This window comes from Hyla sarda, chromosome 1, assembly GCF_029499605.1.
Source record: "Hyla sarda isolate aHylSar1 chromosome 1, aHylSar1.hap1, whole genome shotgun sequence".
Lineage (NCBI taxonomy): Eukaryota > Metazoa > Chordata > Amphibia > Anura > Hylidae > Hyla > Hyla sarda.
Genome location: NC_079189.1, coordinates 263,552,222 through 263,696,400, shown reverse-complemented (window position 1 = coordinate 263,696,400; position 144,179 = coordinate 263,552,222). Strand labels below are relative to the sequence as shown.

At 44.5% G+C, this 144,179-nt stretch overlaps 2 protein-coding genes across 6 annotated transcripts; one reads left to right on the top strand and one right to left on the bottom strand.

The window, feature by feature from the left end:
• Nucleotides 1-31,052: 31,052 nt before the first annotated feature.
• LOC130358157 (olfactory receptor 2AP1-like) lies at nt 31,053-42,853 on the top strand. The gene is made up of 3 exons (XM_056561043.1): nt 31,053-31,556; nt 33,420-33,542; nt 41,921-42,853. The coding sequence occupies exons 1-3, from the start codon at nt 31,053-31,055 to the stop codon at nt 42,851-42,853; spliced, it is 1,560 nt and encodes a 519-aa protein (XP_056417018.1).
• A 28,713-nt stretch (nt 42,854-71,566) lies between these two features.
• LOC130368109 (oocyte zinc finger protein XlCOF19-like) lies at nt 71,567-131,058 on the bottom strand. 5 transcript variants are annotated; one of them, XR_008892288.1, is made up of 5 exons: nt 130,946-131,058; nt 123,131-123,232; nt 114,426-114,619; nt 105,601-105,744; nt 71,567-74,353 (listed from the first exon to the last, which is right to left on the bottom strand). XR_008892288.1 is itself a non-coding variant. In XM_056571418.1 (3 exons), the coding sequence occupies exons 2-3, from the start codon at nt 123,213-123,215 to the stop codon at nt 73,488-73,490; spliced, it is 951 nt and encodes a 316-aa protein (XP_056427393.1). In that variant the 5' UTR covers nt 123,216-123,232; nt 130,946-131,058; the 3' UTR covers nt 71,567-73,487. The 5 variants fall into 5 exon arrangements, 3 of the variants coding, with proteins under 3 accessions (XP_056427393.1, XP_056427384.1, XP_056427405.1); XR_008892290.1 differs by lacking the exon at nt 130,946-131,058 and adding an exon at nt 123,454-123,589; XM_056571418.1 differs by lacking the exons at nt 105,601-105,744; nt 114,426-114,619.
• Between the last annotated feature and the right edge of the window lie 13,121 nt (nt 131,059-144,179).

Genomic DNA, 144,179 nt, shown 5'->3' with positions numbered 1-144,179 from the left:
GGATTTGGAGGAAGACTCAGAGACCCTGAAGTTATACGAGAATTCGGCCCATGGGAGGAGATCTGCCCAGTCATCCTGGCGGGAGGAAACAAAATGTCGCAAATAATCACCCAAGATCTGGTTAATCCTTTCTACTTGTCCATTGGACTGGGGATGATATGCAGAAGAAAAATTTAATTTAATCTTGAGTTGTTTACAGAGAGCCCTCCAGAATTTAGACACGAATTGGACGCCTCTATCCGAGACAATCTGCGTAGGCAACCCGTGAAGACGAAAAATGTGTACAAAAAATTGTTTAGCCAACTGAGGCGCAGAAGGAAGACCAGGAAGAGGGATGAAATGTGCCATTTTGGAGAATCGATCAACGACCACCCAAATAACAGTGTTGCCACGGGAAGGGGGTAAATCAGTAATAAAATCCATACCAATCAGAGACCAAGGCTGTTCGGGGACAGGCAGAGGATGAAGAAAACCAGCGGGCTTCTGGCGAGGAGTCTTATCCCGGGCACAGATAGTGCAGGCTCGCACAAAGTCCCCAACATCCGTCTCCAGAGTCGGCCACCAATAGAAGCGGGAGATGAGTTGCACAGATTTCTTGATACCCGCATGACCTGCGAGATGGGAGGAGTGGCCCCATTTGAGGATTCCGAGGCGTTGGCGAGGAGAAACAAAGGTCTTTCCTGGAGGAGTCTGCCTGATGGAGGCAGGAGAAGTGGAGATCAGGCAGTCAGGAGGAATGATGTGTTGCGGAGAGAGTTCAACTTCTGAGGCATCCGAGGAACGAGAGAGAGCATCGGCCCTAATGTTCTTATCGGCAGGACGAAAGTGAATCTCAAAATTAAATCGGGCAAAGAACAGAGACCACCGGGCCTGGCGAGGATTCAGCCGTTGGGCAGACTGGAGGTAGGAGAGGTTCTTGTGGTCGGTGTAGATAATAACAGGAGAACTTGATCCCTCCAGCAGATGCCTCCATTCCTCAAGTGCTAATTTAATGGCTAGAAGCTCTCGATCCCCGATGGAGTAGTTCCTCTCCGCTGGAGAGAAGGTCCTAGAGAAAAAACCACAGGTGACAGCATGCCCGGAAGAATTTTTTTGTAGAAGAACAGCTCCAGCTCCCACTGAGGAGGCATCAACCTCCAATAGGAAGGGTTTGGAAGGGTCAGGTCTGGAGAGGACGGGAGCCGAAGAAAAGGCAGACTTGAGTCGTTTAAAGGCATCTTCTGCTTGAGGAGGCCAGGACTTGGGATCAGCATTTTTTTTGGTTAAAGCCACGATAGGAGCCACAATGGTAGAAAAATGAGGAATAAATTGCCTGTAATAATTGGCGAACCCCAAAAAGCGTTGGATAGCACGGAGTCCGGAGGGGCGTGGCCAATCTAAGACGGCAGAGAGTTTGTCTGGATCCATCTGTAGTCCCTGGCCAGAGACCAAATATCCTAGAAAAGGAAGAGATTGGCATTCAAACAGACATTTCTCAATTTTGGCATAGAGTTGGTTGTCACGAAGTCTCTGAAGAACCATACGGACATGCTGGCGATGTTCTTCTAGATTGGCAGAAAAAATTAGGATATCGTCCAGATATACAACAACACAGGAGTATAACAGATCACGAAAAATTTCATTGACAAAGTCTTGGAAGACGGCAGGGGCGTTGCACAGTCCAAAGGGCATGACCAGATACTCAAAGTGTCCATCTCTGGTGTTAAATGCCGTTTTCCACTCGTCCCCCTCTCTGATGCGGATGAGGTTATAGGCGCCTCTTAAGTCCAATTTAGTGAAGATGTGGGCACCTTGGAGGCGATCAAAGAGTTCAGAGATGAGGGGTAAGGGGTAGCGGTTCTTAACCGTGATTTTATTAAGACCGCGGTAGTCAATGCAAGGACGTAGGGAGCCATCTTTTTTGGACACAAAGAAAAATCCGGCTCCGGCAGGAGAGGAGGATTTACGGATAAAGCCCTTTTTTAGATTCTCCTGGACGTATTCGGACATGGCAAGAGTCTCTGGGGCAGAGAGAGGATAAATTCTGCCCCGGGGTGGAGTAGTGCCCGGGAGGAGGTCGATAGGGCAATCATAAGGCCTGTGAGGAGGTAGAGTCTCAGCTTGTTTTTTGCAGAAAACATCCGCGAAGTCCATATAGGCCTTAGGGAGACCGGTTACTGGAGGAACCACAGAGTTACGGCAAGGGTTACTGGGAACCGGTTTTAGACAGTTCTTGGAACAAGAGGACCCCCAACTCTTGATCTCCCCAGTGGACCAATCCAGGGTAGGGGAATGAAGTTGAAGCCAGGGAAGTCCAAGGAGAATTTCCGAGGTGCAATTGGGGAGGACCAAAAGTTCAATCCTCTCATGATGAGATCCGATGCTCATAAGAAGGGGCTCCGTGCGGAAACGTATGGTACAGTCCAATCTTTCATTATTTACACAATTGATGTAGAGGGGTCTGGCGAGACTGGTCACCGGGATGTTGAACCTTTTGACGAGAGAGGCCAAAATAAAATTTCCTGCAGATCCAGAGTCCAAGAAGGCCACTGTAGAGAAGGAGAAGGCAGAGGCAGACATCCGCACAGGCACAGAAAGACGTGGAGAAGCAGAGTAGACATCAAGGACTGTCTCACCTTTGTGCGGAGTCAGCGTACGTCTTTCCAGGCGGGGAGGACGGATAGGACAATCTCTCAGGAAGTGTTCGGTACTAGCACAGTACAGGCAGAGGTTCTCCATACGGCGTCGTGTCCTCTCTTGAGGTGTCAGGCGAGACCGGTCGACCTGCATAGCCTCCACGGCGGGAGGCACAGGAACAGATTGCAGGGGACCAGAGGAGAGAGGAGCCGAGGAGAAGAAACGCCTCGTGCGAACAGAGTCCATATCTTGGCGGAGTTCCTGACGCCTTTCGGAAAAACGCATGTCAATGCGAGTGGCTAGGTGAATAAGTTCATGTAGATTAGCAGGAATTTCTCGTGCGGCCAGAACATCTTTAATGTTGCTGGATAGGCCTTTTTTGAAGGTCGCGCAGAGGGCCTCATTATTCCAGGACAATTCTGAAGCAAGAGTACGGAATTGTACGGCATACTCGCCAACGGAAGAATTACCCTGGACCAGGTTCAACAGGGCAGTCTCAGCAGAAGAGGCTCGGGCAGGTTCCTCAAAGACACTTCGGATTTCCGAGAAGAAGGAGTGTACAGAGGCAGTGACGGGGTCATTGCGGTCCCAGAGCGGTGTGGCCCATGACAGGGCTTTTCCGGACAGAAGGCTGACTACGAAAGCCACCTTAGACCTTTCAGTGGGAAACAGGTCCGACATCATCTCCAGATGCAGGGAACATTGGGAAAGAAAGCCACGGCAAAACTTAGAGTCCCCATCAAATTTATCCGGCAAGGATAAGCGTATCCCAGGAGCGGCCACTCGCTGCGGAGGAGGTGCAGGAGCTGGCGGAGGAGATGACTGCTGAAGCTGTGGTAGTAACTGTTGTAGCATAACGGTCAGTTGAGACAGCTGTTGGCCTTGTTGCGCTATCTGTTGTGACTGCTGGGCGACCACCGTGGTGAGGTCAGCGACAACTGGCAGAGGAACTTCAGCGGGATCCATGGCCGGATCTACTGTCACGATGCCGGCTGGCAGGTAGTGGATCCTCTGTGCCAGAGAGGGATTGGCGTGGACCGTGCTAGTGGACCGGTTCTAAGCCACTACTGGTTTTCACCAGAGCCCGCCGCAAAGCGGGATGGTCTTGCTGCGGCGGTAGTGACCAGGTCGTATCCACTAGCAACGGCTCACCTCTCTGGCTGCTGAAGATAGGCGCGGTACAAGGGAGTAGGCAAAAGCAAGGTCGGACGTAGCAGAAGGTCGGGGCAGGCAGCAAGGATCGTAGTCAGGGGCAACGGCAGAAGGTCTGGAAACACAGGCAAGGAACACACAAGGAACGCTTTCACTGGCACTAAGGCAACAAGATCCGGCAAGGGAGTGCAGGGGAAGTGAGGTGATATAGGGAAGTGCACAGGTGAATACAATAATTGGAACCACTGCGCCAATCAGCGGCGCAGTGGCCCTTTAAATCGCAGAGACCCGGCGCGCGCGCGCCCTAGGGAGCGGGGCCGCGCGCGCCGGGACAGAACAGACGGAGAGCGAGTCAGGTAGGGGAGCCGGGGTGCGCATCGCGAGCGGGCGTTACCCGCATCGCGAATCGCATCCCGGCTGGCAGCGGAATCGCAGCGCCCCGGGTCAGAGGACGTGACCGGAGCGCTGCCGCGGGGAGAGTGAAGCGAGCGCTCCGGGGAGGAGCGGGGACCCGGAGCGCTCGGCGTAGCACCAATAATATGCTATTTTGGACTTTGGAATTTTTTTGCGCTTACGCCATTGACCGTGCGGTTTAATTAATAATATATTTTTATAATTTGGACATTTCCACATGCAGCAATACCACATATGTTTATTTTTATTTACACTGGTTTTTTTTCTATGGGAAAAGGGAGGTGATTCAAACTTTTATTAGGGAAGGGGTTAAATGAACTTTATTAACTTTTTTTTTTTTTCACTTTTTTTTTTTGCAGTGTTCTAGCTCCCATAGGGGGCTATAACACTGCACACACTGATCTTTTACACTGATCCCTGCAAAGCCATAGCTTTGCATTGATCAGTGTTATAGGCGGTCGATTGCTCAAGCCTGTATCTCAGGCTTGGAGCAATCAATCGCCGATCGTACGTGACGGAGACAGGATAGGGGACCTCCGCTAGCGTGCTAGCTGATCTGGACATCGCGATTTTCCCGATCAGCCCGACTGAGCTGCCAGGAAGCTTTCACTTTAATTTTAGGGTTGATAGTGCGCAGCACTAACGATCGGTGCTGCACGCTATTAGCCCAGGGTCCCGGCTATCATTAGCCTCCGGGACCGACCCGGTATGATGCGGGGTCACGGCGTGACCCCGTGTTATTTACTGGGAAGGAGCGCAGTGCATACAGGTACGCCCTGCGTCCTTAAGAAGTTAAAGGTGTACTCCGCTCCTAGACATCTTATCCCCTAAGCAAAGGAAAGGGGATAAGATGTCTGATCGTGGGGGCCCTCGCTCTGTGCGTAATAACAGGTGATACAGGGGCCGGAGCATCGTGACGTCACAGCTCGGCCTCCTCGTGACGTCACGGCCCGCCCCCCCCCCAATACGAGTCTATGGAAGGGGACGTGGTGGCCGTCACGCCTCCTCCCGTAGACTTGTATTGAGGGGGCGGGCCGTGACATCACGAGGGGGCCAAGCTGTGATGTCACAATGCTCTGGCCCCTGTATCGCCTGTTATTACGCACAAAACTAGATTGCTCTGTGCAGTGATGACAGCAGGGTGCCGCAGCCTAGATTGCAGGGGTCCCCAGCGGCGGGGCCCCCGCGACCAGACATCTTATCCCCTATGCTTTGGATAAGGGATAAGATGTCTAGGAGCGGAGTACCCCTTTAAGCATTTTTTGCTGGAAATAGCCTTTTAATTTAAAGCCCAATTTTATTTTAAGGGTATGTTGCTAAGGAGCATCTTGTATTGTTATGATCCCCAGGTGATTATTAAGGTGCAGTTGCCTTTGAGGATTCATATTTAGAATCTTATTTAGTGTTTTCATTTGTGTTATGAGACGATAATAACATGAAACATAATTACATTTAATGACATAATCCCAAGTGGGTGTGCCATTAACAGATTTAAGATTCTGACATAATGCTTACATAGTTGACCTAGTTAATAAGGGTGACAAAATAAGTACATCCTTTATATCCTATAGTTCTACAATGTTGATCCAGAGAAAAGCAATTCCCTACCAAGCAATTGTCTATTAAGATTTTCTGCACAGAGCTCTCATCTCCAATAGTGTTGAGCAGCATAGGCCATATTCGAATTCGCGAATATTCGCGAATATATGGATGAATATTCGTCATATATTCGCGAATATTCGCATATTCGTAATATCCTCGTTTAATTTTCGCATGCGCGAAAAATCGCGTATGCGAAATTTTGCATAAAAATTAACATAAGCACAAATTTGCATATGCGAAATTTTGCATATGCTAGTTTTCGCATATGCGAAAATTCGCACGCCAGTTTCACACAGTACTATTAGAGCCTTCTTTACACCAAACAAGCTAGAAGGAGAGAGGGAGGATCACTGTGATGTGTACTATGAAAAAAAATAATAATAAATAAACAAATATTCGTAATTACGAATATATAGTGCTATATTCGCGAATATTCGCGAATTCGCGAATATGCGATATTCGCAAATAAAATTCGCTTTGCGAATATTCGCGAGCAACACTAATCTCCAACTGTAAAGTTTTTCACACCTAACTTACCCAACCATATCTTTATGGACATTGTTATCTGCACTTGGGCACTGTCATGCTGGAACAGGAAAGGGAATTCCTTAAATTGTTCCCACAAAACTGGAAGCATAAAATTGTTCAAAATGTCTTGTTATGCTGAAACATAACAGCCGAGGGGCCTAGGCGGCACACCCCTAAAAACCACCTATGTAGTCAGGCAGGTAACATGCTCCTGGCATTCTCTAAACCCAGACCCCACTATTAGGCTGCCAGATAGTGGTGTAATTCGCTACGCCACAGAACACATTTTCACAGTTCTGGAGTACAGTGGTGGTGTGCTTTACACCATTCCATCCAGCACTCTACATTGTGCTTGGTGATGTATGGCTCGTATGCAGCTACTAGTCCACAAACCTATTGCATGACGCTCCTGACACACAGTTTTTGTGCTGATTTTAATGCTAGAAATGTTTTGAAACTCTGCAATTTTTTAGTCACCAGAGAGTTGAAAACTTAGTACTGACCCTACTGTGTAACTGTAATGACTGGTTCTGTCTGAACCCATAGGGTTAATTAGCTCAGTTGTTTATGTTGGTTACTGGGACAATGCCCCGAGCTGCTAGGGTGTGGTTGGAGTTTCTTCCCAGCCTATCTGTACTCTGGTTCCCCTCAAATGGGTCCAGCCACACCCTCTGAGTTGTTTTGGTCTGCAGAGGACTCCACCTCTCATATGGCAGGTGGATTTAAACAGGGTAAAGCTACCCAAAAATGATGTCACCTCATTACTGATCCCTCTTATGCCAAACAATAGAGGATGGTATCACAAGCAGGGGATCAGGTTTCTATGAAGGCTTTATCTAAAAGCTAAATTCAAGAGGTCTCTCAGTTACCTCATAGACCCTCTGCCCCAGAGGAAGTATACCATAAGCGGGCAGCTAAGGCCTCTTCCCAGAGAAAGCCTACCTCCTTCTCTACTTCACCTGATCATTCCTTCTCTGATGAGGCTGATATTATGGATCCAGGTGATGACTCACAGTATGAGGACATTTCTGAGAAAGGAGATGATATATTGGGTGATGAATCCTCTGGTCCTGTCATTCTGGATAGTTCGAGGAATCCATACTTTGAACTGGGTGAAATTCAACACCTGCTGTCGGGGGAATGTATTCCACATCCGCAAGTTTCAAATGTTGTTATGTGGTAGCCCAGTAAGGGAGATGTTGCCCTGTACCCTTGCTGCCCTGTCAGGCCGCCTCCTTCAGTGTCCCCAGGGCCCCTGGCACCTGTTTCCCCATATACATATGTTCTACAGTGTATTGTATTATAAAATGCGTTGTATCTTTAAGAGTTATATCATGTGATTGTTACCCAGGAGGTACCAGTGATCAGGTGATCCCAAAAGTGACCTATGGGCTCCCTGCTAGTCTCCCACATATAAGCCCTGGGTCTCTTGGCTCTTAGCTCTTGCTTCCTGCTGAGGTCCAGTGCAGTCATGCCTAGTGTGTGTGTCCAGAGTGTTGGAGGCCTCAAAGTCAAGTCCTGCAGCCACCATCAAGTCAAGTAAGCTAAAGTCACAGCTTTATGAGTCAAGTCAAGTCAGTCCCTGTGATCTGTCAAGTCAGCGTTGTCTGCATTCAATTGTCCAGTCCTACTACAAGTCCCAGAAAGCCCTTAAGGTCTGTGCGTCACTGGTCACCTCCTTGGGCCCTGGCTGGACTGTATAGACTTTACCAGCTGTCTACCCTTAATAAACCTAACGTTGTCCCTAACTTGGCGTCGGAGTCTTTATTGCCCCGGTGCGTAGCCCAGGATCCAGCGGTATACCTTTGGTTGGTTTTAGGCTAAATCACACCCTGGCATCATGAATACAATGGGTTAATGCCATATGCCCCTAGGGTAACAACATTTGCCCTCATCACACCCCGCTACCACAACTTTTGGCATTCTATGAACAGGATATGGATGTGCGCCTCATGCCACATGTTCTCCCCAAGTCTGAACTGTGTCCAATATTGTCTGCAAAAACCGCATGCCGATGCCATTTAAATCTGTGCCAGAAAGTGTATGGGACTTTGCAAATGAAAAGTGGTTTACTCGTGGCACTTGTGAAATAGAGGGGGAGGTGAAGAAAAGACTGTAATCTGCTACTATGAACTGTACAGAGGTAGTACCTTAAAGAGTTAAGTTGGTTCCGTGCTTCTCACACACGCTGGCAGTCGCACCTCCGCCCCGTCAGTCCGCAGCGGTGACGCCTCTTCAATCAAGCGAGGAGGAACCAAAGAGCCGCCCTCTGTTGCACAGGGGAAGATCTTGCCGACCGGACCAAAACAGGAAGTTTCCTGGGCGCAGCCATATTGTAGGTTCCGCTGCTGCGCACACACTGCAGCGCAGTGGTACACACTGCAGCGCAGACTCTGCAAACACCATAGTTTGTCAGTATTAAGTCTCTGGTGTCAGTACATGCTAGTATTAACCCATTTGTACCTGCAAGTCTTGTCACTGGATGGATTACAACCGAGTGCCTGCAAAATAGAGGGGGAGCATCCATTACAGTACCCCCCATCAGTTAACTCCCGAGCAGGGCAATAAGGTGTTAATGGACAGATTTATTGATGGGGCTCATAATAAGTGGGACAAAGCCCAGCTGAGAATGTTAGCTGTCCAAAACCCTAACTTGTCCTTCCCCACTTTCAAAAGACTGGCTATCCAAGTGATTGAGTCCAGGGCTTAGTTAGAGGAAGCTTGTGCGCCCCTTACACCTATTCCAGAGCCACTAGGAGCAGTAGCTAGATCTATACCACCTCTGTCACCAGCCCCAGCCCCAGTGTCCTCTACTTTGCCAGTTACAGAGTGTTAGGCAGGGCATTGAACAACTGACTAAGGCTGAGAAGGAGCTTGCCACCCGGGCCGCTCCCCCTGACCGTGAACCACCCCTGCCTAGAAAATCTGCCCCTGCTCCCTGCAATTTCAATTACCGCAATCTTCCGTCCAATAGATCCTCAGGGACTCAAAGACCCTTTTGCACTTGCACTGTAACAAATCAGGACATTGGAAAATGCAGTGCTGGGATTTAAACGGATTTCCCCTGGACCTCAGGAAAACAGTCATCAGGTCCAATCCTCTAACAACCTATGTCTGGACTCTCAATTTATGCCCCTATGTAAAAATTGTTGTAGAAGGTGTACCGTTGGAGGCATTGATAGATACAGGGTCGCAAGTGTCTACTATACCTAAAAGTGTTTTCTATCAGCATTGGGATGCTAATTTATTCTGTGAGCCGGAGGATGTTAACTTCAGAGTAGTTGCAGGTAATGGGCAACCAGTCCCCAGACATACTGGGAACCAATTATTCAGTTGGGAGAGCATGTACTTAGCTGGCAAGGAGTGATTGTAACTAGTGTTGCTAGCAAATATTCGCAATGCGAATTTTATTGGCGAATATCACATATTCGCAAATTTGTGAACTATATATTTGCAATTACGAATATTCGTTTTATTTTTTTTTTCTCACGGTACACATCACAGTGATCATCATTCTCTGCTTCCAGCTTGTGTGGTGTAAAGAAGGCTCTAATACTACTGTGTGAGACTGGCATACGAATTTTTGCATATTTTCGCTTATGCAAATTTTCGCATATGCTAATTTTCGAATATGTGAATTGTCGCATATGCGAAAATAAACATGAATATTCCGAATATGCGAATTTAGCGAATATATGATAAATATTCGTCCATATATTCGCGAAATATCGCAAATTCGAATATGGCCAATGCCGCTCAACACTAATTGTAACTAATGTGACAGATAAGGGGTCTGCTGAGTTTATCTTAGGGATGAACATTATGGAGAATTGTTTTGCTGAAATATTAGATGCCTTGCATCCCTCTCTTTCCCATCTGTCCCCTTCAGGCCAGCGGGCTGTGCAGTACCACTTGAAAGTCCTACAGGCAGAGCAGAAGTTTGCCAACAAGCAAGGTGAAATCTGCAGAGTACGAGTTCAAGACATCAGGTCGGTGACCTTACAACCCAACGCGGAGACAATCATCTGGTGTCGTGCACATCCCAGAGTCAAGAATAGGGACTATCAAGCCTTGCTGGAACCTATGCAATTGGAAGAAGCCTTGTCACTGTCACCAATGGGAAAGTCCCGGAGCAGTCAGTAAACCTGTCTGATTCTGCTACTGTCTTGCCCAAATACACTTCTGTAGCACAGCTGTACCTCCTAGAGTTGAAAGACATTGTGACATAATGTCTGGTGGTCCGAAAGTGTGCAACTCAAGTGGCTGAAGGATCTGGAACAAGTCCTCCCGAGCCCTGGTGGGTGCAACTCCAAGTTGATACTACTCCAAGGGTCCAAGTCAACGGAATCATTAATGTTGCCAAGAGGTACCATGAGGCTTTTCAGCAAGCACCTCCCAGACTTCGGGCAGACTTCAATGATCCAATACTGCATCCTCACAGGTGAAAGCCCACCTATAAAGGAAAGACACTGCCCAGTCGCACCAGGCATGTCAGACTATCAAGAAGATGCTGGCCAACATGAAAGAGACAGACTTGATCCAAGAGAGTCAGAGCCACTGGGAAGCGCCACTTATCCTAGTCAAGGAAAAGGACGGAACCATCTGCTTCTGTGTCGACTACAGGAAATTGAACAATGTCACGCACAAGGATGCTTATCCATTGCCAAAGATCGAGGAGTCACTCACTGCCTTCGGGTCGGCTGCTTACTCCTCATCCTAGACTTAACCAGTGGATATTGGCAAGTGCCCATAGCCATGGGGGATCGGGAGAACATCCGCCCTTGTGGTGCCTATGAGACTGTTCAAGTTTAAACGTATGCCGTTTGGGCTGTGCAATGCCCCTGCTACGTTCCAGCGTTTGATGTAAAGGTGCCTGGGCCATCTGAATTTTCAAAGTGTCTTATTGTACCTGGATGATGTCATTGTGTACTCCAAGTCCTACCGGGAACACCTCAGTCATTTGTCAGACGTCTTCCAAGTCCTGATCAGGCATGGGCTGAAGATCGATGCGTCAAAGTGTCATCTGCTTAAACCTCAGGTTCACTACTTGGTTCCTGTTGTCAGTGCCGAGGGAGTCCAGCCCAATCCTGAAAAGGTGGAAGTTGTCAAGAACTGGCCTATCCTGCTCACAGTGAAAGATGTCAGGAGCTTCCTGGGATTTGCTGGCTACTATCATCACTTCATTCCCCACTTCGCCCAGATTGCAGAACCCCTCACAGCACTCTTATGGGGTACGGCAAAGGAGTAGTACAATGAAAGACTACCTATTGAATGGGCCGAAGAGCAAGAGACAGCATTCCAAGCTCTTAAACATCTGCTGACAGAACCCCCCATCTTGGCATATCCAGACTACAGTCAGCCGTTCTGGCTATATACTGATGCCAGTTTTGAGGTGTCCTGTCCCAAGACCAAGAGGGACAAGAGAGAGTGATTGCTTATGCCAGTCGTAACCTGCGAGGGGCAGAGAAGAACCATTCAAGTTGGAACTTCTCGCCCCGGTATGGGCCGTGACCGAAAAGTTCAAAGACCATTTGGCTGCCATGCCCTTTGCTGTCTACATGGATAATAAGCCGTTGGCCCACCTAAACACTGCCAAGTTGGGTGCCATCGAACAGCGTTGGGCTTCAAGATTAGCCAATTACAGTTTCACCATCAAGTACAGAAGTGGCAAGTCGAATGTCAATGCCAACATACTGTTTAGGATGACCCCCGGCGAAGAACCCCCTGTCGAAGACATGTGGAAAAATGTGGAGAGGCCTCCATTTTACCAACGGTTCGTGAACCAGAATGTTGTGACTGCCCTCAGGGATGGTGAGCCCAGGTCCAAAAAGGTTAAAGAAGACCTATACACCTAGAAGACTCTTCAAGATGAAAGCTGAGTCATGGGGGCACTACCTTCTGGCAAAAAAGTAACCAACCCGTCTACGCCGGGCTCAATGTGATTACGAGCTGAAACATCTGTGGTGACTGTGTGGCGCTGAGGAAGCGACTGTTTGTGCACAAGGAAGATTCTATTTGATCGGAATGTGGAGCGACGTTGAGAAATGGCGCAGTGAATGTGCAGTCTGTAACATCACTCAGAATGTTTGCAAGGACGCAAGAGCACCCCTCCATTCCATCCAAAGTGAAAGGCCTAACCAGTTGGTCGTGCTAGACCTTGTCAAGTTGTCTGCTACCCGGTCCAGGTAAACTTATGCTCTCACCATGGTGGTTCACTACTCGTTGTACCCGTTAAGGACCTCACAGCCAAGACAGCGACCCAGATGTTATATTCCTATTGGGTGCAAACCCTTAGGTGTCTGGAGTCTGTTCTGACGGACCGTGGAACGGCCACTAAGTCCCAACATTTCCAAGAGCTCTGTCAATTCCATGCCTGTAAGAAACTTCGGACTAATGCTCACCACTCCCAAGGGAATGGGCCCTGTAAGAGCATCAATCAAGTCTTCATCCACATGTTGCGTGCAGCCTCTGTCTCCAGACATGAAGAGTGGCCCCGGTTGCTGCCTGAACTATTGGAGGTCTATAATAACACAGTCCATTGTTCTACTGGGTACACCCCATTCTACTTGATGATTGGGCGACATGGGCAGCTGCCTAAGGACCGAGCATTTGGGCTCCAAGCCCCGTTCAGCAACTCTCCGCTCAGCAAAGACAGCAACAGGACTTTAATCGTCATGCCTCTGCCAAAGCTCTTCAATTGGGCGACAAAGTGTGGCTGCAAAAGTTTCCAAGAACCCATAAGTTACACTCTGTCTGGGAGACAGAACCGTTCACGGTGACAGCCATACCCTATCCAGATTCTGATGTGTACAAAGTACAAAAGCATGGGTATGAGCAGCAAGTTGTTCATCAAAACCGGATCAAGTTGTGCCTAAAAGAAGATCTGCCAGTGCTCCCAGCACCTTCTCCTCCAGCCATCAGACCTGCAAGAGAGTACATCCCAGACGAAGGGATCCATCCATCTATGGATTTCCCAATGTTTTCTCTGAGTTAGCCAGCAATCTTTTGTGTCTCACCAACCCTGGGTCCAGTCCAACCGACACTAATCTCCACACCAGTCCCAGTCTTGTGACCGTTGGCTCCAGCTTATACCCCAGTTTCTAGAGTGCGAATTTTATTGGCGAATATCACATATTCGCAAATTTGTGAACTATATATTTGCAATTACGAATATTCGTTTTATTTTTTTTTTCTCACGGTACACATCACAGTGATCATCATTCTCTGCTTCCAGCTTGTGTGGTGTAAAGAAGGCTCTAATACTACTGTGTGAGACTGGCATACGAATTTTTGCATATTTTCGCTTATGCAAATTTTCGCATATGCTAATTTTCGAATATGTGAATTGTCGCATATGCGAAAATAAACATGAATATTCCGAATATGCGAATTTAGCGAATATATGATAAATATTCGTCCATATATTCGCGAAATATCGCAAATTCGAATATGGCCAATGCCGCTCAACACTAATTGTAACTAATGTGACAGATAAGGGGTCTGCTGAGTTTATCTTAGGGATGAACATTATGGAGAATTGTTTTGCTGAAATATTAGATGCCTTGCATCCCTCTCTTTCCCATCTGTCCCCTTCAGGCCAGCGGGCTGTGCAGTACCACTTGAAAGTCCTACAGGCAGAGCAGAAGTTTGCCAACAAGCAAGGTGAAATCTGCAGAGTACGAGTTCAAGACATCAGGTCGGTGACCTTACAACCCAACGCGGAGACAATCATCTGGTGTCGTGCACATCCCAGAGTCAAGAATAGGGACTATCAAGCCTTGCTGGAACCTATGCAATTGGAAGAAGCCTTGTCACTGTCACCAATGGGAAAGTCCCGGAGCAGTCAGTAAACCTGTCTGATTCTGCTACTGTCTTGCCCAAATACACTTCTGTAGCACAGCTGTACCTCCTAGAGTTGAAAGACATTGTGACATAATGTCTGGTGGTCCGAAAGTGTGCAACTCAAGTGGCTGAAGGATCTGGAACAAGTCCTCCCGAGCCCTGGTGGGTGCAACTCCAAGTTGATACTACTCCAAGGGTCCAAGTCAACGGAATCATTAATGTTGCCAAGAGGTACCATGAGGCTTTTCAGCAAGCACCTCCCAGACTTCGGGCAGACTTCAATGATCCAATACTGCATCCTCACAGGTGAAAGCCCACCTATAAAGGAAAGACACTGCCCAGTCGCACCAGGCATGTCAGACTATCAAGAAGATGCTGGCCAACATGAAAGAGACAGACTTGATCCAAGAGAGTCAGAGCCACTGGGAAGCGCCACTTATCCTAGTCAAGGAAAAGGACGGAACCATCTGCTTCTGTGTCGACTACAGGAAATTGAACAATGTCACGCACAAGGATGCTTATCCATTGCCAAAGATCGAGGAGTCACTCACTGCCTTCGGGTCGGCTGCTTACTCCTCATCCTAGACTTAACCAGTGGATATTGGCAAGTGCCCATAGCCATGGGGGATCGGGAGAACATCCGCCCTTGTGGTGCCTATGAGACTGTTCAAGTTTAAACGTATGCCGTTTGGGCTGTGCAATGCCCCTGCTACGTTCCAGCGTTTGATGTAAAGGTGCCTGGGCCATCTGAATTTTCAAAGTGTCTTATTGTACCTGGATGATGTCATTGTGTACTCCAAGTCCTACCGGGAACACCTCAGTCATTTGTCAGACGTCTTCCAAGTCCTGATCAGGCATGGGCTGAAGATCGATGCGTCAAAGTGTCATCTGCTTAAACCTCAGGTTCACTACTTGGTTCCTGTTGTCAGTGCCGAGGGAGTCCAGCCCAATCCTGAAAAGGTGGAAGTTGTCAAGAACTGGCCTATCCTGCTCACAGTGAAAGATGTCAGGAGCTTCCTGGGATTTGCTGGCTACTATCATCACTTCATTCCCCACTTCGCCCAGATTGCAGAACCCCTCACAGCACTCTTATGGGGTACGGCAAAGGAGTAGTACAATGAAAGACTACCTATTGAATGGGCCGAAGAGCAAGAGACAGCATTCCAAGCTCTTAAACATCTGCTGACAGAACCCCCCATCTTGGCATATCCAGACTACAGTCAGCCGTTCTGGCTATATACTGATGCCAGTTTTGAGGTGTCCTGTCCCAAGACCAAGAGGGACAAGAGAGAGTGATTGCTTATGCCAGTCGTAACCTGCGAGGGGCAGAGAAGAACCATTCAAGTTGGAACTTCTCGCCCCGGTATGGGCCGTGACCGAAAAGTTCAAAGACCATTTGGCTGCCATGCCCTTTGCTGTCTACATGGATAATAAGCCGTTGGCCCACCTAAACACTGCCAAGTTGGGTGCCATCGAACAGCGTTGGGCTTCAAGATTAGCCAATTACAGTTTCACCATCAAGTACAGAAGTGGCAAGTCGAATGTCAATGCCAACATACTGTTTAGGATGACCCCCGGCGAAGAACCCCCTGTCGAAGACATGTGGAAAAATGTGGAGAGGCCTCCATTTTACCAACGGTTCGTGAACCAGAATGTTGTGACTGCCCTCAGGGATGGTGAGCCCAGGTCCAAAAAGGTTAAAGAAGACCTATACACCTAGAAGACTCTTCAAGATGAAAGCTGAGTCATGGGGGCACTACCTTCTGGCAAAAAAGTAACCAACCCGTCTACGCCGGGCTCAATGTGATTACGAGCTGAAACATCTGTGGTGACTGTGTGGCGCTGAGGAAGCGACTGTTTGTGCACAAGGAAGATTCTATTTGATCGGAATGTGGAGCGACGTTGAGAAATGGCGCAGTGAATGTGCAGTCTGTAACATCACTCAGAATGTTTGCAAGGACGCAAGAGCACCCCTCCATTCCATCCAAAGTGAAAGGCCTAACCAGTTGGTCGTGCTAGACCTTGTCAAGTTGTCTGCTACCCGGTCCAGGTAAACTTATGCTCTCACCATGGTGGTTCACTACTCGTTGTACCCGTTAAGGACCTCACAGCCAAGACAGCGACCCAGATGTTATATTCCTATTGGGTGCAAACCCTTAGGTGTCTGGAGTCTGTTCTGACGGACCGTGGAACGGCCACTAAGTCCCAACATTTCCAAGAGCTCTGTCAATTCCATGCCTGTAAGAAACTTCGGACTAATGCTCACCACTCCCAAGGGAATGGGCCCTGTAAGAGCATCAATCAAGTCTTCATCCACATGTTGCGTGCAGCCTCTGTCTCCAGACATGAAGAGTGGCCCCGGTTGCTGCCTGAACTATTGGAGGTCTATAATAACACAGTCCATTGTTCTACTGGGTACACCCCATTCTACTTGATGATTGGGCGACATGGGCAGCTGCCTAAGGACCGAGCATTTGGGCTCCAAGCCCCGTTCAGCAACTCTCCGCTCAGCAAAGACAGCAACAGGACTTTAATCGTCATGCCTCTGCCAAAGCTCTTCAATTGGGCGACAAAGTGTGGCTGCAAAAGTTTCCAAGAACCCATAAGTTACACTCTGTCTGGGAGACAGAACCGTTCACGGTGACAGCCATACCCTATCCAGATTCTGATGTGTACAAAGTACAAAAGCATGGGTATGAGCAGCAAGTTGTTCATCAAAACCGGATCAAGTTGTGCCTAAAAGAAGATCTGCCAGTGCTCCCAGCACCTTCTCCTCCAGCCATCAGACCTGCAAGAGAGTACATCCCAGACGAAGGGATCCATCCATCTATGGATTTCCCAATGTTTTCTCTGAGTTAGCCAGCAATCTTTTGTGTCTCACCAACCCTGGGTCCAGTCCAACCGACACTAATCTCCACACCAGTCCCAGTCTTGTGACCGTTGGCTCCAGCTTATACCCCAGTTTCTAGAGTGCCAACCCTGTCACCAGTCACTCCACCACTGCTGCCAGCGACTCTGAATCCAACTAGTCCTGGACTAATACCAGTTCCAGAGTTCACTGAGGAAGAGCCACCTGCCGTTCCCGAGGTTCCAAGAGCTCCTGAAGATGAAGGCATTCCAGACTTACCAGAAGTTGTGTTGCGCAGGTCCCAAAGATCAACACAAGGACAAATTCCTACAAGGTACAAATATAATTCACAGTATAGTGTATAAGGTTATGTACCACACATAGTCAGTTCATATGTAAACACTTAAGTTAGGACTGTAACTACTTGTAGTGACTACTTGTAGTCCCAGTCCACAAATGTCCAATGTATATATATATATATATATATATATATATATATATATATATGTATATGTCATTTTTCTGTCCTCATGTATAGGGTACTCTACTGGCCAGAGGGTTCCCCTGAAACTTAAAGTAAGACACATGTAGAGGCACAGTACATTATGCCGAGGTAACATGGTTATATAGTACCACACTACTTTTTGAGTTCTTGGGAGAAGTGTTAAGAGCCGAAGGGGCCCAAGCAGCCAAAGCATTGGGTAGATAGCCTCTGGCAGCCCAATCTGCAAATTTGTGTGTATTATGGTCTAAAATGTGTTATTACAGCAGTTACAAAGATCGTTAATCCCACATGTTTACCAAACCAAAGAGTATGTATGGACATTTACAGTGCTACATCGGCTCGTTTTTACCTTGTTCTATAACCAGACCTGTAAAAGACATTTTGCATAATGCCCCAGGAACTGTCACTAGGCCCTAGTGGCCACTTCAGTCCTCCACCCTTCAGGACTGGGCGTCGAGGATGACTATTTATGAGGGGGAGTTTGTGGTGGCCCAGTATGGGAGATGTTGCCCCGTACCCTTGCTGCCCTGTCAGACAGCCTCCTTCAGTGTTCCCAGGGCCCATGCACTTGTTTTCCCCCTGTACATATGTTCTGCAGTGTATTGTATTATAAAATGCGTTTTATCTTTAAGAGTTATGTCATGTGATTGTTACCCAGGAGGTACCAGTGACCGGGTGATCTCAAGAGTGACCTATGGGCTCCCTGCTAGTCTCCCCCATATAAGCCCTGGGTGGAGCTAGCTTCTCTCTCTTGGCTCTTAGCTCTTGCTTCCTGTTGAGGTCCAGTGCAGTCGTGCCTAGTGTGTGTGTGTGTGTCCAGAGTGTTGGAGGCCTCAAAGTCAAGTCCTGCAGCCACCATCAATTCAAGTAAGCTAAAGTCACAGCTTTATGAGTCAAGTCAGTCCCTGCCATCTGTCAAGTCAGCGTGGTCTGCATTCAATTGTCCAGTCCTACTACGAGTCCCAGAAAGCCCTTAAGGTCTCTGCATCACTGATCACCTCCTTGGGCCCTGGCTCAACTGTATAGACTTTAACAACTGTCTACCCTTAGTAAAGCTACCGTTGTCCGTAACTTGGCGTCAGACTCTTTATTTCCCCTGTGCCTAGCCCAGGATCCAGCAGTTTACCTTCGGGTGGTTTTAGGCTAAACCATGCCCTGGCGTCACAAATACAATGGGTTAATGCCATCTGCCCCTAGGGTAACAACATCTGCCCTCATAACACCCCGCTACCACAGTTAGCTTGTGGGTTAAGAAGCCTTTTGACCAAACTGCCAGGAACAAATTTAAATTGCAGTGCCCTAGATCCTATTGATCTATCTACTCTTAAAAGTTGGGCACAATGGGCTTTATGCATGTTTGGAAATGTCAATACCTCTATATGTATGGAGTAGAAGCGATCAACTCTGAAGATGCCAAATTGATTCATTGCAGATCCAGTTTCATTAGACTCTACCCCATCTGCTAATAATTATCTGTTTGGGGACTCATACATTGAAGAGATAAACAAATATGTCAGACAATCATACAGTGGCATTCCCCCACCTAGACCAGAAAACTTCTCTTTACCACAGGTTTCTTATCAACCAACCCCATTTTTTACAAGCATAGGGCATCCATGGAGGGCTAGAGGCCATAGAGGCTTCCCACGATCGAGACCCCCTACAGGTAAGTGTTCCTCCATATTCTTCTCAAATACCCGTAGGAGGGAGAATAGCACATTTTTTTTCCATGTCTGGTCCATGACAACTTCAGACACATAGATTTTGAACATGGTTCAAGGATATCAAATAGAGTTTACTTGTCCCACTGTTAAAACTCAAGTACCTCAACCATTGGTATTTTCAAAATCAGATCACAACCACGTTCAAAGAGAAGTCAAGGAACTATGTTCCAAAGGTGCCATAATTCCAGTACACTTCAATATTCCAGGTTTCCTGAGCAATTTATTCTTGGTGAAAAAGAATACATCTTTTATGGGATCTATTATTACAAATCGACTAACTGGCCAAGATAGATCTCAAAGATGCCTATCTCACGGTGCCTGTGCACCCTATGTCTCTACCATACCTACAGTTTTTATGGGAAGGTCAAAGTGGCAATTCACCAGCCTGCCAGTTGGTCAATCCTTAGCCCTTGGTGCTTCACAAAATTATTGAAACCAGTAATCACCACTTGAGGGCTCGAGAAGTTTGTTTTATAATATATATGGACAATATTCTCATCATTGCTGATTTGTTAAATCTCATTCACCTTCACATGCATTGGATACTAACCAATCTCGGATTTCTAATCAATCTTAAGAAGTCAGTTGTCAAACCTTCAAAAGAAGTGGAATTTTTAGGATTCCTGGTCGATACTAAATCAGCCATACTGAGTCTCCAAGAAATTAAAAATAATTTTCAGTTCAATACGATCCCTTTTGAACAAACAATTAGTGTCCCTATAAGTCATTGCTCATATTGTAGGATTACTTTCTGCTTCCATTGAAGCAATCTTCCCAGCACCTCTTCACTACAGGGCACTTCAAGGCTCAACATTTGAGAAATGACTTGGGTTATTCAGATGAGATATCCCTTACTTTAGTCACCAAAGAACTTCTATGGTGGCTTTATCATATTTAGGCTTGGAACGACAAAGTGAACTTCAGTTCAGTTCTGGATATGATCATAGAATCGAATGACATTCGTCTGGGTTGGGGTGCTCACTGCAGTTCCCTTTCCACGGGAGGGAAATGGTCAGAAGAAGATTCCCTTCTGCATATTAACTGTTTAGAACTTTTGGCGGGTTCTTTCGCCCTCAAGAGTTTCACCAAAGACAAGTCACATTGTTGTATTCTACAGCGGATGGACAACATTCCTGTGGTACAATACATCAATCGACTGGGAGATACCAAATTGAAAATGTTAGCCACTATCGCAAAATATTTTTGGCACTTTTGTCAAAACAATATTTTGAAAGCAGAATACCTCCCAGGTTTGTCCAACTCCAAAGCGGACTTAAACTCTTGTTTCCTAATCGACAACAGCGATTGGAGACTAGATCCTCTTTTTTTCAATCAGCTCAATTCTCTCTGGGGTCCCCTTCATCTGGACTTGCTCACATCCTGTCTGAATCACCAACTTCCACGATTCTTCAGTTGGTGTCCTGACCCAGAATCTCTGGGCACAGATGCATTACTTCAACTTTGGCCATCAGAGACCATTTATGCATTTCCACCATTTGCATTGATTCAGAGAATTCTCCTATTAACCAAATTACAGAAATCGACGATTGTCCTGATAACACCTCTTTGGCCAACCCAATCTTTGTTCCCTAAGATTCTGGGAATGTCTATAGATTTTTCTCGCATCATACCAAATCATCAATCCATCCTATTAGATCTGTCAGGGAATCCACATTCTCTGATTTTGTCAGACCAATAGTTTTTAGTAGCCTGGTTCATCTCAGGTCATCAGAACCTGATTTCGATCTTTCACAATCAGCTAGAGATATCCTCTCGTACTCGTGGGCTCCAGGTAACCAGATCAGTTTACGGATTAGCCTGGAAAATTTGGTCTAATTGGTGCATACAACGGGATTTGGATCCCATACATGCATCTATAACTCAAGTCATCAATTTCCTTTCAGATTCTTTTGATGTTTGTAAAGCTATCATTCTATTACTGTATATCGTTCAGCCATCTCTCTTTACTATGCACCAGTGCACGCTTTACTGTTAGGAAAACAAGCTTTAATATGTAAGTTTTTGAAAGGTATTAAATATAGAAGACCCCCTGCTCCTAGGTATCAATCTACTTCGGATGTCACGGTAATCTTAAATTTGATCAATTCATGGGAAGATAATGATTCCACACAATTAAAATTATTATCTTATAAACTCAAAATGTTATCATGTCTCATTTCTTTTAGGAGTCTCAGACGTCAGAGCTAAGATAAGTCATGTCTCTAGCAGGTATCAATACTTCCGTTTTTGGGGCCCATTCAACTAAAAGTGCCATGTCTACTAAAGTGAGACAAGCAGGAGGCTCTTTGGCAAATATATTAAAAGCTTCTTATTGGTCATCAGAATCCACATTCAAAACTTCTTATTTTAGACCCACACGTTTCTATGTCTTTATTTTAACTTTAGATTTATGATTATTCATATTTTCATTAATGTATAAGCTTTAAACAAGCATTATGTGAGTCTCCTGTCTTGTTATAAAATTGGAGATTTTCCTACCCTTGGTGACGCACATGACCTGTTTTTTGGTCTTAGGAATTGGCCCTTCCTCTGGTGCACTGCATACACTAAGTACCTCCTCCTCAGGATCATAGTATTCCTTTAGCAGATTAATGTGGTACTGTCTCTGCCTCTGACCTTTCTCATCAAGGGCTACTACATACGTGGTGGGTTCTAGGTGCTATAAAATGGGGAAGGCACCCTCCCAGGCAGCCTGCAACTTATTCTGCCTAATGGGGTTCAGAACCATTACCTTCTATCCCACTTCATAGACCCGGTCCCTTGCATTGCCATCATACCAGTACTTCGGCCTTGACTGTGCTGCTGGGATGTTGTCATGGACAGCCCAGTCAATGCCTGCATCCTGTTCCTAAACTTCATAACATACTCCACCACAGAAGTCTTAAGGGTATGTAGCCCCCCTTCCCATTCCCCCCTAACTAAATCTATGGGTCCACACACTTTGCGACAATACAATAATTCAAAGGGCGAGGAACGTTTAGACTCTTGGGGTACCTCCCTGTAAGCGAATAACAGAATGGGGTAAATACTTTTCCCAGTCTCTGCCCTCTGATTCTACAAAGGTTTTCAGCACTTGTTTCAAGGTCTACTTGAACCTCTAGCAGAGACCATTTGTTTGGGGGTTGTGTGGGCTTATCAAGCTACCAAGTGCTGTACATTCACCTTCTTACAGAGACTTTGCATGAGATTGGACATTAACTGTGTGCCCTGATCAGTGAGCATTTCTCTGACAGACACCACCCTCTGGCAGACACGACAGGATCTACAGTCATTTGCAATACCAGTACCCATACTTGGATAGTAGAAATTGTGTGCCAACCTGGACTTTGTCTTGGCCACTCCCAAATGTCCTGCCAGGGGGGTTTCATGGGCTAACCTCAGCAACTCTTTCCTGTACTGCCTAGGATCTACAAACTGCCTGTCTCTCTCCTGGGACCCTAGCACGCCTTTGGAAAGGGACTCCCAGTACATGATATTGTCTTCCCAATATATGATGCCCATCTGTGTAAGCACCTGGCTATTCAGCAAGTTGTCTCAGCCCTTCAAGGGAAGGGTCACTGTGCAGAGCTTCCCAGAAATGCCCATTGCTGGGCAGGATTTTCTGCTGCAGATTTGTAAAGTTATGTAAACTGAACACAGCTTGAAATCCTGCGCATCAAATCTGCGCAGAATATTGTATGTGTGAATAGACCCAAAGCCCTTTTTTGCAATTCTGACCACTGTCACTTTATGCATTAATAACTCTGGGATGCTATTACCTTTTATTCTGATTCCGAGACTGTTTTTTCGTGACACATTCTACTTTAAAATAGTGGTACATTTTGTCTTTACTTGCATTGTTTCTTGGTAAAAAATCCAAAGATGTCTTGAAAATTTTCTAACTTTGAAACTTTCTGCTTGTAAGGAAAATTGAATTTTTTAAATAAATTATATATATTCACAAACACAATATGTCTTCTTTATGTTGGAAGTGGATTTAAGGGGCCTTTCTGTGAGAAATACCTGATAAATCCCTAATTATAGAAACTACACCCCTCAAAGTATTCAAAATGACATTCAGAAAGTTTGTTAACTCTTTAGGTGTTTCACAGGAATAGCAGGAAAGTGAAGGAGAAAATTCAAAATCTTCATTTTTTACACTCGTATGTTCTTGTAGAATAATTTTTTGAATTTTTACAAGGGGTAAAAGGAGAGAAATCCCCCCAAAATTTGTAACCCAATTTCTCTCGAGTAAGGAAATACCTCATATGTGGATTTAAAGTGCTAAAATGCAGTTTTTTCCCCAAATTTTACATTTTTACAAGAGGTAATTGGAGAAAATATTTGTAACCCCATGTGTGGATGTCAAGTGCTCTGCTGGCGCACTACAGTGCTCAGAAGAGAAGGAGTCCCATTTGGCTTTAGGAAAGCAAATTTTTCTGAAATGGTTTTTGGGGGCATGTCACATTTAGGAAGCCCCTATGGTGCCAGAACAGCAAAAAAAAAAAAAAAAACACATGGCATACTATTTCGGAAACTACACCCCTCAAGGAATGTAACAAGGGGTACAGTGAGCTTTAACATCTCACAGGTGTTACCCCAAATTTTTCATTTTCACAAGGGGTAATAGGAGAAAATGTCCCCCAAAATTTGTAACACCATTTCTTCTGAGTATGGAAATACCCCATGTGTGGATGTAAAGCGCTCTGTGGGCGAACTACAGGGCTCAGAAGAGAAGGAGCGCCATTGAGCTTTTGGAGAGAGAATTCCTTTGGAATGGGATCGGGGGCCATGTGCTTTTACAAAGCCCCTATGGTACCAGAACAGTGGACCCCCCCCCCCCCCACATGTGACCCCATTTTGGAAACTGCATCCCTCATGGAATGTAATAAGGAGTGAAGTGAGCATTTACACCCCACTGGCGTTTGACAGATCTTTGGAACAGTGGGCTGTGCAAATGAAAACTTAAATTTCTCATTTTCACGGACCACTGTTCCAAAAATCTGTCAGAAACCTGTGGGGTGTAAATGCTCACTGCACCCCTTATTACATTCCATGAGGGGTGTAGTTTCCAAAATGGGGTCACATGTGGGGGGATCCACTATTATGGCTGAGGGTGTGTGGCATGACATCAAGAGGGGCACGGGCGTGACATCACGCCATGCCCCCTCAATGCTGGTCTATGGGAGGGGGCGGGTTGACGGCCTCACGATACTTTGATTGTGGCCCTCCCGCGAGTAGACTCTGGATCCACCCCTGATCTGTCTCAAAAAACAAGTTCAAGGAGGGTGGCACAAGTAGCGCTGCAGCCAGACGTGCTGGCTGCAAGTGCGCTCCGGCTCCGTCCTCCCGTGCTGCTTCTGCCGCCGTTCACATCGAGGGACATGCCCGCATGCGATCGCCAGGCTCTCACTCTCCTCTCTGCATCTCTGTCCCCTCCACTGTTCCTGGCTGCCGGCTTATGCGCCGGCTTCCTCAGATTTAAAGGGCCAGCGCACCATTGATTGGTGCTTGTCTGGTCCTGTGTCTATTTAACCCCACACATCCCTCCAGTCCTTGCCAGATCTTTGTGCTCACTAGCCCTAAAGAAAGTGTTCCAGTTGTGTGTTGTCTAACCTCTTGCTCTGTGACCCGACCTTGCTCCTGTGCCGCCTGCCCTCTGACCGCCTAGCTTCGTTCCTGACCACGCTCCTGTGCAGCCTGCCCTGACCTCTTGCCTGTCCAGACTACGAGTTTGCCTCATCCTACCTGTGCCACGTAACACCTCAGCAGCCTGTGTGGACGAGTCATATCAGGGCTAGCGACCTGGGTGCTGCCTGCCTCAGCAAGTCCATCCCACTTTGCAGCTGTACCTGAGACTCCGCTCCCTGACACGGCCCATGCCATCATCCACACAGGTTCAGCGGATTCACTGCTCCACTGCCGTTTCATTAACATACGGCCACGGATCCCGCTGGGGTGACTCTGCCTGATGTTACGGATCAGTTAGCTTGTCAGGCACAACAGCTGAATCAGTTGTCTGCTATGATGTAACATCTTCTTTCCGCTCATCAGCAATGACAGCACCAGCCACAACCTGTTCCAGAGGCTCCTTCACTCCCAGCAGTTTCCTCCGAAACTAAGCTTCGTTTATCCTTGCCTATGAAGTATAAAGGAGATCCCAAGTTGTGTATAGGTTTTGTGACCCAGTGCTCTATGCATTTGGAACTCATGGCAGATCATTTCCCGACAGAGCGAGCTAAAGTGGCGTTTGTGGTCAGTCTGCTGTCTGGAAAAGCACTGGCCTGGGCTACTCCTCTTTGGGATCGTAATGATCCACTGTCTTCTAACCTGCAGGCCTTTCTCTCTGAATTCCACAAAATGTCTTTGAAGAACTTGAATGGGTTTCCTCGGCCAAGACTACTTTACTGTACAAGGGGACTCTTCATTGGTGATTACGTGGTTCAATTCTGCACTTTAGCTTCCGAATTGGCCTGGAATGATGAGGCCTTGTCTTCCGCCCTCCGTCTTCCATCCTCGGTCTTCCCTAAGTGAACTAATTCTTTTGGCCACTCGGATCCATGTGCATTTTGCTGAGAGGCAGGAAGAACTTTGTCTGGAGGGGGAACCTGTCCGAACACGGCGATTTCCTCGTCTGGCACCCGTGTTCCAAAGTCCTCCTTTACCTTCTCCATTACCTTCTGCCGAAGAGGCTATGCAGGTGGATCGAACTCCACTAACACAGTAGGAAAGGATCCTGTATGTCACCCAGTAAGAGGGCATGTGCCCAGCAGAAGGTGAGTGAATTTAGCATGTCAGGGTCCCATCCAAAATGGGGCCACCTTATAGGAGGTTTTTATTTCAATTTGATAGTGGATCCTGCATGTCACCCAGTCATAGGCCATATGCCAGCAGAAGGTGAATTGATTTAGCATGTTAGGGTCTCATCTGAAATGAGGCCACCTCCACGTGGTGGCTGGTGGACACGTTTTGATCAAAAAGTGCGCTAAGAGCCTTCATTTTTTGACCAAAAGTGCTTCTGCAACCTTTCTTTCTTTTTTGTACACAGCAGGAAAAAATTTGTCGACACAGTGAGAATTTATGCCTCTATTGTGCCAGTCCGGAGCACTTTCTCAAAGACTTTTCTTTATGTCCACAGTGTCCGGGAAATGCTCGCACCTAGGGCACATAGGAGAGGCATCCCTGGGTGTGAATACTACCTATCCACGTTTGACCATGCTGGTCCAAGTCTTTACTTCTTCTTAGACATCTTTCATTGCCTCAGCCTTTTTGGACTATTGCTGCTTCCTTGGTCCATAAACATCGTCTCCCTGTGACTCGGCTTGCTAAACCATTGTATATCTCTTCTCTCAATGGAGAAAACCTGAATTGTACGGTCCTTTTCCGCACTGAACCTCTCATCATGCAAGAAGGAGTCTTATATAAGGAGAAGATTGAGTTCTTCGTGCTTCCTCAGTGTACTTCGGAGCTTCTTCTTGGTCTTCCTTGGCCACACTCTGCGTCTCGACTGGAAATCTGGTGAGGTCACTCGTTGGGGACCTTTTTGCCAAAACCACTGTCTTGAGTCTACCCAGCCTGAGACTATCTCTTGGCCTCCTTCTATGCCGGCCTGCCTCTTCCTTATAAGGATTATTCAGATGTGTTCTGCGAAAAGCAGGCCGAGTCTCTTTCACCACATCGTTCTTATGACTGTCCCATTGATCTACAGCATGGGACTACACCTCCCCTGGGAAGAATTTATCCTTTGTCAGTCCCAGAGATGCAAGCTATGGCTAAATATATCCAAGAGAACCTCCAAAAGGGCTTCATCCGAAAATCCTCCTCCCCTGCCGGTGCTGGATTCTTCTTTGTCGGGAAGAAGGATGGTTCTCTCCGTCCTTGTATAGATTAAACAAAATCATGATCAAAAATCACTATCCTCTACCTTTGGTCTCTGAACTCTTTGATCGTCTACAGGGTGCCAAGATTTTCTCCAAATTGGATTTGGGGGAGCACACAATCTCATTCAAATATCGGTACCATTTTTGTTTTGATCAGACTTTTTGATTGCTTTTTATTCATTCTTTAATAAAGACGCTTTTAGACTTTAGAATTTTTTTTTATGCCATTGACCATGCCGTTTAAGTAATGATATATTTTTATAGTTTGGACATTTATGCACGTGGCAATACCACATATGTTTATTTTTATTTACATCTTTTTTCTTTATGGGAAAAGGGGGTGATTCTGACTTTTATCAGGGAAAAGGTTAAATCACATTTATTAACACTTTTTTTTTACTTTTTTTTTTTGCAATGTTATACTAGTATTTTTTGTGAAGGAGAAGCTTAAAGGAAATCTGTCACCAATGTCACCTGCACTAACCTGTTGGTACTGACAGATAGTGCAGGTGACATTGATGACAACGGTACTCACCTTGTTCCATTCCGTGGCTGGGATCTCTGTGGGCACCCGGCTTGGGGCGAGGGTGGAGCTTAGTGACGTCACGGCTGCTGCTCCCTGCTGGGTCCTGCTGCTAGAGAACAGCATCGGTGATGTCACTAAGCTCCGCCTGGGCCCCGGGTGCCTGGAGCTGGAAGTAATGGACAGGATTACGGGAGATGCCCGCCTCGGAACGGGACAAGGTGAGTACCATTTTGTCGGTACAGACAGGTATGTGCAGGTGACACTGGTGACAGATCTCCTTTTAAGCAGCTTCAGACAGACATTGACATTAACTCATTATTATCATTATTATTCTACACCGAATTTTATGTTGGCATGTCAGCTGCTTTATGTGTCTCTAGTTCCTTCCTCCATGGCCCACTGCAGTCTCCTGCTAGTGCCAGTCCTTTACCTGACCCATTTCTGGAGCTGCAAAGGTTTCAAATCCTGGACAGTCCTTGCAAAGGAGGAATATCCAATCCAAAGCTGTCTCCCAGTGTTAATACTGAAACACTGTAAAATAACATAAAAAAATATGAAAAATCTATGCATTATTCACAAAGTAAAACATGTTTGATATCTATTTATGATCAATGGAATATAAAATATTAACCATACAGATATTTTACAACCAATATGGTTCTCTTTAATAAGTTGTTTTTGATGAATATTAATTGTGGCAATGCTTGTGTAATTATAAATAGAAATAGAAATACAAGGCCCAATGGAATATATGTCCCCAAAGGATTCACTATCCTGTTCTAGAAAGAACATAAATATTGAACATTACGGTGGGGTTCAGGCACTGATTGTTGACAACAGTCATACGCACAGAGCAGAAAATGCAGGTAGTAGATAAATATTTACGTTTATCTATTTAAATATCAGTAAAACGGTAAGATAACAAAAGTTCTAATAAAGCAGACACATCTTTTTATGTTTTATATTTTAAATTAAGTATTCTATGATTTGGGGAAATGACATTAAGCATTAAAATGCATTACAGTATAAAAAGTTGTTTATAATGCTGTTTCTTATCTGTACATTTGTTTCATGACTTATATGATTAGTATTTATTAGAAAAAGTTCACAGTGCAACAAAATGACATGTGAACATACAGAATTCTTGTTTTGAATATCAATCCAGTCTGATAGCTACTTGGGATCAGGAGAAAAAAAAATGTGTATCTTATTATGGAAGATTCATAAATACCTTAAGGATTTCTTACCATACATCTCACTTATGGCTGAACTGAATCAACAAATGATCTTATTTCAAACATACTTTGAAGCTTCTTCTGTACATTTAGGTTGGCAGTTTGATGACTGATTGCTTTTAATAGAACACCTTGGACCATGCCATCACAGTGACTTTTTCTTTTTAGAATAATAAAAAAAAATAAAAACTATGCCCGTGCCACATAGAAGCCCCAAGTTCCCCAGTTTAGAAAAATTATTTTTATATTCTATATGAAGAAAAAGTTCCCCAATCTTTTTAGCTCATGCCCACTGTGCAGAATTGAGGTTTTCATTTTTATCTTTGTACCTTTATTCCTCCTCCCCTGTTAAATCTTTATTCTGGGTTATAATGGTCATGTGTTGCTCTAAAACCTTTATCTGAGAAGGATATGAAGTGAATATTTTTTATCTAGTGAATGTTTTATATGTTTAAGAGATGTGAGAAATAATACAGATCCTAAAACGCGTCTGTATTATTTCCAGAGCGGCCCTGACCTGATCAGATACAGTCACAGAATGCATGGCTGTTACATTTGGGAAATCCCAGGTGATGTCCTCTCAGACTGCAGACATTCTCTTCCCTTCTCTTCACCATGCAGCCCAGACTGAGAAAATGATTCCTGACAACTGTAGAGTTTACTGCCCAGACATCCATGGCCCATCACTTTTGCAGCCACCTCCACCCTCTATAGGAACACATCCCTTCCATACTTCTGCTTAAATGGGCACTGTCATGAAAACAAAAAATTGATATGTTGCAGTACTTAAGTACTACAACATATCTCTAATATAGTTTAATTTAAAAAGTGATTTTAAAACGAGGGCGCATGCGCGCGGCTTACCGGAAGAGACGTGGGTGATGTAAGCTCCGCGCCAGTCTCACCTATCTAAGCCCTAATCAGCGCCCTAAAGGCTCCACACGCTGTGGTTTCAGTGCGAACTGGACCTGGTCATGCCCAGGAGGCAGCGGTCACGAAATAAGAACCTCTCTCAGCGTCTTTCTCAGTCCATTCCGGACTTTTTCAGAGCCTCCCCGAAACCCAATATGGCGGCGGCGGCAGCCTCCCCACACCGCTCTGATATGGCGTCTGATGAAGAAGGGGAGCCGGACCTGGCGCAGATGTCCCCAGCAGATATGTTCCGCCAGATCAAGCAAATGTTCCAGTCGGAGCTCAGAAAAGCTGTCTCAGACTTTACGGCACAGCTTCGAGATCTGGGTCAGAGAGTCTCCGACAATGAAAACAAGTTGGACGACTTAGCAGAGGCCGCGGAGTCTGACCGCCGGGATATCGATCTGCATACAGCCAAGCTTGACGCTATCGAACTCAAGACCTGGAGAACCGCTCCCGCAGAGCCAATATTCGCATTCAGGGACTACCTGAGTCGGAGACTAACCTGAAATCTGCAGTCGACGCGATGTTCCAGGCCCTACTGCCGCAATATGAGCCCGAGCTTCTCCGTATGGACCGTGTCCACAGAGCCCGCAACCTGACAGCGCTCCCCGTACACGCTGGAAAGGCGCAGGACATTTCGCCACATCACGCTAGCCCTGGTCCGGGAGGGGGTGAAGTATAAATGGGGATTTCCATTTTCCCTCATCTGCCAACTTAAGGGACGCTCCTACCAATTTCGCTCCCTGTCTGAGGCCCAAACTGCCCTCACTAAAGAGGGTATCCCCTGGACTGCCCCGGAACAGCCTCCTGCAACCGACTTGCCTCGGAGGGGCCCCCGACCCGCCAAGTCCTGGACCAGTGTAAATCACAGCGGTGCCTGGGGATGGCCCCTGAAGGTTGACTTACCGATACCCGTGACCCCCTCTCATCTGGCGTCCTGAAACCACCGATCCTAGAAGGGCTGGTGTGACTGGACTGATGTGACCTTCGTTTCCTTCAAGAGATGGAAGTAAGCGGAGCCACTATATTATACGGCTTCGCTTTCCAGTTTGACTTTTTACTGTTTGTTCAGTGTTTTGTTCGTGGTTTGATGTTGTTAATTTTTGTTCGTCAGTGGGTCCATGTGTTCTCTGGTTGTTTTGTCTTTGTGTGTTTGTCCCGTCTCCGCATTGCCTGGTCTTTTGTCTTATGTGTAAGATAATTTCCCATAATGTCAGGGGATTTAATTTCCCCCCCAAATGGAGGAAAGCTTTCATAGATTATAGATGCTATCCCTGATAGATTATATCCCTGACCAGTCGCCTACGTTTGCTCCCCGTCTGAACTCTTTTCTTGACTCTACCTCCCTCCCTTCTCTCACTGACCCCGAGAGGAATCTCCTTAATTCTCCGATCTCATACGAAGATGTATCAGATACGATTGCATCTCTGAAATTGGGAAAAGCCCCTGGCCCAGATGGGCTGTCTGCAATGTATTATAAGAAATTCTCTCCTATTCTAGTTCCCCATCTAGTTAACCTTTATAATAACCTTTTCAAGACTCCCTCTTTGCCCCCTGAGTACTTAGATGCCCTTATAACGGTGATCCCCAAACCCCAGAAGGACCCATCCCTGGTCTCTAATTACCGCCCAATCTCCTTAATTAATTTGGATACGAAGATCTTAACGTCTATCCTGGCACGCAGACTGAACACTATATTGCCCCGTGTTATTCACGCTGACCAAGTGGGCTTTATACCGGGGAGACAGGCGGCGGATAATATTAGAAAGGTGCTGGGGGTTGTACATTGGGCCTCCTCCACTTCTACTCCTGTTATTCTATTGGCCTTAGACATAGAAAAGGCCTTCGACTCAGTTTTCTGGCCATACCTTTGGGGGGTCCTCTCTAAAATGGGGTTCACTGGGCCGTTTGTACACCTTCTGCACCTGCTATACTCCAACCCTACGGCTTTTCTCAAACTCCCTACCTCTTCCCCCTCCCCGATTATAATTAAGAGGGGCACTCGCCAGGGATGCCCGTTGTCCCCTGCTCTTTTTGCTCTGGCGATGGAGCCCCTGGCGAGATCCCTACGAGCCTCCCCCACTGTGCTGGGGGTTACGATCAAGGACTCCATCCATAAACTTTGTTTGTTTGCCGACGACCTCCTTCTCTCCCTGACACCCCCCCTATCATCTTTACCTAACCTGTTTCGCCTATTCACAGACTTCTCGACTTGCTCGGGCCTCCGGATTAGTCCATCTAAGTCTGAAACACTCTATATACACGTTCCTCTCCATACGCAAAAGTTGATTTCCCTTAACTTTAACTTTCCCCCTCCAATGCCTACCCTGTCTTATTTAGGTGTTCGTATAACCCCGGCGGTTGCTTCCCTCTATGGTGCGAACTACCCGCCCCTATATAAATCTATCCGACATGATATCCGCACTTGGGACAGGCCATACTTATCATGGATCGGAAGAGTAAACACGGTTAAAATGGTGATTCTGCCTAAACTACTATACCTGTTTCGCACTCTTCCAGTTCCGGTCTCGACGGCGGATCTCAAGTCCCTCCAGTCCGATATCTTTAGATTTATATAGCACGTAATGTAATGTACCTTCACAAGCGTTTAGGTGGTATGTCCGTCCCCAACTTCCAAAAATACTATTATGCTGCCAGACTGGGACAGATGGCCTGGTTCCTGGCGGATGGCGATACCCCCATTTGGGTTCACCTCGAATCCTCTCTCATCTCTCCCCACTCCTTCTCTTCCCTAATGTGGTCTACTCAACCTGTTGCTAAATACGTCCCTTACTCTGCTCTTCTCACTCTTCATTCCCTTTCCCTTTGGCGACTGGTCCGCTTTCGCTTTCACTTACAATCTTGCCCTCCTCCCCTCCTACCCATCCTCTGTAACCCTTTTTTTCCACCTGGTCTAGCTCATTCCTCATTCCGTTGGTGGTCTTCACAGTCCCTGACTACTGCTCATCAATTCCATACTCGTGGGGTTCTGATGACAAAAGATGTGTTTACTCTACAATTTCATACCCCGCCCTCAGAACTCTTCCGAATGCACCAGATCTTTTCCTTCCTACATTCTAATTTTTGGTCTCCTTGGTTGTCATCCTCCTATTGCCCGGAGATTCGCCATACCTTATCTCTAACGTAATCACTGACAACACCCCTACTGTTTTATTACCCTGCTGTCTGTTTACGTCCACACATGCTTGACCCATGGACTTGTTTATTCTCCTATTTCCTTTTGTTCATTTGATTTTGCCTTATTGTTGATTCGGGCTGCGTCTCGATACTTTTGCTTTACTTTGGTATTGCTACCTTCTTGCCTAATATAATAAAATTGGTTGGTTTGACACTAAAAAGTGATTTTAAAACAGTTTAAAATCACTTTTAAATTCGGCCACTAGGGGTCGCCCTCCTAGTGGCTGAATGCATTCTGCAGTGACGTCACTACAGAATTTCGACTCATTTCAGCCTGGCAAATGAGTCGAAATTCATTCACTGAGCGCTGGCTTCCTGTATGTCAATCAAACAGGCAGGAAGCCAGCGCAGCAAAGTCCAGGAGCAGCCGCCCTGGCCGCAGCAGGCATGCAGCCTGTACCTCAGCCCAGTTGGAGTCTGCACTCTCTCTGCAGACTCTGGTAACTGAATTGGATTCCCCGGCACGTCCTGCATCCGGATTCCCCGTTTCTCTGCAGCTCGCCGCGCAGCGCAGAGTTCGCGGTCCCGGCTTCTTCTCCCCATCTGAGCGACTGGAGGTGAGGGGAGGGGGATGGGGGCAGGAGGTTGGTATGAATGGGTGCCTCCAGTTGTTTCCCCGCTACAACTGTTAGCATGCCCTGTAAGCCAATAGATGTCAGGGCATGCTGGGAGTTGTAGTTGTGAAACAGCTGGAGGCACCCTGTTAGAACTAAGGGCGGAAGTCGTCTCCAGCAGGCATCAGTGACATGGTGTCTGCTGGGGAAGTCTGCCTGGTAGTGAGCACACTACCAGGCAGACAAAATGGCATTTATTAGTCAATAAATATAAAAATAAAGGCAGGGAGGGGGTTAGGGATAGAAGGGCAATAGGCAGGGACAGAAAAAAAAGAGGGTTGGTGGGAGCTACCCTTTAAAGGAGAAAAGGAGATAAAGACCATATAACACAATATAGTGGGACCCAACCCCCCCCCCCCCAAAAAAAAAAAAAAAGAATTTGCACCCTATACCGGACTAAATATTCCCCTATAGACTGCTCCTCATGCCACCCTCATGACCCCCCTCTTAAATAGACTGCCACTGAAAGCCCCCTTTCTCACATATACTGCTGCTCATGGCCCACCCCTCACATACAGGAGACAGGTCTTCTTGCCCCTATTGCTTACATACTTCCCTTTGCCCACTTTCCTTTTACCTGCACCACAGAAGTCTCAACCTCTTCTGTGGCACAGAGCAATTACACTTGCAAGACCTTTGATAACATCAGAAAGATCTCACGAATGTAGCTGGTAAAGTGATTACAACAAATGTGTTTCTTGAAAATATGTGTAGGGATAGACTTAGGGTTGTGCTGTGGGGTCAGTCAGGGTTTGATAGTCATCTCTTCTGCAGAAGGAGCAGACTGATGGCCTTGCACTTAAGAGTTGTAAACACCACAAATGTTATTACTTATTTACACTATTCATATGGTATAGTAATGTTATTTCTTCAAATATGAAGCTGTTATTTGGTCACTGTATGGTGTTAACTTTTGCTTTATGCGGCTCTGCTACTTAGGCACTGTATTGTATAGTATTATTCTTGCACTATATGATGTTTGTGGCACTGTAAAGCATTGCTACATACAACTTTACAGAATGTCATAGTCATAATGTATAAGTAATTACAGACGTGGACAAAATTGTTGGTACTCTTCGGGTAAAGCCAGAAAAATTCACAATGCTCCTTGAAATAGCTTGAAACTGACAAAAGTAATAATGAATAAAAATGTGCTGAAAATTACTTGGTGCAAATCAGATATTGCTTTTGGATTGTGGTTCAATAGAATCATTTTGAAAAGCAAGATAATGAAATTGGGCTGGACAAAAATAATAGTACCCTAAACATAATATTTTTTTTGATCACCAAAATTAGAATAAGGGCTAAACCAGGATGGAAATAATATATTAAAAATGAGACTCCAAAGAATTTACATAGACAGGAAAATAATCAAAAATGCATACATGTTATTAGAACATAAAACATGAAAATAAAAATTATTTTAAAAAGGAGATGTACTACACACAACAAAACTCCAGAAGACCAGATTCAAAGCATAGTCCAGCTTCTACTAGGAAGAAGACACAGAAAGACATTTGTCACATGTATATAGATTGTATAAATGTAACAAATAAGTCTAATAGTATTGCTGTATACAGTAGGAACAGTGTTCTTTGCATGCTTCATTTTGGCATCTGCCAACATAGAGCTGATGTGACCAGTTTTGTCTCATCTGTCCAAAGAACATTCGTCCGCTTTTTGGCAAGTCACATCAGCTCTATGTTCAGTGTCAGGAAGCTTGGTCTCAGTCGCAGACTGATCCCCAGTAGTAATAGACAGACCCCTATTTTTAATATTCATGGACTCTATAGTAACATGGACTGTCCCTCAGGACTGGCGCATGGCAAATGTGGTGCCAATATTTAAAAAGGGGACAAAGGGTGACCCTGAAAATTATAGGCCTGTTAGTTTAAACTCTGTTGTATGTAAATTGTTTGAGGGTTTTCTAAGAGATGCTATTTTGGAGCATATTGATAAAAATAAATGTATGACACCATATCAGCATCAAACTGTCAAACTGTCAAACTAACCTGATCAGCTTTTATGAGGAGGTGAGCTCCAGACTGGACTAAGGGGAATCACATACCTGGATTTTTGATACGGTGCCACATAAACGGTTGGTGCATAAAATGAGAAGGATGGGGCTGGGGGAGAATGTGTGTAAGTGGGTAAGTAACTGGCTCAGTGATAGGAAACAGAGGGTGATTATTAATGGTACTTATTCTGATTGGGTGACTGTTGCTAGTGGGGTACCACAGGGGTCAGTCTTGGGTCCCACGACTAGGAAATAATTCTACCACTGTACAAATCACCAGACAGACCACACATAGAATACTGTGTACAGTACTGGGCACCAGTGTACAAGAAAGATATAGTGGAGCTGGAGAGGGTTCAAAGACGGGCAACTAGAGTAATACAGGGACTGGGAAGACTACAGTACCCAGAAAGATTATCAGAATTAGGGATATTTAGTTTAGAAAAAAGAAGGCTTAGGGGAGACCTAACAACTATGTATAAATATATCAGGGGACAGTACAGAGATCTTTCCCATGATCTATTTATACCCAGGACTGTATCTATAACAACGGGACATCCTCAAAGTGTAGAAGAAAGAAGGTTTCTACACCAGCACAGACGGGGGTTCTTTACTGTAAGAACAGTGAGACTGTGGAATTCTCTCCCGGAGGAGGTGGTCATGGTGAACTCTGTAAAATAATTTAAAAAGGGTCTGGATGCATTTTTGGAGAGTAAGAACATTGCTGGTTATGTATATTAGATTTATAGGGACAGAACGTTGATCCAGGGATTTATTCTGACTGCCATATTTGGAGTTGAGAAGGAATTTTTACCTCTAGTATGAGTTTTTTTTGCCTTCCTCTGGATAAACTCAGTAGGGACTCATTAGGGATATAGGTTGAACTTGATGGACTCTGGTCTTTTTTCAACCTTATGAACTATGTTACTATGTTTCTGGCTGGTCATTCTGGAATTTGTAAGTCCTTACAGCTCATCTCCAGACATTATTGGTGGCCTAGTTTAAGACAGGATGTCGTTGATTTTGTCCGTTCCTGTTGGGTCTGTGCACGGGATAAGACCCCTCGTTCTTAACCTGCAGGTCTTTTACAGCCTTTACCTGTTCCAGAGCTTCCCTGGACCGATATTGCTATTGACTTCATTACTGACCTTTCGTCTTCCTGAGGCAATACTGGACCGGTTTTCTAAAATGGCTCATTTTGTGCCACTTCCTGAATTTCCATCTGCACCGCAGCTTGCTAAACTGTTCCTTTGCCACATCTTCCGTCTGCATGGTTTGCCCTCCCATATTGGATCCGACCGTGGAGTCCAGTTCGTCTCTAAGTTCTGGTGGGCCCTCTGCTCACGTCTCCAAGTCAGGCTGACTTTTCCTCAGCCTACCACCCTCAATCCAATGGACAGGTTGAGAGGGTGAATCAGGTCTTAGGAGACTATCATCGCCATTTCATTTCGGCTTGACAAGACGACTGGGTCGATTTATTTCTCGTACAATCATAGGAATTCTGAATCTACTGGAACTTGGAGTTCTCTCCAGGTGACAAAGTCTGGTTGTCTGCCAAGTACATCCGCTTCAGAGTACCCAGTTATAAACTGGGCCCTCGCTATCTAGGTCCCTATAAAATCAAGAAATGTTTAAATCCTGTGGCCTATTCTCTCCATCTGCCGTCCTCTCACAGGATCCCGAATTCCTTCCATGTCTCCCTTTTGAAACCTGTCATCCACAACCGCTTCTCTAAAAGGACATTTCACCTACTCCCATCTCTGGTACCTCTGATTTTTATGTTGTTAAACAGATTTTGGACTCCAAGTTTATCAGAAGAAAACACTTTTATCTTGTGGATTGGGAAGAATTTGGTCCGGAGGAGAGATCTTGGGAGCCTGAAGAAAATATCCTGGACCGTGACCTGCTTAGTAAATTTCTGAATCACAAAAGGAGGGGGGGGGACCAAAGAGGGGTACTATTACAGTTTGTGCTCCGGCCACTTCTCCTGGCCGTGAGCGCACTGTCCCCATCTCCCCTGCTGCCAGTGGGGCTGGGATTCGCATCGCTTGACACGCCCGCAAGCGAATCCCAGCCCGTCACTTACCACGCTCCTCTGCTGCTTCTTCCTTCGCCTCTCAGCTCTGGCGTGGGCATCCCTGTCTCCTAGGGTGCGCGCGCCCCGGAGCTCTGAAATTTAAAGGGCCAGTACGCCCATAATTATGTGAAACACCTGACACTATATTATAAAGTCCCTGCACCTCCCACACTTCCTTGCCAGATCTTCAGAGTCATTTGCCTGAGATTAAGCGTTCCTTACTGTCCGTTTGTCTTGCCCGTGTTCAGACGCTTCCGCTACGTTTTTGACTCTGCACCTTTGCAGCCTGCCTTCACCTTCTGCTAAGTCCGACTACTCCTCTGCCTCATCCTTCTGTACTTCGCCTCGCCCAGCTTCCTGTGTGGTCGAGTTGTATCGGGGGTAGCGACCTGGGTGTCGCCTGCCGCAGCAAATCCATCCTGCCTTACGTCGGGCTCTGGTGAAGACCAGCGGCACCTTAGACTCCGTTCCTCGATACGGCCTGTGTCATCAGCCACTCAGGTCAATGGATCCACATCTAGCACCGTTACACTGATTGGTTGCTATGGGCAACTTTTCCTTTGCACAGGTTTTGATAAATATCCTCCATTAATACTTCCACTTATAGCAAACCAATTTCTGGTAATGTGGTTCCTAGAGCAGACAGCAATCATCTGTGTTATACCATACAAGCCATCCCAGTTGGAGAATTAATACACACTAAGGGTCTATTCCCACGTACAGTATTCTGTGCAGATTTGATGCACAGGATTTGTTTTGCAGGATTTGAAGCTGTATTCAGTCATTTATATGTACATTGATACGAGGCCAGAAGAAGCGCGATCTGCGCAAAACTTTACTGGCAGTCTCCTCCACTCTGAGCATCCTGCTGTCAGCCTGAAGTTGGATCTGTCTGAGATGCCATAGAAGTCGGTCTTCTGTTTCCTCGCAGTGAGTGCGGGTACCTTTTTGTCTTTCTATATATGGTATTCAGTCATTTAGTTTACATTGAAATCTGCAGCAGAAAATGCTGCGCAGAAAATCCTGCACATCAAATCTGCGCAGAATACTGTACGTGTGAATAGACCATATAAGAAATTGTTCCAATGAATGTACTTACCTTGAGGAAACCAAAAAGTTATGTGAGAGACTGCTAGAGAGGGGATACAACAAAAAAAAAATCTATAGGGCCAAAAAAAAATAGTAGATAGAAAATCTTGTGCAACATTACTGGAACACAAACCAAAGCATTTAGATAGGGACAAGAAGCCAGTACTAGCAATTCCGTATAACCCACATTTTGCCACTGTAAAAATGTGATTAACAAACATCTACATTTTGGATAAAAGACAGACGGTAAGAAAAACGCACTCACCCCGTTTCTTGCTGAGATGAATGAAGATTCTTTATTAATTTTCAACGTGGTTCTTGGTATTCAGAGACAGATGCCCAGGGAGCTGTGGAAGGTCACAAGCAGGGGGCGTGAAAGGGGGCGGAAACTAGTTTCGCGCACGTGGGCGCTTCCTCTGGCTCGAGTGCGAGCCAGGGGAAGCGCCCATGTGCGCAAAATTAGTTGCCGCCCCCTTTCACGCCCCCTGTCTGCGACCATCCGCAGCACCCTGTGCATCTGTCTCTGTGTACCAAGAACCCCGTTGAAAATTAATAAAGAATCTTCATTCGTCTCAGCAAGAAACGGGGTGAGTGCGTTTTCCTTACCGTCTGTCTTTTATCCATGCTGTTGCTTCTAATATCCCTGAAACACTGCACAACCCTGGGAAACACAGTCAGTATATACAGAGACATATAGGAATTGCCTCGTATCCTACCCATTGTCCTTTGCCTTTAGGACTAGCGGTGCCAGACATACACTTTACTCCTTTGTTCATTGAAACATCTACATTTACTAAAGCAAGATGAAAAAAACAGCCAACTTTTTAAATCAAGGGTGTGCTATTGTACCTTAAAAGTCTACTTCATTAAGGAATATTTTATCTTCAAGTTTAGTGACATCAAAACCATATGAATAAGTGGTTTAGGAATAAAGGGTTTTATAGGTGTGGGTCCACACCGTGTAAAACGTGCAATTATGTCAACCTTTGCAGAATTCTCGAATGCAGATGGTACCGTCACTTACATATAAATCCAAATATCAACTGTCATTCTCATGTGAGAAATGCCATCTCCAATATGTAGGATGAACCTTGCGATCTCTAAAAACTAGGGTGAGACAGCATTTTAATGATGCATTAAAAATGAATAACACTTGTATCATGTCAGGATATTTCACAAGTACCGTATTTATCGGGGTATACCATGCACCGGCCTATAACACGCACCCTCATTTTACCAAGGATATTTGGGTAAAAAAAGTTTTTTACCCAAATATCCATGGTAAAATGAGGGTGCGTGTGTGCGCGTGTATACCCCGATATACCCCCAGGAAAGGCAGGGGGAGAGAGGCCGTCGCTGCCCGCTTCTCTCCCCCTGCCTTTCCTGGGGTCTGGAGCTCTGCTGTCGGCCCTTTTCACCCCCTGGTTATCGGCGCCGCTGCCCGTTCTGTCCCCCTGACTATCGGTGCCGGCGCCGATAGCCAGGGAGAGAGAAGCGGCGCCGACAGCCAGGGGGAGAGAAGGGGCAGCGGCACCCATTGCCGGCGCCGCTGCCCCGTTGCCTCCCCCCATCCCCGGTGGCATAATTACCTGAGTCCGGTCCGCGCTGCTCCAGGCCTCCGTCGTGCGTCCCCAGCGTCGTTGCTATGCACGGCGCGGCGCTCTGACGTCATGCGCCGCGCCGTTCAGCGCATAGCAATGACGCCGGGGACGCATGACGGAGGCCTGGAGCAGCGCGGACCGGACTCAGGTAATTATGCCACCGGGGATGGGGGGAGGCAACGGGGCAGCGGCGCCGGCAATGGGTGCCGCTGCCCCTTCTCTCCCCCTGGCTGTCGGCGCCGCTTCTCTCTCCCTGGCTATCGGCGCCAGCACCGATAGTCAGGGGGACAGAACGGGCAGCGCGCCGATAACCAGGGGGTGAAAAGGGCCGACAGCAGCGCTCTAGACCCCAGGAAAGGCAGGGGGAGAGAAGCGGGCAGCGACGGCCTCTCTCCCCCTGCCTTTCCTGGGGGTGTATCGGCGTATAACACGCACACAGACTTTAGGCTAAAAATTTTAGCCTAAAAAGTGCGTGTTATACGCCGATAAATACGGTACATAATGGTTCAGTTAATTTGTGTAAAATGTATGCAATAGAAAAAATAACATTGCATGCATAAGGAGGTGATTCAAGACGCAAACTATTCAGCCATGAAGCCTGTAGGCAATTCACTCTGGGAATCCGCAGTCCAGCGGAATTAAAGGGGCACTCCGGTGGACAAATTTTTTTTCCCCAAATCAACAAGTGGCAGAAAGTTTTATAGATTTGTAAATTACTTCTATTTAAAAATCTTAAGCCTTCTAGTCGTAAGTTCACTTCATAAAACTGTGGGTGAGGAAGTTGCCAACGGGCGACAGAACGCGTGAGGTCTACGGTGGGCACCTGCTCGGTATACCTCGCTGAGGAAGTTGCAGACGGGCGATGAAACGCGTGGGGTCTAGGGTGGGCACCTGCTCAGTATACCTCTCCATCTGCTGTCCTCCCCTGTACTTTGCCATTATTACCTGGATGCAGGTTGTATTAATGACTGTAGTTAGAAGTTATATGTTATGCAAATTTATTATTGATTGTTGTGATTGTACAGAACAGACGTATATGATATTGTTATAAGCAGGTGTCCTGGGAGGGGTCACAGTTGAACCAGGATCCCCCCTGTTAGTGCAGCGGCCCTTTTGGCCTGTTTTAAGTGTTTTTAGATGTATCTGTCTGTTGTACTTTTGATATGATGTAATAAAATTTGATATACTTACCTAGTGGTGTGCACTGGAAGGTTTATCCCTTTTTGTATGGTGTAGAGTTCATGTATTGATGCACTTCGTAGCACCCCTACTAAATATATAGTAGTGTTATATTGCTGAGCCCGCTTACTTTATTTACCACTAAAAAATATAAATGCATGCCACATGGTATATGCTTTCTTTTGCAGACACCCTTTGTTTTGAAAACTGTATTTGAGTATACCAAATAAATGTTATCTAAAATATGTCCGTAAATTTTCTGACGTGCCATATGGTAAAATTAAGCTGTCTTCCTAAAAAAAAATATGTAAAAAGATGTAAATCATTATTCAATCATATATTTAATAATTTTTTTTAGGACATTTTTAAGAAGAACTTGACTGTTATTTCAGAGTTTCTGCTTTTGGGATTTGAAAATTTGCACAACTTTAAAACTTTGCTGTTTTTTTTATTTTTTACTATATACATTTTTACCGTGCTAGGAAATCTGTTAATAGTCATATTGGTTTCAACAAGTCCACAAATCCAGTCTCCTATGTATTTTTTTTTAAGTCATTTATCTGTGTCTGATATACTGCTTACTACATATGCTATACCAAATATGCTACGTGTTGTGCTGGAAGAAGGAGGTACCATGTCTGTCCATAGTTGCCTCATTCAGTTCTACTTCATCTGTGTTTCAACAATTGTTGAATGCTTTCTTCTCATGGTCATGTCCTATGATCGCTATCAAGCCATTTGTAACCCACTGCATTATAACTCTATTATGAACTACAGATTTTGCACCATACTTGTGTTTCTATCCTGGTTCTTAGGCTCCACATGGCCGCTTATTGCAGTTATACCAGTATTTTATTTAGTTTTTTGCCAGTCCAATGTTATAGACCACTTCTATTGTGACTTTGCGCCTATTATGGAGCTTTCATGTTCAGATACTTCCCTGGTAGAAAAAGAAGTCTTTCTGAGCTCTTTCCCTACTGTTGTCTTTCCTTTCCTTTTTATTATTGTCACATATTTCTATATTTCCCGTACTGTTATGGGGATACCAACAATTGCTGGTCGAAAAAAAGCTTTCTCCACCTGCAGCTCGCACTTGGCGGTTGTATCTGCTTACTATGGTACACTGATCATTAAGTACATTGTTCCTTTTAGAGGAAATTCACATGTTTTAAATAAGTCTGTATCTCTTCTCTACACAGTATTTACGCCCTTTTTTAACCCCATAATTTACAGTCTACGAAATAAAGATATTAAGAAGGCCATGAAAAAAATGTTTTGGTACTGTTATTAGTAGAAATTGATAGTTGCCAGTTCATATAAGTATCTACTTAAATACATTAGCAGGGCACTAAAGAAAATTGTATTTAGCATGAAAATAGAAAATACTTACCTACATTGGTCTCCTGAAGAAACAGAGTGCTCACAGCCCCCTCAGCCAATCATGGTGAGTAAGGCGGGACACTGCTGTAGTTAGTGATTGGCTAAGCAGACGTTATTGCTGTAAGCACACTGATAAGTAGAAGGAGGTCTCAGTGACTGAATGATGTCACAGCTGGAGCTATAGGAGACCAAGGTAGGTGAGTAGGTGTTTTTGTATTTTCATGCCACCCCGAACAAAATAAAGATTTTTAGTGCTCGGATTACTTTTAATACTTTGGTAGATCACAATTTGACGATAACCATATTGAAATAGCCATTTTGAAATATCTGTACCATAAAAGGTTGGGATCGGACTTCTAATAACGCTCTGTTCAGCCCCAACATCTCAAGTTTGGTCATGATGTTTATACTTTATACTGTGAATGTAACCTCGTTCTTCTTGATGCTTTCACATCCACATTCTTACATCTCTCATTGCTTGAAATATCTGCAAATTACCTGTTTTATTCTGCTCCTGGGACATCTATGTAAACTTCTAAAAAAAAAAGCTTATTCTTACTAATATAGCCAATGCTTATAATGAATGAACATTATATTCAAGAGGGGAGGATTAAAGGGGTACTCCGGCGCTAAGACATCTTATCTGTCACACCCCCCCCATAGGCTTGCATTGAGGGGGCGGCCCCGTGATCACCAGTAATCAGACCCCGAGCGAACACGCTCCGGAGACTGATTGTAACGGGGTACTGCATGCAAGATCACGGGGGTCCCCATCGGCCGGACCCCCCGTGATCAGGCATCTTATCCCCTATCCTTTGGATAGGGGATAAGATGTCTTAGCGTCAGAGTACCCCTTTAACCTAACCTCTTCCCACCCTTGCCAGCAGTGGTTGATGTCTGGCTGCTATGTATTTGCATGTATAAATGAAGCCAGGCCATCACTGTAAGAGGAAAGGGGGGAGTGCTCCTCCCAGGAATACAACAGACTTATAACTAACAAATGTGCTGTACTCTTTTAAAGCTACTATTAATCTATCTGTACTACATGCTTCTATTTTTTAAAAGCCTGCTATGACACCTGCCATCAATGATTTAAAGTGAATATGTTATGAAATGGTTAACAAGGTATGTGGGGTAGTGTTTTTATTTTACTTTGTTGTTTAAATTACCTTACAGGCTTAGTAGAGGTAGCCGTCTCATAGACTGAGTCCAATACTAAGCCGGGGCTTAGTGTTAGCCCCAAAAAACAGCAAGCGCTATCCCCCAATTATTACTCCAGCACCCACTGCCACAGGGGTACCGAGAGGAGCCGGTATGAACAGCCACAGCCCACAGCATTTTATAAGAAAAAAAAAAAAGCTGGTCATCGTCGTAGTCCATTTAATCCAAAGTAGACTTTCCCATTCACATATCTGAAACAACAAGAAAAAAAAAACACAAAAAAATGGTTAGTACATTTTGAGCACTCTCCTCGCTGCATACAGCTGTGTTTCCCAAATAGGCAGCCTCCAGATGTTATTAAACTACAACCCCCAGCATTCCCAGACAATCAAAGGCTGTCCAGGCAGGAGTTGTAGTTGTATAACAGCTGAAAGCTCCCTGTTGGGAAACACTGGCATAAAGGGTCTGTTCACATAAAAAAAAAAAAAAAAAAAAAGGCATGCCAAAAACGCAAGATGTGCCAGACTTACCATCCCCATGGAAGATGAACTGTGTGTCATCTTCCTATATAGCTCCACCTCTAGTAACATCATCACTAGAGGTTGGGCTACACAGGGCCAAACCAGAGCAGGAACTGAAGTTGACATCTCTGCTCACAGTATACAGCCATCTATATAGATGGCTGTATACTGTATATCCCCCAAGGAGGTAACAAGGCTGTATACTGCATACCCCCAGTATCAGCGGCTGGGTGTTGGTCAGCGTGCCTGGCCTAGAAGCCAGTAAAATGCAACTTGGGGAGGAACTTCAAATACATCACATTCACATTCAGTTAATAAATTTTAATACACTTAACCCCTTAAGGATATTTTGGCCCTAATGACAGCCAATTTTACTTTTAGCGTTTTCGTTTTTTGCTCCTTTCTCTTATTTGTGGGTGGAAATTTATTTTTAAAAAAATGCAATTTTGCAACTTTTGGGGGTTTGGTTTTTACCCAGTACACTTTATGGTAAACATGATGCATTATTTTTATTCTGTAGGTCAATGCAATTAAAGGAGTATTCCGGCCAAAGACATCTTATCCCTTATCCAAAGGATAGAGGATAAGATGTCCGATCGCGGGGGGCCTGCCGCTGGGACCCCCCACAATCTCCGTGTAGTACTGGCATTCTACGCGGCGCTGCTTCTCCAGTCTCAGAAACCTCTGTGTTTCCGGGACTGGAAAGGTGATGTCACGCCACGCCCCCTGGTGACGTCATGCCATGCCCCTTCCATTCATATCTATGGGAGGGGTGTGATGGCCTTTAAAACTATACTCAATTTATATAGTTTTTCTATTATTGTACTACTTTCAAAAAGTAAAATTGTCATTTTCTGACCCCTATAACATTTAAATTTTTCCGTTTACAGGGATGTATGTGGGTTCATTTGTTTTGCACTGTGATCTGTAGTTTTTATCAATACCAATTTTGTTTTGATGTTACTTTTTGATTTCTTTTTCTTAATGTTTTTTCTGACATATGATGTGATTAAAAATCTGTATTTTTTTGTGTTTGGTATTTTTTTACGTTTACTATTCAGGGTCATAAACATTTTAACCCCTTAAGGTCTCAGCCTATTTTCACCTTAAGGACTGAGAACAATCTTCGTTTTTGCACTTTTGTCTTCTAAAAATCATAACGCGTTCAAATTTGTACCTACAGACCCATATAAGGGCTTGTTTTTTGTATCACTAATTGTACTTCGTAATTACATTTTATATTATTATCTTATAATAAAATCTGCGGCGAAACGGAAAAAAAAATTTTGTGGTGTGAAAAAAAACGTCATTTTGGAATTTTTTAGGGCTTCCGTTTCCACGGAGTGCACTTTTCAGTAAAAATTATACATTATCTTTGTTCTGTAGGTCCATACGTTACAGAGATACCCAATTTATGTATTTTTTTTATTTTACTACTTTAAAAAAATTATAACTACATGCACCACAATTGGTATGTTTCAAATTGTCATCTTCTGACCTCTATAACTTTTTTATTTTTTCACATCTGGGGCTATATGAGGGCTTATTTTTTTGTGCCGTGGTCTGTAGTTTTTATTGGTACCATTTGTTTTGATGGGACTTTTTGTTCGCTTTTTATTAATATTTTTATGCTTTGTGAAGTTACCAAAAGTTCACAATTTTGGACTTCGGTATTTTTTTACGTGTATGCCATCGACCGTGTGGTTTAGCTAACCTTATATTTTAATAGTTTGGACATTTATGCACACGGTGTTGCCACGTATGATTTTTTTAATTACATTATTTTATTTTAAACATAGGAAAAGGGAGGTTATTTAAATTTGTATTAGGTGGGGGGGCTTATTCAAATTTATTCTCTTATTTTTATTAACCACTTTTTACTTTTTTTTTTTTTTTAGCCCCCTTAGGAGGCTATACCATGCAATCTAATGATTGCATACACTGTTCAATGCTATGCCATAGCATAGCATTGATCAGTGTTACCGGCGCTCTACTTCTCTAGGCATGGAGCAGTAGATTGCCGATCAGACGATGAGGAGGCAGGTGAGGACCCTCCCGTTGTCCAGTAAGCTGATCGGGACATCGTGATTCTGTCACAATAGACCGGATTCATTCCGCTGAGCTGCCGGGATAGTTTTACTTTCAGTTTAGACGCCGTGATCAACTTTGATCGTGGCGTCTAAAGGGTTAATGCCAGGCATCGGCCCGACCGGCGGTGCCCGGCATTAGCCGTGGGTCCTGGCTGCCCGTAGCATCCTGGATCCACGGGGTTTAACCCATTCTCCGCTCGTGAGAATGGTGTTAACCCCGTTAGTGGGATCAGGGCGTACAGGAATGCCCCGAGTCCTTAAAGGGGTAGTCCGGCGCTAAGACATCTTATCCCCTATCCAAAGGATAGGGGATAAGATGCCTGATCGCAGGGGACCCGTGATCTTGCACGCAGCAATCGTTAAAATCAGTCCCCGGAGCATGTTCGCTCTGGGTCTGATTACTGGCGATCACGGGGCAGGAGCATTGTGACGTCACGCCTCCGCTCCCGTGTGACGTCTTGCTCTACCCCCTCAATGCAAGCCTATGTGAGGGGGCGTGACAACTGATTGTAACGGGGTGCTGCGTGCAAGATCACGGGGGTCCCCAGCAGCGTGACCCCTGCGATCAGGCATCTTATCCCCTATCCTTTGGATAGGGGATAAGATGTCTTAGCACCGGAGTACCCCTTGGGGACGGAGCCCATTATAACCCTAAGGACGGGAGCATTTTTTGCTATTCTGACCACTGTCACTTGAAGCATTAATAACTCTGGGATGCTTTTACTTTTCATTCTGGTTCTGAGATTATTTTTGCGTGACATATTCTACTTTATGTTAGTGGTAAATTTTTGTCGATACTTGCATAATTTCTTGGTGAAAAATTCCAAAATTTGATGAAAAAAATGAAAATTTAGCATTTTTCAAACTTTGAAGCTCTCTGCTTGTAAGGAAAACAGACATTCCAAAAAAAAATTATATTCACAAATACAATATGTCTACTTTATATTTTCATCATAAAGTTGACATGTTTTTACTTTTGGAAAACATCAGAGGGCTTCAAAGTTCAGCAGCAATTTTCAAATTTTTCACAAAATTTTCAAAATCGGAATTTTTCAGGGACCAGTTCAGTTTTGAAGTGGATTTGAAGGGTCTTCAAATTAGAAATACCCCACAAATTACCCCATTATAAAAAAACTGCACCCCTCAAAGTATTCAAAATGACATTCAAGTTGGTTAACCCTTTAGGTGTTTCACAGGAATAGCAGCAAAGTGAAGGAGAGAATTCAAAATCTTCATTTTTTACACTGGCATGTTCTTGTAGACCCAGTTTTTGAATTTTTACAAGGGGTAATAAAAGAAAAATTTGTAACCCAATTTCTCTTGAGTAAGCAAATACCTCACATGTGTATGTCAAGTGTTCGGCGGGCGCAGTAGAGGGCTCAGAAGGGAAGGAGCGACAGTGGGATTTTGGAGAGTGAGTTTTTTTTAAATGTTTTTTTAGGGGCATGTCACATTTAGGAAGCCTCTATGGTGCCAGAACAGCAAAAACAAACAAACACATGGTACACTATTTTGGAAACTACACCCCTCAATGCAAGTAACAAGGGGTCCGCTGAGCCTTAACACCCCACAGGTGTTTGACGACTTTCGGTAGTTCTGCAAAATCTGGCCATTCAGATGTTGCAGAACTACAACTCCCAGCATGCCTGGACAGTCTGGGCATGCTAGGAGTTGTAGTTATGCAACAACTGGGGAAGAACAGTTTGGAGACCGCTAAGTAGTGGGCTCCAAACTGTAGCCCTCCAGATGTTGCAAAACTACAACTCCAAGCATGCCCAGACTGTCTGGCCATGCTGGGAATTGTAGTTTTGCAACATCTGGAGGGCTACAGTTTGAAGACCACCATATGGTGGTCTCCAAACTGTGCCACTTCAGATGTTGCAAAACTACAACTCCCAGCATGCCCAGGCAGTCAGTGCATACTGAAAGTTGTAGTTTTGCAACATTTGGAGGACCACAGTTTAGAGACCACTACACAGTGGTCTCCAAACTGTGACCCTCCAGATGTTGCAAAACTACAACTCCCAGCATGCCCAGACAGCCTTTGGCTGTGAGGGCATGCTGGGAGTTGTAGTTTTGCAGCTTTTAGAAGGCCTCAGAGAAGATCACTTACCGCGATCTTCTCTGCAGCCTTCTGCATGCCCACTTTCCGGCCACATTCCTCCTGCGCCGATGCCGCCGCCACTGCTCCAGGATGCCGCCGCCCCCACCTCCGCCGGTCCGGGTAAGCCTGCCATGCTCCCCCTCCCCGCCCGTGTTCCCCTGCTCTGCCCCGACTTCAATCGGTGGGCAGAGCGGGGGAAATTAACTCTGACCCCCCCCCCCCCCCCCGCACCCCTCCTGCCATTGGTCGTCAGCCTGATCGACCAATTGCAGGGGATAGGAGGGGGTGGCAACACTGCCACCTCGCTCCTATCCTTTAGGATGGTTGGAGCGGTCCAGATTGGCCCGGATCACGGCAAATCACCGGTCTGAATTGCTGCGATTTGCTGCAATCGCCGACATGGGGGGGGGGGGGTCTCAGGACCCCCTAGGCATTGCCACGGGATGCCTGCTGATAGATATCAGCAGTCATCCTGGTCCGATCACCGCCCGGCGAGCTGCGATGATTGGAAATATGGAGGGCGTATGGATACGCCCTCGGGTCCCGTCACTTAAGGATGGAGGGTGTATATATATGCCCTCCGTATTTCCGATCACCGCATACGCCCTCCGTCCCCAAGGAGTTAAGAACTCGGGAACGGGGGCGTACCTGTATGCCCTGCGTCCTTAAGGGGTTAATAGCTTAGGCATTTTTGCATGCGGCAATACAAAATATGTTACTTTTATTGTGTAGAACTGGAAAATATGGGTCATTTTTTTAGGGGAGGAGTTTTTATATAATTTTAAAAACATTTTTTTATTTTATAATTTTTAAGTCCCCATAGGGGACTTTTATATGCAATCATTAGATTGCATTCATTGTACAGTATAATGCAATGCCTATGGCATAGCATTACACAGTGTGATCGGCAATCCCCTGATACAGCATAGCCAAGCCAGGCTGCATCAGTGAGTCGGTGATCGGCATCAGAAGGCAGGTAAAAGGACCTTTCTCCGCCATCTTAGCTTATCATAATTATCATATGATAACCTCCACCGGGCTAAATGGCAACTTTTACTTTCGGTTTAAATTGCATGATCAGCATTGATCACAGCATCTAAAGGGTTAATGACGGGTAGTGGCGGACAGAGTATACAGGAGAAATATTATTTTTATGAAGTTTATAATGTAAGATTGAAAGCAGCAATACCTATTTAAGAAGATTTATCAAAACTTGTGCAGAGCAAAAGTTTACTAGCTGCCCATATCGACCAGATTGCTTTATTTTTTATTTTTCAGAGGCCTTTTTAAAAATAAAGAAGCGAGCTGATTGGTTGCTATAAGCAGCTGGTCAACTTTTCCTCTGCACAGGTTATAATCAAGCTCCCCAATCATGCTTATTTTTTTTTTAGCTTTTTACCTTTTTAAATGAATTTTTCAAAATGTTATTAAAGGAAAACTGTCACTAAACTCCCCCCGCACTAACCAAGTTAATGGCTGGTAGTGTGGGGGACGCTGATCAATATGCTGCCTCCCCTCCCATGCCTGGATCCGTCCAGCCGTTCGCCCGTTATCTTCATTATTCCTGTTATGAAAATGCACAATGGAGTCCTGTACAGAGCAGGGAGGAGAGGGAGAGGGAGGGGATGAATATTCATGCCGGGCGGTGCTGAGGCCGAGCAGCGTGGACGTCACAGTGCCAGATGGAGGCATGTAACCCCACCTGTGCCAGTTAGAGGACAATTTTCATTTTTTGCGTTTTAGTTTTTTCCTCCTCTCCTTTTAAGAGGCATAACTCACACCCATATGAGGGCTTGTTTTTTGCGTGACCAATTGTACTTTGTAATGACATATTTTATTTTATCATAAAATGTACTGCAAAGCTAAAAGATTATAATTTGTGGACAGAAATTTATAAGAAAACTGTTTAGTTTTTACACAGTGCACTTTATGGTAAAAATTATAGGGTCAATGCGATTAAAATGATATCCAATTGATATAGTTTTCTATTATTGTACTACATTTAAAAAAATTCTAACTTTTTTTTAACAAAATTGGCTTGCATAAAATTGTCCTTTTCTGACCCTTTTCTGAACTTTTTTAGTTTTCCATAGAAATTTTTTTCTGATATATTATGTGGTAAAAAATCTGTATTTTTAGTGTTTGGTATTTTTTACGTTTACGCCGTTTACTGTGCTGGATCATAAAGTTTTTTTTTCAATAGTTGAACAATTACGCATCTGGCGTAATTACCAATGTGTTCTTTCTTTTTATTGGGAAAATATGGGCAATTGTATTTTTTTATTAGGGGAGGGGTTTAGTATAATTTTAGAGACATTGGGGGAGATTCATCAAAACTTATGAAGCGGAAAGTTCGACCAGTTGCAATAGCAACCAATCAGATCGCTTCTTGCATTTTTGAAAAAGGCCTCTGAAAAATTAAAGAAGCAGTCTTGGTTGCTATGTGCAACTGGTCAACTTTCCCTCAGCACAGGTCTTGATGAATTCCACCCATTTTTTTTTTTTACACTTTTTAAGTCCCCATAGGGGACTTTTATATGCAATCATTAGATTGCATTCACTGTATAATGGGCTTATGGCATGGCATTACACAGAGAGATCGGCGATTCAATGATATAGCCTGGCCAAGCCAAGCTGCTTCAGTGAATCAGCAATTTGTGGCCGGTAAAGGGAACTCCTCCGCCATTTTAGCTTCTACAACCCCGTGATCACATTGTGGGGGTACGATAAGATCTACCCAACCACTGGCAACTTTTACTTTCAATTTAGGGTCAGTGATCTGCATTGATAACCGCGTCTAAAGGATAAATGACATCGGTGGGGTTGGTGAGAACGTAGCTGTGTGTTTGGTCAGCATCAAGTGGGCGGGCCGTAAAAGTCCCATCCCCCCCCCGCCCCCCTGGTTCCTACGCCCATTCGTCCTGTACATGACGTGACCTGTACATGTCTCATCATGCACAGCAGGTCCCAGCTGCTATCAGCGAGGAACCCACCTGTAATGGCGGATATCAGCAATCTCTCTGATGTCCGCCATTAACCCCTCAGATGCCGTGATCAATACAGATGCCAGTGCCAATGTTGGAATGGATGATTGGATCACCTGCGGTATGGCCGCGGGGATCCAATCATCCAGCATGGAGGTCATAAGTCCCCTTACCTGCTCCGGTCGTCATCCTGCAGTCTTCTTCTCTGGTATGACATCGAACAGACCCGAGAAGTAGATAGCTGATAATATTGATCAGTGCTATGCATAGCACTGTTCTGTATCTGTAATTTAAGGAGTGCTGTAAATAGTCCCCTGTGGGGGGGTTAAAAGTGTAAAAAAAATAAAAATAATAATTAAATAAATAAAAAAGATGTGAAAAAGCCCCTCCCCTAATAAAAATTTATATGGCTTCTTTTTCCCATTTTATCCCAAAAAGCGTAAAAAAAATAAATGTAATAAACATACACTGCTCAAAAAAATAGAGTGAACACTAAGAACTAAGATAACACATCCTAGGTCTGAATGAATGAACTAATCGTATGAAATACTTTCATCTTTACATAGTTAAATGTGCTGACAACAAAATCACACAAAAATTATCATTGAAAATCAAATTTATCAACCCATGAAGATCTGGATATGGAGTCACACTCAAAATCAAATTGGATAACCACACTACAGGCTGATACAACTTTGATGTAATGTCCTTAAAACAAGTCAAAATGAGGCTCAGTAGTGTGTGTGGTCTCCACGTGCCCGTATGACCTCCCAACAATGCCTGGGCGTGCTCCTGATGAGGTGGCGGATGGTCTCCTGAGGGATGTCCTTCCAGACCTGGACTAAAGCATCCACCAACTCCTGGATAGTCTGTGGTGCAACGTGGTGTTGGTGGATGGAGAGAGACATGATGTCCCAGATGTGCTCAATAGTGTTGAGCGGCATAGGCCATATTCGAATTCGCGAATATTCGCGAATATATGGACGAATATTCGTCATATATTCGCGAATATTCGCATATTCGTTATATTCTCGTTTTATTTTCGCATATGCGAATATTCGCGTGTGCGAAAATTAGCATGTGAAGATTAGCACATACAAAATTAACATACGCGAATATTCGCATATGCGAAAATTAGCATATGCTAATTTTCACATATGCGAATTTTCGCACGCCAGTCTCACACAGTAGTATTACAGCCTTCTTTACACCACACAAGCTGGAAGCAGAGAGGGGTGATCATTGTGATGTGTACTGTGAAGAAAAAAAAAAAATAAAATACGAATATTCGTAATTACGAATATATAGCGCTATATTCGCGAAATTCGCGAATTCGCGAATATGCGATATTCGCGAATAATATTCGAATTGCGAATATTCGCGAGCAACACTAGTGCTCAATCGGATTCAGGTCTGGGGAACAGGTGGGCCATTCTATAGCATCAATGCCTTCCTTTTGCAGGAACTGCTGACACACTCCAGCCACATGAGGTCTTGCATTGTCTTGCATTAGGAGGAACCCAGGGCCAACCGCACCAGCATATGGTCTCACAAGGGGTCTGAGGATCTCATCTCGGTACCTAATGGCAGTCAGGCTACCTCTGGTAAGCACATGGAGGGCTCTGCGGCCCCACAAAGAAATGCCACTCAACAACATTACTGACCCATCGGCAAACCAGTCATGCTGGAGGATGTTGCAGGCAGCAGAACGTTCTCCATGGCGTCTCCAGACTCTGTCTTGTCTGTCACATGTGCTCAGTGTGAACCTGCTTTCATCTGTGAAGAGCACAGGGCACCAGTGCCAAATTTGCCAATTTTGATGTTCTCTGGCAAATGCCAAACGTCCTGCACGATGTTGGGCTGTAAGCACAACCCCCACCTGTGGACGTTGGACCCTCATACCACCCTCATGGGGCCAGTTTCTGACCATTTGAGTGGACACAAGCACATTTTTGGCCTGCTGGAAGTCATTTTGCAGGGCTCTGGCAGTGCTCCTGCTTGCACAAAGGTAGCAGTCCTGCTGCTGGGTTGTTGCCCTCCTATAGCCTCCTCCACATGTCCAGATGTACTGGCCTGTTTCCTGGTAGCGCTTCCATGCCTGGACACTATGCTGACAGACACAGCAAACCTTCTTGCCACAGCTCACATTGATGTGCCATCCTTTATGAGCTGCACTACCTGAGCCACTTGTGTGGGTTGTAGACTCCGTCTCATGCTACCACTAGAGTGAAAGCACTGCCAACATTCAAAAGTGACCAAAACATCAGCCAGGAAGCATAGGAACTTAGAAGTGGTCTGTGGTCACCACCTGCAGAACCACTCCTTTATTGTGGGTGTCTTGCTAATTGCCTATAATTTCCACCTGTTGTCTGTTCCATTTTCACAACAGCCTGTAAAATTGATTGTCAATCAGTGTTGCTTCCTGAGTGGACAGTGTGATTTCACAGAAGTGTGATTGACTTGGAGTTACGTTGTGTTGTGTTGTTTAAGCATTCCCTTAATTTTTTGAGCAGTATATTTAGTATCGCCATGTGTGTAAATGTCCGAACTATCAAAATATAATGTAAATGATACAGTGAAAAGCGGCTTTTTTTTGTCACATCAGATTCCAAAAAATTTTTATAAAATTAAATATACGCAAAAGTGGTACTGATTGAAAAAAACTACAGATTACAGCGCAAAAAAATAGCTCTCATCAATCTGCGTATACAGAAAAATTAGAAAGTTATAGGTGGTAGAAAGTTATAGTCTAGTGATGACTATTCGTCCTCTGTTGTGCTGGGGCTGAAAAAAAGAAAATAAACTTTCACTCACCTTCCTGCGTTCCCCTGGAGCGCCGCTACAGCTGATCGGTCCTCTGGTCCCGTCTTCTGCCTTCTTTCGTGTGCACGGATCATCACACTGCATTCAGCCTATCACATGCCTAGGCGGGACATCGCTGCGAGCAGTGATAGGCTGAGCACCGTGTGACGATCCTTGCTCACGGAAGAAGGCAGAAGATGGGACCGGAGGACGGATCAGCTGTTGCCGTGCTAAGGGGGAACGCAGGAAGGTGAGTGAAAGTTTTTTTTTTTTTTTTTTTTCAGCCCGGGCACAACAGAGGAGGAATAGTCTGGACTAGACTACGAATAGTCTGGACTAGACTACTCCTTTAAAGGGGTACTCCGGTGGAAAACATTTTTTCTTTTTTTAAATCAACTGGTGTTAGAAATTTAAACAGATTTGTAAATTACTTCTATTAAAAATCTTAATCCTTCCAGTACTTATTAGCTGCTTAATACTACATAGGAAATTATTTTCTTTTTGGAACACAGTGCTCTCTGCTGACATCATGACCACAATGCTCTCTGCTGACATCTCTGTCCATTTTAGGAACTGTCCAGAGCAGCATATGTTTGCTATGGGGATTTTCTCCTACTCTGGACAGTTCTTAAAATGTACAGAGATGTCAGTACGGAGCACTGTGGTCATGATGTCAGTAGAGAGCTCTGTGTTCCAAAAAGAAAAGAACTTCCTCTGTAGTAATCAGCAGCTAATAAATTCTGGAAGGATTACAATTTTTTTTATAGAAGTAATTTACAAATCTGTTTAACTTTCTGGCACCAGTTGATAAAAATAAACTTTTCCACCAGATTACCCCTTTAAAGCAGTACAATAAGAGAGAAGCATGTAACCATAGGTATTATTTTATTCAAATTAACCCACAGAATAAAGAGAACGTCAAGTGTACAGCGTGAAAACGAAACCTTCCAAAATTTTCTAAATTGCGGTTTTCTTTTCAATTTCCCCACACAAATAATATTTTTTTGGTTGTGTGAAATAAAAAATGTATGAAATAAAAAATGTCATTAAAAAGGACAATTGGTCACGCAAAAAACAAGCTCTCATATGGGTCTGTGGATGGAAATATAAAATAAATATGATTTATAGAAGGCGAACAGGAAAAAACAAAAATGCAAAAATAAAATTGGCTGTGTCCTTAAAGGAGTACTCCAGTGGAAATTTTATTTATTTTTATTTTTCAAATCAACTGGCTCCAGAAAGTTAAGCAGATTTGTAAATTTCTATTATAAAAAATCGTAATCTATCCAGTAATTATCAGCTGCTGTATACTACAGAGGAAGTTGAGTTGTACTTTTCTGTCTGACCACAGTGCTCTCTGCTGACACCTCTGTCCATCTCAGGAACTGTCCAGGAGAAGGAGCAAATCCCTATAGCAAATCTCTCCTGCTCTGGGCGGTTCCTGACATGGACAGAAGTGTCAGCAAAGAGCATTGTGGTCAGAGAGAAAAGATCAACTCAACTTCCTGTGGAGCATACAGCAGCTGATAAGTACTGGAAGGATTTCGATTTTTTTATAAAAGTAATTTGCAAATCTGTTTAACATTCTGGCACCAGTTGACATGAAAAAAATAATAATTATGTTTTCCACCGGAGTACCCCTTTAACCCCTAAGGATAGAGCCCATTATAACCCTAAGGAGGGGAGCATTTTTTGCAATTCTGACCACTGTCACTTTAAACATTAATAACTCTGGGATGCTTTTACTTTTCATTCTGATTCTGAGATTATTTTTTAATGACATTCTACGTTGTTAGTGGTAAATTTTTGTCGATACTTGCATCATTTCTTGTTCAAAATAACAGAAAACAAAAAAATGGCATCTGCAAAGTTTGGGCACCCTGTTAATATCTTGTACTGCCCCCTTTGGCAAGTATTGCAGCTTGTAAACGCTTTTTGTAGCCAGCCAAGAGTCTTTCAATTCTTGTTTGAGGTATCTTTGCCTATTCTTCCTTACAAAAGTCTTCCAGTTCTTTGAGATTTCTGGGTTGTCTGTCATGCACTGCTCTTTTAAGGTCTATTCATGGATTTTCAATTATGTTGAGGTCAGGAGATTGTGAAGGCCATGGCAAAACCTTCAGTTTACGCCTCTTGATGTAATCCCCCTTGGATTTTGAGGTGTGTTTAGGATCATTATCCATTTGTAGAAGCCATCCTCTCTTTAACTTCAGCTTTTTCACAGATGGCATCAAGTTAGCATCCAAAACTTGCTGAAATTTTATTGAATCCATTTTTCCTTCTCCTCGTGAGATGTTCCCTGTGCCACTGGCTGCAATACAACCAAAGTGATCCACCCCCATGCTTAATAGTTGGACAGAGGTTCTTTTCATTAAATTCTGTTCCCCTTTTTCTCCAAACGTACCTTTGCTCATTCCGTCCAAAAAGTTCAATTTTAACCTTATCTGTCCTCAGAACTTGTTTCCAAAATGCATTAGGATTGTCTATATGTTCATTTACAAAGTTCAAATGCTGATTTTTGTGGTGAGGATGTAGAAGAGGTTTTCTTCTGATGACTCTTCCATGAAGACCATACAGTATAATCATGTTGCAAGGAAGTGTCCCAGAACCTGTAATGGCCAGTTGGGAGGTTGAAATGGGCCCTTGCTGTATTACCAACAGATCAGAGTCACACTGTATGCTAGGCCCCCCTGCATGCACTAGGTCAGCAGCAAGGCCATCATTATGTTGAAAATATGAATTTGCAGGTTTAACTATAGCTTGCACTCAATGTGTTTCCATAGAACCCATGCAAACCTGCAGTAAGGTGTTATTCCAGATCTTTGTTTCAAGGGCAGGTTGAAAATTTTCAGTCACCATATTTGATTTAATGGTTCGGTACATGTTATTGTTGGAGGTATTGGGAGGGTCATGACATTGCACCACAGTGGGTGTGATTGTATTAACAGGTGAAAGTGGTATCTTTCCTGGGGACTGATGATGATAATCATTGAAAGCTGACTGATGATGATGATCATTGGTAGGAGACTGAAACCATGCATGGGGTTCACCTTGGGCTGGAGGACTCCGAGTTCTTGGTGTGGACCCCATTCATTAGCAGGATCAAATGCAGGGCTTTCTGGTGGGCACTGGGCTGGGTGTGGTTTGGGTTGGTTTGGGTATAAGCCAGTGACCTGGTCATTGGGCACAACGTAACCCCCATCCTGAGTCATAACTGGAAAAAGATGAAGTGCTTAAGCACTCTGTTTTGGTGTACAGGATGAGGGCCCATTACAGGGAGTAGGTAGATTGGGAGAGCCAAGATGGCTGACAGCAGAGGAAGTGAGTGAGGCAGTACTTCCGGGTAGACCAAGATGTCTGACAGCAGAGGAAATCGGTGAAGCAGTACTTCCGGATAGACCAAGATGGCTGACACCAGAGGAAGTTGGTGGGGCAGTACTTCTGGGTATACCGAGATGGCTGAATGCACAGGAAGTTGTTGCAGCAACATGGCCACCACTAGAAAGAGGTAGAATGGGATATAGAGGGGCGGGTGCATTTTGGGTGGGGTCCATTTTTGGAGTATAGGGAGGGGCTGTGGTAGTACAAGGTGGAGCATTTACAGGCCAGGCTTGGCCACAGGAAACAGAGTTTTTTGCTGAGGGCAGGTTTTGCTGACCACAATGGGGTCATCTTTATTCTTAAAAAGTTAACCAGTGCAGGAATTTAACAATTTTAAAGCTTCTGAAGTCTCAGGAAGAGTGAGGGTTGCAAATTAGCCTATTAGCAAGATCTCTCAGTGGATTGGCCATACACAAATTGGTATTCAGCACCAAACAAAAAAGGGTGCGTATACTGACAACCAAAGTTTGTCTCCTGATTCTAATCTTCTGGTACAAAAAGATACTGGCTGATACACAAAAATAAAAATAAAACATTGGGTAGACTGGAATCTACCAGCAGTACGATGCACAAAATATATCACTTGATACATATACTGGACTCGTACCATTCAACAGATTCCTTTTACAAACAGTATGATTTCACACAAAATTTGCCTTCTGATACATATACTGGACTGGTACAACACAAATGATATCATATTTCTTTTTATACAATCCAAAAGTTACTAGCAATACAATTTCACACAAAATTTACTTGACTGATACAATATAAAAATACAGGGTGGGCCATTTATATGGATACACCTTAATAAAATGGGAATGGTTGGTGATATTAACTTCCTGATTGTGGCACATTAGTATATGTGAGGGGGGAAACTTTTCAAGATGGGTGGTGACCATGGTGGCCATTTTGAAGTCGCCCATTTTGAATCCAACTTTAGTTTTTTCAATAGGAAGAGGGTCATGTGACACATCAAACTTATTGGGAATTTCACAAGAAAAACAATGATGTGCTTGGTTTTAACATAACTTTATTCTTTCATGAGTTATTTACAATTTGCTGCCCATTGTGTTGGATTGTCAATGCAACCCTCTTCTCCCACTCTTCACACACTGATAGCAACACCGCAGGAGAAATGCTAGCACAGGCTTCCAGTATCCATAGTTTCAGGTGCTGCACATCTTGTATCTTCAAGGCATAGACAATTGCCTACAGATGACCCCAAAGATAAAAGTCTAAGGGGGTCAGATCGGGAGACCTTGGGGGCCATTCAACTGGCCCACGATGACCAATCCACTTTCCAGGAAACTGTTCATCTAGGAATGCTTGGAACTTACACCGATAATGTGGTGGTGCACCATCTTGCTGGAAAAACTCAGGGAACGTGCCAGCTTCAGTGCATAAAGAGGGAAACACATGATCATGTAGCAATTTCGCATATCCAGTGGCCTTGAGGTTTCCATTGATGAAGAATGGCCCCACTATCTTTGTACCCCAAATACCACACCATACCATCAATTTTTGTGTTCCAACAGTCTTGGGGGGATTTATCCAATGTGGGTTAATGTCAGACTAATAGCGGTGGTTTTGTTTGTTAACCATTCACATAAAAGTTTGCCTCATCACTGAACAAAATCTTCTGCGTAAACTGAGGGTCCTGTTCCAATTTTTGTTTTGCCCATTCTACAGCACCTAAAACTACGGATACTGGAAGCCTGTGCTAGCATTTCTCATGTGGTGTTGCTATCAGTGTTTGAAGAGTGGGAGAAGAGGGTTGCATTGACAATCCAACACAATGGGCAGCACATTGAACACATTTTTATAAGGGGTCAGAAACTTGTAAGTAACTCATGAAAGAATAAAGTTACGAAAAAACCAAGCACAACATTGTTTTTCTTGTGAAATTCCCAATAAGTTTGATGTGTCACATGACCCTCTTCCTATTGAAAAACCAAAAGTTGGATTCAAAATGGCCAACTTCAAAATGGCCGCCATGGTCACCGCCAATCTTGAAAAGTTCCCCCCCTCACATATACTAATGTGCCACAAACAGGAAGTTAATATCACCTACCATTCTCATTTTATTAAGGTGTATCCATATAAATGGCCCACCCTGTATATCAGAAGTACATAACACAAAAGATATCTGGGGCATATCACTATTTAACAGAGATAAAATAAAAAAAAAATAAAAAAAAAGTCGAAATCAAATGTCAAAAATAAAAATCCAAGCAAGACATTCTCCGAATCTAGAATGTCTGTTAGATTTCCTAAAGCTTAAAAATCCAAAAGAAATCATAAAAGTGCATATGACCTTGTTTTGGTACATTTTTGCTTTGCGATGCTGATAAGCCTTCACAGTGAGCTGGAGAAGGGAAAAACGTTAACACTAGGCTGATAAAATGTGACAGGCAAGTTCCCCCTCGCTCCTGCGTTCTGAGTTTAAATTAAAACACCTGCAGTCAGTCATTTACGACTAGAACTTCTCTGCAATTGAGACCCCACAGCGGGGAGATTCTCTGTCGCTAAAGGCTAGTCCTAGAGGGTCAACAAAAAACATCTCTCAGGCTCCCACAAAAAACTGCCCAAAGGACACAGATAAGCCTCAGATTTATAAAGAAATCAGCAGACTTACCGTGTTCTGTGGAGTTGATCAGGCTCCTGTTTGGACAGTTCTGGGTCACCCTGGACGGCCAGGTGTGTCGGCCCACCAGACTTGGCTCTTCCCTCAAGTGTGGTCCAGGGAATAGAATCCCACTTCTGACACCAAATGTCAAGGATGGCTGCTGTTTAGGCCTTAAAATGTGCGGGACAACTGCTGTATACTGCTGAGTGTCGACACAAGAAATATGCACCAGACAAAAAAGTTGGTATAAAACTATTTCTCAGCAAGAAGCTCAGGAAATGTTCCCAAGAGTTCTCAGAAAGTTTTCTTTATTACACGGAAGTACATTAGTTTTTACATTTGACAAAAAGGGGAGGTTAGTTATCACGTCAAAATCATCATGTTATATTTTGATTGGTTAATTGACTATTACGTATGTATATATTATCATATTAAGCATTCATTTTTCTCTTGGCCAGATTTCGTCTCTAAACTTCCAACTCCTCTTCTTATCTCGCTTCTCTTGGCCTCCTCCCAAGGTCTCCATCCCAGTCACGAGCAGATAGCAAAAGTCCCAAGAAGGTCGGCACTGCAATAGGTAGTTGGTGCCCGAGGACCAAATATAACGATAATCCAAATGAAGAAAGGGTCCCGGCACTCAGATGCTTATGAAATCTCAAAGATTTATTTATGCAACATGCATAGCATACAGGGTAGGTACGTGTTACGGCTCAATAGCCTTTATCAACCAGTACAGGTAACTGTTAGAATGCAGCTTATATAATTACATCCGGTTCACAGGTACCACGTCATTAATTACTATCATTCAAAGCACATGATATACTATGAAAATTTAAACATAGTAAATACAATTTTGAAAGAAAAATATCATTTTTGAAAGACTTCCATAGCGGAGATTCCCGTAGAATGCAGATTCATTTCCCGCTCTGTAAAAAATCAGCAAATACATATATTAACTCATGCCATGCTGGCCAACATATATCTATCGCTATAGTAATCGTGAAAGCTCATAGTCGCGGTTCATACCTCGCGGCTCCAAAGTCCCTAAACGGTGTATCCAAAACGCTTCCTTCTGGATGAGCAACTTTTTAATATCACCCCCTCTCCGTGGTTGCACAACCTCATCAATCACTTGATACTGTAATTGAGATATGGAATGATTTTTATTTTTGAAATGTGCAGGAATAGGAAGAAGAAGGTTTTGGCATCTGATACTCGATTTATGGCGATTGATGCGGTCTCCTACACGCTGGGTGGTCTCCCCAATGTATGGGAGACCGCATGGGCATTTTATTGTGTATATGACATTGCGAGATTGACATGTGAAAAATTTGGTAATGGGGAATTTTTTTCCAGTATATGGGTGTGTAATTTGATTACCTTTGATCACATTGCTGCATTGAGCGCAGTTCAAACATGGATATGTACCGGTGCGTTGTGTTCCAAGAAAAGTTTGACGACTTTTTTGTTTTCCACCTATATCTGCTCTTATTAAGGTATCTTTTGATATTTTTAGATCGTTTGTTGCAGATCAACGGTGGAGTTTTAAATTCTTCTATTTGAGGGTAAGACTTCTGAAGTATGTTCCAATAGTTTTTAATAATATTATCTATTTTGAATGTGAGGGGATGGTATGTCCGAATAAATGGAATAATTTTAGTTTGTTTGTTACGTTTTTCTACATTATGAGGGTGGGAAGTAACGTTGGGTTGGAACACTTTTTTGGGGTAACCCCTTCTGCTAAATTTTTCCTCCAATTCTTTAAATCTCACAGCACGTAAATTTTTTTAATGTGTTGTCAGGGGTAACTAACATAACAGGTGAAACATGGCTAGTTACCATTGATGTAGTCGGTTTGTACACTGCAATTGAACACGATAGGGGCTGTGATGCCACTAAATGGATCCTTGATCATAGCGATTACAAAGAGTTGCAAAAGAATTTCTTTCTTGATTTGTTAAATATTGTTTTGGGAGAAAATTATTTTTTATTTGAGGATATATACTACTTCCAATGCAGGGGTTCGGCGATGGGAGCGAACGTGGCCCCTCCATATGCAAATGCATATATGTCGCATTTTGAACACCAGTATGTATATTCACACAAGCTTTTTAAAAAACATGCCATTATTTGGCGACGATTTATTGACGACATTATATGCATTTGGGAGGGGCCACGTGCGACACTGGATGAGTTTTTTTCGTTTATTAACAACATAAGATCAGAATTAAAATTTACTATGACGGCTGACCAGCGACAAGTAAGTTTCTTGGATACACTTGTTCAGAAAGATGGAAGAGGGGACCTTTGTACAGACTTATACCGAAAGCCCACTGATAAAAATAGCCTACTTCATTATACCAGTGCACACCCCCCTTCCATGAAAAAATCTATTCCCATTTCCCAGAAAAAAAGAATAGAGAGGATAGTGACGGACCCCTAATTACATGCTGTTAGATTTAAAGAATTGGAGGAAAAATTTAGCAGAAGGGGTTACCCCAAAAAAGTGTTCCAACCCAACGTTACTTCCCACCCTCATAATGTAGAAAAACGTAACAAACAAACTAAAATTATTCCATTTATTCGGACATACCATCCCCTTACATTCAAAATAGACAATATTATTAAAAACTATTGGAACATACTTCAGAAGTCTTACCCTCAAATAGAAGAATTTAAAACTCCACCGTTGATCTGCAACAAACGATCTAAAAATATCTTAATAAGAGCAGATATAGGTGGAAAACAAAAAAGTCGTCAAACTTTTCTTGGAACACAACGCACCGGTACATATCCATGTTTGAACTGCGCTCAATGCAGCAATGTGATCAAAGGTAATCAAATTACACACCCATATACTGGAAAAAAATTCCCCATTACCAAATTTTTCACATGTCAATCTCGCAATGTCATATACACAATAAAATGCCCGTGCGGTCTCCTATACGTTGAGGAGACCACCAGGGGTGTGGAAATTTAAAAAAAAACTACTTGTCCAAGGGACTAAAGCGGAACACAATCTACTTGTCCCTCAAGAAAATCCACTTGCCCTGGTAGATAAAATATTTTCGACCAAAATAGTACGATCCCCCCACTAGACCACCAGGGATGGATATAAGATTCCTTTAGACACTGTTGTCAACTTTAACAGCGGTGATCTAATGGTTTAATAGCGGCCATGGTGATCGCAGCATGTCAGGCTATTAGCGGCGGGAGGGAGAGCTGTAGCTCCTTTTACACCCGAGCCAAGCCCAGAAAAGTCTAGATGTAACTTTTTGATCACCATAAAAAATTTCTAATATGAAGTGACCAAAAATGAGCAATTCTGGACTATTCTTTTACATTTACACCGTTCACCGTACGTTTAATTAACATTATATTTTAATAGTCTGGACATTTCCACATGCAGCGATACCACTTATGTTTATTTTTGTACATTATTTTTATTTAAAGAAAATTGGAAACTTTTATTAGGAAAGGGGCTTATTCACATATATACGCACTTTTTAAAATATTTTAAACACTATTCAGTCTTCATAGGGACTAATGTGTTACTGGGGGGGGGGGGGGGGGGTTCTGCTTCTCCAGTTTATGTGGTGCATTTTATTTACTCTAATTATGTGTCAGAAAATGCTGGAAGTTGCATTTAGTTACTAGATAACTACAACACCCAGCATGCCCTGATACAGCCTATGGTTGTGTGGGTGTTGCAGCATGTTGCACTGTATAGTAGTACAGTTAAGGTTATTGTGTAACATGCTGGGAGTTGTAGTTTTGGTCCATGTCAGCTGCAGAGCCATAGGCTGTGTCAGGGAATACTGGGAATTACAATTAGTAACTACAACTCCCAGCATGCCCTGATTCAGCCTATGGCTCTGCAGCTGACCTGAACCAAAACTACTACTCCTAGCATGTTGCACTTTATAGTTCTACAATTTAGGTTATGGTGTAACATGCTGGGAGTTGTAGTTATGGTTCGGGCGTGTTTGCGTGCATCCGTGGGGCTCTTGGTTGGCAGGTGAGTATGAAGGGGCGGGATTCTGGGGGTGCAATTTAGTGCGGGTGGCCAGAAGACACTAAAAATAAATAATATTAGATGGCACAACTGGCGGCGGCGGCGGCAGTGCCCCCCCCCCCCCAACATATCATACATTACATACACACATCACAGATACATCATACACATATACACTCACACCATACATATACACCATACATATGCACATATCATACATACACCCGCCACTTCCCACCCACATCATATATTACATACACACATCACACAGACATCATACACACATCACACATACACTCATACTATACATATACACACACATCATACATACACCGCTGCCCACCCCACATCATACATCACATACATACACACATCACACATAGACAGACATCATACACACATTATCCATTACATACACATCACACATAGACAGACATCATACACACATCATACATTACATACACATCACACATAGACAGACATCATACATACACCACTGCCCACTCCACATCATACATCACATACATACACACATAGACAGACATCATACACACATTATCCATTACATACACATCACACATAGACAGACATCATACACACATCATACATTACATAAACATCACACAGACAGACAGCATACACACATTATCCATTACATACACATCACACATAGACAGACATCATACATTACATACACATCACACATAGACAGACATCATACACACATCCCACATAGACAGACATCATACATTACATATACATCACACAGACAGACATCATACATTACATACACATCACACAGACAGACATCATACACACAGTATACATTTCATTCACATCACACATAGAAATCATACACACAGTATACATTACATACACATCACACACAGACATCATACACACAGTATACATTACATACACATCACACAGAGACATTATACACACATTATCCATTACATACACATCACACACAGACAGACATCATACACACATTATACATTACATACACATCACACAGAGACATTATACACACATTATACATTACATACACATCACACACAGACAGACATCATACACACATCATACATTACATACATATCACACAGAGACATCATACACACATTATACATTACATACACATCACACATAGACATCATACACACATCACACATTACATACACATCACACAGACATCATACACACATCATACATTACATACACATCACACACAGACAGACATCATACACACATTATACATTACATACACATCACACATAGACAGACATCATACACACATTATACATTACATACACATCACACATAGACAGACATCATACACACATTATACATTACATACACATCACACAGACAGACATCATACACACATTATACATTACATACACATCACACAGACATCATACACACATTATACATTACATACACATCACACATAGACAGACATCATACACACATTATACATTACATACACATCACACATAGACAGACATCATACACACATTATACATTACATACACATCACACATAGACATCATACACACATTATACATTACACACACATCACACAGACATCATACACACATTATACATTGCATACACATCACACATGGACAGACATCTTACACACATTATACATTACATACACATCACACAGACATCATACACACATTATACATTACATACACATCACACATAGACAGACATCATACACACATTATACATTACATACACATCACACATAGACAGACATCATACACACATTATACATTACATACACATCACACATAGACATCATACACACATTATACATTACATACACATCACACATAGACAGACATCATACACACATTATACATTACATACACATCACACACAGACAGACATCATACATTACATACACATCACACACAGACAGACATCATACACACATCATACATTACATACACATCACACACAGACAGACATCATACACACATTTTACATTACATACACATCACACACAGACAGACATCATACACACATCATACATTACATACACATCACACATAGACATCATACACACATCATACACACATCATACATTACATACACATCACACAGAGACATACATACATTATACATTACATACACATCACACACAGACAGACATCATACACACATTATACATTACATACACATCACACAGAGACATCATACACACATCATACATTACATACACATCACACAGAGACATACATACATTATACATTACATACACATCACAGACAGACATCATACACACATTATACATTACATACACATCACACAGAGACATTATACACACATTATACATTACATACACATCACACATAGACATCATACATCATACATTACATACACATCACACAGAGACATTATACATACATTATACATTACATACACATCACACACAGACATCACACATTATACATTACATACACATCACACATAGACATCATACACACATTATACATTACATACACATCACACAGAGACATTATACATACATTATACATTACATACACATCACACACAGACAGACATCATACACACATCATACATTACATACACATCACACATAGACATCATACACACATTATACATTACATACATATCACACAGAGACATCATACACACATTATACATTACATACACATCACACAGACATTATACACACATCATACATTACATACACATCACACAGACAGACATCCACACATCATACACGTCACACACAGACATCATACACACATCATACATTACATACACATCACACACAGACATTATACACACATCACACACAGACATCATACACACATCACACACAGACATACACACATCACACACAGACATCATACACACATCACACACAGACATCATACACACATCACACACAGACATCATACACACATCACACACAGACATCATACACACATTACACACAGACATCATACACACATCACACACAGACATCATACACACATCACACACAGACATCATACACACAGACATCATACACACATCACACACAGACATCATACACACATCACACACACACACACACTCACACCCTACATATACAACCACCCTTCCTGTCGCCTGCATTCTCTGCCTCCTCACCTGAGCCACCATGAGTGGACATCAGAGCTGTAGTCCCGGACAGTGTGAGGTTAAATGGGTTTAAAAATCTCCCCTCACACCGGACGTCCTCTCCTCTCTCCCCTCCTCCCCCACTCTGTGTTTTCCCCATGCAAACATGCAGCCTCCCCGTGGTGGATTAGGTCCTGTGAAGAAAGAGCAGGGGGAAGGGGAGGGATTGAGCTGTGTGCGGGGGAGGGGAGGAGCTGTGTGCCGAGCTGTGGACATCCTTTCTCTGCCCCTGTCTTCTTGTGTTATGTGCAGCTGCGTCCTCCATCCTCCGGGAGGATTAGATAAGGGGGTGTGGCTCAATTAGGTAATGCGAACGTGCGACCTCGGGCTCTGCGGTCAGCTGGGGGCCCCCGCTGCCCCCCTCCATACTTGCATCCGCTCCTGCGCCTCACACCGGCAGTAAAGAAAAATAAGGGGGAAGTCTGTCTGTCCCTGCTAGCCCGATACAGGGCTAAATCTATAAAAAATTCACCTGCCCGGCACCCAAAACTACTTGTCCCGGGCGTCGGGCGATAGAATTTCCACATCCATGGACCACCCAGCGTGTAGGAGACCGCATCAATCACCATGAATCGAGTATCAGATGCCAAAACCTTCTTCTTCCTATTCCTGCACATTTCAAAAATAAAAATCGGAGAGGGGGTGATATTAAAAAGTTGCTCATCCAGAAGGAAGCGTTTTGGATACACCGTTTAGGGACTATGAGCTTTCACTATTACTATAGTGATAGATATATGTTGGCCAGCATGGCATGAGTTAATATATGTATTTGCTGATTTTTTTACAGAGCGGGAAATGAATCTGCATTCTACGGGAATCTCCGCTATGAAAGTCTTTCAAAAATGAAATTTTTCTTTCAAAATTGTATTTACTATGTTTAAATTTTCATAGTACATCATGTGCTTTGAATGATAGTAATTAATGACGTGGTACCTGTGAACCGGATGTAATTATATAAGCTGCATTCTAACAGTTACCTGTACTGGTTGATAAAGGCTATTGAGCCGTAACGCGTACCTACCCTGTATGCTATGCATGTTGCATAAATAAATCTGAGTGCCGGGACCCTTTCTTCATTTGAACGAGCAGATAGCAAGCTGGGTATATATGTTAAAGTGGTACTCCCTTGGAAAACTTTTTTTTTAAATCAACTGGTGCCGCAAATGTAAACAGATTTATAAATCACTTCTATTAAAAAATCTTAATCCTTCCAGTACTTTTTAGGGGCTGTATACTAAAGAGAAATCCAAAAAAGAAATGCATTTTCTCTGATGTCATGAACACAGTGCTCTCTGCTGACCTCTGCCGTCCATTTTAGGAACTGTCCAGAGCAGCATATGTTTGCTATGGGGATTTTCTTCTGCTCTGGATAGTTCCTAAAATGGACAGCAGAGGTCAGCAGAGAGCACTATGGTCATGACATCAGAGGAAATGCATTTCTTTTTTGGATTTCTCTTTAGTATTCAGCCCCTAAAAAGTACTGAAAGGATTAAGATTTTTTAATAGAAGTGATTTACAAATCTGTTTAACTTTGTGGCACCAGTTGATTTAAAAAAAAGTTTTCCACAGGAGTACCCCTTTAAGGGTAACAAATATCTTTTTACAGCATTAGCAATAGCATATAAGTACAGTGACCCCCCCCGACCTACAATGGCCCCGACATACAATATTTTCAACATGCGATGGCCTCTCAGAGCGAGGATCCCGGGGAAGCAGAGACGTCCGGAGCTTCGGGGACACCTCGGGGACGCGGCGACAGCGATGGAGGGCGACATCCAGGGCAGCGGTGACGGGTCCGGAGCGGCGGGGACAGGTGAGTACAGCTTCCTATACTTTACATTGCACGGATCACTCCACATACGATGGTTTCAACAAACGATGGTTCATTTGGAACGGTTTACCATCGTATGTTGAGGGACCACTGTATTAATATATTGATGGGCAGTCAGAATCATTTTAATCAATTTACACATATACAGCACCAAAAAGCCGCAGAGTCAAATCTTGATGGAGTGTGACTTTATTTGCTCCCCAAAGTGCCACGTTTCGGCAACAAAATGCTTGAAATAGGCAGTTTGTTGCTGAAATGTTGCACTTTGGGGAGCGACTAAAGTCACACTCCATCAAGATTTGAGTCTTCGGCTTTTTGGTGCTGTATCTGTTACATATCTAGTTATGCATGCCAACGAACTAAGCATGCATCCCCACTATTTATAGGGTTATCATTACATACCTGGTGTAAGAGGATTTCCTGCTGGTGATCTCCGCAACTCGGGTTATCCCAGCTGCGAAGATGCGTTCCACCACACATGGAGCGCATACATCACATCCGGTTCTCCGCTACTGTGCCATTTTCGGCTATGGTGCTTTGCTCAATTGTGGCGCTGCATTCCACTGACTGTGGAGCACATACATCACATCCGGTTTTGTATCCGGAAGGAGAATGGTGCTGGAAATCACAACAGATGCCGGTAGATCACCAACTATGTAACTATAAACATATAAATAGGAGGATGCATGCTTAGGTCGTTGGCATGCATAACCACCTATTTGCAACCCCTATGCTTTGGTATCAAACCAGCGATAGGCCATCAGATGCACTGGGTTTCTGTCAAGGTGCATAGTATCTGATTTTGATATTTACCTACTGAGGAACCCCACTTTTAAATCGCATGTGGGGGAAAATGCGTAGAGGTTTCAGATATAATCCTGTATATATGTGTGCGCTGTATTTTAACACCACATGTTTTGTGCACTTTATGTTATTTTGGTATATATATTCACTAGGTTAGGTTAGTCCAGGGAGGGGACAGTCAACGTTTGAAGTTGGGGTGCCTTCTCCACTGTCAGGTAGGGACAGTGGGGGGGGGGGGGGGGGTATTCATGAAAAGTGGAGGAGTTGCATGACTTTTTACTCCAGTAATTCACGTGGTGAAAACTGTGGGCCTGCACCAAATGTATTATATGGTCAGGGCATGTGATAAATCTGGTGCTGATCACATTTTTCTGCGACTTTTTGTGCGACTTTTTACCTGTGCGACAAATGTGTGACTTTTTAATAATGCCGTCCACAGTCAGTTTCTAAATCAACTAAGGACTGGTGTAGAATTGCGCCTAAATAAGGGCAGATGCCACAAACTGCAAATCATAAATTCCGGACCACTGCATGATTTCTACTGAAACCACAACTTCCAATGTCATTTAGAAAAAAAAATTCTATTTGGTTTGTCGCACAATTAAAAAGCAACTGCACCAAAAAAAAGAAATAAAGAAAAACTACAGCCAAAAAATAATGGAGTACACGGTTTTATAAATGCCCTTCAGTGTTTTGATAGGAGAGCTAGAGAGGCTTGCTACCTTGAGGATTGTCCCTTTGCAACCTTATACATAATCTTCCCCTAGTGGCTCCATCCTACATCCCACCTGGGTGACTACTTCTCCCACCGGACTACTAAATGTAAGTCTTTTCTTTGCACCTGTTATGTTAAAGGAGTAGTCCAGTGGTGAACAACTTATCCCCTATCCTAAGGATAGGGGATAAGTTGCAGATCGCGGGGGATCCGACCGCTGGGGCCCCCCGCGATCTCCTGTACGGGGCCCTGGCAGCCCGCGGGAAGGGGGCGTGTTGACCTCCGCACGAAGCCGCGGCCGACACACCCCCTCAATACAACTCTATGGCAGAGCCGGAGCGCTGCCTACGGCAATCTCCGGCTCTGCCATAGCGATGTATTGAGGGGGCGTGTCGGTCGCCACTTCGTGCGGTGGTCGACACCCGCTATCTGGCTGGAGAGCCTGGCCCCAGCGGTCAGACCCCCCCGCAATCTCAAACTTATCCCCTATCCTTATGATAGGGGATCCGTTTTTCACCACTGGACTACCCCTTTAATTTGTTTTTTAAAAATTTTTGTACATATATGCCTATTTGTTCATATTAAACTATCATTTAGAATTTTCTTTGTACATATATGTCTATTTGTTCATATTAAGCTATCAATAGTGGTGCATAGATTCGTGTATATCTATATTTGTAAAATATCCATCCCATTGAGCCAATAACACATACACCTATTGATTTATTGGTGATTATATGTTTGTATCCAATTTTGGGAATTCTTCATTTATAAAGGAAAAACTTTTAAAAAGTATATTTTCAAATGCTGTATTTATGGTAAAAAAAATTCTGTGAATCCAATTTTTTTTTTATATCATTAAGAAAGTCTTTTTAGTAAAAGTATTCCCCTTAAGATATTCATAGTACCCCCTTTAGGTACTAATAGGAGCCCCCTTCAGGTAGTTAATAGTAACCCTTTTAAGGTAGTAATAGGAGGCCGCTTTAGGTAGTAGTAGTAGCCCCCTAAAGGTAGTAATAGGAGCCCCCTTTAGGTAGTGGCAGCTATAGCCCCTTTAGGTAGTAATATTACCCCCCTTCAGTTAAAAATAGTACCCCCTTTAGGTAGAAACAGTTTCCCTCTTTATTTAGAAATATTACCCCCTTTAGGTAGAATTAGTAGACCTCTTTAGGTAGAAATATTAGCCCCCCTTCAGATAGCCAAGATAAAAAAAAACACATATGCATATGCTCCTATGCTGCGCGTCCTCTCTTCTGTCTTCTACTCTGGTCTCTGCTACTGTGCATGATAATGATGTCACTTAAGTTGATCGCTGCGTGGCTATTAACCCCTTAGATCAAGCAATCAAAGTCGATTGTGACAACTAAGGGCAGTCAAAAAATACTGGTGCTGGTCAGGGCCACCATGGGGTTATCACAGAGTCCCAAACAGCTGACATGATGACTGGAAGGTTCCACCTGCCTCTGTGCCATCTTTATGTAAAGATATGTAAACATATTTTGCATTGCTGCATGCATAAATGTCCGAACTATTAAAATAAAACATGGAACCGCAGAGTGAATGGCATTAACATAAAAAAAAAAACTACCACAATTGCTGAATTATTGGTCACTTCATATACCAGCAAAATATTCATAAAAAGCAATCAAAAAGTCCAATACAAACAAAAGTACGAATTAAAAATACAGATCACGGCGCAAAAAATTAGCTATCATACAGCCTCGTATATAAAAAATAAGAGTTATACGGGTCACAAGAGGGTAAATATAAGCATTTTCATTTTCTTACAACATGTTTAAATTTTTTTTAAGTAGTAAAACAAAACAAAACCTATATAAACTAGGTATGAGTGTAATTATAGGGATCTATAAAATAAAGATAATATTTCATTTTAACCGTAAAGTGTACTGTGAAGAAACACAGTTGCAAAATTTTATATATTTTTTTCAATTTTACCCCAAAAATATTTTTTTTATTGGCCTCACCATAGATTTTGTGGTAAAATAATTAATGTCTTTACCAAGCACAATTGGTTCTGCAAACAACAAGCCTTCATATGGGTCTGTAGATGGAAAATTAAATGAAAAATTGCTTCATCATTTAGTAGAAGAAACCGGGGATGCAATTGCATTTAAAATAATCATTGATATTTTGACAATTACACAATATTATACATAAATCAGTTGATTGGCACATTTCTATCTCTCTCTCTCTGTACATAGTTAAAACTTAGCATATTATATTTTAGGTATACATTTCACAACAAATAAATACATAATACACATAGTTTATGGCCCTGATGCTAGAAGTAACAGTGGGTTAAGCTTAAGTATCTGTTGCTTCTTTAGTTTTTTGATGCTTAACAAGAGAGGAATAGTCAAGGAAGCTTCTGCCACACTTAGAGCAAATGTACAGCTTCTTTGTATCATGGGTTTTTCTGTGCTTTGCAAGAGAAGAACTATCGGTAAATCCTTTCCCACACTCAATACACACATAGGGTCTTTCTCCTGTGTGGGTCCTGTGATGAACTATAAGGTTGGAGCGATCTGAAAACCCTTTGCCACAGGTTATGCAGGAATATGGTTTTTCACCAGAGTGGACTCTCAGGTGCCTTACAAGTGCAGAGTAGTCTGTAAACCTTTTGCCACATTCTGTGCATGAAAATGGTCGCTCTCCTGTATGGGTTCGTTGATGGGTTACTAAATTAGAGCTTTGGTTAAAGCTTTTCCCACAGTCTGGGCAGATATATGGCTTTGCTCCTGTATGGACCCTTTCATGTCTCACAAGGTGTGAGCTATGAGTAAAGCCTTTTTCACATATACTACATGCATAGGGTTTCTCACCTGTGTGTATGATTTTATGCATGAAAAGGTTAGAACTGCGAGCAAATGTCTTACCACAGGTGTTGCAACTGTACTGTTTATCACCTTTTTTTAGGACTTTAGAAGACTTCAGAAGACTAGAAGTATAAGTAAAACATTCTGGATTTTCTGTACAAAGGTAGGGGTTTGCAATATTGTGCGTTTCATTAGGGGTTGATGTTTTCTCAATCTCTTCTTCTGAACCACGGTTACTGGAGATCCTTTTTGATATGCTGGATACCTCAGCAATCTCTACATTTATATCCATAGTGGAAATGGTCGTCTCATCTTTATGACTGTAGTGAGTCACAATATCTTCCATAGTCCATTCTATGGAACATAGAAAATAAAAATAAATGTAATGAACCAACTCACATGTGCTTGCTATTATACCTAAGTACAAGAGATGGCTAAAGCTAGCAATGAAAAGGTGAGATGTCTGTCTAAGGGTATGTTCACACAATGGAATTTCCTTGCGGAATTCTAATGCGGAATTCCACACAGAAACTCTATCTTGTGAACATACTCACATGGAGGAATATCTGTAACAGATGTTTCTGCTGTGGAAATCCTGATTCCGGAGTCTACAGAAAGAATAGACATGGCCATTCTTTCTGTGGAGTCGGCATTGCCGGAAATGCATTGTTGTCTATGAGACATATTTCTGAGCGGTCCTAGAATTTACACTGATGAAGCCACAATACGGCATCCACGAAAGAGTGTGGGGTCTCTACTGTGCACCTGTATCCTCAATGTGTCTGTGTCTTTGATGTTTTAAATGAATTCAACAGAAAAACGATAGCATGTTCTATTTGAAGCAGCATGTCTAAAGTATAGCTCTGTATCACTCAATACATATCCACAAAAGAGTGTGGGGTCTCTACTGTGCCTCTGTATCCTCATTGTGTCTGTGTCTTTGGGGTTTTAAATTAATTGAACGTAAAGAAAGTATAGAATTTTCAATCTAAAGTAACATGTCAAAGGAAATAGCTTTGTATCACTTTATACATACTGGCACAATTACAATAAAAATGTTATAGTACACAGAAGTGCTGTCATGAAATATACAATATTATATATCGTTATATTATGCCGCAAATAGGGAAGTGGTGTAGGACAAATTCTATAAAATGTCTTTATTCTCAAAAAATGTACTAAAATAGTGGGACTTTGCCATATGACATGCTCTATATAAGTAAACATAATCTTCAGATTACTACTTACTCCTAAAATGGGAATGACATAGTTCATGTGCCATGACGATAGTTATAACCCTCTCTGAGACAATGCCACATCTTCTGAACTGTTGCCTCAATGGTTACAGATTGGTTTATTCAAGTCAAGTCAATTCTACAATATTGTACGGACAGAGGCATAATATGTAATGTGGATTTGTAATTTACTTTGCATTTATGATAGAAGAAAAAACTCAGAGTAAATCTATACTTTCTGTATATATTTTTCTAGCGGCAACTGTGAATGTAACATAGTTTGTAAGGTTAAAAAAAGACAAGAGTCTATCGAGTTCAACTTAAGACCCTACTGTGTTGATCCAGAGGAAGGCAAAAAACCCTCATGAGGCTGATGCCAATTGCCACATATCAGAGGAAAACTTCCTTCCTGACCCCAATGTGGCGATCAGAATAAATGCCTTGATCAACGTTCTATCCACATAAGTCTAGTATCTATAACCTGTAATGTTATATTTTTCCAGGAAAACATCCAAACCCCCCTTGAACTTGTTTATTGAGTCAGACATCACAACATCATGGGGCAGAGAGTTCCATAGTCTCACTGCTCTTACAGTAAAGAATCTTTGTCTGTGATGATGGTAAAACCTTCTTTCCTCTAGACGTAGAGGATGCATCCTTGTTACGGTTATCAGCCTGGGTATAAAAAGATCACTAGAAAGATCTCTGTACTGTCCATTCATATATTTGTACATTATGATCAGATTGGCCCTAAGATGTCTTAGCTCCAAACTAAATAACCCCAAGCTTGATAACCTGTCTTGGTACTCTAATCCACCCAATACCATTAATTATCTTTGTCGCTATCCTCTGCACTCTCTCCAGTTCAGCCATGTCCTTCGTATATAAAGGTGCTCAAAACTGGACACAATGTGGTCTGACTAGTGATTTATACAGAGGCAAAACTATGTCCCTGTCACAAGCCTCTATGCCTGTCCTAATACATCCCAAGACTTTGTTAGCCTTGGCAGCCGCTGACTGGCACTGGTCATTAACCCCTTAAGGACCAGGCCATTTTACACCTTAGGACCAGAGCGTTTTTTGAACATCTGACCACTGTCACTTTAAGCATTAATAACTCTAAGACGCTTTTACCTATCATTCTGATTCCAAGATTGTTTTTTCGTGACATATTCTACTTTATGTTATTGGTAAAATTTTGTCGATACTTGCAACGTTTCTTAGTGAAAAATTCCAAAATTTGATGAAAAAATTGAAAATTTTGCATTTTTCTAACTTTGAAGCTCTCTGCTTGTAAGGAAAATGGATATTCCAAATAATTTTTTTTTTTTATTCACATATACAATATGTCCACTTTATGTTTGCATCATAAAATTTACGATTTTTTACTTTTGGAAGACACCAGAGGGCTTCAAAGTTCAGCAGCAATTTTCCAATTTTTCACAAAATTTCCAAAATCACAATTTTTCAGGGACCAGTTCAGGTTTGAAGTGGATTTGAAGGGTCTTCATATTAGAAATACCCCATAAATGACCCCATTATAAAAACTGCACCCCCCAAAGTATTCAAAATGACATTCAGTCAGCATTTTAACCCTTTAGGTGTTTCACAGGAATAGCAGCAAAGTGAAGGAGAAAATTCACAATCTTCATTTTTTACACTTGCATGTTCTTGTAGACCCAATTTTTGAATTTTTACAAGGGGTAAAAGGAGAAAATGTATACTTATATTTGTAGCCCAATTCCTCTCGAGTAAGCACATACCTCATATGTCTATGTAAAGTGTTCGGCGGGCACAGTAGAGGGCTCAGAAGCGAAGGAGCGACGAGGGGATTTTGGAGAGTACGTTTTTCTGAAATGGTTTTTGGGGGGCATGTTGCATTTAGGAAGCCCCTATGGTGCCAGAACAGGAAAAAATACCCACATGGCATACCATTTTGGAAACTAGACCCCTTGAGGAACGTAACAAGGAATAAAGTGAGCCTTAATACCCCACAGGTGTTTCACGACTTTTGCATATGTAAAAAAATGTTTTAAAAATGTCACTAAAATGTGTGTTTCCACCCAAATTTCACATGTATGCAAGGGTTAATAGCAGAAAATACCCCCCAAAATTTGTAACCCGATCTCTTCTGAGTATGGAGGTACCCCATAAGTTGACCTGAAGTGTACTACGGGCGAACTACAATGCTCAGAAGAGAAGGAGTCATATTTGGCTTTTTGAGAGCAAATTTTGCTCGGGGGCATGTCGCATTTAGGAAGCCCCTATGGTGCCAGGACAGCAAAAAATACCCACATGGCATACCATTTTGGAAACTAGACCCCTTGAGGAACGTAACAAGAAATAAAGTGAGCCTTAATACCCCACAGGGGTTTCACGACTTTTGCATACATAAAAAAAAAAAAAAAAAAAATTTCACTAAAATGTGTGTTTCCCCCCCAAATTTCACATTTTTGCAAGGGTTAATAGCAGAAAATACCCCCCAAAATTTGTAACCCCATCTCTTATGAGTATGAAGGTACCCCATAAATTGACCTGAAGCGCACTACGGGCAAACTACAATGCTCAGAAGAGAGGGAGTCATATTTGGCTTTTTGAGAGCAAATTTTGCTCGGGGGGCATGTCGCATTTAGGAAGCCCCTATGGTGCCAGGACAGCAAAATAACCCCCACATGGCATATCATTTTGGAAACTAAACCCCTTGAGGAACATAACAAGGGGTACAGTGAGCATTTACCCCCCACTGGTGTCTGTCAGATCTTTGGAACAGTGGGCTGTACAAAATTTTTAATTTGCGCAGCCCACTGTTCCAAAGATCTGTCAGACACCAGTGGGGGGTAAATTCTCACTGCACCCCTCATTACATTCCGTGAGGGGTGTAGTTTCCGAAATGGGGTCACATGTGAGGTTTTGTTTTTTTTGCGTTTGTCAAAACCGCTGTAACAATCAGCCAGCCCTGTGCAAATCACCTCAAATGTACATGGTGCACTCTCCCTTCTGGGCCTTGTTGTGCGCCCCCAGAGCACTTTGCGCCCACATATGGGGTATCTCCGTACTCGGGAGAAATTGCATTACAAATTTTGGGGGGCGTTTTTCCCTTTTACCTCTTGTCAAAATGAAAAGTATGGGGCAACACCAGCATGTTAGTGTAAAAAAAATTTTTTTTTACACTAACATGCTGGTGTAGACCCCCAACTTCACCTTTTCATGAGGGGTGAAAGGAGAAAATACCCCCCAAAATTTGTTAAGAAATTTCTCCCGAGTACGGCGATACCCCATATGTGACCCTAAACTGTTGCCTTGAAATACGACAGGGCTCCAAAGTGAGAGCGCCAAGTGCATTTGAGGCCTGAATTAGGGATTTGCATAGGGGTGGACATAGGGGTATTCTACGCCAGTGATTCCCAAACAGGGTGCCTCCAGCTGTTGCAAAACTCCCAGCATGCCTGGACAGTCAACGGCTGTCCGGCAATATTGGGAGTTGTTGTTTTGCAACAGCTGGAGGCTCCATTTTGGAAACAGTGGCGTACCAGACGTTTTCATTTTTATTGGGGAGGGGGGCTGTGTAGGGGTATGTGTATATGTAGTGTTTTTTACTTTTTATTTTATTTTGTGTTAGTGTAGTGTAGTGTTTTTAGGGTACAGTCACATGGGCGGAGGGTTACAGCGAGTTTGAGCTGCCGCGCAAAATTTGCTGCATCGCAAACTTGCAGCCTGATACTCACTGTAAGCCCCCTGCCCATGTGAATGTATCCTGTACATTCACAGTGGGGGGGGGGGACCTCCAGCTGTTGCAAAACTACAACTCCCAGCATGCACAGTCCATCAGTGCATGCTGGTAGTTATAGTTTTGCAACAGCTGGAGGCACACGGGTTGGGAAACACTGAGTTAGGAAACAGACAATGTTTCCCAACCAGTGTGCCTCCTGTTGTTGCAAAACCACAACTCCCAGCATTCTCAGGCATGCTGGGAGTAGTAGTTCGACAACATCTTTAGAGCTAGATGTTGCTGAACTACAACTCCCAGCATGCTTGGAGTTGTAGTTTTGCAACATCTGGAGGACTACAGTTTGCAGACCACTAATACAGTGGTTCCCAATCTGTGCCCTTCCAGATGTTGCAAAACTACAACTCCCAGTATGCCAAAACTGTCCAGGCATGCTGGGAGTTGTAGTTCTGCAACATCTGAAGGGCCAGATGTTACAGAACTACAACTCCCAGCATGCCTGGACAGTAAGGGAATGCTGAGGATGTGTAGTTTTGCAACATCTGGAAGGGCACAGTGGTCTCCAAACTGTGGACCTCCAGATGTTGCAAAACTGCAACTCCCAGCATGCCCAGACGCCAAGGGCTGTCTGGGCATGCTGGGAGTTGTAGTTTACAGGGTCCCTTTACAGCAATGCATGTCGCTTTACGGGACGTGCATTGCTGTAAAGGGCCCGACCGCGGCTGAAGATCTACTCACCTGTCGCCGCCGCCGTCTCCGCCGCCAGGATCCGGGTCTTCAGGGACGAGGTAAGTACCGGGGCCGGTCCCCAGCACTCCCCTGTCCCCCGCCGCGTCCTCCGGTCTTCCTCCCGTCCTCTCCGGACTTCAAGGGGCCGGGCAGGACGGGAGGAAGTAACCGCCCCCCCCCCCCTGCGATTGGTCGGTTAACTAACCGACGGATCGCAGGGGATCGGAGGAGGTGGCAGGCTTGCCACCTCGCTCCGATACTTCAGCATGGTCCTGGCTGTCTGTGACAGCCGGGATCATGCGAAATTACCGGGCGGTCGGGTCCCAGAGACCCGATCAGCCCGGTATCGCCGCAGATCGCAAGGGCGATTTCCCTTGCGATTTGCGGCGATCGCCGACATGGGGGGCCTACATGGCCCCCCTCGGCGTTTGCCCTGGATGCCTGCTGAAGGATTTCAGCAGGCATCCAGTTCCGATCTCTGCCCGGCGAGCGGCAGAGACCGGAAAATGCCATGACGTTGTGGAACGTCATTGGTCGTTAAAAAAAAGGGTGCCATGACGTTCCACAACGTCATTGGTCCTTAAGAGGTTAACTGGTTGCTGTCTAAGGATGAGCCAGCTTGTCCTAAGATGGCAATCAGTGTATGACGCAGACTCCTGACTCGGGCAGCCCTCAGCTGATTCCTGTAGCTGAAGGCCACCATTAATAGCCAACATGCGGCTATTAACCCTTTAAATTGCCTCTGTCAAAGCTGACAGCTGAGTCTAAAGGGACCTTTAAACAGTCCCTAGTGGTCCTGTCCTAGTGGTTCTCATGGGGGAGCGATTCACTGTGGAGGTAGCCGAAGGGCTTACCTCTCTTCCTGTCCCACAAATATTTTTTTTCTGGTTTCGCTGTAGATTTGTGGTAAAATTATTGATGTCATTGCAAAGTAAAATTGGTGGCAAAAAAGGGGGGACTCTGCTGCCTATACCTAATGTGGGGGAACTGCTGCCTACCAAATGTGGGGGACTATCTACTATGTTCCTGCCTAGCTAATATGGGGGGCAAACTACCAAACTAATAGGGGGGCTACCTACTACCTACCTACTAGGGGGTTTTCATACAGGGGTAGCTATCTGGGGAATTTACCTACAGGGGGCATGATTACCTTCCTGGGGGACAATAACTACCTGGGGGTATGATCTACTAGGGGCCACTACCTCCTGGGGACACTACCTATCTGGGGACATTACCTACCTGTAACTTCCGTAAGCAACACCTTATTTTCTGTCCGCTAACACAAAATACTCTGCCCCTCTGGAGACTAAACTCTGGATCCGCCACTGGGTTGAGGGGGGTGCTGGCTACCTACTTTACTAACAAGCTGGCTACCTAATTTTATACATGGATGCCTAACTACTTATCTACATAGCTGGCTAAACTACCTACATACCTGGCTGAATAACTACCTGCCTATATATCTTGTTACCTACCCACATACATGGCTACCTAACTATGTACATACCTGGCCTTCATACATGGCTGTCTAACTACCTAGTTAGCCACCTACATGCCTGGCTACCTACCTACCTACCTGGCTAGTCACTTACCTATATATCTATCTACCTGATCTACCTTCCTACCTGGCTACCTACCTACTTTCCCTTTTACTGTGCAGGGCACCAAGGAGGGCATTATTACAGTTTGTGGGCCTATAGATAGAAAGATTATGTAGAGGAGGGGAGGGCACTGGAAAAATGCAAAATCTAACATGTTTGTCCTGCCGGTGTTAAGAGATCGACATGGCGGTTTGATCCGGACAGAGAAGAAAAGGAAAGAGGACGCCAGAAAATACGTAATTGTGAGTCCCTAGATGTAACTGTACAAAAACCACAAAAAACCCTTATTAGGGAAGGCTAATTAGAACTAACAAAATCAAGTGCCAAACGGCACACAAAAACCAAATAACCCCCAATAAAATTTAACTTTTAATGATAACTATTAAAAGGACAAAGGGTTTAAATCTCCTATATTGCCACAGTTAGTATAATATGCTGGTGAAATAGTTAGACTTGTGCACTAGAAAAATTTTCGTTTAATTTCGTTTCGTTTTTTCGTTTTGGAAAAAAATTTCGGTTCGGCAATATTTTCGGTTTAGATTTTTCGGATACATTCGGTATTCGGGTATTCGTGTTGTTTTTTTCGGATACATTCGGTATTCGGGTACATTCGGTAAATCTTTAGTCTTTTTTTGGACTTTAGCGATCCTAATAAATAATTGAGATACCTTTTTTATTAAAATTTCGCAGGGTATCATAAAAAAATCATAATAAAAAAGATACAGTGGTGATGAAAAAAATTGTATCTAACGAAATGTATCTTTTTTATTATGAAATGTTTATTCATTTTTAAACAGGGATCAATTTATGTGAGCGGGTAAAGCACTAAAAATGTAGCGACAATAATGAAAATGTAGTGTGTGCGTGTTTTTCACTTTTTTTTAAAACATTTTTTAGGTAGTACTACTACTCCCAGCATGGAACACACTCTTCCATGATGGGAGTAGTAGTTACCTGTACTAATTGACAGATTGCAGGGGTCCCTTGCGATCCTCCTGTATAATGTATAGATGCGGCGGCTGCTCTTCTATGGTCCCCTGCACTCACGTATATATACACATATTCATATTTCCCGCAGAGCTGTGATTGGCCAGATGGTTCCAGCCAATCACAGCTCTCTGTGAGAAATAGGAATATGTGTATATATACGGGCCGTGCAGGGGACCATAGGAGAGCGGCCGCCGCATTCATACATTATACTGGAGGATCACAGCGGGTGTCAGGAGTGATACCTGCAGTGATCTTTCCTTTACTACAAGTACTAATACTCCCAACATGGAGTACACTCTGCTCCATGCTGGGAGCTGTAGTACCTGCATTAATAGACAGATCGCAGCGGGTGTCAGAAGTTACACTCGCTGCCATATGTCTATTAATGCAGGTACTACAGCTCCCAGCATGGAGCAGAGTGTGCTCCATGTTGGGAGTATTAGTACCTGCAGTAAGGGACAGATCCCAGGGATGTCACTCCTCCTGACACCGCTGCGATCCCCCTGATGTCAATGTCGGGATCAGCTGTTCTCAGGGCTACAGAGCCAGGAGAACAGCTGACGCTGAGCCGTAGGTATATATCGTATATCTACTGCCCAGCAAGAACTTACAGTGAGCTTGCAATGTGTATACAGTATACACATTGCTGGCTCACTTAACCCCTTGCTGAGCTGTGCGCTATGCGCAAGCCCAGCAAGGGAAGAGTTAACTTACACTGCTGGACAGTGTAGGTTAACCCTTTGGGCGGTATACACTATATACAGCTATCTATAGATAGCTGTATACAGTGTATACAGAAGACGAAGTCCAGCTTACTTCCCTCGAGTCCCGGGCCGGGTTCGTGTAGCTCCGCCCCCTAGTGATGACGTCATTAGGGGGCGGAGCTACAGAAGGGAACAAGGCTAGTTTATCTGAAGCTCTGTTCACATTGTACGTTTTGTATAATGTGAACAGACCCTTCTGGCAGTGTCTACCCAGACAGGGAGACTCCAGCTGTTGCTAAACTACAACTCCCAGCATGCCCAGACAGCCAAAGGCTGTCTGGGCATGCTGGGAGTTGTAGTTTTGCACCAATTGGTGGCTCCCTGTTTGGGTAGACATTGCATCATGGGTGCTCTCCCCAGCGGACAGCGCCAAAAATGTCATAACCAATTTTTTGTGTTTTTTTTTCTTCTCGTTTCAGATCCGTGTATGCAGAGGATTACTGCGGATTCGATGGATTACGGCGGATTATTTTTTTTCCCTTTAATAAAATGGTTAACGAGGGCTGTGGGGGAGTGTTTTTTTAAATAAAATAATTTTTCCAATGTGTTGTGTTTTTTTTTTATTTTTATTGAATTTTCAGGGTTAGTAGCGGAAGCTGTCTTATTGACGGATTCCATTACTAGGCCAGGGCTTAGTGCTAGCCCCAAAAACAGCTAGCGCTAACCCCCAATTATTACCCCGGTACCCACCGCCACAGGGGTGCCGGGAAGAGCCGGTACCAACAGGCCCGGAGCGTCAAAAATGGCGCTCCTGGGCCTAGGCGGTAACAGGCTGGCGTTATTTAGGCTGGGGAGGGCCAGTAACAATGGTCCTCACCCACCCTGGTAACGTCAGGCTGTTGCTGTTTGGTTGGTATTGTGCTGAGAATGAAAATACGGGGAACCCTATGCGTTTTTTTTTTTTAATTTAAATAAAAAGATAAAAAAGAAACGCATAGGGTTCCCCGTATTTTCATTCTCAGCCAGATACCAACCAAACAGCAACAGCCTGACGTTACCAGGGTGGGCGAGGACCATTGTTACTGGCCCTCCCCAGCCTAAATAACGCCAGCCTGTTACCGCCTAGGCCCAGGAGCGCCATTTTGACGCTCCGGGCCTGTTGGTACCGGCTCTTCCCGGCACCCCTGTGGCGGTGGGTACCGGGGTAATAATTGGGGGTTAGCGCTAGCTGTTTTGGGGGCTAGCACTAAGCCCTGGCCTAGTAATGGATTCCGTCAATAAGACAGCGTCCACTACTAACCTTGAAAATTCAATAAAAAAAAAAAAACACAACACATTGGAAAAATTATTTTATTTAAAAAAACACTCCCCCACAGCCCTCGTTAACCATTTTATTAAAGGAAAAAACAAATAATCCGCCGTAATCCATCGAATCCGCAGTAATCCTCTGCATACACGGATCTGAAACGAGAAGAAAAAAACACAAAAAATTGGTTATGACATTTTTGGCGCTGTCCGCTGGGGAGAGCACCCATGATGCAATGTCTACCCAAACAGGGAGCCACCAATTGGTGCAAAACTATAACTCCCAGCATGCCCAGACAGCCTTTGGCTGTCTGGGCATGCTGGGAGTTGTAGTTTAGCAACAGCTGGAGTCTCCCTGTCTGGGTGGACACTGCCAGAAGGGTCTGTTCACATTATACAAAACGTACAATGTGAACAGAGCTTCAGATAAACTAGCCTTGTTCCCTTCTGTAGCTCCGCCCCCTAATGACGTCATCACTAGGGGGCGGAGCTACACGAACCCCGCCCGGGACTCGAGGGAAGTAAGCTGGACTTCGTCTTCTGTATACACTGTATACAGCTATCTATAGATAGCTGTATATAGTGTATACCGCCCAAAGGGTTAACCTACACTGTCCAGCAGTGTAAGTTAACTCTTCCCTTGCTGGGCTTGCGCATAGCGCACAGCTCAGCAAGGGGTTAAGTGAGCCAGCAATGTGTATACTGTATACACATTGCAGGCTCACTGTAAGTTCTTGCTGGGCAGTAGATATACGATGTATACCTACGGCTCAGCGTCAGCTGTTCTCCTGGCTCTGTAGCCCTGAGAACAGCTGATCCCGACATTGACATCAGGACGATCGCAGCGGTGTCAGGAGAAGTGACATCCCTGGGATCTGTCCCTTACTGCAGGTACTAATACTCCCAACATGGAGCACACTCTGCTCCATGCTGGGAGCTGTAGTACCTGCATTAGTAGACATATGGCAGCGAGTGTAACCGCTGCGATCTATCTATTAATGCAGGTACTACAGCTCCCAGCATGGAGCAGAGTGTACTCCATGTTGGGAGTGGTAGTACTTGTAGTAAAGGAAAGATCACTGCAGGTATTACTCCTGACGCCCGCTGCGATCCTCCAGTATAATGTATGAATGCGGCGGCTGCTCTCCTATGGTCCCCTGCACGGCCGTATATATACACATATTCCTATTTCTCACAGAGAGCTGTGATTGGCTGGAACCATCTGGCCAATCACAGCTCTGTGGGAAATATGAATATGTGTACATATACGTGAGTGCAGGGGACCATAGAAGAGCAGCCGGCGCATCTATACATTATACAAGAGGATCGCAAGGGACGCCTGCGATCTGTCAATTAGTACAGGTAACTACTACTCCCATCATGGAAGAGTGTGTTCCATGCTGGGAGTAGTAGTACTACCTAAAAAATGTTTTAAAAAAAAAGTGAAAAACAAGCACACACTACATTTTCATTATTGTCGGCTACATTTTTAGTGCTTTACCCGCTCACATAAATTGATCCCTGTTTAAAAATGAATAAACATTTCATAATAAAAATGATACATTTCATTAGATACAATTTTTTCCATCACCACTGTATCTTTTTTATTATGATTTTTTTATGATACCCTACGAAATTTTTATAAAAAAGGTATCTCCATAATTTTTTAGGATCGCTAAAGTCCAAAAAAAGACTAAAGATTTACCGAATGTACCCGAATACCGAATGTATCCGAAAAAAACAACACGAATACCCGAATACCGAATGTATCCGAAAAATCTAAACCGAAAATATTGCCGAACCGAAATTTTTTTCCAAAAAAAGAATAAAAAGATTTACCGAATGTACCCGAATACCGAATGTTCCGAAAAATCAAACTATCTATATCCTTTTTATTATATTTGTTATCAGAATGAATTATTCACGTTCGTTTACAGATAACGAATGCATTCGTTATTTACAGCATTACGGTTGGGAAATAACGAATGTATTCGTTACTTTGCTATTCGTATTATCGTGGCTATTCGGGAATGTTCAAAATATGTTTTCGTGCATTCGGTTCGGTCCGAATGCACGAAAACGGTAACATTCGTTAATTTAGACATTCGTGCCGAACCGAATTGCACATGTCTAGAAATAGTGTATAATTCTTTACAGGGTTTATATTCCACCCAGACCGGCAGCCTTAGCTGACCACATATATTTCACATTGTTTACATATTTATTCATATCTACCCAAGTTGCAGCCCTTGGTGTTTTAACTGTGGCAACAATGAAATTATTGAAACCAATAAACAGACACTGCCCCTAACTAGTTTCGCTCACTAGGAGCTTCATCAGAGGTACATGTAGATGTCAAAATGGCGGCCAAACAATATATATTATATACCCTCTGTTAATGATGTCATCCTGAGGGGTGGTCATCAATTGACCAATTCCATCATGTCTTAAATGCAAGTGCTTATATTTACCAATCAGCTGCTTACATATTTACCTATCATGACCAATAAGAAAGATTGTTTATATGTTGCCGATAGTAGCACCAATCAGTGTCTGCCACCTCATCCATGTATACTTGTCGCCTATTCATGATGTCATAAACAACTCCCCAATACCGTTATTAGTCTATCATACTGTCACGATTCGGCTGGCTGGAGGTGGATCCTCTGTGCCAGAGAGGGATTGGCGTGGACCGTGTTGGTGGACCGGTTCTAAGTTGCTACTGGTATTCACCAGAGCCCGCCGCAAAGCGGGATGGTCTTGCAGCGGCGGTAGCAACCAGGTCGTATCCACTAGCAACGGCTCAACCTCTCTGACTGCTGAAGATAGGCGCGGTACAAGGGAGTAGACAAGAGCAAGGTCGGACGTAGCAGAAGGTCAGGGCAGGCAGCAAGGATCGTAGTCAGGGGCAACGGCAGGAGGTCTGGAACACAGGCTAGGAACACACAAGGAAACGCTTTCACTGGCACAATGGCAACAAGATCCGGCGAGGGAGTGCAGGGGAAGTGAGGTGTAAGTAGGGAGTGCACAGGTGAACACACTGATTAAGCCTGCTGCGCCAATCAGTGGCGCAGTGGCCCTTTAAATTGCAGAGACCCGGCGCGCGCGCGCCCTAAGGAGCGGGGCCGCGCGCGCCGGGACAAGACAGACGGGGAACGAGTCAGGTACGGGAGCCGGAATGCGCATCGCGAGCGGGCGCCTCCCGCATCGCGAATCGCATCCCGGCTGAGAGAGATATTGCAGCGCACCCGGTCAGCAGATCTGACCGGGGCGCTGCAAATGCGAGGATGCTGCGAGCGCTCCGGGGAGGAGCGGGGACCCGGAGCGCTCGGCGTAACAGTACCCCCCTTGGGTCTCCCCCTCTTCTTGGAGCCTGAGAACCTGAGGATAAGACTTTTGTCTAGGATGTTGTCCTCAGGTTCCCAGGATCTCTCTTCTGGGCCACAGCCTTCCCAATCCACCCAAAAAATTTTTTTTCCTCTGACCGTCTAGGAGGCCAGAATCTCCTTCACGGAGAAGACGTCAGAAGAACCGGAAACAGGAGTGGGAGAAACAAGTTTGGGAGAGAAGTGGTTAATGATGAGTGGTTTAAGGAGAGAGACATGGAAGGCATTGGGAATACGAAGAGAGGGAGGAAGGAGTTTGTAAGAGACAGGGTTAATCTGGCACAAGACTTTGAAAGGACCAAGATAGCGTGGTCCCAGTTTGTAACTGGGGACACGAAAGCGGACATATTTAGCGGAGAGCCATACCTTGTCTCCGGGAGCAAAAATGGGGGGAGTTCTTCTTTTCTTATCGGCAAATCTTTTCATCCGGGATGAAGCCTGTAAGAGAGAATTTTGGGTCTCTTTCCATATGGTGGAAAGATCACGAGTCACTTCATCCACAGCGGGCAAACCAGAGGGCAAGGGAGTAGGGAGGGGGGGAAGAGGGTGACGGCCGTACACCACGAAAAATGGGGACTTAGCAGAAGATTCGGAGAGTCTGAAGTTGTATGAGAATTCGGCCCATGGTAGAAGATCTGCCCAGTCATCCTGGCGGGAGGAAAAAAAATGCCGTAAATAGTCACCCAGGACCTGATTAATTCTTTCTACTTGCCCATTGGATTGGGGATGATAAGAAGAAAAGAAGTTTAATTTGATCTTGAGCTGTTTACAGAGGGCCCTCCAGAATTTAGATACGAATTGGACGCCTCTATCCGAGACGATATGCGTGGGCAAACCGTGAAGGCGAAAAATGTGTACAAAAAATAGCTTTGCCAACTGAGGCGCTGAAGGAAGACCAGGAAGAGGAATAAAATGTGCCATCTTGGAAAATCGATCAACGACCACCCAAACAACTGTGTTGCCACGGGATGAGGGCAAGTCTGTAATAAAGTCCATACCAATCTGTGACCAAGGCTGTTCGGGGACAGGCAGAGGATGAAGGAGGCCAGCAGGCTTCTGGCGAGGAGTCTTATCCCGGGCACAGACAGTACAGGCCCGCACAAAATCAACAACATCCGTCTCCAGAGTCGGCCATCAATAAAAACGAGAGATGAGTTGCAAGGATTTTTTGATGCCCGCATGGCCTGCGAGGTGGGAGGAGTGTCCCCATTTGAGAATCCCGAGCCGCTGGCGTGGAGAAACGAAGGTCTTCCCTGGAGGAGTTTGCCTGATGGAGGCTGGAGAAGTGGAGATTAGACAGTCAGGAGGAATGATGTGTTGCGGAGAGACCTCTACTTCAGAGGCATCAGAAGAACGAGAGAGGGCATCGGCCCTAATGTTCTTGTCAGCAGGGCGAAAATGAATTTCAAAGTTAAAACGGGCAAAGAACAACGACCACCTGGCCTGGTGTTGGGCAGACTGGAGATAGGAGAGATTCTTGTGATCAGTGTATATGATAACTGGAAATTTTGATCCCTCCAGCAGGTGCCTCCATTTCTCAAGCGCCAATTTAATGGCCAGTAGTTCTCGATCCCCGATGGAGTAGTTTCTCCCCGCCGGAGAGAAGGTCCTAGAAAAAACCCCACAAGTAACAGCATGCCCGGAAGAATTTCTTTGTAGAAGGACAGCTCCAGCTCCCACTGAGGAGGCATCTACCTCCAATAGGAAGGGTTTAGATGGGTCAGGTCTGGAGAGCACGGGAGCAGAAGAAAAGGCAGACTTGAGATGTTTAAATGCGTCTTCCGCTTGGGGAGACCAGGACTTGGGATTGGCATTTTTCTTGGTTAAAGCCACGATAGGAGCCACAATAGTGGAAAAGTGTGGAATAAATTGTCTGTAATAATTGTCGAACCCCAAAAAACGTTGGATAGCACGGAGTCCGGAGGGGCGTGGCCAATCTAAGACGGCAGAGAGTTTATCTGGGTCCATTTGTAGTCCCTGGCCAGAGACCAAGTATCCTAGGAAAGGAAGAGATTGACATTCAAAGAGACATTTCTCCATTTTGGCATAAAGTTGATTGTCCCGAAGTCTCTGAAGAACCATGCGGACATGCTGGCGGTGTTCTTCTAAGTTGGCAGAAAAAATCAGAATATCATCCAGATAAACCACAACACAGGAATATAGGAGATCACGAAAAATTTCATTAACAAAGTCTTGGAAGACGGCAGGGGCGTTGCACAGGCCAAAGGGCATGACCAGATACTCAAAGTGTCCATCTCTGGTGTTAAATGCAGTCTTCCATCCGTCCCCCTCCCTGATGCGGATGAGATTATAAGCCCCTCTTAAGTCCAGTTTGATAAAGATGTGGGCACCTTGTAGGCGATCAAAGAGTTCCGAGATGAAAGGTAAGGGGTAGCGGTTTTTTACCGTGATTTTATTAAGTCCGCGGTAATCAATGCAAGGACGTAGGGAGCCATCTTTTTTGGACACAAAAAAAAATCCAGCTCCGGCAGGAGAGGAGGACTTGCGGATAAACCCCTTTTTTAAATTTTCCTGGATGTACTCTGTCTGCTCCAGAGACTCTTGCCATGTCAGAGGATAGATTCTGCTCCGGGGTGGAGTAGTACCCGGGAGGAGGTCAATAGGACAGTCATAAGGCCTGTGAGGAGGTAAAGTCTCAGATTGCTTTTTGCAACAAACGTCAGCATAGTCCATATGAGCCTTAGGAAGACCGGATACAGGGGGAACCACAGGGTCACGGCAGGGAGTACTGGGAACCAGTTTAAGACAGTCCTTGTGACAAGAAGTACCCCAGTTCTTGATTTCTCCTGTGGACCAATCAAGGGTTGGGGAATGGCGTTGAAGCCACGGTAATCCAAGAAGAATTTCAGAAGTGCAGTTGGAGAGGACCAAAAATTCAATTTTTTCGTGATGAGGTCCGATGCACATTAGGAGAGGTTCCGTGCGGTAACGCACGGTACAGTCCAATCTTTCATTGTTAACAGAATTGATGTAGAGGGGTCTGGCGAGACTGGTCACCGGGATGTTGAACCTGTTGATGAGGGAGGACAAAATAAAATTTCCTGCAGATCCGGAATCCAAGAAGGCCATAGCAGAGAAGGAGAAGGTAGAGGAAGATATCCGCACAGGCACAGTAAGGCGTGGAGAAGCAGAGTTGACATCAAGAACTGTCTCACCTTTGTGCGGAGTCAGCGTACGTCTTTCCAGGCGGGGAGGACGGATAGGACAATCCTTCAAGAAGTGTTCGGTACCGGCACAGTACAGGCACAGATTCTCCATGCGGCGGCGTGTCCTCTCTTGAGGTGTCAAGCGAGACCGGTCAACTTGCATAGCCTCCACGGCGGGAGGCACAGGAACGGATTGCAGAGGACCAGAGGAGAGAGGAGCCGGGGAGAGAAACCGCCTCGTGCGAACATAGTCCATATCCTGGCGGAGCTCCTGACGCCTTTCGGAAAAACGCATGTCAATGCGGGTATCAAGATGAATAAGTTCATGCAGGTTAGCAGGAATTTCTCGTGCGGCCAGCACATCTTTAATGTTGCTGGATAGGCCTTTTTTAAAGGTCGCGCAGAGGGCCTCATTATTCCAGGATAATTCGGAGGCAAGAGTACGGAATTGGATGGCGTACTCGCCAACAGAAGAATTACCCTGGACCAGGTTCAGCAGGGCAGTCTCAGCAGAAGAGGCTCGGGCAGGTTCCTCAAAGACACTTCGAATCTCCGTGAAGAAGGAGTGTACAGAGGCAGTGACAGGGTCATTGCGGTCCCAGAGCGGTGTGGCCCATGACAGAGCTTTCCCAGACAGAAGGCTGACTACGAAAGCCACCTTAGACCTTTCAGTAGGAAACTGGTCCGACATCATCTCCAAGTGCAGGGAACATTGCGAAAGAAAGCCACGGCAAAACTTAGAGTCCCCATCAAATTTATCCGGCAAGGATAATCGTAGGCCGGAAGCGGCCACTCGCTGCGGAGGAGGTGCAGGAGCTGGCGGAGGAGATTGTTGCTGGAGCTGTGGTAATAGCTGCTGTAGCATCACGGTCATTTGAGACAGCTGGTGGCCTTGTTGCGCTATCTGTTGCGACTGCTGGGCGACCACCGTGGTGAGGTCGGCGACAACTGGCAGTGGGACTTCAGCGGGATCCATGGCCGGATCTACTGTCACAATTCGGCTGGCTGGAGGTGGATCCTCTGTGCCAGAGAGTGGACCGTGTTGGTGGACCGGTTCTAAGTTGCTACTGGTATTCACCAGAGCCCGCCGCAAAGCGGGATGGTCTTGCAGCGGCGGTAGCAACCAGGTCGTATCCACCAGCAACGGCTCAACCTCTCTGACTGCTGAAGATAGGCGCGGTACAAGGGAGTAGACAAGAGCAAGGTCGGACGTAGCAGAAGGTCAGGGCAGGCAGCAAGGATCGTAGTCAGGGGCAACGGCAGGAGGTCTGGAACACAGGCTAGGAACACACAAGGAAACGCTTTCACTGGCATAATGGCAACAAGATCCGGCGAGGGAGTGCAGGGGAAGTGAGGTATAAGTAGGGAGTGCACAGGTGAACACACTGATTAAGCCTGCTGCGCCAATCAGTGGCGCAGTGGCCCTTTAAATTGCAGAGACCCGGCGCTCGTGCGCCCTAAGGAGCGGGGCCGCGCGCGCCGGGACAAGACAGACGGGGAACGAGTCAGGTACGGGAGCCGGGATGCGCATCGCGAGCGGGCGCCTCCCGCATCGCGAATCGCATCCCGGCTGAGAGAGATATTGCAGCGCATCCGGTCAGCAGGTCTGACCGGGGCGCTGCAAATGCGAGGATGCTGCGAGCGCTCCGGGGAGGAGCGGGGACCCGGAGCGCTCGGCGTAACACATACCTACCTATCTCTTCGCCGAGAATTACTTCCGGTTCATTCTCTCTCTGCTTCCTGCTCTTTCAGTGCCTGCGCTCTGATGTTCTCGTCACTACACAAACTTAAAGTTTCCGCGCATGCGTGAGCACTTAGAGAGACTTACGGCCACCGCTGATGTAGTGTATTAGCGTGTGCGCCAATACTTAGTCTCATTCTCTTACCCAGTCTATTGTACCTCTTTTGGACCCTCCCTATACCAGTTTTAAAGTCTGATCTTTCCTCCCTTCAGTGTGATATCTTTGCATATATCTGGTCATATAAAAGACCTAGGATTGGAAGGGCTCTCTGTACCAAACTTACTTAAATACTATTAAGCTGCTCGTATAGCTCAACTTGCCCTTATTCATACTAAAGTTGATGCTCCCAGATGGGTCACTTTGGAAGAATCATTGATTGCTCCCTACTCCTTACCTGCGTTAATGTGGACTACATCGCCTATCTCTGCTATCCTTCCCTGCTCTTCTGTGGTGGTCCTGTATGCTCTCTGCTGTGGTGGTCCTGTATGCTCTCTCTCTCTGGCGTCGGGTTCTTTTCAAGTTCTCCTTGCAATCTGTTCCTTCTCCGCTTCTCCCTTTATTACATAATCCATCTTTTACACCTGGCCTTACTCCTTCTTCCTTTCTCTTGTGGCAGACGCATAACATAACTTGTTTAAATGACATTTCCACTGGCCACTTCCTCCCTACATTGGCTGACCTGAAACATCGACGCACTGTACCTGACAATGAGCTATTTCGAGCAAGACAAATTTTATCCTTCAACACTTCGCAACTTTCTAGGGGCACGCGAGTTCTTTCTACCTCATTTGAACGACATATGTTATATTCCCCTGGAATGTCGGGTTTACTTTCTCTGCTGTATGCACACTTTAACTCTCCACCACAAGATACTAAACTTAAATTTATGCTTGATTGGGAGGGCGATACACACACTGTTCTCTCGGTGGCACAGTGGAGAGACTGTTGTGCCACCATTAGCAGGGGCAGCTGGCAAGTCTCCTTGGTTGAGACATCACTGCGGATACTGCACCGCTCCTACAGGGTACCGACACTCCTTCATACTATTTATCCTCTTGACTCTCCGATGTGCTTCCATGGATGCAGCCTTAGAGGTACCATGTACCATACTTGGTGGAGCTGCCCTGTGGTGACTAGGTTGTGGACACGTATTCTTGACCTACTGACTGCTATCCTTCCTTGTCGAGTGCCTCGTACCCCCTCCTATTGTTTGTTGAGTCACAAGCCCTCTAGAATACAATATTGTCCATTCAAACATTCCCAGTATATCTTGTTAGCGACATGCATTCATATTGCCGCTCACTGGCGGAAACCTGACCTACATTTCCACATGGTGGTGGAGAGAATAAATGCCATTATGTTAAATGAAAAATTGTCTGCCATTAGGGAGAATCGTGTGGACCACTTTAATCTGTTTTGGGAACCCTGGTTGTCATCGTCATACTGTCCTGAGATACGCCATCACTTTTCTCTTTATTGAGCCACTATCATGTTTGTGGGGAGGAGGGGAGGGAGGGTTGATGTTCAATGTTCGGAGTATTATTCTGCTTTCTCTGTCGCTGTATGGAAACAGACTGACCTTGTACCCATTTGGATGATTGATCGAACGGCACTGTTATTTCATTCCCACTCACCATTAAATTTTCACTCACCATTATGTTTCCCTGTGCTCAAAATATTAACCCCTTAACCCCTTAAGGACCGAGGGCGTATGGATACGCCCTAAGCATTTCCGGCCCCCACCGCTAGCCGGAGGGGAGCCGGGGCCGGATGCCTGCTGAAATCGTTCAGCAGGCATCCCGGCATATTGCCCAGGGGGGTCATTATGTCCCCCCATGTCGGCGATTGCCGCAGATCGCTGGACAATTCAGTCCAGCGATCTGCGGCGGATTCCGGGTCAATCGGGTCTCCAGTGACCCGGTGACCCAGAACTACTGGCTGATCGGGGCCGTCAGAGACGGCCCCGAACAGCCAGAGCCTGCAGGAGTGAGGTGGCACTGGTACCACCTCATGATCGCCCTGATTCGTCGGACGGTAATCAGGGCGCCTGCTGCAGGTGTCACTCCCGCAACCCGCTCCGCCCCTCTTCCGGAGGACGTGAGCGGGTGCGGGAAGATGACCCCGGGTGCTGGGGACCCCTATCCCCGGCGTCCCTGTTGGGATCGGGGCCCCAGGAGCGACGGCGGCGGCGAGGGACAGTCCTGCAGTGTGGATCGTTGGAGGTGAGTGACAGCCTCCTGCTGTTGCTTAGCAACCGCTCCCAGCATGCAACAAGGGCATGCTGGGAGCTGTAGTTATGCAACAGCAGGAGGCAGACCGCCACAACTCCCAGCATGCCCTTATGGGCATGCTGGGACTTGTAGTTTTGCAACAGCTGGAGGCACATTCTTTCAATGGAAAAGTGTACCTTCAACTCCGTAACTACAACTCCCAGCTTGCACAATCAGCTAAAGTGCATGCTGGGAGTTGTAGTGGTGCATCTGGTGGTTGCATAACTACAACTCCCAGCATGCCCGTTGGCTGTCGGTGACTGCTGAGAGTTGTAGTTTTGCAACAGCTGAAGGCACACTGAGTTAAGTAGTAAATCAGTGTGTCTCCAGCTGTTGCATAACTACAATCCCCAGCATCCCCAGCCAATGTAGTATGCCTCCGGCTGTTGCATAACTACAAGACCCAGCATGCCCTTCCGCTGTCCGTACATGCTGGGGGTTGTAGCTTTTGCAACAGCTGAAGGCACACTGGTTGCAAAACACTGAGTTTGTTACCAAACTCGGTGTTTCACAACCTGTGTGTCTCCAGCTGTTGCAAAACTACAACTCCCAGCATGCACTGATAGACCGTACATGCTGGGAGTTGTAGTTTTGCAACAGCTGGATGTTTCCCCCCCCCCAATGTGAACGTACAGGGTACACTCACATGGGCGGAGGATTACAGTAAGTATCCGGCTGCAAGTTTGAGCTGCGGCAAATTTTCTGCCGCTGCTCAAACTGCCAGCGAGAAACTACTGTGAACCCCCGCCCGTGCGACTGTACCCTAAAAACACTACACTACACTAACAAAAAATAAAATAAAAAGTAAAAAACACTACATATACACATACCCCTACACAGCCCCCCTCCCCAATAAAAATGAAAAACGTCTGGTACGCCACTGTTCCAGAACGGAGCCTCCAGCTGTTGCACAACAACTACTCCCAGTATTGCCAGATAGCCACTGACTGTCTAGGCATGCAGGGAGTTTTACAACAGCTGGAGGCCCCCTGTTTGGGAATCACTGGCGTAGAATTCCCCTATGTCCACCCCTATGCAATCCCTAATTTAGGCTTCAAATGCGCATGGCGCTCTCACTTTGGAGCCCTGTCGTATTTCAAGGCAACAGTTTAGGGCCACATATGGGGTATCGCCGTACTCGGGAGAAATTGGGCTTCAAATTTTGGGGGGTATTTTCTGCTATTACCCTTTTTAAAAATGTAAAAATTTTGGGAAACCAAGCATTTTAGGTTAAAAAAAAAAAAATTTCACATATGCAAAAGTCGTGAAACACCTGTAGGGTATTAAGGTTCACATTAACCCTTGTTACGTTCCCCGAGGGGTCTAGTTTCCAAAATGGTATGCCATGTTTTTTTTTTTTTTGCTGTCCTGGCACCATAGTGGCTTCCTAAATGCGGCATGCCCCCAGAGCAAAATTTGCTTTCAAAAAGCCAAATGTGACTTCTTCTCTTCTGAGACCTGTAGTGCGCCAGCAGAGCACTTTTCACCCCCATATGGGGTGTTTTCTGAATCGGGAGAAATTGGGCTTCAAATTTTGGGGGGTATTTTCTGCTATTACCCTTTTTAAAAATGTAAAAATTTTGGGAAACCAAGCATATTAGGTAAAAAAAAAATATTTTTTTTTTACATATGCAAAAGTCGTGAAACACCTGTAGGGTATTAAGGTTCACATTACCCCTTGTTACGTTCCCCGAGGGGTCTAGTTTCCAAAATGGTATGCCATGTGTTTTTTTTTTTGCTGTCCTGGCACCATAGTGGCTTCCTAAATGCGGCATGCCCCCAGAGCAAAATTTGCTTTCAAAAAGCCAAATGTGACTTCTTCTCTTCTGAGACCTGTAGTGCGCCAGCAGAGCACTTTTCACCCCCATATGGGGTGTTTTCTGAATCGGGAGAAATTGGGCTTCAAATTTTGGGGGGTATTTTCTGCTATTACCCTTTTTAAAAATGTAAAAATTTTGGGAAACCAAGCATATTAGGTAAAAAAAAAATATTTTTTTTTTACATATGCAAAAGTCGTGAAACACCTGTAGGGTATTAAGGTTCACATTACCCCTTGTTACGTTCCCCGAGGGGTCTAGTTTCCAAAATGGTATGCCATGTGTTTTTTTTTGCTGTTCTGGCACCATAGGGGCTTCCTAAATGCGGCATGCCCCCAGAGCAAAATTTGCTTTCAAAAAGCCAAATGTGACTCCTTCTCTTCTGAGACCTGTAGTGCACCAGCAGAGCAATTTTCACCCCCATATGGGGTGTTTTCTGAATCGGGAGAAATTGGGTTTCAAATTTTGAGGGTATTTTCTGCTATCACACTTTTTAAAATGTAACATTTTTGGGAAACCAAGCATTTTAGGTAAAAAAAAAATTATTTTTTTTTACATATGCAAAAGTCGTGAAACACCTGTGGGGTATTAAGGTTCACTTTACCCCTTGTTACGTTCCCTGAGGGGTCTAGTTTCCAAAATGGTATGCCATGTGTGTTTTTTTGCTGTCCTGGCACCATAGGGGCTTCCTAAATGCGGCATGCCCCCAGAGCAAAATTTGCTTTCAAAAAGCCAAATGTGACTCCTTCTCTTCTGAGACCTGTAGTGCGCCAGCAGAGCAATTTTCACCCCCATATGGGGTGTTTTCTGAATCGGGAGAAATTGGGCTTCAAATTTTGGGGGGTATTTTCTGCTTTTACCCTTTTTAAAAATGTAAAAATTTTGGGAAACCAAGCATTTTAGGTTAAAAAAAAAAATTTCACATATGCAAAAGTCGTGAAACACCTGTAGGGTATTAAGGTTCACATTAACCCTTGTTACGTTCCCCGAGGGGTCTAGTTTCCAAAATGGTATGCCATGTGTTTTTTTTTTTGCTGTCCTGGCACCATAGGGGCTTCCTAAATGCGGCATGCCCCCAGAGCAAAATTTGCTTTCAAAAAGCCAAATGTGACTTCTTCTCTTCTGAGACCTGTAGTGTGCCAGCAGAGCACTTTTCACCCCCATATGGGGTGTTTTCTGAATCGGGAGAAATTGGGCTTCAAATTTTGGGGGGTATTTTCTGCTATTACACTTTTTAAAAATGTAAAATTTTTGGGAAACCAAGCATTTTATGTAAAAAAATAAATATTTTTTTTACATATGCAAAAGTCGTGAAACACCTGTGGGGTATTAAGGTTCACTTTACCCCTTGTTACGTTCCCTGAGGGGTCTAGTTTCCAAAACGGTATGCCATGTGTGTTTTTTTGCTGTCCTTGCACCATAGGGGCTTCCTAAAGGTGACATGCCCCCCAAAAACCATTTGTCGCTCCTTCCCTTCTGAGCCCTCTACTGCGCCTGCCGAACAATTAACATAGACATATGAGGTATGTGCTTACTCGAGAGAAATTGTGTTTCAAATACAAGTAAAAATTTTCTCCTTTTTACCACTTGCAAAAATTCAAAAATTGGGTCTACAAGAACATGCGAGTGTAATAAATGAAGATTTTGAATTTTCTCCTTCACTTTGCTGCTGTTCCTGTGAAACACCTAAAGGGTTAATACATTTAATGAATGTCATTTTGAATACTTTGGGGGGTGTAGTTTTTATAATGGGGTCTTTTATGGGGTATTTCTAATATGAAGACCCTTCAAATCCACTTCAAACCTGAACTGGTCCATTAAAAATAGCGAGTTTGAAAATTTTGTGAAAAATTTCAAAATTGCTGCTGAAATTTGAAGCCCTCTGGTGTCTTCCAAAAGTAAAAACTCATAAATTTTATGATGCAAACATAAAGTAGACATATTGTATATGTGAACCCAAAAAAAAATGATTTTGAATATCCATTTTCCTTACAAGCAGAGAGCTTCAAAGTTAGAAAAATGCAAAATTTTCATTTTTTTCATCAAATTTGGGGATTTTTCACCAAGAAAGGATGCAAGTTACCATAAAATTTTACCACTAAGTTAAAGTAGAATATGTCACGAAAAAAGAATCTCGGAATCAGAATGATAACTAAAAGCATTCCAGAGTTATAAATGTTTAAAGTGACAGTGGTCAGAATTGCAAAAAACGCTCCGGTCCTTAAAGGGGTGGTCCAGTGGTGAAAAACTTATCCCCTATCCTAAGGATAGGGGATAAGTTTGAGATCGCGGGGGGTCCGACCGCTGGGGCCCCCCGCGATCTCTCTGTACGGGGCCCCGGCTCTCCGCCGAGATAGCGGGTGTCGACCCCCGCACGAGGCGGCGGCCGACACGCCCCATCAATACATCTCAATGGCAGGGCCGGAGATTGCCGAAGGCAGCGCTTCGGCTCTGCCATAGAGTTGTATTGAGGGGGCGTGTCGGCCGCCGCTTCGTGCGGAGGTCGACACGCCCCCTTCCCGCGGGCTGTCGGGGCTCCGTACAGGAGATCGCGGGGGCCCCAGGAGTCGGACCCCCCGCGATCTGCAACTTATCCGCTATCCTTAAGATAGGGGATAAGTTGTAAACCACTGAGTCACCACTGGACTACTCCTTTAAGGTGAAAAAGGGCTCGGTCCTTAAGGGGTTAAGGACCAAGCCCATTTTGGCCTTAAGGACCAGAGCGTTTTTTGCACATCTGACCACTGTCACTTTAAACATTAATAACTCTGGAATGCTTTTAGTTATCATTCTTATTCCGAGATTGTTTTTTCGTGACATATTCTACTTTAACATGGTGGTAAATTTTTGTGGTAACTTGCATCCTTTCCTTGTTAAAAATCCTAAAATTTTATGAAAAATTTGGAAATTTAGCATTTTTCTAACTTTGAAGCTCTCTGCTTGTAAGGAAAATGTATATTACAAATAAAAAAAATTTTTATTCACATATACAATATGTCTACTTTATGTTTACATCATAAAATTGATGAGTTTTTACTTTTGGAAGACACCAGAGGGCTTCAAAGTTCAGCAGCAATTTTCCAATTTTTCACAAAATTTTCCAACTCATTATTTTTCAGGGACCAGTTCAGGTTTGATGTGGATTTGAAGGGCTTTCATATTAGAAATACCCCAAAAATAACCCCATTATAAAAACTGCACCCCCCAAAGTATTCAAAATGACATTCAGTCAGCGTTTTAACCCTTTAGGTGTTTCACAGGAATAGAAGCAAAGTGAAGGAGAAAGTTCACAATCTTCATTTTTTACACTCGCATGTTCTTGTAGACCCAATTTTTTAATTTTTACAAGGGGTAAAAGGAGAAAATGTATACTTATGTTTGTAGCCCAATTTCTCTTGAGTAAGCACATACCTCATATGTCTATGTAAAGTGTTCGGCGGGCGCAGTAGAGGGCTCAGAAGCGAAGGAGCGACAAGGGGATTTTGGAGAGTACGTCTGAAATGGTTTTTGGGGGGCATGTTGTATTTAAGAAGCCTCTATGGTGCCAGAACAGCAAAAAACCCTCACATGTCATACCATTTTGGAAACTAGACCCCTTGAGGAATGTAACAAGGAATAAAGTGAGCCTTACCCCACAGGTGTTTCACGACTTTTGCATATGTAAAAAAAAAAAAAAAAATTCACTAAAATGTGTGTTTCCCCCCAAATTTCACATTTTTGCAATGGTTAATAGCAGAAAATACCCCCCACAATTTGTAACCCCATCTCTTCTAAGTATGGAGGCACCCCATAAGTTGACCTGAAGTGCACTATGGGCGAACTACAATGCTCAGAAGAGAAGGAGTCATATTTGGCTTTTTGAGAGCAAAGTTTGCTCAGGGGGCATGTCGCATTTAGGAAGCCCCTATGGTGCCAGAACAGCAAAAAAAAAAACACATGGCATACCATTTTGGAAACTAGACCCCTTGAGGAACGTAACAAGGGTTACAGTGAGCATTTGCCCCCCACTGGTGTCTGACAGATCTTTGGAACAGTGGGCTGTACAAGTTTTAATTTTCACGGACCACTATTCCAAAGATCCGTCAGACACCTGTGGGGAGTAAATTCTCACTGCACCCCTTATTACATTCCATGAGGGGTGTAGTTTCCGAAATGGGGTCACATGTGTTTTTTTTTTTTTTTTTTGCGTTTGTCAAAACCGCTGTAACAATCAGGCACCCCTGTGCAAATCACCTCAAATGTACATGGTGCACTCTCCCTTCTGGGCCTTGTTGTGCGCCCCCAGAGCACTTTGCACCCACATATGGGGTATCTCTGTAGTCGGGAGAAATGGCGTTACAAATTTTGGGGGGCTTTTTTCCCTTTTACCTCTTGTGAAAATGTAAAGTATAGGGCAACATCAGCATGTTAGTGTAAAAAATTTAAATTTTTTACACTAACATTCTGGTGTAGACCCCAACATTTCCTTTTCATGAAGGGTCAAAGGAGAAAAAGCCCCCCAAACCTTGTAATGCAATTTCTCCCGAGTACGGCGATACCCCATATGTGGCCCTAAACTGTTGCCCTGAAATACGACAGGGCTCCAAAGTGAGAGAGCGCCATGTGCATTTGAGGCCTAAATTAGGGATTTGCATAGGGGTGGACATAGGGGTATTCTACGCCAGTGATTCCCAAACAGGGTGCCTCCAGCTGTTGCAAAACTCCCAGCATGCGTGAACAGTCAATGGCTGTCCGGCAATACTGGGAGTTGCTGTTTTTCAACAGCTGGAGGCTCTGCTTTGGAAACAGTGGTGTACCGGACGTTCTTATTGGGGGAGGGGAGGGAGGCTGTGTAGGGGTATGTGTATATGTAGTGTTTTTAACTTTTTATTTTATTTTGTGTTAGTGTAGTGTTTTTAGGGTACAGTCACATGAGCGGGGGATTACAGCGAGTTTCCCAGCACAAAATTTGCTGCATCTCAAACTTGCAGCGAGAAACCCACTGTAAAACCCTCGCCCATGTGAATCTACCCTGTACATTCACAGGGGGGGTGCACCAGCTGTTGCAAAACCACAACTCTCAGCATGCATGGTCTGTTAGTGCATGCTGGGAGTTATAGTTTTGCAACAGCTGGAGGCACACAGGTTAGGAAACACTGAGTTAGAAACAGACAATGTTTCCCAACCAGTGTGTCTCCAGTTGTTGCAAAACTACAACTCCTAGCATGCCAGACAGCTGAAGGGCATGCTGGGAGTTGTAGTTCGGCAACATCTGAAGGGCCAGATGTTGCTGAACTAAAACTCCCAGCATGCCTGGACAGTCAATGCATGCTGGGAGTTGTAGTTTTGCAACAGCTGGAAGAGCACAGATTGGAGACCATTATACAATGGTCTCCAAACTGGGGCCCTCCAGATGTTGCAAAACTACAACTCCCAGCATGCCCAGACAGCCAAAGGCAGTCTAGGCATGCTGGGAGTTGTAGTTTTCAGACTCCTAGAAGCAGCAGTGAAGATCTTCACTGCTGCCTCTGAGGACCATGTACTTACCTGCCGGTCCCGTCGCTGCTCCTCCACATGGCCGGTCCCGCCGCTGCTCCTCGGTCCCGCCGCTGCTCCAGGTAAGGCCGCCGGTCCCCGCATGTTCCCCCCACTATGCCGCAGGTCCCCGCGAGCCCCCGCAGCCATCTTCCCCCGTTCTGCCCGACTTCCAGGGGCGGGCAGTGCGGGGGATCTGAACTTTCATCCCAGGTCACTTTGATTGGTCCACAGGGACCAATCACAGTGATCGCTGACCTGGATGGATGGATGTCCTGGGGGGTGAAGCAGAAGTTGTTCCCTGCTGGAAACAGGGACAACTTCTGCGGGACTTCTGCTGGTTAACTGAATGTGGGACTTCTGCTGGTTAACTGAATGTCATTTATAAACGTCGGGATGCGAGAACGCACTGCACAACCCGGCGTTTATATATGACATCCTGCGGGAAGGGGTTAAATAAAAACCTTGCCAATGCCGCCTCTGTAAAACTAAAAAAAAAAGTGATCAAAATGTCCCATGTACCCCAAAATGGTACAACTAAGAATGTCAACTCTTCACAGAAAAAATTTGCCATCAGACAACATTGTCGGTATAAAAAAAAAGAAAAATATGCAGCTCTCAAAAGGTAGCGATGCACTAACAAGATTTTTTTAATCAAAAATAGTTATTATAGTGTAAAAGTAATAAACCATCAAATAAAGTACATAAATGAGGTATCGCCATAATCTTACCAATCTGCAGAACAAAATTATCATGTTATTGATAATGCACGGTTAACACCGTAAAAAATAATAATAATCTTGCCAAAATGTCTGCTTTTTGGTAATCCCTCCTCACTAAAAATTTCATAAATGTGATCAAAATGTCAAATATAAGACCCCACACAGGTCCATTGGTAAAAAAAAAAAAAAAAATTTACAGTGAGGACACGCTGGGAGTTGTAGTCTTGTAGCAGCGGGAGCTGAGCGGCGCGGGCGGGAGACAAGGGGGGGGGGGATATCAGTTTCCCCATAAGTGAGGGTAGCGGGGAGGCCGTATGAGGAGCCCGGGCAGCTGCACTGTAATGTCAGCCCGGGCTCCTGCCCTGACAGCCAAAGGCTTTGGCTATCAGGGCATGCTGGGTGTTGTAGTTTTGCAACAGCTGGAGGGCCACATTTTGCAGACCACTAGTTCGTGGTCTGTAAACTGTAGTCCTCCAGCTGTTGCAAAACTAAACAGCTGAAGGGGACCGGCGAAGATGTTCACTTACCCTTCCGAGGCTCCAGCGACGATCGGTGACGGAAATCGTCGGGCGGCACTGTCTTGCGACAATGTCGTGCGGTGCTGGATCCTACGGAAGCCGGTAAGTTGCCCAAGCCCTAAAACAGCCTTTGGCTGCCCAGGCATGCTGGGAGTTGTAGTTTTGCAACATCTGGAGGCACCCTGGTTGGGAAACACTAGCCTAAAACAGTGTTTCCCCACCAGGGTGCCTCCAGATGTTGCAAGACTACAACTCCCAGCATGCCTGGACAGCCTTTGGCTGTCCAGGCATGCTAGGAGTTGTAGTTTTGCAACATCTGGAGGCACCCTGGTTGGGAAACACTGGCCTAAAACAGTGTTTCCCAACTAGGGTGCCTCCAGATGTTGCAAGACTACAACTCCCAGCATGCTTGGACAGCCTTTGGCTGTGCAGGCATCCTGGGAGTTGTAGTTTTGCAACATCTGGAGGCACCCTGGTTGGGAAACACTGGCCTAAAAGAGTGTTTCCCAACCAGGGTGCCTCCAGATGTTGCAAAACTACAACTCCCAGGTTGGGAAACACTGTGCCCGGCCTCTGCCCCACCTTACTGTAAGGGCATGCTGGGAGTTGTAGTCCTGCATCTGGGGGCAGGGGACAAGCTTGTCACTTGCCCACACATCTCCTGCAACACACAACTACAACTCCCAGCATGTCCTTACTGTAAGGGCATGATGGCAGTTGTAATCATGGACTCCTTCGGATTCAGTGGACTACTTCGATGACCAGCGTTTTTCTTTGTTTGATTTTAATAAAATGGTTAACGAGGGCTTGTGGGGGAGTGTTTTTTGTAATAAATTTTTTTTTTAAACCTGTTGTGTTTTTTCCTTACTTTACTTGACAGGCTTAGTAGTGGAAGCTGTCTTATAGACAGAGTCCATTACTAAGCTGGGCTTAGCTTTAGCCACAAAAACAGCTAGCGCTAACCCCCAATTATTACCCCGGTACCCAACGCCACAGGGGTGCCGGGAAGAGCCGGTACCAACAGACCCGGAGCGTCCAAAATGGCGCTCCTGGGCCTAGGCGGTAACAGGCTGGCGTTATTTTGGCTGGGGAGGGCCAGTAACAATGGTCCTCCCCCACCCTGGTAACGTCAGGCTGTTACTGTTTGGTTGGTATTTGGCTGAGAATAAAAATAGGGGGGACCCTATGCGTTTTTTTTTTAAATAAATAATTAAATATTTAAAAAAAAAAAAACACATAGGATCCCCCCTATTTTTATTCTCAGCCAAATACCAACCAAACAGTAACAGCCTGACGTTACCAGGGTGGGGGAGGACCATTGTTACTGGCCCTCCCCAGCCTAAATAACGCCAGCCTGTTACCGCCTAGGCCCAGGAGCGCCATTTTGGACGCTCCGCGCCTGTTGGCACCCCTGTGGCATTGGGTACCGGGGTAATAATTGGGGGTTAGCGCTAGCTGTTTTTGTGGCAAACGCTAAGCCCGGCTTAGTAATGGACTCCGTCTGTAAGACAGCTTCCACTACTAAGCCTGTCCAGTAAAGTAAAAAAAAAAAAACACAGCAGGTTTAAAAAATATTTTATTACAAAAAAACACTCCCCCACAAGCCCTCGTTAACCATTTTATTAACATCAAGCAAAGAAAAACGCTGGTCGTCGAAGTAGTCCACCGAATGCGAAGGAGTCCACAGGATACACGGATCTGTAGAAGAAGTAACAAAAAATAAAAAATAAAAGAGTAAGTACATTTAGGGAGAAAAAACAGTGTTAAAAAAATGTAATAAACACACACACACACACACACACTAAACTCTGTTTACCACTATTCTGAGCCATGACTTTACAATTTATTGAATTATTTAGATGTGGTGAAAAAGCTAAAAAAAAAAAAAACTCAAAAACAAAAGATCCAGAAGGAAACCTCGCAGCCAAACCTATTCAGACAGCAGGAAAAAGGAACAGACTATTTTTTCTACTACATGAAGTAAATTTCCCACTTTTGCCTACGTGTGCCAAATTTATTAACGCTGTGCAACAATTTAGTAAATTTGTCGCACATAGTCAAAAATGAAGTAGAAAAAAACAGGGTAAAAACCAGACTACATAGTAAAAGATTAATAAATGCCTCTACATGTCTTTACATTAACTGTTGTACTGATGCACTAATTTTGTACCTACTTGTTATGTTCTAAGTTGGGTCCTCGGACCTATTTTCTATTGTATTCTCCTAATACTCTGTATTTCTTCAGATGTTTTCAATAAAGCTTCATTGTTGGATGGTTAAAATGATATCCTACTTATAGGTTTGATTTTGTCGTACTTCTGAAAAAAAAAATCATAATTACATACAGGAAAATGTATACGTTTAAAATTGTCATCTTCTGACCCCTATAACTTTTTTTTATTTTTCTGCATACGGGGCGGTATGAGGGCTCATTTTTTGTGCTATGATCTGAAGTTTTTATCAGTACCATTTTTGTTTTGATCGCTTCTTATTCTTTTTTTATGGTATAAAAAGTGACCAAAAATATGCTATTTGGGACTTTGGATTTTTTTTTCCGCGTAAGCCATGGACCATGCGGTTTAATTAACAATATATATTTTTTTCCAGACATTTACGCACGCGGAGATACCACATATGTTTATATTTATGCGCATGTTTTTTTTTTTTTTTTATGGGAAAAGGGGGTTGATTTGAACTTTTATTAGGGAAGGGGTTAAATCACATTTATTAACTCTTTTTTTTTTACACTTTTTTTTTTTTTGCAATGTTATGGGGGCTATAACATGCAATACATTGATTGCCAGCACCATTCAATGCAAAGCCATAGCATTGCATTGATCAGTGTTATTGGCAGTCGATTGCTCAAGCCTGGATCTCAGGCTTGGAGCAATCAAGCACCGTACAGATGTGCCAGAGGCAGGTAACAGACTCGTGTCCTAGCTGATCGGGACGCCGTGGTTTCACTGCGGTAGTCCCGATCAGCCCAACTGAGCTGCCGGGAATGCTTTTTTTACAGTTTAATAGGGTTAATAGCGCGCGTCATCAAGCTATATGACTTCTAGTGATTTTTCCAGTCTTGAACTTACCTCCTCATAAAAGCTGATCAGGTTAGTTTGACAGGACCGATCCCTCACAAACCCGGACTGATGTGGAGTCATATATTTTTTTTATTTAGACACTCCATAAAACCTCAATTTACCCACAATATATATATATATATAAAACTCAATGGGGGACATGTATCAAAGATTTTACCCCTGCTTTGTGTGTATTTTTTTGTGCAAAATTTTGCGCAAGCCCTTTTTTTGCGCATTTTCTTGCGCACGTTTTGGTAGAGCATGTCCTCCAGATGTGGCCGAATCGGGGTACCTTGGAGTGACATCTATAGTACGCATGGATTTATTAACTGCGTACTTTTCCTTTACACCAAAAATTTTGCCGCAAGAGCAGTTTTTTTGCGCAAATATAAGTCATCTTGGACTTAACGTAGCAAGATGCTCTAAATCATCGATTCTATTTTCCAAAGAGTGGATTGAGGAGATTACTATTAGGGATGCACCGATATATCGGCGGCCGATACATATCGGCCGAAAATAGCTATTTCGGCAAAATGCCGAAACAACTAAAAATCTGCCGATAATGACCACCTCCCCTGCCCGCCCACAGCACAAGTTACAAACACTGCCAGTGGCAGAGGCACTCGTGGGCGGTGCAGGGGGGGCCGGCCGCAACATCTGGGGGGGGGGGGGGGATTGCGCTCTCCGGGATAGGATTAGGAATACTTCTTTTTATGTGCCCGGCCGGCTCCCGTGTGTGGCTGCAGGCGGGGGCCGGCCAGCGCATATAAAACCTAATACTGTATACTAAAAACCAGGGGGGCCTCCAGCTGTTGTGAAACTACAACTCCCAGCATGCCCGGACAGACTTTGCCGGTCCGGGCATGCTGGGAGTTGTAGTTTCACAACAGCTGGAGGCCCCCTGGTTTTTAGTATACAGTATTAGGTTTTATATGCTCTGGTCGGCCCCCGCCTGCAGCCACACACGGGAGCCGGCTGGGCACATAAAAAGAAGTATTCCTAATCCTATCCCGGACATCCCTGTGTACCGAAAAATCTTTTCGGGACATAAGGATGTCCGGCGGTCACTCACCATTCCCTGGCGTCCTCCTGCGATCCTCCCGCGATCCTCCTTCGGTCCCTCGCTTCTCCGCCTCTATGGTCGTACGCACGGGACGTCACTGACGTCCCGTGCGTACAACCATAGAGACGCAGGAGGACCGCAGGATCGTCGCAGGAGAACGCACGCCGGCCGGGGCCTGGTAAGTGACCGTGTCATCTTCTTCAGTGTTCCGGTCACCGCTCCTCCGGTCCCGGCACCTACTGCTATGGTCCATAGGCCATAGCAGTAGATGTGACCCCCGGGCCGGAGGAGCGGTGACCGGATCACTGTGGGGGCAGCAGTACAGACATACAGCCTCCAGCCATACACTGTATATGGCTGGAAGCTGTATGTCTGTGGGGTGGGGGAACTGCTGACCTAATGTGGGGGGGAGCTACCTACAAATGTGTGTGTGTGTGGGGGGGGGGAGCTGCCTAATATTGTGTGTGGGGGGGGGGAGCTGCCTAATATTGTGGGGGGGGGAGCTGCCTAATATTGTGGGGGGGGGGGGGAAAAGCTGCCTGATATTGTGGGGGGGGGAAGCTGCCTGATATTGTGGGGGGGGGGGAAGCTGCCTGATATTATGGGGGGGGGAGCTGCCTAATATTGTTGGGGGGAGCTGCCTGATATTGTGGGGGGGAGCTGCCTGATATTGTGGGGGGGGAGCTGCCTACAAATGTGGGGGGGGCTGCCTGATATTGTGGGGGGGAGCTGCCTGATATTGTGGGGGGGAGCTGCCTGATATTGTGGGGGGGGGGGGGCGGAGCTGCCTACAAATGTGGGGGGAGCTACCTAATATTGTTGGGGGGAGCTGCCTAATATTGTTGGGGGGAGCTGCCTAATATTGTTGGGGGGAGCTGCCTAATATTGTGTGGGAACTGCCTACTATTGTTGGGGGGAGCTGCCTACTATTGTGGGGGAAATGCTGACCTAATGTGAGGAACCTGCCTACTATTGTGGGGGAACTGCTGACCTAATGTGGGGGGAGCTGCCTAATATTGTTGGGGGGAGCTGTCTAATATTGTGTGGGAGCTGCCTACTATTGTTGGGGGGAGCTGCCTACTATTGTGGGGAACCTGCCTACTATTGTGGGGGAAATGCTGACCTAATTTGGGAACCTGCCTACTGTTGTGGGGGAGCTGCCTACTATTGTGGGGGAGCTGCCTACTATTGTGGGGGAACTGCCTACTATTGTGGGGGAACTCCCGACCGAATGTGGGGGAGCTGGCAATCTAATGTGGGGGAATCTAATCTAATCTAATGAGCGGAGCGCTGCATTTTACCAGAAGACGGGGAGAAGTCATTTTCGGTATCGGTATCGGTTTCGGCCGGACATTTTTTTTTATTTCGGTTTTGTTTCGGTTCTGAAATTTCCATTTCGGTGCACCTCTAATTACTATATTTACCCGCAATTTATGAAGCTCATTGCGCTTGATTGATAAATTTATAGAAAGGTGGAGCGGATGATCCGATCACAAAAAAGTGGAACATCTGAAGGAGCGCAGACCTCATGCTCTCCCAGGCTGCTAGGAAAGAAATGGCATTTATTTCATAGCAGCCTGGGAGAGCATGAGGTCTGCGCTCCTTCAGATGTTCCACTTTTTTGTGATCGGATCATCCGCTCCACCTTTCTATTGATGTGCTGGACCCTGCTACCCAGAGCCCAGAGGAACCTGGATGCTGCGACCCCTCTCTAATTTCTAAGTGACTGCAGGTGTTATGCTCTGAGCATAACACCGTAAGGTAAGGGACCACCCTGCTGGCCCATTTATCTAACCATTTACACACGAAGTTATCTTGTTTACCTGCACGAGGTGCGCACCGTTTTCTTTCTTGTATTCTGATTGATAAATTTAGTGATTCTGCGCATAATTTAGAATTCGGGAAAAGGGGTAAACTGCTTCTACCATACACAAATAATGATACATGTCCCCCAATGTGTGTGTGTGTGTGTGTATGTATGTGTGAATGTTCCAGCATCACGTCCAAACGGCTAAAGATATTAACATGAAACTTGGCACACATGTTACTTATATGTCAGCAACAAACATAGGATAGGTGATTTAACCCTTACTCACCCCCATTTGCCAGGGGCGGAGCTTATGTTTAAAGTCCCATACAAGTCTATGCGAAATATATGTTACAGCATAACTTCCAAACGGCTGGAGATATTTCCATAATACTTGGTCACATGTTACTTATATGTCCACTTAAAATATAGGATAGCTAATTTAACCTTTAACTACCCCCATTTGTGAGGGTCGGGGTTTTTGTTTAAAGTCCATGCAAATCAATGGGAAATGTATGTTCCCACATAACTTCCGTACGGCTGGAGATATTTCAATACTTGGTACACATATTATAGGTCGGGATATGAGGATGGGATGGGAGGTCGGGATAGGAGTTCGAGATAGGAGGTCAGGATAGGAGGTCGAGATATGAGGACGGGATATGAGGTCAGGATAGGAGGCCAGGATATGAGGACGGGATAGGAGGTCGGGATAAGAGGTCGGGATAGGAGTTCGGGATAGGAGGTCGGGATATGGGGTTGGGATATGACAACAATATATGAGGACGGGATATGAAGTCAAAAGCTTCCTCCTTTGTTTATTTTCCTCCCCAACAAGGATTAGGAAGGAAAAACCGGGCAATGCCGGGTATTCAGCTAGTAAACAATAAACTTACAGGCCTATAGTTTCTGGAATTTTGACCCATGGAATCACTATAGATATTAGAAATAAGGGTCTGTCTATTACATTACTTAAAGGGGTATTGTTCTCTTGTAATTTCAGTTTCTTGACCTGTTTGTGTCTATTTTTTATATTTTAAGGCAACACTGTACTTCTTCCTGGGTAAGACAGGTGACATGTAAGAGAGAATATCTTATCTCTATTTATTTCACCTGTCATATCATTTTTCACTGAATACAGTGAAGAAAAATAAGCAAAATATATTTGCTTTCTCCACATCACTCTCTAGATTTCCTTCATCATTACTTTTTAAAAGGCAGACATTTCTAATTTTAACTTTTTTACTATTTATATAATTAAAAAGCATCTTAGGGTTAATTTTATTAAATTTGTCAGTGCCTTTGTTTGTCTCCAGCTTTGCTGCTTTTATCAGTTCTTCCCTTTAGATTTTAATTGCTTCTTCATTGTCTTCCTGTGTTAAGTACCTTAAAGGTTTTCTTTTTGTTACTTATTCACAATTTAATTTTTTTCTCATTGGAAGGTTATATTTCATTTTTACAAAAACAGGAACAGAAAAAAAAACTATTGACAGAAGGTACACTGCCCACAATGGAGTAAATTAATTATGACAGAGACAAGAAGGGGCATCCAGAAAATACAGTAATAGCTACATGTGAAAGATAAACTGGACAGTTGTAGAAGCACAAAAATGATAGAAGCAGGGCATGGAAGCCCCAAATGGAGATGTTCAAAATGAAAAAGAGAAATTTAAAAGAAACATAAAAGGGTCAGAAAAAGATATAAGAGCACCTGAACTGAGCAGATAGGTAAAAGCACAGCGTCTAGCATGACAGATTACAGAAAAAAGGAGGAACACACAATAAAACAGAGAGGCTGCAGTATCTCAATGATGACTAATAGGACAGCCAATCCAGCAATGTTTTTTTGTAACGGTTAGTATCTACAGGGGTCAAAGCAATCAATTCATTCATGCGCTGCAAATATGCAATCTTAACCAGCCACCCCCCCCCCCCCAATAGTAGTTTGATCAGGCAATTTCCATTTTCGCAGAATCATTGTTTTGGCTGTTTTCAGTGACGTGTCAAGGACTTCTTGTAGGTGGCTGAGCAAATATCAAACATGAACAGTAGGATTGCCTCAGGAGAGTTAAGAATCATAACTCCAGTAACTGTATGAATAGTGTCAAGGACGGTTGACAAAAAAGAATGAAGAGATGGGCATGTCCACCAGATATGGGGCATGGTGCCCACAGATTGACAACATTGCCAACAGGTCTCCAGGACAGACGGGTACCAACAGTGGAGCTGGGCATGTGTCTACAGCCTGTATAACAGTGCTTGATGTTGCTGACCCCTCAAAATAACCCAACAGCCATTAATGTTGAAACCTTGGCAACAAAAGTGAGGTACACCTTTATGTGTTTATGTCCAAATTGGGACCAATTAGCTAATTTTCCATCGCCGGTGTCATGTGACTCATTAGTGTTACAAGGTCTCAGGTGTCAATGGGGAGCAGGGGTATTACATTACATTTGGTGTTATCGCTCTCACACTCTCTAATACTGGTCGCCTGATGTTTAATATGGTACAGAAATCTCTAAGGATTTCAAGCAAAGAATTTTATTTCACACAGGAGGCTTGTATTATGCTTTATCTTTCTTTTATTTCGCTTACACAGCAGTAAAGGGTTAAAAGATATGTTGAAGACAAAACTTAGTACAACCAAACTTAGTAGTATTCTCAATAACCAATCTATATATATATATATATATATATATATATATATATATATATATCCAGATAGCAAGGAGGAGCAGCACACCAGGGATGCAGAGGTGTAGCGGGTGTAAGCGGGCCCAATCGCAGCCCGGGTCACTGGCAGCAGCAGTGATGTATAGTAGAATAAAGTGTCCCGCAGCACTCCAGTAGTGATCAAAATAGGTTTATTACCTCAAGGTAAGATACAACGTTTCGACCGTCACCACGGTCTTTTTCAAGCATAAGCAAGTGACACACTCCTCCCATATTTATATGGGGTACAATATCAAAAGGTGATTGTGCTCAATAAAGAAAAAACATGTAATACAGTGGATACTGTGACAATTGTGTGAAAAAAGAACATAAGGATACATAAAGAAAATGCATATTTTTAACAAGGCAGTGTAATCAGTGCTGTACAGTATATACAATCTGACATATATCGCATCATGTGTAAGTGACAATTAGTGTACAGGTGTGTGGACATTAAAAGTAATCAGGGGAACATGCCACGAGGTCAAACACTCACCCATCTGTGGTAATGGCGGCCATTCCCTGACGCCGTGTGTGCACACGGCTCTAGGGAATTCCGCAGGCCAGCCGGAGTACAGCCAATCACAAGGGGGCGTCGCGCGTTGCTAGGCAACGACTGTAGCTCGCGGTCCGCGCACACTCACTGTGCTTCCGGATGCCGCGAGCGCCATGACACTTCAGGGAAAGTTGTGTCCTGTTTGATGCATGCGTATAGATGTGTATTGTTGTCAATGAAACCATGTGTAGTGCGGGCAAAGTTCCCGTACTTAGTCCGTCAATTCAGATGTAATATGATAGTGTGGATGAATGTGTATAAGTAACTACGGAAGATGAGAAGTGTGTGTTAGTGTGGTGAAAACAGGAGTGTATGTAGAGAATGATAGGTGTGTAAGTGAATAACGGGAGATAGATGTGCATGAGTGGATGAATCCTTAGTGTATAAGGATGTTGGAAATGGAGAATTAAGTGTTAAGGGGAAAATAAAAAATAAAAAAAATATAAAATAAAATAAGAATGTAAGGAGTGTACGGGTATACATGTATAAGTGTGAGGATGGTGGCAGGGTGTGGCTGTGAAGGCAAGCAGTGTGAAGCACCTGCATAGTATATACATAGGCACATGATTATGTACATGCACGTATGTATACGTGCAGATGATCAGGGGACACGTCGATCAAACACCACTGACCATCATCTATCTGACCACTCTACCAGTTCTAGACCCTCACCACCCGAGTGCAGCCAACCAAGACTGAAATTGCTCTCATCTACGTTTATTTTACTCCTCTGTACACATCTCTATGTGAGCCAGAATAACTGACAAGTCCACATAAACACAGATATACACTGATGCATGCGTATACATACGTGCATGTACATAATCATGTGCCTATGTATATACTATGCAGGTGCTTCACACTGCTTGCCTTCACAGCCACATCTATACGCATGCGCCAAACAGGACACTACTTTCCCTGAAGTGTCATGGCGCTCGCGGCATCCGGAAGCACAGTGAGTGTGCGCGGACCGCGAGCTACAGTCGTTGCCTAGCAACGCGCGACACCCCCTTGTGATTGGCTGTACTCCGGCTGGCCTGCGGAATTCCCTAGAGCCGTGTGCACACACGGCGTCAGGGAATGGCCGCCATTACCACAGATGGGTGAGTGTTTGACCTCGTGGCATGTTCCCCTGATTACTTTTAATGTCCATACACCTGTGCACTAATTGTCACTTACACATGATGCGATATATGTCAGATTGTATATACTGTACAGCACTGATTACACTGCCTTGTTAAAAATATGCATTTTCTTTATGTATCATTATGTTCTTTTTTCACACAATTGTCACAGTATCCACTGTATTACATGTTTTTTCTTTATTGAGCACAATCACCTTTTGATATTGTACCCCATATAAATATGGGAGGAGTGTGTCACTTGCTTATGCTTGAAAAAGACCGTGGTGACGGTCAAAATGTTGTATCTTACCTTGAGGTAATAAACCTATTTTGATCACTACTGGAGTGCTGCGGGACACTTTATTCTACCATATATATATATATATATATATATAATATATATATATAAATCACATGACATATAAATGATCTTCCTCTTTCTTTACTGCTCACGCAGGAGATAAGTACCTATTCTTATATTGTCCAATAATTTATTATTCTTATATATGTATATTTTCTTATCTTTTATTTTATTTAGCATATTTTAGTTCCTCTCTGTGCAAGATTTCCTTGTCTCTATACCCTCCTTCTTTCTTTTTATTCATACCATATTTTCCTTCAATATATATACCTTGCTGTGGCGCATTATAATATTCTTACCTTGCTCGCGCTTCCATTACTGTTTATCTTCGGCTTCTGCATAGTCTTGTTTCTCGCGTGACTTGCTGTGACGCACGGAGACTCCGGCTGGTTGCGTAATCTCGCAAGACTTCCAGTGATACTGGTGATCAGCTCCGCTCCCCACCCTCTTCATTCTGAAGTGATTCCCTGTACTGGCCGGTCTCTTCATATTTCTGAGAGAAAAACATTTCTCTTGTTTAGTTTTTCCTATATATATTGGATATTATGACACTGAGGCAGATTTTAGGGCAATGAAAGGATGTTTTTCCAAAACCTTGAGCCTAGGTGAGCTAGCAGAGAGGCTCATCGGGTGCCTATTTAATGAGGCCAGCAGAAGTCTGCATATAAGGAAAGGAAACAGTCTGGGCTCTCCCAAGAAGACAGCAAGGTGGCTGTAAAGGGGGAGGCAGGGGTCCTTGTGAGGAGCACACATCCAGGCGCTGTGAGTGACCCAACAGTGAAGTGCACAGACAAGGGGTCTTAGTACACACAGCAAGAGGCTGCAAACGCTGTGTGTGAACAGTGAGTAAAAGGTTGCAGGAAACTTGTGTTTTAACTGGCAGGGAAAAGCCCTGCAGTTAATAGTCAGGGCATGCTGGGTTGTGTAGTCAGTGGCTTGACGGCCATGGACTTTGTTTTTTTTCCTGTGTTATATTTCTGTTTATTCTGCAACCTGTCTAATAAAGCTGGCGAGGAGCCAGACTTGCATAAAGAACGGTTGTTTGCCTTCTAAATGAAGTAGAAATGTGTCCTGTGGCTGTGTCAAGGACGATCACAGAGCTATCCCCAGAGTGAAATCTCTACAATATATACAGTGTGGATAAAAAGTTTGGGCACCCCAGGTAAAAATTTGTATTAATGTGCATAAAGAAGCCAAGGAAAGATGGAAAAATCTCCAAAAGGCATCAAATTACAGATTAGACATTCTTATAATATGTCAACAAAAGTTAGATTTTATTTCCATCATTTACACTTTCAAAATAACAGAAAACAAAAAAAATGGCATCTGCAAAAGTTAGGGCACCCTGCAGAGTTAATATCTTGTACTGCCCCCTTTGGCAAGTATCACACACTTTTTGTAGCCGGCCAAGAGTCTTTCAATTCATTCAGGTATCTTTGCCCATTTTTCCTTACAAAAGTCTTCCAGCTCTTTGAGATTTCTGGGCTGTCTGTCACGCACTGCTCTTTTAAGGTCTATCCATAGATTTTCAATTATGTTGAGGTCAGGAGATTGTGAAAGCCATGGCAAAACCTTAAGTTTACGCCTCTTGATGTAATCCCCCGTGGATTTCGAGGTGTGTTTAGGATCATTATCCATTTGTAGAAGCCATCCTCTATTTAACTTCAGCTTTTTCACAGATGGCATCAAGTTAGCATCCAAAATTTGCTGAAATTTTTCCTTCTACTTGTGAGATGTTCCCTGTGCCACTGGCTGCAATACAACCCCAAAGCATGATTGATCCACCCCCATGCTTAACAGTTGGACAGAGGTTCTTTTTAATAAATTCTGTTACCCTTCTTCTCCAAAGTACCTTTGCTCATTCCAGCCAAAAAATTCAATTTTAACCTCAACGGTCCACAGAACTTGTTTCCAAAATGTATCAGTCTTGTCTATATGTTCATTTGCAAAGTTCAAACGCAGATTTTTATGGTGAGGACGTAGAAGAGGTTTTCTTCTGATAACTCTTCCATAAAGACCATATTTGTTCAAGTATTTCTTTATACTGGAATAGTGTACCACAACTCCAGTGTCTGCCAGATCTTTCTGGACGGATTGTGGAGTCAAACGTAGGTTTTGAATAGTTTTTCTCACAATCCTGCGAGCTGTTCTGTCTGATATTTTTCTTGGTCTTCCAGATCTTGCTTTAACTTCCACTGTTCCTGATGATTCCTGATGCCATTTCTTAATTACATTCCGAACAGAGGATATTGACATCTTAAAACATTTTGATATCTTCTTATAGCTTTCTCCAGCTTTGTGAGCGTCAACTATTTTCAGTTTCAGATTTCTAGACAACTGCTTAGAAGAACCCATGGTGCTGATTGTTGGGGCTAGGTCAGATGAGTGTGGGCATTTAAAACCTTTGAGATTGACATCACCTGGTCTTCCCAGATAATGATTGAGAACAATCCATGACACTAGCAGGTCTCAGCTTTGCAAAGGGCGCAGTGCATGCTATAAATTCTGCAGGGAGCCCAAACTTTTGCAGACGCCATTTTTTTGTTTTCTGTTATTTTGAAAGTGTAAAAGATGGAAATAAAATCTAACTTTTGTTGACATTTTATAAGAATGTGTAATCTGTAATTTGATGCCTTTTGGAGATTTTTCCATCTTTCCTTTCCTTTTTTATGCCCAAACTTTTGATCCGCACTGTATATTCAGACAGACCAGGGGCTGTGCAATGGGTACTCGATTCGCCCCCAGTTATGCTCATTTATTTATGGGGTGTTTCTAGTCCCTATTTATAGCACAGTCCCTGGCTTTTAAAAACTATGTATGTTTTTTTCATTGTTATTTATTTTTTATATGGTGTGGCACACAATCACAAGCCAAAGAATTTGTTAAGGAATTAAATGGTAATCAATGGGGAATTCAATTCTCCATGCATTTTTCAAATGAATCCATACAATTTTTGGACCTTGAAATTTCAAAATCTGAAATAAACCAAATAATTACCAAGACTTACTTTAACCCCTTCCCGCAGAATGGCATATATAAACGCCGGGTTGTGCAGTGCGTTCGCGCATCCCGGCGTTTATAAATGACATTCAGTTAACCCGGCGATGCGCAGCATCGCACGGGTTAATCAGCAGAAGTCCCGCTGTTTCCAGCAGGGGACAACTTCTGCTTCACCCCCAGGACCATTCATTGATGGTCCTGGTCAGCGATCACTGTGATTGGTCCCTGTGGACCAATCACAGTGATCTAGGGTGAAAGTTCAGATCCCCCGCACTGCCCGCCCCTGGAAGTCGGGCAGAACGGGGGACGATGGCTGCGGGGGCTCGCGGCATAGGTGGGGGAACACGTGGGGACCGGCAGCCTTACCCGAACCAGCGGCGGGACCGATGAGCAGCGCGGGACCGGCCACGTGGACGAGCAGCGACGGGACCGGCAGGTAAGTATGTGGTCCTCAGAAGCAGCAGTGAAGAACTTCACTGCTGCTTCTAGGAGTCTGAAAACTACAACTCCCAGCATGCCTAGACAGCCTTTGGCTGTCTGGGCATGCTGGGAGTTGTAGTTTTGCAACATCTGGAGGGCCCCAGTTTGGAGACCATTGTATAATGGTCTCCAATCTGTGCTCTTCCAGCTGTTGCAAAACTACAACTCCCAGCATGCACTGACTGTCCAGGCATGCTGGGAGTTTTAGTTCAGCAACATCTGGCCCTTCAGATATTGCCGAACTACAACTCCCAGCATGCCGTTCAGCTGTCTGGGCATGCTGGGAGTTGTAGTTTTGCAACAACTGGAGACACACTGGTTGGGAAACATTGTTTCTAACTCAGTGTTTGCTAACCTGTGTGCCTCCAGCTGTTGCAAAACTATAACTCCCAGCATGCACTAACAGACCATGCATGCTGGGAGTTGTAGTTTTGCAACATCTGGAGGGCCCCAGTTTGGAGACCATTGTATAATAATGTTGTGGTTTTGCAACAGCTGGTGCACCCCCCCCCCCTGTGAATGTACAGGGTACATTCACATGGGCGAGGCTTTTACAGTGGGTTTCTCTCTGCAAGTTTGAGATGCAGCAAATTTTGCGCTGGGAAACTCACTGTAATCCCCCGCCCATGTGACTGTACCCTAAAAACACTACACTACACCTACACAAAATCAAATAAAAAGTTAAAAACACTACATATACACATACCCTTACACAGCCCCCCTCCCCCAATAAGAACGTCCGGTACACCACTGTTTCCAAAGCAGAGCCTCCAGCTGTTGAAAAACAACAACTCCCAGTATTGCCGGACAGCCGTTGACTGTCCACGCATGCTGGGAGTTTTGCAACAGCTGGAGGCACCCTGTTTGGGAATCACTGGCGTAGAATACCCCTATGTCCACCCCTATGCAAATCCCTAATTTAGGCCTCAAATGCACATGGCGCTCTCACTTTGGAGCCCTGTCGTATTTCAAGGAAACAGTTTAGGGTCACATATGGGGTATCGCCGTACTCGGGAGAAATTGTGTTACAAGGTTTGGGGGGTATTTTCTTCTTTAACCCTTCATGAAAAGGAAATGTTGGGGTCTACACCAGAATGTTAGTGTAAAAAATTTAAATTTTTTACACTAACATGCTGATGTTGCCCTATACTTTACATTTTCACAAGAGGTAAAAGGGAAAAAAGCCCCCCAAAATTTGTAACGCAATTTCTCCCGACTACGGAGATACTCCATATGTGGGCGCAAAGTGCTCTGGGGGCGTACAACAAGGCCCAGAAGGGAGAGCGCACCATGTACATTTGAGGTGATTTGCACAGGGGTGGCTGATTGTTACAGCGGTTTTGACAAACGCAAAAAAAAAAAAACACATGTGACCCCATTTCGGAAACGACACCCCTCACGAAATGTAATGAGGGGTGCAGTGAGAATTTACCCCCCACAGGTGTCTGACTGATCTTTGGAACAGTGGTGCGTGAAAATGAAAACTTGTACAGCCCACTGTTCCAAAGATCTGTCAGACACCAGTGGGGGGGAGGGGGGGCAAATGCTCACTGTACCCCTTGTTACGTTTCTCAAGGGGTCTAGTTTCCAAAATGGTATGCCATGTGTTTTTTTTTTGCTGTCCTGGCACCATAGGGGCTTCCTAAATGCGACATGCTCCCTGAGCAAAATTTGCTCCCAAAAAGCCAAATATGACTCCTTCTCTTCTGAGCATTGTAGTTCGCCCATAGTGCACTTCAGGTCAACTTATGGGGTACCTCCATACTCAGAAGAGATGGGGTTACAAATTTTGGGGGGTATTTTCTGCTATTAACCCTTGGAAAAATGTGAAATTTGGGGGGGAAACACACATTTTAGTGAAAAAAAAATTTTTTTTTTACATATGCAAAAGTCGTGAAACACCTGTGGGGTATTAAGGCTCACTTTATTCCTTATTACATTCCTCAAGGGGTCTAGTTTCCAAAATGGTATGCCATGTGTTTTTTTTTTTTTGCTGTTCTGGCACCATAGGGGCTTCCTAAATGCGACATGCCCCCCGAGCAAAATTTGCTCTCAAAAAGCCAAATATGACTCCTTCTCTTCTGAGCATTATAGTTCGCCCGTAGTGCACTTCAGGTCAACTTATGGGGTACCCCCATACTCAGAAGAGAAGGGGTTACAAATATTGGGGGGTATTTCCTGCTATTAACCCTTGGAAAAATGTGAAATTTGGGGGGAAACACACATTTTAGTGAAAAAAATATTTTTTTTTTTTTATATATGCAAAAGTCGTGAAACACCTGTGGGGTATTAAGGCTCACTTTATTCCTTGTTATGTTCCTCAAGGGGTCTAGTTTCCAAAATGGTATGCCATGTGAGGGTTTTTTGCTGTTCTGGCACCATAGGGGCTTCCTAAATGCAACATGCCCCCCAAAAACCATTTCAGAAAAACATACTCTCCAAAATCCCCTTGTCGCTCTTTCCCTTCTGAGCCCTCTACTGCGCCCGCCGAACACTTTACATAGACATATGAGGTATGTGCTTACTCAAGAGAAATTGGGCTACAAATATAAGTATACATTTTCTCCTTTTACCCCTTGTAAAAATTTAAAAATTGGGTCTACAAGAACATGCGAGTGTGAAAAATGAAGATTGTGAATTTTCTCCTTCACTTTGCTTCTATTCCTGTGAAACACCTAAAGGGTTAAAATGATGACTGAATGTCATTTTGAATACTTTGGGGGGTGCAGTTTTTATAATGGGGTCTTTTGTGGGGTATTTCTAATATGAAGACCCTTCAAATCCACTTCAAACCTGAACTGGTCCCTGAAAAATAGTGAGTTTGAAAATTTTGTGAAAAATTGGAAAATTTCTGCTGAACTATGAAGCCCTCTGGTGTCTTCCAAAAGTAAAAACTCATCACTTTTATGGCCAAAATGGGCTTGGTCCTGAAGGGGTTAAAAAAGTAGATGTAAATTGTTTTTGAACTATGAAAGTGCACACTATACAAGTTGATGGGGCTTCCCCCTATGGACAGTACCTGCGCATCTGGAAAAACTGTATTCTCGATGAGGATTTTGATGCGCAGGCAGCTGTCCTTAGGGGACGTTTCGCAGAAAAGGGGTACCCCAAACGTCTCTTATCAGAAGCATATGGAAAAGTAAAAAATAAAAAACAATCTGAACTAGTCATTCCAAAAGAAAAACAACAGTTACATAAAAAAAAATACTGATAATTCCTCTGGAACGGTTAATCAAAAATTGAGGTTTAATTTTGGTGACAAATTTTAACAGTGAAGCAATAAATATCAAAAAGATATTTCGCAAAAATTGGCCGATCATTTTAAATGATCCTGTTCTTAAAGAATTAGTTCCACATTCTCCAAATATTATGTTTAGACAGTCAAAAAATTTGCTAAATTTACTAGCTCCGGGAAGATTAAAATCTATAGATGAACACCCTGTCTTTATGTACCCCCTGCGGCAAAAGCCGATGTATGTGTTGTGCACTTATTAAGGAACAAAAAACTCAATTTAAATCATCTCACTCCAATAATGCTTACGATATTAAAGGTCTTGTTTCTTGTGACACTAATTTTGCTATATATTTACTGTCTTGTGCACGATAATATACTTGACAGATATTCTATAGCTTTTCGTATATATTTTTAACACACATTTTTTTTTATATATATATATTTCTTTTTAACAAAAATAATATCCTTAATAAAATGCTCTCCTTTGAAATATAGTCTATGCACAATACCAACAGGCCATAACATACATTTAATCTAAATAAATCCATTCACATAAAATTACCACTTCGTAGTGTGAATACATCAAATGCGGTAATTTGCAGAAAATAAAAAAAAAAAATTTTCGCTCAATTTTTTTACATGCCTATAACATGAATGGTTTTGTACATTAATGTTTAACTCCTTAAGGATACATGACGTACCGGTACGTCATGTGTCCGCTCCCGATCTATAACGGGTCATAGCGGGTCGGGCCCGGCCTCTAACAACGGCTGGGACCCGTGGCTAATAGTGTGCGGCATTGATCGCGGTGTCGCGCGCTATTAACCCTTTAGACGCGGCATTCAAAGTTGAATGCCGCATCTAAAGTGAAAGTGAAAGCATGCCGGTTAGCTCAGGGAGCTGTTCTGGATAGCCGAATCACGGCATCCCGAACAGCTTACAGGACAGCTGGAGGTTCCCTACCTGCCTCCTCACTGTCCGATCGCCGAATGACTGCTCAGTGCCTGAGATCCAGGAATGAGCAGTCAAGCGGCAGAATCATCAATCACTGGTTTCCTATGAGAAACCAGTGATCAATGCGAAAGATCAGTGTGTGCAGTGTTATAGGTCCCTATGGGAGCTATAACACTGCAAAAAAAGTTAAAACATTTACATTTAACCCCTTCCCTATTAAAAGTTTGAATCACCCCCCTTTTCCCATTAAAAAAAAAAAAACACAGTGTAAATAAAAAGAAACATATATGGTATCGACGTGTGCGGAAATGTCCGAATTATAAAAATATATAGTTAATTAAACCGCACGGTCAATGGCGTACGCGCAAAAAAATTCCAAAATCCAAAATAGTGCATTTTTGGTCACTTTTTATATCATAAAAAAATGAATAAAAAGCGATCAATAAGTCCTATCAATGCAAAAATGGTACTGCTAAAAACTTCAGATCACGGAGCAAAAAATGAGCCCTCATACCGCCCATTACGCGGAAAAATAAAAAAAAGTTATAGGGGTCAAAAGATGACAATTTTAAAACGTATTAATTTTCCTGCATGTAGTTATGATTTTTTCCAGAAGTAAGACAAAATCAAATCTATATAAGTTGGATATAATTTTAATCGTATGGACCTACAAAATAAAGATAAGGTGTAATTTTTACCGAAAAATGTACTACGTAGAAACGGAAGCCCCCAAAAGTTACAAAACAGCGTTTGTTTTTTCAATTTTGTCTCACAATGATTTTTTTTCCATTTCGCCGTAGACTTTTGGGCAAAATGACTGATGTCACTACAAAGTAGAATTGGTGGCGCAAAAAATAAGCCATCATATGGATTTTTAGGTGCAAAATTGAAAGAGTTATGATTTTTTAAAGGCAAGGAGGAAAAAACGAAAATGCAAAAACGGAAAAACCCTCGGTCCTTAAGGGGTTAAAACTGAAACAATACCTGTACTGTTCTAGATGCAATCTCAAAACACCATATAACGTAATACCACATAGTATGAATTTGAGTACGCGTTTTCAGCTATATAAAATTAGGTTTTTGCAAAAAATCTGTATATATATTGATAGCCATTGGTAACTGCTTTTTATCACCTTTTTTATTGTTGTATAATTAGAAATATGTATGTATATACAATTTTATTGTCTTTTCTACAAAATGTTGCTGTTCAAGGGTTAACGCCTCTAGGGTATTTAAACCGGGGTGTTCCCCTGTATTGCCATGCCTGATGAAGCTGCAGGTGTGCAGCGAAACACGTAGCATTGTGGGTAATGAATTCAAGTTGGTTCAACTTACCTTCACGTCTCCATGCCTGGTTCAGCGCCGCAATTCCTGATTCTATGAAGCCATCTCCGAATCTAATACCGTAGGAGGGAGACATTACTGGATGAGACTGTGCTGGAGGAGAGAGGAGAGAGACATTACGGGATGAGACTGTGCTGGGGGAAGAGAGGAAGGAGACATTACAGGATGAGACTGTGATGGAGGAGAGAGGAGGGAGACATTACAGGATGAGACTGCTGGAGGAGAGAGACATTACAGGATGAGACTGTGCTGGGGGAGATAGGAGGGAGACATTACAGGATAAGACTATGGAGGAGAGAGGAGAGAGATATTACAGGATAAGACTGTGCTGGAGGAGAGAGACGTTACAGGATGAGACTGTGCTGGAGGAGAGAGATTTTTACAGGATGAGACTGTGTGCTGGAGGAGAGAGAAGGATAGAAGAGGGAGACATTATGGGATGAGACTGTGCTGGGGGAAGAGAGGAAGGAGACATTACAGGATGAGACTGTGCTGGAGGAGAGGAGGGAGACATTACAGGATGAGACTGTGTGCTTGGAGAAGATGGAGACATTATAGGATGAGACTGCTGGGGAAAACATAAGGGAGACATTACAGGATGAGACTGTGTGCTTGGAGAGAGAGGGTGGAGACATTACAGGATGAGACTGGTGGGGGAAACAGAAAGGAGGCATTACAGGATGAGACTGTGCTGGAGGAGAGAGGAGGGAGACATTACAGGATGAGATTGTGCTGGGGGGAGATAGGAGGGAAACATAACAGGATGGGACTGTGCTGGGGGAGACATTACAGGATGTGACTGTGCTGGGGGGGAGATAGGAGGGAAACATTACAGGATGAGACTGCTGGAGGAGGGAGACATTACAGGATGAAACTTCTGGGGGAGATAGGAGGGAGACATAACAGGATTGGACTGTGCTGGGGAGAAGAGGGAGACATTACAGGATGAGACTGCTTGGGGGGAGATAGGAGGGAAACATTACAGGATGAGACTGTGTACTGGAGAAAAGAGGAGGGATACATTACAGGATGAGATTGTGCTGGAGGAGAGAGACGTTACAGGATGAGACTGCTGGAGAAAAGAGGAGGGATACATTACAGGATGAGATTGTGCTGGAGGAGAGAGACGTTACAGGATGAGACTGCTGGAGGAAAGAGGAGGCAGACATTACAGGATGAGATTGTGCTGGAGGAGAGAGACGTTACAGGAAGAGACTGCTGGAGGAAAGAGGAGGGAGACATTACAGGATGAGACTGTGCTGTAGGAGAGAGGAGGATAGAGGAGGGAGACATTATGGGATGAGACTGTGCTGGGGGAAGAGAGGAAGGAGACATTACAGGATGAGACTGTGCTGGAGGAGAGAGGAGGGAGACATCGCAGGATGAGACTGTGCTTTGAGAAGATGGAGACATTACAGGATGAGACTGCTGGGGGAAACATAAGGGATACATTACAGGATGAGACTGTGCGCTGGAGGAGAGAGGAGGGAGACATTACAGGATGAGACTGCTGGGGGATACATAAGGGATACATTACAGGATGAGACTGTGCGCTGGAGGAGAGAGGAGGGAGACATTACAGGATGTGACTGTGCTGGAGAAGAGAAGAGGGAGACATTACAGGATGAGACTGTGTGCTTGGAGAAGATGGAGACATTACAGGATGAGACTGCTGGGGAAGCATAAGGGAGACATTACAGGATGAGACTGTGTGCTGGAGGAGAGACGATGGAGACATTACAGGATGAGACTGTGCTGGAGAAGAGAAGAGGGAGACATTACAGGATGAGACTGTGTGCTTGGAGAAGATGGAGACATTACAGGATGAGACTGCTGGGGAAGCATAAGGGAGACATTACAGGATGAGACTGTGTGCTGGAGGAGAGAGGAGGGAGACATTACAGGATGAGACTGTGTGCTTGGAGAGAGAGGATGGAGACATTACAGGATGAGACTGCTGGGGAAACAGAAGGGAGGCATTACAGGATGAGACTGTGCTGGGGGGGAGATAGGAGAAAGACATTACAGGATTAGTCTGTGCTGGAGGAGAGAGGAGGGAGACATTACAGGATGAGACTGTGTGCTGGAGGAGAGAGGAGGGAGACATTACAGGATGAGTCTGTGCTGGAGGAGAGAGGAGGGAGACATTACAGGAGGAGACTGTGTGCTGGAGGAGAGAGGAGGGAGACATTACAGGATGAGTCTGTGCTGTAGGAGAGAGGAGGGAGACATTACAGGATGAGACTGTGCTGGAGGAGAGAGGAGGGAGACATTACAGGAGGAGACTGTGTGCTGGAGGAGAGAGGAGGATAGAGGAGGGAGACATTACAGGATGAGACTGTGCTGGAGGAGAGAGGAGGGAGACATCACAGGATGAGACTGTGCTGGAGGAGAGAGGAGGGAGACATCACAGGATGAGACTGTGCTGGAGGAGAGAGGAGGGAGACATTACAGGATGAGATTGTGCTGGGGGGGGGAGATAGGAGGGAGACATAACAGGATGGGACTGTGCTGGGGGAGAGAGGAGGCAGACATTACAGGATGAGATTGTGCTGGGTGAGATGAGGGAGACATTACAGGATGAGACTGTGCTGGAGGGAGAGAAGAGGGAGACATTACCGGGCGAGACTGTGCTGGAGGAGAGAGGAGGGAGACATTACAGGATGAGATTGTGCTGGGGGAGATGCAGGAGACATTACAGGACGAGACTGTGCTGGGGAGACGAGGGAGACATTACAGGATGAGACTATGCTGGAGGAGAGAGGAGGGAGACATTACAGAATGAGACTATGCTGGAGGAGAGAGGAGGGAGACATTATAGGATGAGACTGCTGGGGGAGAGACGAGGGAGACATTACAGAATGAGACTGTGCTGGAGGAGAGAGGAGGGAGACATTACAGAATGAGACTATGCTGGAGGAGAGAGGAGGGAGACATTACAGGATGAGACTATGCTGGAGGAGAGAGGAGGGAGACATTACAGGATGAGACTGTGTGCTGGAGGAGAGAGAAGGATAGAGGAGGGAGACATTACAGGATGAGACTGTGCTGGGCGAGACGAGAGAGACATTACAGGATAAGCCTGTGCTGGGGGGGGGGGGGGGGGGGGAGAGATAAGAGGAAAAAATTAGGTTCCTTTCACACTGCCATTAGTGCCTAGCAGTGTGATGGCCGTTAGAAGATAGCGGGAGAAAAATGTGTGCGTGTGCTGTCTTTCTTCGCTATCTCCTGGTGGAATAATGGCCATAATAACGGACGTCAGAGAATCCCATTCAAGTGAATGGGATGCTCTGTGCCTATTATGCCTCCCTTTGGGCTCCGTCACACTAACGGCCATTAAAGGTAAAAATTAATGGCTGTTTGTGGTGGAGCCCAGCAGCAGTGTGAAAGTAGCCTTACAGGATGAGACTATGTGCAGGAGGAGGGAGACATTACAGGATGAGACTATGTGCAGGAGGAGGGAGACATTACAGGATGAGACTGTGCTGAGGGGAGGTAGAGGGAGACATTACAGGATGAGATTATGTGCAGGAGGAGGGAGACATTTGTGGTGACCCAGTACAGAATATAGCCTCCTGCCTGCCCTGTGTGGCAGATGTTGCCTTCAGTGTCCGTATTGGGCCCACATTACTCAGGACTCTGGAACTGAGTCTGTGAGGTGTTCTGAGGAGGCTTCAAATCTAATCCTGCAACCACGCATCTGCTAAAGAATAATCCCTGTGCGCAGGTGAAAGCCTAGCGGTAAGCTCTCGAATGGGCACTGTCAGATACAAATACATTTGATATGTTGTAAAGCATGTAAAAACAATAGGTTTTGAAATTGCTTTCCTTAGAAAATGTTTTGTATTTCATACTGAAAAAGCCAAACAACCCCCCCCCCTGCCTGCTTGGACACATACTAGTCCTGCTGTGTCCATGCGTCATCACCTATGTCATGGACACACTTCCTTGACTGACAGCTATGAGCTCAGGGCTCACAGCTGGAGGAAAAACCCTCCCACTGTCAGCTTGTGTCCCGCTTCTGTCAGTGAGGACATGCTGGGGGTTGTAGTTTTGCTAATGCTAGGGGAGATGTGAGCAGACAGCATACTGAGGGAGGGGGCGGAGACCTGCACAGTGAGGCCACGCCCTTTCCCTTTGAGAGGAATTCAGACTAGTGAGCTAAATTAAAAGTGTAATAAAAAAATAAATAAAGATGCTAGACACATAAAAATTAGATGTACATGGTCAGGATTAGGTACTGAGTGATATATTTAAAAATTGTTGGATCTGACGAGTACACTTTAAGTACCGGGGATTCAAGTCGTTCAAATTAGTCATACAAGTCCCTAAAGTCAAGCGGCGGTTGCCATGCAGCAAGTCAATCATACACAGAACTATTAACTATAAGTCCTAGCAAGCCTATAAGCTTACAAGGTCCATCTTGCAGCTCCCTTTATACCAATCTGAGCTGTAACGGATTTTACCATCTATCCTGCCTCAGTAAAGCCAGTTATCTGTAATCTTGTGTCAGAGTATTTATTGCTCCATGCCTGGCACAGGAGAAGCTGGCTCAACCTCGGGTGGTGTATCAGTTAACCACGCCCTGGCATCACAAAAAGGTCAATTGCACATTACCCTCACCCGACACCACACATTACAGGATGGAGGGAGACATTACAGGATGAGACTGTGCTGAGGGGAGATAGGAGGGAGACATTACAGGATGAGACTGTGCGGGGGGATATAGGATTGAGACATTACAGGATGAGATTATGTGCAGGAGGAGGGAGACATTACAGGATGAGACTGTGCTGGAGGAGAGAGGAGGGAGACATTACAGGATGAGACTATGCTGGAGGAGAGAGGAGGGAGACATTACAGGATGAGACTGTGTGCTGGAGGAGAGAGAAGGATAGAGGAGGGAGACATTACAGGATGAGACTGTGCTGGAGGAGAGAGGAAGGAGACATTACAGGATGAGACTGTGCTGGAGGAGAGAGGAAGGAGACATTACAGGATGAGACTGTGCTGGAGGAGAGAGGAGGGAGACATTACAGGATGAGACTGTGTGCTGGAGGAGAGAGGAGGGAGATATTACAGGATGAGACAGTGCTGGAGGAGAGAGGAAGGAGACATTACAGGATGAGACTGTGCTGGAGGAGAGAGGAAGGAGACATTACAGGATGAGACTGTGCTGGAGGAGAGAGGAGGGAGACATTACAGGATGAGACTGTGCTGGAGGAGAGAGGAGGGAGATATTACAGGATGAGACAGTGCTGGAGGAGAGAGGAAGGAGACATTACAGGATGAGACTGTGCTAGAGGAGAGAGGAGGGAGACATTACAGGATGAGACTGCTGGAGGAGAGAGGAGGGAGACATTACAGGATGAGACTGTGCTGAGGGGTGATAGGAGGGAGACATTACAGGATAAGACTATGTGCTGGAGGAGAGAGACATTACAGGATGAGACTATGCTGGGGGGAGAGAAGAGAAAAATTTAACCCTTAAGGACTCAGGGTTTTTTCATTATTGCAATTTAGTTTTTTCCTCCTCACCTTGTATAAAGCATAACGCTTTAAATTTTCCACCTACAGACCTACATGAGGACATTTTTTTTTTGCATCACCAATTTTACTAGGAATGACATCAATCATTTTACCACAAAATCTATGGCCCAAAAAAAATTACTTATTTGTGTACCTTTTTTGGTAACATTGGCCCTCATTTACTAACAGGATTCCAACTCTTTTTGTTTTGCGACAGAATGTGCGACAGAAAAAACCCGAAAGAATCTGTATCACTCTGAAAAAAAAAAAAACTACAAAATGGGCAATGTTTTCGGGAAAAGGGGCGTGTTCCCTACATTTCATCCAAAATCACTCGTCTTTTCTGAAAACCGCACTGAAAATCATGTAAATTTTCTGGGAAGAAAACCCTACACTTTAACCCCTTAAAGGGGTACTCCGCCCCTAGACATCTTATCCCCTATCCAAAGGATAGGTAATAAGATGTCAGATTGCTGGGGTCCCGCTGCTGGGGACCCCGGGGATCGGCACTGCGGCACTGCGCTATCATTACTGCGCAGAGCGAGTTCACTCTGTGCGTAATGACGGGCGATACAGGGGACGGAGCAGCGTGACGTCATGGCTCCGCCCCTCATGACATCACGGCCCGTCCCCTTAATGCAAGTCTATGGCAGGGGGCGTTACAACCACCACGCCCCCCTCCCATAGACTTGTATTGACGGGGCGGGCCGTGACGTCACGAGGGGCAGGGCCGTGACGTAACGATGCTCCAGCCCCTGTACTGCCCAACATTACGTGCAGAGCGAACTCGCTCTGCGCAGTAATGATAGCGGGGTGCTGCAGCGGCGATCCCCGGGGTCCAAAGGATAGGGGATAAGATGTCTAGGGGCGGAGTACCCCTTTAAGGACCCAGCCAATCTTCACTGTAGGACCCGGCATTTTCGCACATCTGACCATTTTAAGCATTAATGCTTTTAAAATGGGATGCTTTTACCTTTCTGATTCCGAGATAGTTTTTCGTGACATATCCTACTTTATATTAGTGGTAACATTTTGTCGATACTTGTATCATTTCTTGGTGAAAAATTCAAAAATTTTATGAAAAAATAGAAAATTAAGCATTTTTTTTTTACTTTGAAGCTCTCTGCTTGTAAGGAAAATGAATATTCCAAATAAATTATATATTGATTAACATATACAATATGTCTATTTTATGTTGGTATCACAAAGTTGACATGTTTTTACTTTTGGAAGACATCAGAGGGCTTCAAAGTTCAGCAGCAATTTTCCAGTTTTTCACAAGGACCAGTTCAGTTTTGAAGTGGATTTGAAGGGCCTTCTTATTTGAAATACCCCATAAGGCTAAGTTTCCACTTTTTTTTTTGTCCTGCGTTTTTTGGTTTGAAAAAACCGCAAGAAGAAACGCCTGAAAAAACCGCAGTGCAATCTGTACTAATAGACATATCGCCCGATGCGATTGTCCATTATATAGCAGAGATGCGAAGCAGCTCTATACAGCGCTCGCTCACATCTCTGCACTATACTCCGTGATGTGAATAGAACCTCACTCATTCATATTTTCCGCCCAGAGTAAGGATTGGCCAGATGGTGGCAGCCAATCCCCGCTCTCAGAGGGAAATATGAATGAGTGATGTTCTATTCACATCACTGGCCGGAGTATTGTGCAGAGATGAGAGTGCCGTATATTTCTTGTAGAGAGCTGGGATTGGCTGGAACCATCTGGCTAATCACAGCTCTCTGTGGGAAATATGAATAGGTGTATATATACGGCAGTGCAGGGGACCATAGAAGAGCGGCCACCCGCATCTATACATTATACAGAAGGATCGCAATGGAATCCGGGGCGATCTGTCAATTAGTACAAGTACTACTACTCCCATCGTGGAACAGTGTGTGTTCCATGCTGGGAGTATTAGTACCACCTAAAAAATAAAGAATAAAAAGTGAAAAACACACACACACACTACATTTTTATTATTGTCGGCTATATTTTTAGTGCCCTGCCCGCCCACATAAATTGATCCCTGTTTAAAAATTTATAAACATTTTTTTATAAAAAAGATACATTTTGTTAAATACAATTTTTTCCATCACTACTGTATCTTTTTTTTAATTATTTTTTAATGCTAGTTCATATAAGAAGTAGCACGGCACTGCGGTATTAGTGGAAATAAACGTGTTGAATATGCGTTGGTGTAGCTAGATGCTGCTGGTGGTGCTCTGACACAATGAGATATTCATATGTTCCAAAAGAAGAGAAAGAAATCGGCAACTCACCATTCAGCTGGTATGTTCTTCTTTTATTGAAGCATACTCACATGAATATAACAAAGGGAGAGGGTAGTGGGGGGATAGTGATATGCGACCGAGCTCCTGTGTGCTTCCTCCGGCCATGTCTATTCCTATCTGTGCTCCATATATATACACAGGTGAGTGCAATGATCATCCAATCACGTCTTCGGATCACAGTCATGTGTCCGACTGACGTGAATAGTGTGAAGGTGTGCTCTGACTAAAAACATGCTGATAGTTCAGTCCTATCGTTTAACCCTATGTTGCCTGTTGCGTGCATCTTTAGTATCCATAGAGTTTCTGCACGCAATAGTTTTTGGTCGGTGCGCTCAAATTTACTTGATTTTACTCGCTCCAAACCCAAAAACCGCAGGACTTCTGTATTATTACCATGCGTTTCTTTTACGTGGGCTTGCAGACGTGATGCGCCTGGTCTCCCAGTACGTATTGCATACATATGTTCTCTAATACGTATCTGGAGTTGGCGTTTTGTCTGCCCTATGTAAAAGAAATCGCAGGGACATAGGATAGCATAAATAACATTTTTGGGGCGACAGGTAATGAGGTCCTGTATTGTGTGTTGAAGTTGGCAGGAGTGTCAGAAAGTATAATAGAGTTCATTGCAGAAGGCTTAGCGCTTATTCTTAATAACAACACATTTCTATCAGGGGAACAGTGGTACAAGCAGGAGACCGGGACCCCGATGGGCACCCCGGTCTCCTGTACTTATGCCAACTTGTTTCTGGGAATCTTTGAAAATACATATGTGTACAGTAACGATAATCCATTTCTCCATCATATTAAATCATACCACAGATATGTGGATGACATCATAATCACATGGCATGGGACAGAAATAGAGTTTAATCAATTTGTCGCTTATTTAAATAACAACACAGTGAACATGCAATTCACCAGCCTCTATGGAGGAAATTGTTTAGAATTTCTAGATTTGAAATTGATAAATAAGGAAGGAACTATAGTCACAGAAAGCTATAGAAAACCTGTAGCTAAGAATACACTGCTACACTTTAACAGCTCACACAAGCATAGTGTCAAACACAACATCCCCTATGGACAATTTGTCAGATTAAAACGTAATAATAGTGATGAGACCACCTTTAAAAAGAAAGCAGAGGAATTGGAGAACAGGTTTAGACAACGTGCCTACCCAGAATATATCATTAAAAAAGGCAGAGAGAAAGCAGATAATCTAAATAGAGCAGAGTTACTAAAAGATAAAAAATCACAAAACAAAGAAGTAGTAACAAGGGAAAGATTCACTTTTGCATTCCAGAACTCACCAATGAACTCCACAGTGGAAAGAGCAATCAGAAAAAACTGGTTTCTGATCGAGGCAGATGAAGATCTGAAAGAGATAGCTAAACATAAACCCCGTATAACATACAAAAGAAACATCACTATAGGAGACACTATTAATAAAGGCAGAACAAACAGTAAAAAACCATCAGAAAAGACATGGCTAAATGAAATCACACCAAAAGGTAATTATAAATGCAAAAATTGCAATCAATGCAAATATAGCCATGAAACTAAACATATAAGATTGGGACCCGTACAACACACAATACAGGACCTCATTACCTGTCGCCCCCAAAATGTTATTTATGCTATCCTATGTCCCTGCGATTTCTTTTACATAGGGCAGACAAAACGCCAACTCCAGATACGTATTAGAGAACATATGTATGCAATACGTACTGGGAGACCAGGCGCATCACGTCTGCAAGCCCACGTAAAAGAAACGCATGGTAATAATACAGAAGTCCTGCGGTTTTTGGGTTTGGAGCGAGTAAAATCAAGTAAATTTGAGCGCACCGACCAAAAACTATTGCGTGCAGAAACTCTATGGATACTAAAGACGCACGCAACAGGCAACATAGGGTTAAACGATAGGACTGAACTATCAGCATGTTTTTAGTCAGAGCACACCTTCACACTATTCACGTCAGTCGGACACATGACTGTGATCCGAAGACGTGATTGGATGATCATTGCACTCACCTGTGTATATATATGGAGCACAGATAGGAATAGACATGGCCGGAGGAAGCACACTTAGTGTGCGAAACAGGAGCTCGGCCGCATATCACTATCCCCCCACTACCCTCTCCCTTTGTTATATTCATGTGAGTATGCTTCAATAAAAGAAGAACATACCAGCTGAATGGTGAGTTGCCGATTTCTTTCTCTTCTCTTGGAACATTTTTTAATGGTAACCTACAAAATGTTATTAAAAAAAGGTATCTCCATCAACTATCTCATTGATTTACAGCTAACATCTGGCCGCAGAGTTTTTTGGCCGAAAAAACGCCATGCAGCAGAATTGGTGTTTTTCTTGGCATTCCCCCCCCCCCCCCCCCCCCAAAAAAAAAACCAAGTATAATCTTAGCCTAAATTACCCCATTATAAAACTGCACCCCTCAAAGTATTCAAAATGTCATTCAAAAGGTTTGTTAAACCTTTTAGAGATGAGCGAACTTACAGTAAATTCGATTCGTCATGAACTTGGAAATACCCCATGCGTGGACGTCAAGTGCTCTGCTGGCGAACTACAATGCTCAGAAGAGAAGGAGTCACATTTGGCTTTTGGAAAGCAAATTTTGCTGAAATGGTTTTTGGGAGGCATGTCCCATTTAGGAAGCCCCTATGGTGCCAGGACAGCAGAAAAAAAAAAAAAAACACATGGCATACTATTTTGGAAACTACAACCATCAAGGAACGTAACAAGGGGTACAGTGACCCTTAACACCCCACAGGTGTTTGCCGACTGGATGTGTAAATTTTTTTATTTTATTTTTTCTTCACAAAAATGCAGTTTTTTCCCCAAATTTTACATTTTTACAAGGGGTAATAGGAGAAATGCCCCCCATAATGTGTAATTTCATCTTTTCTGAGTAAGGAAATATCCCATGTTTGGACATCAAGTACACTGTGGGCGCACAACAATGCTCAGAAGAGAAGGAGTCACATTTGCAAATTTTGCTGAAATGGGGGGGGGGGGGGGGCATGTCGCATTTAGGAAGAACCTATGGTGCCAGAACAGCAAAAAAAAGCCACATGGCATACTATTTTGAAAACTACACCCCTCAAGGCATATAACAAGGGGTACAGTGAGTCTTAACACCCCACAGGTGTTTGATAAATGTTCATTAACTGGGATGTGAAAAGGAAACATTTGATTTTTTTACACTAAAATGCTGGGGTTACCCCAAATTTTTCATTTTCACAAATGGTAACAGGAGAAAATGTCACTGTAAATTTGTAAATACATTTCTTTGGAGTAAGGACATACCTCATATCTGGGAGTAAATAGCTCTGAGGGTGCACACCAGGTCTTGGAGGAGCAGGAGTGCAGTCTGGGGCCTTGAGCTTCTGCATAGCTGCCTATGGAGCCAGAACAGTGGGACCCCCCTCAAGGAGCATTATATGGGGTACACTAAATTACTAAAGCGAGGTACAGTGGGCAGGGCTGCCATCAGAAATTTCGGGGCCCCTCACACAGCTCAACACCTCTCATCATAACGGCCCCAACCCCCCCCCCCCCACAGAACCTCTAATTACCCCTCCAGCCCCCCCCCATGGCACCTCTCATCACCCCCCCAGCACCTCTCATCACCCCCATAACTCCCGTGCACCTCTTATAACCCCCATAACACCCCTGCATCTCTTATGACCCCCATAACACCCCTGCACCTCTTATGACCCCCATAACACCCCTGCACCTCTTATCACCCCCATGACATCCCTGCACCTCTTATGACCCCCATAAAAAGCCCTGCACCTCTTATGACCCCCATAACACCCCCCCCGCATCTCTTATCACCCCCATAACAACCCCCCCGCACCTCTTATCACCCTTGCACCTCTTATCACCCCCATAACACCCCCTGCATCTCTTATCACCCCTATAACACCCCCCCACTCCTCTTATCACCAATGCACCCCTTATGACCCCCATAACACCCCCCTGCACCTATCACCCCCATAACTCCCCCCTGCACCTCTTATCACCCCATAACACCCCCCCACACCTCTTATCACCCTTGCACCTCTTATGACCCCCATAACACCCCTGCACCTCTTATGACCCCCATAACACCCCTCCCCTGCACCTCTTACTACCATTGTAGTCCCCTACCCACCATACGCCCCCGGGCCCCCCGCGCCAGTTTACTTACCCTGCCGGGGATCAGATGCAACGGCATGAGGCTGCTACTCCTAGTCCTGTCACTTGATGCTGGAGATCATGTGGGGATGTAGGCAGGGACAGGTCAGGTGACTGAAGTAGATGTCACGTGCCCCTCACAGCATCTGACCTGTTTCTCAAGGGGCCCGCGCCCTACAAAAAGGTAATTTTAATAGAAATGTGCTGGCCCCCCGGACTATGAGGCCTGGTCATAGTCCTGGGGGCACCCAGCGGTCAGTGAGTGACAGTCGCAGTCACTCACTGACAGGCCAATTATAAAAAAGGTTATGTTCCCAGAATGATGACCCAGAGCATAGCCAAAACTAAAAAATATGCCCACCCCAAACCCTATGCTCTGAAGCATTATTCTGGGAATGTGATGTGTGTGGCTGTCCCTAACCTGTTGCCTCATATGCGCACCCCGCTCAGCTGGAAAGAGAGCGCTGCGCATTTGAGGCAACATAAAAAAGTCCCCGATGATGGGGACTCAATGACCCATGACCCATTTTTAGAAAAAATACCCCCAAAAGGTCTTATCAAAAGGTCTTATTTTATTAAAGATTTTTTGGGGCAATTTAGTGGTTTTACGGGGTTAAAACTTGGAATGTACTCTGGACTTGGTACATTGGGGTCAAATTATGGGAAATTAAAATGGAAGATGGAAAATTTAGTACTGCATGGAAGTGTGATACTCCCTGAAGCAGTTTTTAATGCAGAGGCCCGGATGTTCAGGGCAAGTGTCACATTGAGTGATGGTGTCCTTCTGTATCCCCCTCTTGTAACACTCTGCATTTTTTCTGGGATCGTCCCTTCTTTCCAGTGTGGGGGATTTCACCTGGAAAGTGTTGGCCTGGGCACCTGTAACTTTAGTTCCTTGGGAATTCCAGCCTGCTCTTTCCTGGTCGCCAAAGATCAGGACCTTTAGGACTTCCTCTTGGAACTGAAGGTATGTCCCTGTGTTGCCAGCATGCTGGGACAGTACAAAAGACTTGTATATGTCAACCTGTACCATGTAGACCGCAACTTCTTTGTACCATACCCGTGTTTTGCGCATGGCCATCTATCAGAAAGATCAACTCCCCCCATATACCGATTGTAGTCCAGAATACAATCGGGCTTGAGGACCGGTGTTGTGGTACCTCGCACAGGGACAGGTGAGCTGCCGTTACCATGAATTGTGGTCAGCATAAGGACATCCCTCTTATCCTTATACCTGACCAGCAACAGGTTTTCATGGGTAAGGGCACGGGACTCACCCTTGGGAATAGATGTCTGGATCAAATTTAGAGGAAGGCTTCTCTGGTTCTTCCGCACAGTCCCACAAGCGGATGTGGATCTGGCGGCAAGGGATGTGAACAGAGGGATGCTGGTATAAAAATTGTCCACGTAAAGGTGGTAACCCCTTATCCAGCAATGGGTGCACAAGGTCCTAAACGATTTTTCCCCGCTAACACCCAGAGTGGGGGAACATTCTGGGGGTTCAATACGAGAATCTTGTCCCTCATATACCCGGAGGTACTCTCACAAAGTAGAGCTTGTGTAGGCTTCATGCCATACTGTGCACGCTTCGAGGAATATACTGGCAGAAGAAGAGTCTCCCCTTAAAACTGATAAAAGACTCATCTACCGAGAGCTCCCTGAGCGGTACGTAGGCCTCCAAAAATTTGGGGTGGACATGCCGCATTATCTGCATAATGGAAGCATTTACGAATGGCCTCGAACCGCTTCCGTGTCATGACCATACTGTAAAGCGGGGTCTTGTATAGGATGTCCCCGCTCCAGTACTGTCTGACACTGGGCTTTTTGACCAGGCCCATATGCAGCAAAAGGCCCCAAAATGTCCTCATTTCTGCTGCATCAATGGCGTGCCATTCATTGGACCTGGCCAAAAAAGAATCTGGGTGGTGGGCGATGAACTGCTGGGCGTACAGATTCGCCTGCTCTACCATTAGATTGACAAAGATGTCACTGAAAATATAACTAAAATAGTAAATTTCAGTGAATCCAGCCATGTCAATCCAGATTCCTGAGTCGCCAACAAACTCAGGAATATGTGGCTAATAAGCCTCTGGGGGTCTCCAGACAGGTTCACCGGAAGGGGGCTCCGGTACACTTTTCTGGGGGGGTCGGACTCCTAGTACGAACGGCATGGCCACTCGTACTAGCGCCGTACAGGGGACTCATCATCAGTGCTAGATGATAAGGAGGACGAGGAAGAACACCGGAATGTAGGATCTTCCTCGTCCTCACTGACAGATTCGGAGTTGGAGGCAAGTAAAGCTATGCCTCCGCTGTTGAAAATGCCCGGCGAGCCATCACCTTTTTTCTACGTTAGGGGGGGGGGGGGGGGGGGGTTAGTATGTAATGTGTGTGCATGGTGTTAACTTTAGATATAGCGGTGTGTGATTAGAAATCACACACCGTTAAATGGGGGGGAAAAAAGCGATGCGGCCAAAAACAAAGGGGGGGCCAAATGCAGAGCCCTAAACCCCTAATAGGGCCCGGGTCACGCAGAAAAAACTGCGGCGGACCCTTGAGGACCTATTAGGGGGTCGGGGGGGGGGGGGTTTATTATTTTTTTTACTTTTTCTTTTTTTCACTTCCTTTTCTGTATTCTTTCCCTGACTAATGGAGGCTTCTTCTTCTGTGAGGGGGCTCTGATCACAGCAGAGGGGGAGGGGGGTGGAAGACGATCTTCCGGCCAATAGCAGCGGTCCTGGTGGGGGTGATGAAATCGCCACCTCCCCATAGATACAGGAGGTGATTGGGGGTGTATCCCGGGTCAGTGGGTCACACGTGAACTGCATCACTGGAATTGCCACAAATTGCCTATGCAAATTAGTTGGCAATTTGCGCCGATCGCCGACATGGGGGGGGGACACTGATGACCCCCTGGGCATTTGCGCGGGCAGTGACTGAAATTCCCACGGGCGTGTGTCATATTCCCTCGATTATATTTTGCCCTTATAAGCGCCAAAGCTAAATATGGTGGGTGCAAGAGGAGTTATCTACAACACGCATGGGCAAGGGATGAGGGAGTCTCACACTCTGAACAACCCGACGCAAGAACCTGTGATCCCTGACGACTTCCGGTTTGAACCGGATACAGCGTTCCGGAATATGCGCAGGACAAATGTGTGATAGCATGCGGGGTGTAGGGTATGGGGAGTGTAGCTGTGCTGTAATCAAAGGGTGCTTGTTAACCCTTGCTATTCGTGACGCCAGGTTGAGGGCTCCCCAATAAAGCTTTTCCTACCCCGCCGCCCTTCCCAGGAACGATAGGGAGGTAGATGATAATGGATTTGAGGTGGAAAATAATAGATTGTCCACAACCGGAGGGCTTCTGTAAACAGTGTTAACTTTTACTGAAGATTTTCTGTATACTTCATTAACATAACAGTCTCTTAGCACAACAACAGCTTTCCTTTGGAGATTGACAATGGTTGGGACTTTAGCATTCAGAGTCTTTTAGTCTATTGTGCTGTTCCACTGGATTTAGGGGAATTAGTTGTGGTCCAGTAGTCACGCTAGCATTAGCAGAGGAATTTAGATTTGAACTCACGATTTTGGTTCTGCTGAGGCCGTAGGTTTTGAGGCCTAACGTGTCTTTGAAAGATGCGTAGCACACCGTCCTATTAGTCCGGCATCCACGAGAGCAGCAACCCAAGAGAGCGATAATTGGACGCAGCTCCCATATATATATGGGCAGGGGGCTGGACGTTAGTCCAGCTAATTGGTCCATACTGATGTCAATGAACATTACAGAGATTTGTGGGTAACACGTGACCCAAGGACCTCCTAAGGTCCTGCAACATACCATAGAGGCTACTAGCATGGTCACATGACCGAAGGTCCTGCGACTCTTAACAAGGTAAGTACTATACATTACTATACATTCCTATGAAGTATAGATATAATTATTAAATATAGACATATATTAACATTAAAGTTAGACTTAAAGAGAGGCGACTAGGGGTTGTCCCACCTGAGGAACCATACCTGCACGTAGTTACTCTGACTTTGGGGACCTCTACACTAGGTTCGGTATGCAATACGGTACCAGGGACACCACAAACCCCCTTACTTAAGATAAGTCAGCCTCGACGTCAGTCCCCTAAGACAGAGGGACGAAGTAAAGGTCGGGTACAACCTATAAAGCTACTTAACAATTATTTTTTTTTTTGTGTACATACATTGGTTTCTGTAAACTCACGAACAAGATTGGTTCATGAATTTAGTAACAGGATGAGATTATTCATATGAGATACATCCTACTTAACATTTTTTTTTCTAGCTCACTAGACAAGTTAAATCTCACTACATTTTTGCCATATTAGCTACCTGTTTAGTACATTGGAAGTATATTGGCTTGCCCAAGGCTTTCTACCAATAAGTCTGGCTACTAGGGTCTATTGGCTACACGCTCCTATCCCTAGAACACAAAAGATAAACCTTACCTAGGTTACCTTTAATTACGTGCATTATTCTTAGCTCGCAAGAGTATCTACTGGCCAGGCAGAACATCTCGCACACGTACAAAAACAGAAAATTAGTGTACATGACAGTGGCAGGAATTGGAAAAATTTGACATCAGCTACAATTCTCAAAGCATTTACTTTAGTGAGAGATGAGTTTTTTGTTTGTTTGATGTACTAAGTCTAAGTGAGGTACGTACACTTAAAGGGTAGCTCCCACCATCCTATTTTTTTTTCTGTCCCTGCCTATTGCCAATCTATCCCTAACCCCCTCCCTGCTTTTAATTTTAATTTTTACTATATTAAAAATGCCTTTTGTCTGCCTGGCAGTGTGCTCACTACCAGGCAGACTTCCCCAGCAGGCACCATGTCACTGATGCCTGCTGGGGGGGGACTTCCGCCCTTAGTTCATCTACACAGGGTGCCTCCAGCTGTTTCATCACTACAACTCCCAGCTTGCCCTGACATCTATTGGCTGTCAGGGCATGCTGGGAGTTGTAGTATTGAAACAGCTGGAGGCACCCTGTGTAGATAAACTATTAGTTAGTTACATACAGCGCAGCGCAGAGATCAAAGCCCATTGTGCTGCAGCCGGATACTGTACCCCAAAGAACATGGTAGGGGCGATGAGAGGAGAACAGTGGAACATCCATTGTAGGGTGGATTCCTTCTCCTGGAACATACTCTCTTGTTGGCCTTGCCTTTGAGGGAGCTGGAGGAGGTGGCTCGGGCAAGTCGTCCTTCATGCACAACTTTATCCTATGTCGGTGGACTACCTGTGGCTGGAACTCCTCCTTCTGTATTTCATAAATGTCCGCGTTGGGGTATAGCATGGCCGTATTAGTGTAAGGCTCCATCTCCCACAGAGAGTCCAGCTTATGCGACCAAGGAAACTTTCGGAGCCAGACTCTATCCCTAAGTTGCAGTGGTTGAGCGGATGCATGCCGTTTGTAGTCCTTTTGCGGTCTGTACTGTGCCTCACCCATTTTCTTCTCCACAATATCCTTAGCTTCTTCAATCCTCCTTTGGTGCTCAGAAACCCAGTCTTGAGAGGCCTGAGGATAGTTGTTGAAAGGTGCTTGCAAGCCGAAGGCTCTATCTTTAGGCAGTTGACCGTATCAGCCCATCATCAAGAAGAAGGGAGTGTACCCGGTGGAACAGTGGATAGTATTATTGTAGATTTCCAACAGTTCAGGCAGTAGTCGGGGCCACTCTTTGAGCTTTGAAACACATGCTGTCCTTAGCATGTGAATAAACACCTGATTAATTCTCTTGCACAGTCCATTCCCTTGAGGGTGATATGCAGTGGTCCTGAGCTTCCTGCAATCATGAAACTGACAGAGTTCCTGGAATAGCTGAGCTTCAAATGCAGTTCCCCGATCAGTGAGGACCGATTCAGGACACCCAAGGGGTTGGACCCAATGGCTGTAGAAGACCTGGGCGGCCATCCTAGCAGTTAGATGCTTGATGGGCACGACAACCACCCACTTGGAATAATGATCCACTATAGTCAAAGTATAGGTGTATCCAGATCGAGTAGGAGAGATAACTTCACATGATCCAGAGCAACCAGCTGGTTAGGCTTCTCAGTACGGATGGGATGTAACGGGTCTCTTGCATCTTTGCGGGAATTTTTTGTAACATTGCAGATTCATTCGGCACACCACTTCTCAATATCTCCACACATACCCACCCAATAGAATCTTCTTTGGATCGTGGCCTCGGTCTTGTGGACCCCAAAGTGTCCCTACTGGTCGTGATAGGCGTTTAGGACCATAGCAGCATCCCTTGGGGGAACCAAAACCTGATGCAAGCGTTCTCCAGAGACTGGGTCCAAAGAATTCCGGCATAACAATCCTTTGTGGAGGAACAAACGACTTCTCTGTCACCATAACCGCTTCAACTCCAGATCCCCTTGCGCCTTGCAAAGCCTAGTTGGCACTCTCTTCTGCAATAGATAGTCCATAAGATCTCCCATAACTCGACTCTCATCCTGCAGGGTTTTCCAGGTGTACAGGTCTTCGGGGACCTTGAGAGGCCCTGGGTCGTCACCTTCTTGAGCGGTCAGAGTGCTCTGACTCACGAATCTCTGATAAAAGGGCGGCATCTCTACATCCTCCCACACATCTTCCATAGTCGGCTCTTCACCAGGGGCCATGCGGGAGAGCACGTCTGCGTTAACATTAGTTTTTCCTCTACGATACTTGATGTTAAAATCGTAGTTGGCCAGCTGGGAGGCCCAGCGTTGCTCAATGGCCTCCAGCCTAGCAGTGTTCAGGTGCGCCAATGGGTTGTTGTCGGTGTAAACCGTGAAAGGAGTGGCTGCCAAATAGTCCTTGAATTTCTCAGTGACTGCCCAGACCAGAGAAAGAAGCTTGAGTTTAAAAGAACTGTAATTACCGTCATTCTTCTCTGCACCCCGGAGGTGTCGGCTAGCATAGGCTATGACTCTCTCCATACCATCCTGCAGCTGCGACAGAATGGCCCCCAAACCTTTCAAGCTGGCATCAGTGTATAACCGGCTGGCTGTAGTCGGGGTATGCCAGGATGGGAGGCTCAGTAAGGAGATGCTTCAGGGCCCAGAAAGCCACTTCTTTGTCTTTGCCCCACTGGATAGGGAGTATTCCATTATAGTTCTCTTTGGCAATTCCCCGAAGCAGTGTAGTCAGGGGCCCGGCAATCTGAGCGAAATGGGGAATGAACCGTCTGTAATAACCGGCAAACCCCAAGAAGCTTCGGACGTCTCGTACGGTTGTAGGCGTAGGCCAATCTTTCACGGCACTCACTTTATCGGGATCAGGTTGCACGCCTTCGGCACTGACGACATGCCCCAGATAGTGAACCTTGGGCTTCAGCAGTTGGCACTTGGAGGGTTTAACTTTCAGGCCATGTTGTATCAGAACTTGAAAGACTTCTCTGAGATGCTCAAGGTGTTCTTGATATGTCCGAGAGTAGACGATGATGTCATCCAGATAAAGAAGGACACTTTTAAAATTCAAGTGCCCAAGGCATCTCTCCATCAGCCGCTGAAAGGTAGCCGGGGCGTTGCAAAGCCCAAAGGGCATACTCTTGAACTCGAAGAGCCCCATCGGGGTCACAAATGCCGTCTTTTCTTGATCCTCTTCGGCCATAGGGACTTGCCAGTACCCACTAGTCAGGTCCAGTGTAGAAAAGTAGGCCGCGGATCCCAGAGCGGTGAGGGACTCTCCTATCCTAGGAAGAGGGTAGGCATCATAGTTACATAGTTAGTACGGTCGAAAAAAGACATATGTCCATCAAGTTCAACCAGGGAATTGAAGGGTAGGGGCGCGACGGGACATTGGGGAAGGGATGGGATTTTATATTTCTTCATAAGCATTAATGTTATTTTGTTCCAGGAATGTATGTAATCCTGTTTTAAAGCTGTTAATTTTTCCTGCTGTGACCAGTTCCTGAGGTAGACTGTTCCATAAGTTCACAGTTCTCATGGTAAAGAAGGCGTGTCGCCCCTTGAGACTAAACTTTTTCTTCTCCAGACAGGGGGAGTGCCCCCTTGTCCTTTGGGGGGGGGGGTTAACCTGGAACAGTTTTTCTCCATATTTTTTGTATGGGCCATTAATATACTTATATACGTTTATCATATCCCCCCTTAAACGTCTCTTCTCAAGACTAAACAATTGTAACTCCTTTAATCGCTCCTCATAGCTAAGATGTTCCATGCCCCATATTAGTTTAGTCGTGCGTCTCTGCACCCTTTCCAGCTCCACAGTGTCCCTTTTATGAACAGGCGACCAAAACTGAACAGCATATTCCAGGTGAGGCCGTACCAATGCTTTATAAAGGGGGAGTATTATGTCCCTGTCCCTTGAGTCCATGCCTCTTTTTATACATGACAATATCCTGCCGGCTTTGGAAGCCACAGCCTGACATTGCATGCTATTCTGTAGTCTGTGATCTACAAGTACACCCAGATCCTTCCCTACCAGTGACTCTGCCAGTCTAATCCCCCCTAAGACATACGATGCATGCAGGTTATTAGTACCCAGATGCATAACTTTACATTTATCCACATTGAACCTCATTTGCCAAGTGGATGCCCAGACACTTAGTCTATCCAAGTCATCTTGTAACTTATGCACATCCTCTATAGACTGTACCGTGCTACAAAGCTTGGTGTCATCTGCAAAGATAGAAACAGAGCTGTTAATGCCATCCTCTATATCATTGATAAATAAATTAAACAACAGCGGGCCCAGTACTGAACCTTGGGGTACACCACTTATAACCGGGGACCAATCAGAGTACGAATCATTGACCACCACTCTCTGGGTACGATCCATGAGCCAGTGTTCAATCCAGTTACAAACTAAAATTTCCAAACCCAAAGACCTTAACTTACCTGTCAGACGTCTATGAGGGACAGTATCAAATGCTTTAGCAAAATCCAGAAACACTATATCCACAGCCATTCCTCTGTCAAGGCTTCTACTCACCTCTTCATAAAAGCAAATTAGATTGGTTTGACAACTTTTATCCTTAGTAAACCCATGCTGGC

Coding starts and splice junctions, on each gene's coding strand:
- LOC130368109 (XM_056571409.1), bottom strand. CDS start 123,774: ATGTCTCCACCCTCTCTCTCCAAGCACACAGTCTCATCCTGTAATGTC. Junction 123,233..123,617: donor CTCCAGCACAGTCTCATCCT/GTAATGTCTCCT, acceptor TCTCTCCTCCAG/CACAGTCTCATCCAGTAATG. Junction 74,354..123,130: donor CCAGGCATGGAGACGTGAAG/GTAAGTTGAACC, acceptor TATGTTCCATAG/AATGGACTATGGAAGATATT.
- LOC130358157 (XM_056561043.1), top strand. CDS start 31,053: ATGCTATCCCTGATAGATTATATCCCTGACCAGTCGCCTACGTTTGCT. Junction 31,557..33,419: donor CGGCGGATAATATTAGAAAG/GTGCTGGGGGTT, acceptor CTCTCTCTGCAG/ACTCTGGTAACTGAATTGGA. Junction 33,543..41,920: donor CCCCATCTGAGCGACTGGAG/GTGAGGGGAGGG, acceptor AATTTTTTTTAG/GACATTTTTAAGAAGAACTT.